This window comes from Mus caroli, unplaced genomic scaffold (genome assembly GCF_978045245.1).
Source record: "Mus caroli unplaced genomic scaffold, Mus_caroli_1 scaffold_8, whole genome shotgun sequence".
NCBI lineage: Eukaryota > Metazoa > Chordata > Mammalia > Rodentia > Muridae > Mus > Mus caroli.
In genome coordinates, this window is record NW_028227263.1 from 81,224,116 (window position 1) to 81,368,294 (window position 144,179).

General features: G+C 47.7%; 2 protein-coding genes across 4 annotated transcripts; both read right to left on the bottom strand.

The window, feature by feature from the left end:
- Positions 1 to 14,823: 14,823 nt before the first annotated feature.
- Tm2d3 (TM2 domain containing 3) lies at positions 14,824 to 24,248 on the bottom strand. Of its 3 annotated transcripts, XM_021167700.3 has the most exons (6): positions 23,746 to 24,248; positions 23,372 to 23,464; positions 22,030 to 22,214; positions 18,761 to 18,935; positions 17,604 to 17,679; positions 14,824 to 15,141 (listed from the first exon to the last, which is right to left on the bottom strand). In XM_021167700.3, the coding sequence occupies exons 1-6, from the start codon at positions 23,834 to 23,836 to the stop codon at positions 14,976 to 14,978; spliced, it is 786 nt and encodes a 261-aa protein (XP_021023359.1). In that variant the 5' UTR covers positions 23,837 to 24,248; the 3' UTR covers positions 14,824 to 14,975. The 3 variants fall into 3 exon arrangements, with proteins under 3 accessions (XP_021023359.1, XP_021023356.1, XP_021023357.1); XM_021167697.2 differs by lacking the exon at positions 23,372 to 23,464 and having other exon boundaries at positions 23,746 to 23,901; XM_021167698.3 differs by lacking the exon at positions 23,372 to 23,464 and having other exon boundaries at positions 22,030 to 22,187; positions 23,746 to 23,884.
- Positions 24,249 to 25,228: 980 nt separating this feature from the next.
- Positions 25,229 to 107,051, bottom strand: Tars3 (threonyl-tRNA synthetase 3). The gene is made up of 19 exons (XM_021166443.3): positions 106,728 to 107,051; positions 105,629 to 105,697; positions 104,343 to 104,533; positions 99,434 to 99,557; positions 96,030 to 96,151; positions 92,868 to 92,985; positions 56,757 to 56,821; positions 55,600 to 55,678; positions 53,886 to 54,032; positions 52,922 to 53,020; positions 42,152 to 42,318; positions 40,131 to 40,293; positions 35,483 to 35,620; positions 32,281 to 32,358; positions 31,962 to 32,062; positions 29,595 to 29,699; positions 28,371 to 28,443; positions 27,230 to 27,344; positions 25,229 to 26,135 (listed from the first exon to the last, which is right to left on the bottom strand). The coding sequence occupies exons 1-19, from the start codon at positions 106,995 to 106,997 to the stop codon at positions 25,987 to 25,989; spliced, it is 2,373 nt and encodes a 790-aa protein (XP_021022102.1). The 5' UTR covers positions 106,998 to 107,051; the 3' UTR covers positions 25,229 to 25,986.
- Positions 107,052 to 144,179: the final 37,128 nt, after the last annotated feature.

Sequence of the window (144,179 nt, forward strand, 5' to 3'; positions counted from 1 at the left end):
AACAATAAAGTTGAGCTGTCTCTCTAAAGCTAATCCTAGAAGTTAATCCATTGATACTCACATCCATGTCACTGAACCCGCCCCAGTTGGTTCCAATTGGAGCCATCTTCTCCCTTTGTCTTTGAGGGCCATGGCCAACAGTAGCTGAGGAGAAGGGAGACCGCACAGAGGGGCAGAGGAGGCCCTCCTTAAAGCCAGCTCCCTCGGCTGTCCTCTCCATGGATTGCTTCTTGAAGATAACACTGCAAACATGGAAAGCAGACAGAGAAGAGAACTCTTATGTCCAAACTTTAACAGGCATCCTGGGACAGTTTCTGAAGACACAGGCTTCCGGACATTGCTGTCTTGACAACCACTGATGCACTCAGGGATTTGTCTTGGTCCAAGCCAGGGCTTTGTTCAGAGAAAACACTAGCTTGCTCCATACTTCCACAAAACAATTCTAACTCATACGATTGATATTACAGTGGAGGGATTGACTCCAGGAATACCCCCCACACCCACACACACCCACAGAATGTCAAGTGTCTTACATAAGTGATGACATGTTTGCATGTAATCCATCACACATTTCGTGATTGTTTATGATCCTGACATGATGTGAGTGTCATGCCTCATCACTTACAGTTGGCATCTCAGTGACCCAGTTACTTTTGAGTCATCATGTTCCTGTGAGAAACTGTTTTCTCATTCACATAAACTCACTGGTTCGATGAAGTAGATGTGTGTGTGTGTGTGTGTGTGGGGGAATCATCACTTTGGTCTATTGCCAGTCCTTATTGGGCATAAACAGACATTTTTTATCATATCTCCCAGAAAAAAATGTCACAACAGAACTCAAAAGGGGGGGGGAGGAGAGAGAGACAGAGAGACGGGGAGACAGAGACAGAGAGACATACATACACAGAGAGAGAGAGAGAGAGAGAGAGAGAGAGAGAGAGAGAGAGAGAGAGAGAGAGATTGAGAGAGAGAGAGAGAGAGATTCTGAACAGGCTCCGAGACAAACATCATCTCTATCTCTTAAAGATTGATTATAACAAATTGTATTTTCTGAAAATGGCCACTATGATAGCTCTCGGTTTGTAGTGGGTTTTCTTAAAGCTTTTTATTTCCCTCATTAAGAGCTAGAGTTTCTCTCTTTACCCTAAACACAGCAGAGCTTTGTCATTGGATCAGTCAATGGCCAGTTGTGTGACTGCTCATGTGTGACTCCTGGGCTAGAGTTGAGACATGCAGCACAGCTGCCACCTAGCCGTCAGCATTAGCCCACTTCCTACTCTGACAAAAAGTATCTGAGGTGAGTACTAAGAAAGAGGGGAACCAAGCAAACATTTAGTTCATGTGTCTACAAGTTCAAGAGCATGGTACTGCGACTGGCTTGGCTCTGATGGGGACGTCATGGTTGATGGCACCCTGGGCACATATGCAAAGGGAGGGATCATGGTGGTAAAGTTTAGAGTGGCTCAGGAGTGTGGCTCATCCTGCCAAAGACAGCACCCCTGTAACCTAAACAAATCCCACTGCACCCCTGTAACCAAGTCCCACTCTTGAGAACCACCTCTTAACATCTGCACATGGGGATCAAGCTTCCCACACATGAACCTTTAAAGGGCCAAAGCACAACCGCACTAGGGCTGAGCCAAACCAGAGCCACGTGAGGAGACCAGTGCAGAGGCGCCTCCAGGCACAGATCTAACAAGTCTTCCAATGCCTGAGGTCCCAGCCTCTGAGTCTCCTTGCTCTGAGGGGCCATGCAGCAGAGATAAACCATTCTCCTGTGCTTAGCCAAATGCCCAGTCCACAGGAATCTTTGAAAATAAGGTATTGTTTTAAACCACTAAGATTGGAGGTAACTTGCTACATACGCATAGCAATTGGAGCATTAGGTAATCATAAAATTGTCTGATTTTACATTTACACTTCAGCACTAATCAGCTAAGATAAGGAGATCTAATACACATGTGTTTTTTTTTAAACAAATACAATACATTTCATGTTCTCTTAAGAACCTATAGGACCTACTGCCTTGGTTGGCTGCAGAGACCTCATATACATTTAAATGGGACAATTTGAGAATTTCCAAGCACACAGATCATATGCTATTCCTGAAATCTCTTTTAAGGGATTAATCTTTCCCGAGCTCCTATTGACGACCTTGTGGCAGGTTAGCCACAGCCTAAAAACAAGCAAACAAACACAAAACCTTAAATAAAATACAGTGGCTCAATCTAGAAAAGCGGTTCTCAACCTGTGAGCCACAGCCCTTCTGGGGGTAGTCCAGCTCTTTCACAGGGGTCGCCTAAGACCATCAGAAAATGCAGACACTTACATTGTGATTCATAACAGTAGCAAAAGTACAGTTATGAAGTAGCAACAAAAATCATTTTATGATTGGGGCACAACATGAGGAACTGTACTAAAGGGTCACGGCACTAGAAAGGTTGAGAACCACTGGCTTAGAACAATATAATTGAAGAAAAACTGGTCAGTACAGTGCTCCTGGTAAGATCTGCAGACAAGTTTCAGTGGCAGTAACTGTGATTTGCAACCTTTCATTCTTGCTCTCATCCATGCAGAACAGGGAACGCTGCAGAGATCAGTAAGAAAAATGAGCAGACTACACCGGGATTATCATTTTTGGTTTTGATCTAGCAGAGATCTGAGGATGTAAGCTGTCAAGGAAGCTAAATTCCGTGTGGATCTGGCTCGACAGCGAAACTGGATTTCAGCCCTCTGGCAGGGCACAGGAGACTCGTGTGGCTGCCGTGAGGTATGAGGGCATTATATAAATCTTAGCAGGTAATGGGAATTACGTCTGGGCTGGGATGCAAGTGTGGAGCAGGACAGAACAGGCCTGGAGAAGTCTGTATTCACTTTGGGGTCACTAGCAGGAAGTGTCTACAGCAGAAGACTAAGAAGTTCCCAACCACACAGGTCCTAAGCACGCATCTACAGCAATACCATCCCTCCCCGATTATATGCTGCAAACCCCCACCCATAGAACCCCCACCCTTTGCTTCTGAGGAAGAAGTAAACATATCTATTTCCAGGAGAGGGAGAAGGAGCCTCTAGCACCAAGCACACACGGAAAGATCCGAACAACAGAGGACTACAATCAAACGCCTCTCACTTCAGAGGGAAAGAAAGACAGGAGACCACACAGCAGGATCACACACCAACCAAGCAGAGGCTACTGCAGGTAGGGAGGGAATCCCTGTCCAGGAGCCTCTACAGACACAAGGCAGAAGCTAGCTGCAATGGGAGGGAGAAGAGGCATAGTCTAGGAAGCCCCACACTGGGATTTAGGATCTGAGATTCAGGCTGGACCCGAACAGCAGAGAAAACCAGCCCTGCTGTATGACACTCAGCCACAGGGAAACGTGATGCCCCGAAGAAGAGATAAGGATACAAAAACAGTCCTCTGTGACACAGGCATGTGGAAGCTCTGCGGAAAACCTTATCTTCCTGTCTCATCCCCAACTTAGAGCAGTAGCTTCCCCTGTTCGCATTCCTTCTACACTCTGCTCAAGAGTTACGCAGCAAAAGCCAGGTAGGCCTGGCTTGCTATACAAGGGACTGTTAGGCCTCTCCCTCTCTCTTACTCTCTCTGACTCTCTTCTTCCCCTGTACCATTTTCTCCCTCTCTCCCTTCCCCTTTCCCCCACCTCCATATATGTTCCTGGCTGATCTCTCTCTCTCTCTCTCTTTCCCTCTCTCCCTCTCTCTCTCTCTCCTTCTCTCTCTCTCCTTTCTCCCTCTCTCTTTCTCTGTTCCCTCTCTTTCTCTGCCTCTACTCCCTTCTCAATTCCCCTTCCCATACCCCCAAATAAACTCTATTCTATACTAGAATATTCTACACTTGGTTGATACCAAGGCATGGGCCTGCTGAGTTACCCCCTCCCACCTCACCATCCCTTGACCTGTGAAACACATCCTTAGCTTTTTATAAAACACATCATGCCCCAGTTAGAGAATTGCAGAGCTGTGCCTGTGTTGCATGTAGTAGTTAACTGATGCAAAATCCTCAGTTCCTAGCTAGGCTAACTCATCCTTGTATTATAAGCAGGTTAGAAACCACACAGACATTTGCTGAACTATCAGATATCTGGGTTCATATAAAAATGATGTTTTGGCCTTTGATAGAAGAATCCAATTTAATAAAAGAAAAAGGAAGAGGAGGCCATCTTGAGATGAAGTGAGTTACAGAAATAGACTCCATGGCCCAACGAGTTGGAAGAACCAGATAGGAATTCTAAAATAACTTTGACAAGTATGTCGATGGACGGATGTGCTGAAAGTGGCAGCGCGGTAGAGGGGTCAGCAAGCATGAGGAGAGGGAGAATCATGTCAAAAAGATGGAATTCTAAGAGTGACACAGAACACCAGGCATATATACATATTCATATATTATATATAACTATATAACATGTATTATATATGTGAAAATTTAGACATGTAAGTAAATAAATACAGCTTTAGTTTTGTTTTGTTATTTAAATACAAATGTAAATAACAAAACAAAACCCTTGAAACTACAAAAATAGAAAGCATCCGGACCAAGCCAGCTCAGTCAGTCAACCTGGTCTCAAGGGACGGAGTGAGGGTCGAGAAGAAAAAGACATCAGACAACACTGTAACAGGACTCCAGCCACTGCTGAGGCTGAAGCAGGCTTATTTTTCTCTAGCCTGCTTTTATAGCATTCTAAGCACATGCAAAGAATAAGGTCAGTTCTAAGGCATAAACAAAGTAGTCAAGGAACAAACAAAGCACAGACAAAGGTCCCGTGGTTACTGAATGTGATGGTTTGAATATCCTTGGACCAGGGAGTGGCACCATCTAAAGGTGTGGCCTTGTTGGAATAGGTGTGACCTGGTTGGAATGGGTGTGTCACTGTGGGTATGGGTATAAGATCCTCACCCTAGTTGCCTGGAAGTCAGTCTTCCACTGGCAGCCTTTGGATGAACACATAGAAATCTCAGCTCCTCCTGAGCCATGCCCGTCTGGATACTGCCATGCTCCTACCTTGATGATAATGGACTGAACCTCTAAACCTGTAAGCCAGCCCCAATTAAACTTTGCTTTTTATAAGACTTGCCTTGGTCATGGTGTCTGTTCACAGCAGTAAAACCCTAACTAAAACACTGTATTCAGGTCTTAACAAGACCATCAAGATACAGAGAATACACTCCTCAGTTCTATTCATCCTGTGCCTACTTCCAAGTCCTAGCCCAAAGTCAAATTCCTGCCAAATTCCTACAAGGCAGCCCCAAAAGCTCTCCATATCATCCAAACAGGAAAACATACAACAAAACCAATCTAGACTATTTGAGGGCTATAGGACATCATTAGATAGTCAAGCATACATGTGATTGGAGTCACAGAAGGATGAGAGAGAGAACTGAGCAGGATATATACATAAAGAGATAACAGCTTAGGCTGTTTCAAAAGCAACAAACAATAAACCAAAAAGTTGAGCATCTCAAAGGACCCAAAGCCAAAATACCAAAAAGAATGGGAGTAAGACACCGTAAGTACATCACCATCATACTACCCCGCAAAACATGTGTCTATACACATTGTAGTCAAACTACCTAAAAGTAAAGGAACACCCTGTTAGGTCCCAAATCCCCAGAATGATAGTCTGGCCTCAGCTCAGGTTGGGTATTCACAGGACAGAAAGAAAGAGTGCTGGCCAGACAGATAAAAGCTGTCTCTCAGCATCCTCTGGCAAATGTAATCTCCCTCTAACCACAGGCAAACGGGGCATCTAGTTAAATATCAAAGCCCCAGCTAACCTCAAAGCTGCTTTTAACATGCACCTGTAATGTGAATCAAAGCCACTGGGATCTGTTGGCCAGAAAGTCAGTTCCCAGGCTCTTCTGGCTTGCACAGCTACGTTTCTGAGGCTACCCTCCACCAGTTCTTGGCAGCATATCCCCTGACTCCCCCTGCCCATGGCTTCACTCCTCTCTGCCTCCTAAGAGGTAGCCAAGGCAGCTTTGGACTCCCCCCCCCCCAAGTGTCTATGGCTATTCTTTCTCCACCACCTGAGAGATAGCTACACGGCAGTGCCATACTTACAATAAACCTTTCCACCCATGGAGTTGTCCTATTCTATGGTTTCACTGTGCCATTGCTTACAAAGAATAAAGCTTGAAAGTTGTCAAAGAAAAGCACACCTCACTCAGAGCAGCAAAGGTAAAGGCCTAAATAAAAGAAGCTTGCCACCCAGAAGACCATGGTCAACAAGACCGGCTTCCAGGCATGAAGGTAAATAAAGGTGTTCTCAGGTGAAGGAAATTGAAGAAAATTCATTGCTAGCAGACCTGCTCCAAAAACAAAACAAAAATGTTAGGTAATTCTTTCAGACAGAAAGGATGTTGATAGCAGAAGGAGCCACAGTCCAATAGGAATGAAGCATGCAGAAAGCACATGTATTATTTAGGGTTCTCAAGGGAACCACTAAAAATATAGATGATAGATAGATAGAAGATGGATGGATAAATGGATGGACAGATGGACAGACAGATAGATTGATTAGACTGGCTTACATTAGCAGAGGCAAAATACTCCTCCTGTGTCCTTGTGTGGGCTGGAAAGAAAGGACAACCAGGGGACACTCAGTCCATGATGACAGAAGCCTCAGGAGAGAAGCCAATGATGACATCTACTCCAAGGCTGAAGGCCTGGAAGCCTTCTGGGGAGTCCCTGGTGCAAAGGCTCAGGATCATGGAGTCTGATATCTATAGGTTATGGTAGCAGAAATATACCCATGCAAGAAGAGTCAGGCACACGGTGAGATACACCCCTACATCACTTTCCGTTGTCTTTAGGCCTTCACCCTCTGGGATGCTACTATCTACATTCAGGGCTGGTCTTCCCCCTTAGCTAAGGCTCTCTGGGAACACTTTCATAGACACACCCAGGGGAGCATTTAGTTAACTTCCTAGGGACTTCTCCATCCGATCAGATCTTCAGTCAAGACCAACCATTGTTGGGACCAGCCTGCGGCTCTCATGTTGGGGTTCGAGTCTGGAAGGCATCTTGGAACTGAAAGAAAAGAGGGAGCCTAGGTGGGTTGAGAAATAATGGAACCAAGACGACTAGTCTGCTCAAGGTTCAAATGTTTAATGGCAGACACGCTTTATAAGGAGGGGGGAGGCCCATTCCTGCCAATTCATCCTTGGAGCCTGGGACCAGCTGCAGGTGATGATGTGCAGGATAGGGCGTAGTCTCTGGAATAGCTGGGGTGGGGGGGACCTCTCAGCAGGTAGCAGTATCTTGAAGAGGAACCACTACAACGACATTGGCTGAACAATAGAGTGATCTAGGGAGGAAGGCTCCACCCTAGATAATCTCCTTAGTGGCAGCAAGGTCAAGTTCTGGCTCAGCCTGCTTCAGGCTTGTGGGAGGCTACAAACCATCCTATAAGTATATAAACTGACAACATGATAACCTCATGATATGGCTAAGGTGTTTATTGCATATATGACAGAAAGAACAGTCAGAGGCATCTGGGAGAGTCCAAGGAGAGAGGGACAGAAGTAGACTGAACATTGTGAGCAGACTAGACTCAGCCATGAGAGAAGCAGGAGCAGGGCAGAGAGATAGAGAGAGGGAGGAGGTGAGACAAAGAAGGAGAAAGTAACCGAGAGAATGAAAGAGAACATAGGGAGAATAGCAGGGCTGTATGGAGAATGAGTAGCTCTGTGTGTGTGTGTGGCCAGTAGCCGCCCAGGGGCTGGAGGGAGCTTAGGGTAGGAGAGGAAGTGAGAAGGGCTAGGACACTAGAGAATGGATATTGAAATCTGTAACAGGGATTTATGGCACTGAGAGAGACTGGAGGCCAGCATGAGTTTTAATGTGCTAATAGGCACCACAGGTAGCCATTTATCCCTCTGCCAATGTAAAGGAAAATGACCCCTTTGGTAGAGGATAACACACCACACATACCTCAGGAATTCTGGCTTTTATCTAACTGCTAGAAATGTTCCTAGAGTTCAGGTTGAGTCCATTTCTGAGTTTTTGGACTGCCTTTTGGAGTTTGGGAAATTGAAGTCTCCTTTGGACCTAGCAATAAGTAAAGGTTATTTAAAATAACCCTTTTATTAATTTATTATGCTTTTTAATTTATTATGCTTATTTTTTTTTAAAGTTTAGGTATCAAAACCCAGGGCTCTGAGCATGCATCATCTTGAAAATGTTGTATATTATATACTATATATTATATACATTCTATATATTACATATTATATATTACATAGTACATATTTCATATATTATATCATTAATATATAAACATATATATTTTTAAGTGAATAAGATATTATATATAATATATGACATATATATCATAAACTTGTATATGTTAAATGTTATATATAAATATATTGTGTATTAATACATATATATATATATATAATATAAGTATGATCTCATACTTGGTGTTGCAAAATGTAAAATGGACAAAAAGGCTGTATATTCATCCCAGAGTGTGTTTTTTACAGTGAGTTCAAATCCTTGTTCCCTCCATGATGGAATGGCTTCATGAAAGCCCTATCTTTGTGCCTAGACTTTTGTCACAAGAATATATGTTCCTAACAGATGGGAATGGTAAAATCCCTATTCTATGCAAGACCCCAGGCACAACCCCTAGAACCGCAAAACCAAAATTTCAAAACTCATAATTTTATTCTTCAAAAATATTATACAATATATTTTCATCATATTCATCCCTCCTCCACCTGCCTCCCTTCCTCCCCTCTCTTTCTAAAAACACGCAAATTAACCACTGAGTCCAGTTTGTATTGTCTGACTACTCTAATATGGGCTCTGCCCTGCAGTGGTTGCGATATCAAGTATCACTTCATTGAAGAAAACCCAGTTTCCCTCTCCCAGCAACAACTGAGTGTCAGTAACTCAGCAGCTAGGGCTGAGACTTAAGTTTATGAATTATTTATCAGTTGGACATTTGGGTTGTTTCTACCTTGTTACCATTAGGAATAACATCATGACGACAGGGTCTCACCTCCCTTGGACTTACATCTGAAAGTATAATTCCCCAATCACCATGATCTTCCTATTTTACACTCCTTAGATCTGTCCTGCTGTTTTCCAAGATGGTTGGCTCATCTTCTATCCACAAAAACAGTATCTGAGGGATGTAATTTCTCCACATTTCACCAGTACTCATTCTTCTTCAAGACAGTCATTTTTGTTCTTGGATGATGTGTATATCTTCATAATACTGTATTAAAACACTCACTCTCTCACTCCCTCTCCCCATCTCCACACGAGCACTTTTGGTTCCATTCAGCATCCTGTGGGCTAACATCTTCAGGTGACGTGGAGACGCGGAAGCAGTAGCTTTACTCTAACATATGGACCCCACCTTACTTATGAGGATCTTCTAACTATCCTGAACCAGGATGCCCTCGAATGTGTTGGGGGTGGCTTTCATGATTGACAGCTTTTACCCCAGGCTTTGCTTCTGTTTCTGATTTAGCACGGAGACTCCACGGCATCAGCATCTTCGTCCTGGTGTTCACAAGCCCCTGCCCTGGCCTCTTCTCAGCCTGAAGAGAGAAAGATAAAGACATTGCCCCCCTTCTGCAAACTGCTCTATTCCTCTCTGACTTCCTCTCTCTCAAGTCCCTGGAGTTTGCTGACCAGCACCATTTGGAGTAGCTTTATACTCCGGCATAAATTTTCCCTCTTTCTTGGCCATTTTTGGCCATCCTGTCATCTTTTTTTTCTTGTTTGCTGGTCTTTGTCTGCTTGTTTGCATGTTTTGGGGAATGATGTAATGGTTTCCACTTTTTTCTGTTTGTCTTTTTATTTAATTTTATTTTATTTTTACAGAGAGATGTTATTATCCAGCTGTTCTCTACCATCATTTAAAAATCTTTTAAAAGCAGATTTACTTAGTATTAATTGTGTGTGCACTAACTGCTGAGCATCTCTCCAGCACTCATAACACCTTTTCAATGTTAGCAATACCTGCAGATATTCCATTCCCTCTCAGACATGCCCAATGGTTCGAGCATCGCTCACCCATTGTGTACCTCACTTATGTTAGGCACCGCTCTTCAATCTTACTGTTCTCACAGAACATAAACTATGTTACACGTCAGTATGTATTCACATCTCACTTTATTATTTTTACAAGAAAACAATGTATTTATAGAAGGTAATTTCAATACCTCGAATTCAAGAACGTGTAGTAAACTTTTCTAGATTATCAGGTCGATGTACCAGGTGTTATGGACTCTCCTTCAGAGGCTCAGGCTTTGAATACTCATTTCCTAACTTGCAGCACTGTTTTGAAGGCTGTGTAGATTTTAGGCTGTGTAACCTAGCTGGCAAAAAGTAGGTGACCAGGGGTCTGTCTTTGAAGGACATACCTGGCTCTGTTTCTAGGCTCTGCTGTCTGCCTCCAGTTTGTACCATGTTAAGAGTCACTGCCTCATGCTCCTGCCTCTAAGCAGGCAGCTACTCCTGATGCTACATCTTCCTCACCACGGTGGACTGAAACTTCTGTGGAACCAGGAGCCAAAGCAGGTCTGACCCTCCCGAAGTTGCTGCTGTTAGATGTTCAGTCGCAGTGAGAGTAAAAGTAATGTAGAACTGGTACAGAAGAAATGGGGCCACTGGTGGGATGACGGAACCTTGTGGTTAACCTTTGGAGTTGGTTTACAGTAGAAACTTGAAAGAGTCTAGAGCTGTGGGCTGCTCCTCCACCTCCACTGCTGTCAACATCTTGCCACTCAAGGAAGTGGGCCTATCTATAGGGAGTGACTAGTCATAGGGGCGGAACCCTCATGAATTACAGGAGCTCTAGGGGGACCCTGTTTATGAATAGAATGTGATGACCCAGAAAGACGATGCCAAGATGAAAGGGGTCCTCAGGGTCTCTAATTCCACCAGCACTTGGATATTAGACTTCCCAACCTCCAGCCCAGAGGACACAGAACCTGAAAGTCACACTCAAACCTGGCACCTGGTTGCCAGCAGGGTTTCGGGGCTGTGAGGCATGGAGCCTTTTCTAGGAGCCTCTGCAAGTACGTGTCTTTCTGTGGGTCCCTTCGGGGCTCATGCATGCGTTCACCACTGTGTTTCAAGACTCATTCTTTGTGAATCTGTTTAAACTGTACTTGAAAGGTTCTGTCTCAGAGCCCAGCATGTAAGCTTCTGGGTATACTACCAGCTAATGCCCCACTGCCCCCAAAAGCTACCCCTTCCTGCTAACTTTTTAGTATTTGGGGCATAAGTTCACTCAGGACCCCCTCTATGGAGTGTTGACATTCTCAGCTTTAAAACCTGGAGGCCACAGGGATGACCAACTGTACAGCATGTTGTTAATTCTTTCTTTCACTATCATGTTTAAGTCAGCAACACCCCCGAGGCACTTCCCTTGCTCCACCTCGGCCATTCAAAAGGGAAAGCCTACAGAGCCTTGTTCATAGTGCTAAGGAAGGGCAGGAAGACAGAGTTGGCAAAAGGGTTGCCTCTTGCAAAAGAATATAAAAAGTTACTTTCTACACAAGAACACCTGCTTAACCAAGTCTCCCAGATAAGAGAAGTCAGCAGACTCTTGGAAAAGCCCACACAGCTGGAAGCACTGCTAAACTCAAGCTTGGCAATTTCAGGAAACAGCATTGGAACGTAAGGGGGCGCGCCCTCTAGTGACCAGAACTGGAACTGCTCCCACCTACACCCAAATCTCTAATCAGAGATCCTGAAGATTAACCATCCTTAAAGAGGTGCAAAACCAATTCTCAGCAATAACAGAACTTCCGGGGGAATCATCACCCCTGACCGCAAGCTGTGCTATAGAGCAACAGTGATACTGGTACAGAGACAGACAGGTTGATCATGGAATAGTATCGAAGACCCAGACATAAAGACACACACACACACTTGATCTTTGGCAAAGAAGACAAAAAATATACAATGGAAAAAAGAAAGAATCCTCAATAAATGGTCTAACTGGCAGTATGTAGAAAAAATGAAAATAGAGCCAGGCGTGGTGGCGCACGCCTTTAATCCCAGCACTCGGGAGGCAGAGGCAGGCGGATTTCTGAGTTCGAGGCCAGCCTGGTCTACAAAGTGAGTTCCAGGATAGCCAGGGCTACACAGAGAAACCCTGTCTCGAAAAACCAAAAAAAAAAAAAAAAAAAAAAAAAAAAAAGATCCATATTTGTCACCTTGTACAAAGCTCAAGTCCAAGTGGATCAAGGAGTTCAACATAAAACCAGAGACACTGAATCTAATTGAAGAGAAAGTAGGAAAGAGCCTCCAACTCATTGGCATGGGGAAAGGGGGAGGATTTACAAAACAGAACTCCAATGACTCAGGCTCTAAGATCAAGAATTGATAGATGGGACCTCATGAAACTAGACAGCTCTTTAAGGCAAAGGACACTGTCAGTAGGACAAATCGGCAACCTATAGGTTAGGGAAAAATTCTTCACTAACCCTACATCCAATAGAGAGCTAATATCCAAAACATATAAAGAACTCAAGAAGTTTCCTCCAAACAGTTCTTGCTTATAGAGCTAAACAGAGAATTCACAACAGAGGAATCTCAAATGACTGAGAAGCACTTAAAGAAATGTTCAAAGTCCTTAGTCATCAGGGAAATAAATGCAAATCAAAACGACCCTGAGACTCCACTTTATACCAATCAGAATGGCTAAGATCAAAAACTCAGGTGATAGCACATGTTGGAGAGGATGTGGAGAAAGAGGGACACTCCTCCATTGCTGGTGGGATTGCAAACTGGTACAACCACTCTGGAAATCAATCTAGAGGTTCCTCAGAAAATCAGAAATAGATCTATCTGAAGACCCAGCTATACCACTCTTGGTCATATACTCAAAAGATGCCCCACCATACCATAGGGGCATGATGCTTCAATCCTACTTGGGAGGGAGAAGAAAACAATCACAGGAGGCAAAGGGAGGGAGGGAGGGAGGGAGGGACCTTGGTGGGAGAGGGGAGAGGAAGAGGGAGTGTAAAAGGGGAACATGATTAGGTGTGGTGGGGACAGGAGAGAAGCCCTGAGGGCCAGAAGAATGAATGGAAATATGCAACCTGGGGGTGGGGAGATTGGGGAACCCTCTAGAAAGTAACCGAGACTTGGGAGGTGAAAGACTCTGAGGACTCAAAGGGAGGGACCTTAGATGAAGTGCCCAACTCATAGAGTCCACCTCCAGTAGAAAGGCAGCATCAACTGGAGGGATGGGGTTGCCATCCCACAGTCAAAAACTCTGACCCAGAATTGTTCCTGTCTAAAAGAACTGCAGGAACAAAAATGAAGAGGAGACTGAGGGAAAGGAGGTCCAGTGACCGACCAGTCCAAGTTGGGATCATCTCAAGGGGAGGCTCAAAGGCCTGACACTCTTACTGATGCTATGTTGTGCTTACAGACAGGAGCCTAGCATGGCTATCCACTGAGAGGCCCAACAAGCAGCTGACCAAGACAGAAATGAATACTTACACCCAACCAATGGACTGAAGTCGGGGACTTCTGTGGTTGAATTAGGGAAAGACTGGAAGAAGTTGAGAAGGGTGACCCCATAGGAAGACCATTCAGTCTCAACTAACCTGAACCCCTGAGATCTCTCAGACACTGAGCCACCAACCAGGCAGCATACATGAGTACACATATACAGCAGAGGACTGCCTGGTCTGGCCTCAGTGGGAGAAGATGCATCTAACTCTTGGGAGTTGAGGATCCAGGGAGGGGGGAGCCCTGGTGGCAGGGGTGGGGGTGAGGAGGTCAGTGGGGGGTGGGAGGGGCATCTTCTTGGAGACAGGGGTAGGAGGAATGGGATGAGAAACTGTGGGCGGGCAGACTGGGAGGGGGGCAATGACTGGATCATACTTTAAGGCAGCCCACACTTAAATCATCTGAAGAAAGGCTTGCCCTCTGGGGTTTCTTTTTCCCTTGGAGACAGGCTTTGTCTCTGCACAGTCTAGCCTGGAGCATACCATGTGGTCCAGGTCATCTTCAAAATTCCTGCAACATACTCCCTGCCTCAGCTTCCTAAGTGCCAAGGAGACAGGCACGAGACGCCGCAGCTGGCTGTCCTGTGCGGTCAGTAGAAATATTCCCCAGAGGTACGTTATGGCTTCTGGATCTAGATGTTGGCTAACAGTCTTGTGCAGATATTAAATGTAGGACTCAGTTTCAAAACCAACCCTGAGCAAGGCTCCCCTGGACTACACTGTTACTGTCTTTTCTCTTCCATAAGGCCTACAACAGATCTGGGACCACTCAGAAAACACTTGCCACACAAGGAATTTTTTTTTTTAACACTTCCAGTGTGTCTATGATCCAGAGAGCTTTCACCACCTACCTGTTGAAATGGAGAGATGTGTTGAAAACTGACCTTTTCCTTGTGTAAGCAATGACGGCTTCACTCCTGATGGGCACTCCGACCCGGAAGGCACCGGGATGGCAGGCTGCAGATTAATCCTGTCCTGTAAGCTCACCAAGGTTCAGTACTCCTGCCACTGTTTACATCACTCACAGGACCCACTGGCAAACTCCATAAAACCGCATTTCCCTTGAGACAGGTCATACCACGAAGGCGTGACATCCCCGACTTACAGATGTGGAAGTCTACGGGAGGAAGCCTAACTGCCCAGGCCCCGTGGCTGAAGCTGAAGGGCTTGAAGGTGGAAGATTAAGTAGCACAGTGGGACTCAGGCAGGCCTTTCTGCCATTTTCTTTTTTTGCTTTTAAGTTTATGTTTTTAGTTCAGCTCCCCCTCCGTCCTGCCCCAAAGTGATTTCAGGCAAATAAAAAGTTCTAGGTTGTCGTGGTTCAGTGTTCGATTTCTTTATTTTACCTTCATCAAGGCAAGCCAAGTACAGATGCTGTACATTAAAAACATAAATACCCCTCTCACACCGCATCCATCTCCACACACAGGACTCTACACTCTCTCTGAAGCACATAACCACTGTTAAATGTACAAAGAGCCATCCGCTGGTCCCACATAGCCAACTCCAATCAGCAAAACATCGATTAGGGTCCATATTCCCAGGCCGCCAAAGCTGAAGAGCTTGCCGAGGCCTTCGCGCCACTGGCCCAGGTAGAAGCGATCGGCTCCAAATCCCCCAAGGGTGATGCTGCAAAAGAAGAGCAGAGGTCCAGTGATGTCGAGTGGTTCCCGCCCCGTAGGAAAGGGTATAGGAGGATGGAACCCCTTAACCACACATTTACACACAGGCAAGAAGACTGCCAAGATAAGCAAGGGCTCAGCATGTGGGAGGCCTGGAGTTGATTCTTGGATGCAGGGGAGAATAAGGAAACACACAATTTTCGGCTATGCTGAAACCCAACATTTTCTGTTACAGAAATGAACCTCCCTGAGGGACCCAGCCAGCCGAGTGCTGCTCTGGAGGCAGGAACTGAGTCTTGAGGCACCTGACATACCTGTCGGACCCAAATCAAGTCACCCAATCTCAGGGACTTCTCTCTAAAGGTTTAGTACTGTGCATGGTTCTTAAAGGTTTCTTTTAATTCTAAGATCTAAGACTGCTGGGACATAACGGAATGGCTCAAAGCAAACCTCACAGCGCACAGGGGAGGAGCCCGAGCACTGGGGCTAACAAGTACCCACAGCGGCCGACTCTGTTAGCGTCCTACCCCTCCCCAGAGCAGAGCAGTCAGCGCTCAGTATCCAAAGGAAGGTTCAGCATCCCAGCCAGCTGAACACAAATGCATCTGTACTGGACAAGTACAACCTCGCCCTTGTCACTGAACCTCAGCAAGTGACAAGTATTCACTCAGTGTTTACACTGATGGCTTAAGTCAGGTCAGACGACAGAGAGTGGAGGGGTGGGGAGTGTGTATGCGACATGCAAGCACTACACTATTTGATAAAAGGGGACCTGAGTGCCCGGGGGTTGGTATCTGAGGGGGGCATGGAACCAACAGCGTTTGGAGCAAACCACAGACATCTCCTTAGAGTGAGCACTCTGAATAACCCATGCTGAGTTACCACAAAAAAGCTTTCATAATTCCAGTCAGTTGTTCAGTACAGTGTATGATATAAAATGTTGACAAAGTTAGAGCCCATGAGAAGGACGCCATGGGAACTCTATCTCCTTTGCAGTTTTCTGTGAGATTAAAATTATCTTAAATTTAGATGCGATCTGGCTGGCTGGTTCAGTAGTACTGGGAGGTTGAGGTACAATTGTACCCCTGTGTACGTCTGTGACCAGGCTGGACTACATAGTAAGTTCCAAGCCAGGAAGAACTACACAGCAAGAAGCAATGTGAACCAACGGAGAGACTTGAATGAAGGTCAGTTGTTAGCTTCCACTGAATCACTGCAGACAAAGCCCTGTCCGGTTGCCGCATCTGAGTTCCCACCTTGGGTTCCTCTTTCATTTTTCAATTCTCCCCGTTCCCAGGCAGGATCCTTCCCTTTCCTCAAGCCCGGATCCTACTGCAGAAGCAATGCTGCCACCAAGGGGACCTCTGGCAAGGCCCGGAGAGATTCTATCTAAACTGGGTGTCCCCTAAGACAAAGAATTTGGCTCCAAAGGTCAACAGTAAGAGGAGGAGCAGCCCCACCCCAGCATCACCCACTGCAGGCCTCAGGTCTGGGCCAGAGCTGCCAAGACTTCAGCTGTCAACAGCCTAACTTTTCACCACTCATTTGATTCGAGTCCCTTCTGGTTTCTCCTTTCATGGGAAGAGGGGGTACAATTCTTTTAGACACTGCTGGAAATTTTAATAATACATGAGTGCATTTTCTTTCCTTCTGTGCATGTAGCACACAGTATGTGTGACAGTGGGGACCAGAGGCTAACCTGGGGTATCTGGCTCTGTTATTAATCACCTAACCACTTGACTGCACCTGAAGCTCCACTGAATCACTGGGAGCCAGCACTGCTGCAGTGGGTGCTGGGACTGCTCGTGCAGCAAGCACTCCACACACTCAACACTCATTTTTATGTAAGAGTTACAGGTATACAGTTAGACAGCACAATTACAGGCAGTTTAAATGTTTTTCTTGGGCCAGCAAGATGGCTCAGTAGGTGCAGGTGCTTGCATCAAAGCCTGGTGCCTGGGTCTCATCCCCAGAACCCAAGCAGAAGGGGAAGGAGAGAACTGACTCCACAAAATTGTCCTCTGGCCTCCACATGTGTGCTGGACAGACAGGCAGGCAGGCAGGCAGGCAGACAGACAGACAGACAGACACACACACACACACAGGGCAAAACAAAAATGTTTAAATTAAGTGCTTTTAATTTTATTTTTTCCTAATTTTCAGTGAGCACATTACTAATCTCTGCAATAAATTACTTAAAATATTCATTACTAGACTGTTTTAAACAGTATTTTAGTCATTCAGGTGGGCTTGGGTGTGAAACAACATGTTAACAGTAATTCCAGCATGCCAGTCACAGCTCGGAGGAGAAGCTAGCACAGCTCAGTCCCTGAGTTCCAGCTCATCTCACATCTGTCTCTTAGCACCTACCTAACGAAAGCAGGATACTCAGATGGAGACGAGCCTGGCTGAGCTCCCACTGACCCCACGAACCCCAGGAGCATCTAAACTAAGGAGGGCCGAGTGTACCTGAGAGCCAGGGCTGTTGACCACTTGTAGCCGCCTGTCCAGTTGCAGTACAGCAGCTTAGGGAAAGTCCGGTTGCCTTCCAAAAAAGGGAACATTTTACACTGAAACACAGGCTAATAAAATATTCTCAGAGACCACTTATGAACAATGGCTTTGGAATTTAAAAGTTATCTCTCTTTACAAAAACATTTACAACAGCAAACTCTTTGCCATTTATAAGATGGATGTAGAGCTTATGTTGGTAACTTAGGGCTAACCACATGGAGAGAAATAAAAAACTGAATCTACCTTATATCATCTAACAAAAATGAATTCCACAAGGATTATAAACCTAAATATGAAAAGCCAAATGTGGTTCTTAAAAGAGAATGCCTTTATCTTTATAACCCCACATTAAGAAAACAATAAAATCCCATGGTAACGGGGCTGGTTCTGAAAGTAACGTAGCTTCTTGGCACTACTGTGTTGACTGGAGAAAAGGCTTGACGGACGGATAAGCACTTCCCATGCACGCAGGAGAACCAGAGTCTAGATCTCCAGCTCTCATGGAGAAGCTGGGCAGACATGCAACCCAGGCACGGAGGAGGCAGGGACAGGAAAGCTCCCCGGCCAGCTGACCAGACAGAGATCTTCCACAGAAGGTAGAGTTAGCAGCTAGGGCGACTGAAGGTTGCTATAAGCAACATAAATAACTCCTGTCAATAAAAAGACAGTGGCTGCCAGAGGAGAGCTGGGCCATCAAGAGCAGTGTGCACTATCCACTGTTGGGGACATCCATGAAGACAGCCCTCCCAGAAGACAAAGCTAAGGGGCAGGTATCTTCCTGAAAGGAGGCAGAGAATAAAATCCAGACAGTAAGTCACCTCTGTGAAGCCAGAGCAAGGGGAGGAAGGCAAGCGATGCCCCAGGTGGGTCCAGGGCCATCAGTGTCGCTGGAAGCTAGTCTGAGAGAGGCCACCTTGTCTTGTAGACCTGCGGCAGTGCTCTTGTTTATCACAGATTAGGGTGAACGAAGGAGAACCAAGGGTCTCCTGCTTTCTCTTTCCTTTGTCAACCTCGTTCTGAGAACTGATATATTTGATTTACTGGCTAAGGGCTCCTGAGTAAGCTCAGAAAAGACAAGGTTTCTCACAGCTCCCTCACGCTCTGTTCCTTACCCAGGCAATGAATGTGGTCACGCACAGTGCAGTTGGCGAAATAGCGCTGCCGAGGGCAAGCCACGGTCATGCAGGTGGTGGAATTTGAACACTCATAGTCTGTTTCAGGAAGCTGCCAGCAAAACCTGCAAGTCATGTTGATGACGAAGTTCCTCTGGGGTTTGAGGTCTTGATCCTAAGGACCAAAGCACAAACTCAATCAGTTACAAGATGGCAGCTTGTTATGATATCAACAGACCCGTATTTCTGAAACACTGTATTTAGGGCCTAGCAGTACATAAAGGAAGAAGGCTTGTATGTAGCATCGAGGGGAAAAAATCTATACAGTTTACCTAAAGGAAAAAGGCTATGGACTGGGCATGCTGGTGCACACCTAACACCTGGGAGGCAGGGGTGGGTGGAGCTCTGAGTTTGAAGCCAGCCTGGTCTATCTATGTAGGGAGTTTCAGGACAGCCAAAGCTGCAAGGAGAAACCCTGTATCAAAAAAAAAAAAACAAAAAACAAAAACCAAAACCAAAACAAAACCCAAAGGGTTTTTCAGAGTGGTAGTTCATTGTGACTTTTGTTAGCTTTTTAATAATGAGTGTTCATATTTTTGCAAGATATAAAGGGGGGCTGGAGAAAGGGCTCAGTGGTTCAGAACTGACTGCAGCTAGGGTCCCAGTGCTGAGAGCGGGGAGAGGATAAGGGCTCCCACCCCAACCAAAAAACTATCTGCGACTGGTGCCCATCTGCCAAGGAGAACCTGCTTTTCTCTAATGGAGTCAGTCTCCTGGGGTTATAACTACACTCAGGGTAGCTTACACGCCCAGGAGCAGGTGACAGCTGGAACAAAGTGAACTCGAGAGTAGTTCTCTAGACTTCTGTCTCAAAGAGCTTTGTTTGGGGGTATTTTTTTTCTTGTCTTATTGGTCTTTTGTGTATAGTCTCGTTTCCAATTATGTGTGTGTGTTTCTTGGGTTTTGGTTTTTTAAAGAGAGAGACAAGGGTGTGAGCTGGGTGGGTAGAGAGGTGGGGAGGGTCTGAGAGAGGGGGAAGCATGACCAGGGTATACTGTAAGAAAAACATTTTTTTTCCCCAATAGAAAAAGGACCTCCCTAACTAAGAGCTAAAGAGCCCAAGTTTCATTGCCAGTACCCACACGGTGACTCTGGGGCTCACAGCTACCTCTAGCTCCAGGTGTAGGGAGATCTGGTTAGATGCCCTCTTCTGGTTACCAGAGGTACCACATGTATGCAGGCAAAACACACATACACTGTGTGTGTGTGTGTGTGTGTGTGTGTGTGTGTGTGGAGGATGGATGTGTGCTTTCTACCTCATTCTACCTCAGGGCTCAGAAGAACCACACAACATGTAGAGCTTTGAGTCCTGCCATCAGGTGGCTCTCAGTTAGACTGCATTCTGGTTGGCCTGTTAAGTGCTCATGAACTTTACTGAACCCATCTTTCCACCATGAAGAAAGAGACTGAATAGAAAGAAGAAAAACCTTCAGAGACATGGGAAGGGGACGAAGTCCCTATCCTGAAAGCTAGTCTATAGTGGCTGCTAGCTGACAATGAAAAATCTCAAGTCAACTCATAAAGCTAACTCTGCCCATAGAAGCAGTGCTTCCTTCCCTAAAGACAAGACAGAGTGCTCAGGGTCAAAGTGTTTGGAGCCTTGCCTGCTCCTGTATTAGGATTCCACAGCTCTAAATAGCATGTTCCATGAACCAACTGCACGCTTTCATTTGGAAGGCTATGCTTTAACTAAGTAAACCAGATCATACTTTTCATTAAAATTGAAATCAGAAGAATCTTTAAATCTTTTTTTTTTTTTTGGTTTTTCGAGACAGGGTTTCTCTGTGTAGCCCAGCTGTCCTGGAACTCCCTCTGTAGACCAGGCTGGCCTCGAACTCAGAGATCCGCCTGCCTCTGCCTCCCAAGTGCTGGGATTAAAGGCGTGCACCACCACGCCCGGCCGAATCTTTAAATCTTGTTGTAAATTACAGCCTCCATGGCCTGTTAACTTAGAAAGTTACAGTATCACAGACACAGCTACTGCAAAGGCACCGAAGTGCAACCCAAAAGAAACAAGCAGCCTTGTCTTGGGAGCGTGTACTGTCCTTCTCTTACGGCTGGCTGGCTTGCTTGCTTGCTTTCTTTCTTTCTTTCTTTTTTTTTTTTTTCCAGACAGGGTTTCTTTGTGCAACCCTGGCTGTCCTGGAACTCACTCTGTAGACCAGGCTGACTTCAAACTCAGAAATCCGCCTGCCTCTGCCTTCCAAGTGCTAGGATTAAAGGCATGGGCCACCACTGCCGGCTCAACACCCATTCTTAAATCTAAAGTGTGTATCACATATCTCTAATAAACTCTGCTTCACTCTGACTTCTCCTGATACTCTTCTCTCTGGCCTAGTCATGGATCCAGCTTCATCTAAGGGGGATCCCCAGGGAGACACTGGCCACAGTGCTATGCTACGCTGCCTCTTTGCACCGACAAAGCTGATCCCTTTGCAAGTTCATCTGAGGTAAAAAGACATTACCAAACCCTCTGGACCCCAATTCTCTCCGCAGAGAACCCAGAAGTTCACGAGGGACTTCAAACCCCAGAAAGCAACACTGCTGCCCAACAACAACCAGCCTCTCTATTGACATTATAACCAAAACAGGGCTAACCTGTTATGGAAGGAAATGGAAGATTTTACTTATAGTCATGTTTTACTTCAGTGTGTATGTGGTATGTGTTCGTGTTCATGTGTGTGTGTGTGTATTCATTTGTGTACCTACATGTGGAAGACAGAGGCTGACATCTGGCATCTTCTCTGATAGTTCTCTATTAAACCTGGAGCTTCAAATTCCATTCCTTCGTCAGTAAAGTGATCACTTTAGTGACTGAGCCATCACTAGCCAGCAAGGTCTTAAGGTCCTCCTGGACCCGCCTCTGGGATACAGGTGCATACAGCCACGCCTAAGGTTTTACCCTAGTGCTAGGGACCCAAGCACTGGCCTTCATCCTTGCATAGACTGTTCTCACCCCAAGATTTTCATTTTTGGAAAAAAAAATTAGCAGTGAGTCAGAGGTTGTTGAGGGCAGGGCCTCATATATACTAAGCATATGTTTTACCACTGAGATATACTCCTAGAACCAAATGCAAGATTTAAAAATACTTTCCAGTGCAGTTATGAAAGACCACAGTGAAATCATTACATCAGAGAGCTGACCAGTAGAGGCTACGCTTTTAATGTTATGATGCATGCAGTTGGGAAAAGTGAACTACAATACTTACGACACAGGTAACAGAGGGTTTCACTGTGCAGTCAAACGTGACAGGCTTCCCGTAAGTGCAGGAGACATTGGTTGCACATTCTATGCAGTCTGCAGGAAGTCTGCTACACAAACCATTGCTTGGACACTTCATCATGTAAGGAGGGATTTCAGTACTTTCTGTGAGGTGAGAGAACAGCTGATTCTCTACGGATGGTGATCAAAAGAACAGTGAAAGGCAATTTTCAATGGTGGAGAGATCAATCAGCAATGACACATGTGCTAGAATGCAAACAGCTTGGAGTTGGGCTCAGTGACACCTGCAATCTAAGAGGGTTTCTGTCACCAGCTGGCTGTGACCTGCTAACTGGTGTGACATTAGTAAAACGTCTCTCCTTCCTGCTTCCCACATGGCCATGAGCTCACTGAGAGACAATGCGGGCCCAGGTCAGACCCAAGAGCTATTAGCACAGAGGACAAACTAAAGCTTGGATAAGGCAGAGTCTATGCAAAATACCGGAGGACATATTGGACAATACATACTGGAACCAGAACACACAGCTCTCCAAACCCAATCCAATGTCCTTTCCAGCAAAAGCCACTGATGGAAAAATGAAGCTACTGACAACACCCTGGGCCTCCAATTCTAGAAAATACTGGTGTTAGTATGTACGTCGAAATAAAAATCTGTGAAATGCCTCTGCCAGTTTCAAGTTCAATCCCTGAAATAATAGGACTCCAAACAGATGAACCTAAAGAGCTAGCAGACAGTTAGCAAAACAGGAATACTTGGAAGTGACATGAAGTGGCTAACGCTATAAATACCATTTCCCACTATTGCTCCTATCTCCATGTGGTCCGAGGTTGGAAGGTTCAAATCACAAAGCTGAAAAGGCCTTAAATCAAGATAACTACAGTGGCTGCAAAAATGAGGAAACAAAGATCCCTCAAAGCCCGATCCCACCCGGATTATCCTCCAGGTATCTATCCAACCCTTCTTAACCCAGCACATCACATAGCATTAGGGAAGCATTGTAGAGTTGGGTGTTTGTTTGGTTTTTAACTCAAGGGAAAATAGTACTGGCTAAAGAACTGGGAGAGAGTGGAAAATAAAAAATAAACAGAAACGAAGAGTCCTGTAGGGTTGGATGAAGAGGTAAGTCATAGACTTCAAAAAGACCAAAACTGTCTACTGAAAGCGGCTGTCTGCCCTTAATTTACATATCTAAACAACACCATATCTAACAGCCAAAACCAAAAGGTGACTTCGTATACTAAAGAAACGTGTATCGAAAACAGAAAGGGGGGCGGGCAACCACTCCTTATAAATATGCACGTTTACTAGAATAGGAAACGTCCAGTACCTGCTGCCCTGGGAACTACAGAGAATGTACGTGTTGGGCCCGGATCCTTTATTGCCCGAGCCAGCGGCTGCGAATGCTCTAAGTTTAAGGATCCTACAATTAGAGAGGCATGTTATCCTGGGATAGGATACCCTTGGTTTGTGTGCTTAACAGGTAGGGGCTGCACTGGGCATCTACGGCTCAAGAAACGGAAACGACGGGGTCGACTGGGGTTCTGGGCTACCGAAGCAGGGAACACCGGTTTTCGGGGCAGTCTGGAGCGCGGTGCTGCGGCCTCGGGCTGCGGCGCCCAGCCGTCGGTCGCCGGCCTCCCGCGGCTCCGGGGACCCCCTTGCCACCAGCTCACCCGGTGCGGCCCTCAGCCTTGAACTCACCATCGCCCGACAGAATGTAGCACTGGGACAGGAAAAGCAGCACGCGGGACAGGTGGCGGACAGACCGCAGCGGCTCGGCCGCAGCCTCCATCTTGTCGCTGCGCGTGCGCACTTCCGGGCCAGGAGGCGGGGCTGTGGTGGGGGCGCGCCGAAGGGGGCGTGTCCGGGCGCGGCCCGCAGGCGCACTGCTGCGGGGCGCCCCAGGCGGGTGTCGTTGCTTCCCAGCTCGGAGGTTGGGTGGTCTCTTTATCGCCGCGCTCTGAGTGCTGTTGGCCAGGGGAAGTGAATGGAAATGGGGACCCGCAGCAGCGGGAAGTAGTTCGGACCAGAATAGCCGTCACTGCCTTTGAAGAGATGTCCTTCTCTTTCCATTGGGAGTCTGGGAAACGGTTGTGATGCGATGTGGTTAGCCCATTTTAGTTCCGCTGACCCATGAAGCCAGGGAAGTAGCTCCAAGAGTCCCATGCACCAGGACCCAGGGCTCCTGCCTTAGGTTTCACCACAGCCTGTTGGGGGACACGCGGAGTTTAGAGTTCTCTGAGACTGGGGAAAAACAGGTTAGGTCTCAGGGCCTGGGACAAGAGCCAAATGGGTGGAATTTTCACGTAGGAGCAGAGTCCAACCCCAAACTGGCCAGGAGACCAACCTCGAGGAGGGGGAGCTGCTCTCTGCAACCTACGTTGTTTCTATGGCATATACTTCAGGAAGCATGCTGTTGGTATGCCCCTCTCTATTTTGTTGACTTGCACTTTGGGGTCCCCAAATTCCCACTTGCACATCTGATAAGTGAAAAAGTACATAAAATGGTGTTCGGCGCACAACAATCCTGCAGTAAATGTTAGCTTTAAAAATGGTTACAATTCGCACCCTACACACTCACACTGGTTTCATCTATGATGCTTCACTCTTCATGTTCAGGAAAATCAATAATATATCAAAGACTGATGCTTCTCTGCATCTAATTTGAATTCTGCTGCACCTAGTGAAATAAATCTGTAACTAATTTCTCTTTGGCATAACGGTATTTTAATTAAGTGCCAAGACAGTAAGGTTGAAAATGGAACTACAGGGTCTGGAGAGCTGAGTCAGCAGTTAGGAGCACTGGCTGCTCTTCCAGAGAACCTAGATTTGATTCCCTGCACCCACCTGCGGCTCACAACCACCCAGAACTACAGTTCCAGGAATCTGGTACCCTCTTCTGACCTCTGTAAGCACGAGACACTCTTGCAGTGCACAGACAACAGACAAAATACCCATGCACACAAAATAAAAATAATTTAAATATATCAGAATTGCAGTCCAGAGGCACAGACAGGCAAATCTCAGTGAGTTCCAGGCTAGCCAGAACTACATCGTGAAACCCAGTCTTGATTTAAAAAAAAAAAAAATCAGAAATATACTCGATTCAACATACAAGTGAAACACCCCAGGAAAGCAGTGGTACAACTCCAGGCAAGCGTCCAAACATGGAACATACCGAGGCTCTAGAAACACCATGTGATGCATTTTATTTAGGACTTTAGTGTTTCTAAAGATAAATATAATGAATTGTGAATTAGAAGCATTAAAACTGTAACTCTTAACCCACAATGCAAATAACAGATTCCACAAAAATCTCTTTGAGGTTTCATAGTCCTTTGCCACTAACACGATATTAGTACTTCTCTTATGATTGCACACTAAATGAAGTAGCAATTCCAGCTTTGGGCATGAGTTTCAGTGTGAACTTTAGTAAAGCAGCCATAAAATTACCTGAGATGTGTGTATTAGAAAATAAGACATCTCCCCTCCATGTTACAAAAGGGCCATGGGCTTTTATTGAAAGCCTATTTCTGTCGTTGTTGGGTGAGAGGTGGTGGCTGCTTGGGGATGGAGCTCAGGCCTCATACATGCAACTCGGATACAGCCCCCAGGCTGGAAGCACATCTTTTGAGATAGAAACAAAGCATGACTTCTGAGAATTCTCGCTAGTGTTCCCCTCTTTGAATGGACACCATTTTATCACTGAGGTCTCTGGAGTCTTGATAGCTTGTAAATTTCTCCAGCTTCTCCTATTTAGTCTCAGAACACAACAAATTAAAATTTTGTTTATATCAAATAATCACTTTTCCTTCTTAGGTTGAACTCATTAGAGCCCTACAAGTGGCCTTAGGGTTCTTAGAAGTACTAAAATCTTAAGTGACAGGGAAAATACATTTCAGAAGTCAAAACAAGGTTATATAGAAGCACAAGGAGAAGCCTTCAGAAGTCTTCCTCAGCATTTAGCGTACGTGATTTTTTGAGGTTCTTCAATTTTTCAATGACAGAAGCTATTGATATTTCTCCATGAATTTTGTTGTCTCTTGTTCGAACATTTACTGCATTGTTTATCTTTTCCTTTTCGCCAACCACTGTAGAAATGAAAGAGAAATAAACATTTTTTTAAATGAGTGATTTACCTGCCATAAGTTAACATCATTTGACACACACCCGAGTTTCTCCTCAATACTGCTTACTGAATTCCAGTCTCATGAGCATGATTGAGGGGAAGGGTGGCGTCTGAGCCCCTCTTTTATCCACTTCAGAGCACACTACTAAGGAAGGTCTTGGAACACAAATTGGAAGGGAACTTTTTTAACAGACACCTGATTCTTCCTGTACTCTTTGATGATTAAGGAAATACCACGTGTCTGAATCCAAGCAAGCCAACCAGAATTTTGTAGGATGTGGGGGAAAGCCTGTTTTCTTTCATACTGTGAGAAGAGGTGGGAACCTGCATCCATGTTTCTTCCCATACAGAAAGAAGAAACAAGTGGAATTAAGATATTCCAAAGGATCAGAGCAATACAGGAAGCAAACAGAGACGAGGTCCTGGTGAGGCTGAGTCCCTGGTCACTCTCTCAATAGCTTGGCTATTAATCCAACCTTTCAGGTCACCAGTCACCCTAGTACCTTCCAATAAGCTAATGTGAGGTTTGTTTCTATCACAACGGAAAGCCTGACTAACACATGTCACTTCCTTCCACAGGCAGACCTTACCAGCGATCAGCTGCTGATGGTACGGCTCTGGCTTTGCTCCCTTTTTCTTCCCACTACAGACCCTTTCTACTTGTGGGGTGTGATCAGGCCAGACCTCCAGGCATGTTGATAGCAGTTTCTCCTGATTCTATTGTTAACTTTCAATGGTTTTTTTTGAGCCAAATTGTTGGACTTTGGACCTAATTATTCACAAAACCAAAGGGGAGCCTCTGGGTTTTGCATCAAGCTGGGGCCATAGCAGTGCAGTTCCACTGAAGAAGTCATCCTGGTGTTTGTCTCCACTTGGGCTTGAATGTTAAGTGTTGCCAGTGACGCTGCACCACAGACTCCATGTGAAGCTGTGGGATCTGCCTTGTGCACTACATCGCAACAGTCAGCTCGTGACACCTAGTTACACCACATTCCTCCTTTCTATGCCTTTGTGTAAACCCCCAAGCCAAGCACTGAAAAAATGAGCTTAAATTACCCAAAATGAAATTATACTGAGCCAGCTGTGCATTCCGTATTTTCTTATTTAGTGTACAACTGTCATCTAAGTCCACATCGGCCATGAAGCCTTCTTCAAAGCATTCCTTGGACACCTAGAAGAAAGTGGGGTGTTTCTGTCATTACACCATGTAACCAGACTCCACAGCAGCCCTGTTCCCATCTTCTGATACTGACAGCTCTGTATAGCTCTTGCCATTTTGTTCAGAGTTGGTCAGAAGGTATGGAAGGGAGGGCTTATTACTACTAAATCTAGGTTCACAAAGCCTGTCACTTGCTCTCTGTAGATCCCTTGCTCTGGAGGGCATTCCAACAGTGTGAGAAGCAACCCACACAGTGAAGACCTCAGGAATGGCACCTGTGCCCAAAGGTTCCCCATGAGATGCTATGTTGGAACCAAACAGTTAGGGGCTGGCGAGATGGCTCAGCAGTTAAGAGCACGTGTTGCTCTTGCAAAGGACCTGGGTTTGGTTCCTAGCACACACATGGTGGCTCAAAACTGACCCTGACTCTAGTTCCAGGAAATCAGGTAACCTCTTCTAAACTCCTGTAGACACCAAGCATACAGACAGGCATGCAAAACACTCATACATAGAAAATAAATAAGCCAGGTATGGTGGTGCACACCTTTAATCCCAGTACTCAGAGGAGGCAGAGGCAGGGGGATCTCTGTGAGTTCTAGGTTAGCCAGGGTTACATAGAGGGGCCCAGCCTTTAGAAAAAAAAGCCCGAATAAATACATAAGCAAATAAATATATTTTTAAAATGTTTAAAAATAGAACCAGCTAAGCTGCTCCCAGACTATTACCCTCTCCCCCCGAAAGTGAGGTAATAAGTATTTGTTATTAGAAGCTGCAGCTAATAAGGTGTCGCCAATAAAAACAAGTGGGAAAGAGTAAGTGTGAGATGCTTGAAAACACTCATTTCTCAAACACTTTAAGGACATGGTTCTAACACTGCCCCATAGACGCCACTCATTCATTGCTTCCAACAATGAAAGTAGGAGGTGGTCATCAACATGCTAGCAGGGCATTATCTTAAAGCACAAATGGCGTTTCAAGTCCGTGACCACACAGAATACATGGCAAGTCCTTCTGTCCTTCGGGTGTCTGTGACCTTACCTGTAGTGCATAATTTTCACAAGCTGGGCCTACTGGGATGACCATTACCTGGCGAGGGGACAGCCAGAGAGGCCTGAAAGTATATAAAATATGTCTAATTTACTCACTTCAAAATGACCACTTAGGTGGCTAAAAGTAATCAGAGCTTTCTCAGGGTGACAGTCATGAGACAGTGGTACTGGTAAAACGGCGCAGAAGCGAATGAAACTTTATCAAGTGGGAAGGCATCAGAACAGAGCGGAAAGGAAATTTGGAATTTTGATAAGAAAAGCGGGCAGACACATTCTGCCTTGTGTTCACACACTACACCTCCATACTGACATCCACGCTGGCTTTATTTAGAACAGTTGCATATTGGAAACACCCCCATGTGCTTCATCTGGTGAATAGTCAAACATGGACGACCACACTCTGGAATGCCAAGAGTAGTCACAGTGAACCAACTACTGACAGAATAAAGATGGCTCTCAAGAGAAGTCTAGTGAGGGAAAAAAAGCCAGTCTCAGAAAGCTGCTCACTGCGCGACCCCATTTATGGGACGCTCTTGAAATGACAGAATTGCCATTTCAAGAACAAATAGGCTCATGGTTGCCGGGTTAGTGGACAGCGGCGGAGTAGAGCATCTGTGTCGGTAAGAGGAAGCATGATTGGTTCTTACAGGGGACGGCACTCTAGGACTCCATGTGGTGATGACCTCATGCTTACATGTGGTACAGTCTTATGGAACTAAACACACCACGGACAGGAGCACATGTAAGACAGGAACACGCAAACAGGGTTAGCAGCATCAATGCTTATGTCCTGGTTGTGATGCTTTGTACAATTCTGCAAGATATTTCCACTGGCAGAAGGTGGGTGTAGTGACTAGTCTTAGGTCAACCTGACACAGGGATCCACAGGGTAATAATCAGAGCTGACAGGGACAGCAGTGGTATAAGACTAGGAACACTGGAGTCGGACTTGCTTTACAGACAACCCTGAAACTCTGGTGGGCTTGGGAAGGGTGAAAAGATAACTCATCACCACCTCGAGTCTATGCTCCTCAAAGGGCAACGGTACGGCTTTCTGTCACTCTGCCTGCGAGCTTCTCTGCTTTCCCAGCTGGCAAATAGAACAAGAGCCCTCCATTTGCAGTGTAGATACTTGCTAACTATAAGCTGGAACTTAATTTGTTCAGACTGGATTTTAGAGCAGTCCTCCAGCGCTCCCTCCCAGGTGACTTACCATTTCCCCCCGTAGTTCTCTGAGAGAATGGCTATCATCCTTTCCACAGACCCCAGGATGGCGCGGTGAATGATCACAGGCCTGTTCTTGTCATCCCCATCCTTACTGAAAAAATGAAAAAAAAAAAAACAACCCACATATGTTAGGTATGTTTCAAAGGCTGGCTATAAGTTTATCTCCTGACCGTGGTTAGTCTTGTCTGTCGTTAGTGTTTTGGGGCATCTTTATTAGAGAGTTGGCAGCTTTCCCCTAGACTTGGCTTTGCTTACGAATCCTTTTTTATTTATTTTTAAATCACATTGTCAGAGAACATTGCAAATATACAAAAACAGAACACGGTAGTGGACACCACACGCCACCTCTGAGATTGACAAAATGTCCATTCACAGCCAGTCTTAATGATCCAGTTCTCCTCTCATCCACTGCCCCACTGTGAGCCTTATTTTTCCAAAACATTTCTGATATTTACTTTAAATATCCATCAGTTAAATTTACCCACAGACTGCAAACCATCATGACACGGGCATCACAGTTCATCATTCCTGCCTCCTCTACAGAAAAAAAAAAAACTAATGAAGCCAGTTGTGACTGCCAACTTCAATGAAGCAAGACACACCAAAATCCGTGCACACACTCTCAGAAGGTACAGCTCAGTTTATTCAGCATGCAATCCATAACACAGATCTCAAACCTGCATCAGTTGACTATTTCTAAAACACACTTGAAACAAATACAGAGAGGTCCTCTCTTAACCCAATTCACATGGGTTAAAACTGGACAGCATGGCGGCTAAAAGTCCCTGCTGATGAACACTGCACTCAGGCGGCAATCTGTGCAGATCCCAGAGAGCTGGGCAGAGCGGGTAGGAAGGGGACGCTCGGAAGCATCGGAACTCATTCTTCTGTGAACTTCTGCAGGTGTCACTTACTCCACAGCGGTGTGTGTGTGTGGGTGTGGGGGCAGTATGGAATATCCCTAAATCCCTAAATACTGTTTCATGTGGGAAAGGAAAGAGAAACACAATACTGTCTTCGCAGGCCTCTATGTATCCAGAATTTTCTGTCTCGTCTTTTATTTTAATCAATTAGTGACATAACATTATGCTTACACGCTGACGCTATCCAATAAACCTTAGAATAACCACCAAAGTTCCCTTCAAATAACCCCAGCGGATTAGACTTCACAGGTAGGCTTGAAGATAGTAGTTTTGCCATATTCATTCCAAGACTGCGGCCTGAGCCTTCACTTAAGTAACTGCTTTGCCTTTGATAAAATCTTATGACGTAAACACCACAGTCTATTTCTTAAGTCCACACTCTTTGGATACTCTGCACTGCGCCATTGTTTCTGAAATGTTTTTGCCTTGTCTTTTCCAGCAGGTGACTGCTGACACGCAAGGAGGCACACTGGATATTCCGTGCTCCAGTCACTTCTAGCTCCCTTACTTTGTCCCTGGCTCGGAGTTCTTATCCATTTGATTTATAGGATTTTTCAGCATGAGAGCTTCCATACGGCCCCTAACTATTAGCAGATAATTCTGGGCAGCACTAAACAAGTGACATGCCCACCTCCTCCCTGCTTCTGTTGAGATGCAGCTGTCATTTGCTGGTAAATGCTCCCTGTCACATTAGGACATTTGTTTACATCACTTCACAGGAATGGATGTTGAGCTCTGTCTGATGTGCTTCCTCCAGGTTGTGGGCAATGGGTCCCCTGAGTAAGCCTCTCTTGCTCTCTAAAGAGGCACATTCATGGTGATGCTTCACTCTCTTGCTCCCTAGGCTTTAAAATCACACCAGCTCCTTCGCCAACATACACCCCAGCACCCCCATGTGGCTCCTCTCCCTGGTATCACCTGGTTCTAACCTTGAGCTGTCTATGGACCTCACTAAGCTCCGCCCCCAGCTGTGGCAGTGGGAAATTCTAGCTAGTAGGAGGTGATTAGGCCAAGAGGGCTACCCAGGAAGAGATGGCTGCCGTTCTCACACAGGCTAGTGCTCCAGAGAACAGGTTACTATGGAGCTGGGCTGCCTCCTGTACTCGCTGTTTTCTACACAAAGCTATTTCCTTTTCCACATCTCTGCCCTGTTCAGAAGCAGCAGGAGACCTGTGCCAGATGCCTGTGCCGTGATATTGGGACTTTAGAGCTGCTGTAATTATGGTCAAACAAATGTGTCATTTGCTTATTAACTTAAGGCTTAACTTAAGCCTTTTGATCTAGCAACATAAATGGATGAAGAGAATCCCCAGACTACAAATAAGTAAACAAATGCATGGTGTATAACACAGGCACCAGAACTCATGAGTGCTTATTTTTGTATTGCATGTGATCTTACGACAAATAATGAAGATACTAGAGTCACTCACCTAACGTATGTGAGGTTAAACCTGATAGGCAGTTGGAAGTCCAGCTGAATTGTAGCACACTGATGGTATCTGCCAATAGCATCTTTAATTTTTATATCGATCTGTAAGTTAAGTAATGATTGCTTACAGACAGTTTTCATTTTTAAATAACCTCTCTTTCCCTCCCTCCCCCCTCTGTCTCCCCGTACCTCTCTCTCACCTTCCCTCTCTCTCACCTTCCCCCTCTCTCACCTTCCCTCTCTCTCTTTTTCTCTTTCCCTTTCTCTGTTTCCCTCTCTCCTCCCGCCTCGCTCTCTCTCTTGGCATATCCTCTACTTACTTTAGGGCCATAGAATGCTCCATCTCCTGGGTTTATTTTCCATGGTTTTCCAAAGTCCACCAAGCTGTTCTGCAGTTGCTATTTTAAAGGAGAGATCATGAAAACCCTTCTACTTTATCACATAGTCATCCTATTGGACAGCTCCTGAGTACCTATACGTCTTAGGTATATTCTACTCTCCTTCAAGACACACTTATCAACAGCACAGTGAGAAATGTACCATTTTCTTAATCGTTCCAGGGGATTCTAGAAAGGCCTTCCTTCCAGTCAGGCCCTCTCAGTGGCCTACTGACTGACCCTTATAGCAGCTGTCTCTTAGTTTGTTTTTCTGTTGCTGTGGTCACACCATGATCAAGGCCAACTCAAGGAAGGAGACAATTTATTTCATCTTACAACCCCCAAGTCATAGTCTCTCACTGAGTGAAGTCAGGGCAGGAAACAAAGAGGCAGGAACTGAAGCAGGGGCCACTGAAGAGCTCTGCTCATTGGCTTGCTCCCAAGCTCATATTCAGCTACTTTTCTTCTACCTTCCAGGACCTCCAGCCCAGGGGTGGTACCACTCTCAGTGACATCAGTCAGCAATCAAAAAAAGTCCCATACACATGACATTGCCTACAGGCCAATCTGATGGAAGTAATTCCTCAATCGAGATGCTCTCTTCCAAAATATTTCTAGGTTTGTGATAACTTGGCAAAACCAAACCAGAACAATGTCTCCTGGTGATGTATCTGAGGCCTCTTTCCTCTTGTAGGTGGGGCTTCCACACATGAAGAGGCATGAGAGCCTTGGTCCTGCTTTGTCATTCTCACTGTGTGACACCACTTCCCTTTGTGTGTCTTTGACCTCTGCTGCAATTGGGGGCAGGGGCAACCCTTATGAGTTACTGGGGTATAGGGACAGGAACCTCACTTTAGTTTTTAGCCTAAGCCAGGTCAGGCTTTAGATGTACCCTATGGTGGCACTTACTTATAGTGAGTGTGTGCTCAGATAAATACTGATAGAAGAAGCCCTGGATTGGCGTCCCCTGAGAGCACTGAAACAAAATATGTCAAAAGTCAACCCAGGCTCCTGTCATAACACCAATATCCTGGAGTGTAGGAGGGGTTTGATACTTGGTGACAGAGGATGGCCTTTGGGAAGTCAAGGCAACAATGGTAACTCTGAGCTTTGGCTGGAATAACCAAGGACCTGACTCCTGGGGACATGGTAGGCTTTCCCAGGGTCGCAGTTAGGGTGTGCTGTTGATAGAACTTCATTCCTGAGATGCCAGCAACATCCCTAGTGGGCCTAACTCTGCAGGAGCAGCCTTCTTCTCTTTGGACCAAGAAAGGCCACCTTCATAGAAGTGTGTCACAGGCTTGGGAGGTCCCTTCTCACTGGATTGTTTCTGAAATAGAAAGGATACTAGACAGAGAAACTGAGGCCCCGTGACAGCAATTGGAGGGTCCTGGAGCACCCAAGGCATTAAAATGCCAAAGATAGGCCAAGGTTTCGAGAAGTATATGAAGCAGAGGTGACCAAATCTTTGTCAGGTCACTGGGGACACAGGATAAGGCAGTGTAATAGAAACAGAGGTGGCTATAGAGACAGAATTAAGGAAGCTTTGGGTTTTCAAGCCACCTCAGAGACTTGTAAAGAAAACGATGACAACAACAATAGCACCCTCAAACGTTCACTTCCCTGACTCCCAGCGGACCACAGGTGCTCACTGGGGGAGAGAGTCCCCAAAGTAGAGGAAGGCCCGTCCTGTAATGCCATATTCTGGGGAGACTTCAGGCTTGGCTGCTAAACTTTAGCCACATCAATCAAAAACAGCAAAAATGTCAAGATTTCCAGCTCACTATTCCCATGCCAAGTCCACCCCTCCTTTAGGCCCTGTTGGGGGTTGGTCTGGTGTTGCTCTGTATTCGGATTCTAAATACTGATCCCTAAGAGCTGGTGCAGTCAAGCACATTCTCATGTACATCAAATGATGTTGTACAAACTTTGCTTGTTGATCTTCTCTAACTGGTAAAATAAAACTGGCGACAGCCAATTACTGGGGAGAATAGAGGTAGGCACGGCTTCAGTTACTGGGTCCTGGGTAGGGACCATGAGAGAAAAGGAGAGGGAGAAGGAGAAAGAAGATAGGAGAACAGGAGTTCTCCACTAGGAGGAGAGGACCAGGAGTACATGGCCAAGAGAAGTGCACCCTAAGGACAGACTGATGGAGCAAAACAGCTCCTGAGAGACTTAAACAGCAAATAGGGAGTAGAGCTTGGAACTAGCCAGTTTAACAGATAGAAAAGTAGGGATAATTGGCCAGTAAGTGTGCTAAAGCTGATTAAATAAATCAATAGGACTCAGCCTCCATTATTGGGTGGCTGGCTGGATTGTATTAAGAACTAATAGAGTTAAATATATATACACTTATAAATATAATTTATAAATAGAAATAATATAAAACGTGTATTATATATTATGCATTATATAAGATATCATAAATATATTAAATAAACATATATAATAAATACACAAAGATATAATATATAATTATGTAGTATATATGTATATATATATGTGTGTATATATATGTGTGTGTGTATATATATATATATATATATATATATATATATATATATATATATAAATGACAAGACCCCATAGCCTACCCAGTTCTAAGTGACTGAGTGGGAATGATGGTGACATTGACACAAACATGAAGACAACTGTACATGTGCACGAGCCTGTCACTACACCACCGTTATCTCACATACATGAATTCACTTATGTTTCCCACAGCTTTATGGGTAGGTGTTATCACCTGAGCCCAGGCACCAGGATCACATCTCATGCCCAGTCCTGATCCTGAGAAAGCTGACATGCGTGAGCAGGGAGAACGGCTAAGCCAGGCTTAGTTAGCATCCTCTTCTTCACTTTCATGTGACTATTAGGTAAACTGAGTCAGCACCCTTCCTGGGAAGAAGAATGTAGTGAGTGCACTGGGCAGGATGTGTGTGAGGAGGAGACCCTACTAGAGCCCAAGCCTAGCCTGTGCCTGCACCTCTGCCTGGCATCCATCTCCTCACAGCATGCAGAGGTGCTCTTCATATGGTCACCATGGCGACGAGAACTGGCTAGCCACCTTCCATGGTCTTCATACTCATTCCTGGACTCCCCAGTTTAAACCCCAAGACATGCGGTTTCGTGTCCTACTGCTTACCCTTTCAGCTTCATCCCATATCTCAATCTCTCCTAGGAAGTGCTCAGGCCTTGTGGACAGGTTTAATTGAAAGGAGAAGCCAAACGTCGAGTAAACGGACTGTAAAAAGTGCAAGCACCCCTTTATTTCTTCTTCAATCTGAAATTGAAGGCAAAACACTCAAATGGAACAGCAATTTAAACTCATCTGTGGTACTTATAGCTAAATCATTTATGTCAAATAGTTATTGAAACTAATTTTAAAAGTATTCTTTTAATTTTTATGTGCATGGAGTGACTGCTGGTATATATCTGCACCACATGATACCCAGTGTTGCGGAGGCCAGAAGAGGGTATCAGATCCTTTAGAAATGGAATTATAGATAGTCACAAGTTATGATGTAAGTGCTGGGAACTGAACCTAGGCCCTTTGCAAGAACAGCAGTGCTCTTAACCAATGAGCCATCTCTCTGGCCCCATAAAGCCTGATTTTAACACCAGGCGGTTGGCACCTTTCACTGCTAACACTGACTATAATTTCTTTTAGACCTATACATAGACATGCCAGAGTATCCACACATATACGCTTTTAGTAGTTACTATACAGCATTGTAACCTACAGATGTCATGGCTAACAGGTTCAAATGAGTATAGAAACCCCACTTCCTTTTGCCCTTCTCCACAAACCGCATCATTTACTTAAGCATTTCTTCTCTATATATTTAGGGCTACATCACACAAGGGAATATTTTTGCTTCAACTATTAAATACAACTTAGAAAACTCAGAAGGAAAATGAAACATTTACCTACTTGTACTTTGCGAGTTTTAGAGTCCTTCTTGTTCCAGGACTGCCCACCACCCCCTTCCCATAGCCGCCATCCTCCTGAGGGATGACTGATGGCTTGCCCGCTGACAGCTCACCTTCTCTGTAACTCCCTAAGGACATTTTCTCTAGACTGGGAATTCTGGGTTGACAGGGTTTTCTTTTAGTCCTTGAAAAGGGCTGGTCTGCATTTTTCTCCTCTGAACGAACTCTATTTCCTCCTCTCTGCCTTCCATTTTCTATCCTTCCCCCCTCACATTAAACTCGAATCTTAGCATAGACTTCTCTGGGTGTGGCCTGTCTGGACCTCACTCGGCTCCCTGATGGGTGGTTTGGGTCTTTTAATGGATTTGACAAGTTCTTGGCCACCAAGTAACACCTCCCTCTATGTCCCTGCAGGGGTGACCGCATGGAGGTCAGGTGCAGGTCAATCGCAGCTAGCCCCTTCCCCAGGTTCAATTCTGCCTTTCAGATTCTATTTTTGTATCTATGGATTTTTTTCCCTGTCTCCTCTGTTCTACTCATAAATCCAATTACTGAGCTTTGATTTTGGTTTTTAGTTACACATTTCAGTAAGAATTTTCTACTTAGTTCCTCACTATAATCTTTATTTCCACTTTGAGATTTTCCCTTTTCTGAGTCCTGGCATGGTTTTCATTGGTATGAAACGATTTTGTAACTGTTCCTGAAAGCAGTCTTATGAAGGCTGCCTTAATATCTTTGTCGTGGAGCTGGAGAGATGACTCAAACTGGATTCCCAGGACCCACATCAGGAAGCTCACAACTGCCTATAACTCTATCAGATGCCTTCTACTGGTGCCCCCCCACCTCCTTCCTGCCCCCTCCCCATCTCTCTCTCTCTCACACACACTAGCAATACTAAGTCTGAAGACCGTTGTCAGATAATGCTAACACAGCGGTCAGTCTCAGTGTTGCTGTTCAAGGGCTATCCTTTTCTGCCTAGATTCTCCTGGTTGTTGGAACAAGGGATGGTTTTTAATTCCTGAGTCCCAGACATTTAGGATAAGATTTGGGATCAGAACATTGCTTTGGCTGCTTTCACTAACACTGCTCCAGCCTGGTCACTCCCAGGTGAGGGTGGAGTTCCTTCTTCAGGACCCCAGGGATGGAATGGCTCATCTTTGCTACTCACTGGCTTGGTAGCCCTGGCTCTTCTCAACAGCACTGGGCAAGGCCATACCATCTGCAAGTCAAACCTCCCCAGTTTCCTTTCTAGTCTGGATGTTTGCGCATTTCTCTCTGGCTTGCTTCATCAAGAGACTCTCCAGTATAATAATTACTGATTGAAGCAATGAGAAGTGGAATCCTTACCTTGCTCCTGTGTAGGTTTTTCAGAAGTGCCTGTCATTAGGGTGAGGAAATTCCCTTCTTTCTTTCTTAGAGTTCTCAGTGAGAAACGAATAGTGGGTTTTTCCTGATGCTTTTCCAGCCTCTGCCAATACGGTAACTATCGAGACATGCCTTCTTTCTTTTGTAAGAAGGGTGTTTTATTTTTATGTATGTGAGTGTTTTGCCTGCATGAATGTCTGTACATCGTGTGCATGCAGTATCTATGGAGGCCATTAGAGAGTGTCCCCCGGAACTGGAGTGGCAGATGGTTGTGAGGCACTGTGTGGATACTGAGGACCAAACCTGTGCTCTCAGCTTGAACAAGAACAGTAAATGCTCTTGACCACTGAGCCATCTCTTCAGCACCAAGATAGGTTGTCTTTTTCTACTGGATAATATGGTAAATGACAATGGTTCATTTTGTAAGATGAAACCTGTATCTAGTATTATATATCTTCCATTTGTGGGACACAGCTGACCTGGTTGGGATGCATCGTCCTGTGTCTGCTATAACTGGATCAATCTTTTCTAGACAGTCGTTGTCATGCTTTGTTTCAGAGTCCTGAAAGCCCCTAGGAGGAGTTGATAATGACTCCTTCCTCTTCAGTTTTCTCTAATATTCTGTCTAGAATTTTCTTTCGGTGTTTGCAGAATTCATCAGTTAAACCAACATTGGACCAGAACTTTCTTTGTATGGAGGCTTTAGTTGTCAGCTTAATTTCTGAGGTGGTCACAAGACTTCAACTTGAATAAAGACTAGTAGTTTGCAGTTTTCAAAGATTTGTCTACTTTATTTGAAAAATTTATTGGCATGTTATTCATAAATATGCCTGAAGAGTGTGACAATGGACTTCAGCAACTTTAAAAGGCCCGGTAGCTTTCTAACTAAATCTTTAGATTTAGCGTATTTATTTGTTGTTCTGATAAAGTCTATTGTAATGATGAAGACATCTGCCTTCCTCCCTGAGTGTCTTCAGAATCTGTACCAATGACACTTCTCATTCCTAATGCTGGAAACTGTTTTTCCCTCGGTTTGACTAAAAGCTTACCCACCTGGCTGATCCTCTCTGAGAACCAGCTTTGGGTTTTGTTGGCACTCTTTATTTTTCTGCTTCAGTGAGTTTTGTCTTAATGATTTTCAGGTTAACTCTGCCATTGTGGCAACTTAAAGGAAGGACAGGCTTCTTTGGTTCATTGCTTCCGGACTCTAATCAGTTGGCTCTGCTGCTTCTGGAACCATGCCAGTCAGAGCATCCTGACAAGGAGCCGGCAGAAGAACAAGGCTGCTTCACCTCTTGACTTTTAGAACAGGCTTAGGACTCGATAGCTCCTTCCAGGGTCCACCCCATGACCTCACCTCCTCCAGAAAGGCTCTACTTCCTAAGGTTCCCATTACCTTCCAGCAGCAGCACCAGCTGGGGCCAAGCCTTCAGTAGCAAACTCAGAAGGGGTTTAAGAACCAGTCAGTAAGTCTTACCCTTCCACATCACAGTCCATCCCTGAGGGAAGTCATGGCAGGGACCTGGAGGCAGGAACTAAATCAGAGGATGTAGAGGTGCTGTTTCCTGGCTTGCTCTTCACAGCAAGCCTGCTTTCTAACAGCAGCAGGACCATCATCCCACGGATGGCTCTGTCCACACTGAGGTGGGCCTTCCCACATCAATCATCAATTGAGAAAACGTACCACAGGCTTCCTTCCCTACAGGCCAGTCTGGTAAGGCCATTTTCTCAGTTAAGATCCCCTCATCCAAACTGACCCAGGTCAAGTGTCAAGGTGGCAGAAAAGCTAGTTGGCATGCTCATTGTCACTTCATTTTCTCTCTTCAGTGTACCCTAGATATAATTGGCTCTTTTCCTTTTTCTAGGTTCCTAAGTAGAAGTAGGGGTGCTGTAAATACCCACGTAGCCCTCACATGTGTTGTCATTCGTATTGTATATTTTCTAATTTTATTTTGGATTTCTCCTTTAACCTATGGGTCACTTAGAAACATGTTGTTTTGCTCCCAAATAGATTTCTGATATTGGTTTTTAACAATAACTTCAGCAGCCATGAAGCATTCTATTTTATCAAATCCTTAAAATTTCCTGAGACTTGTCGTGCAGTGCAGCATTTCTTGGCACACACCCCACGTGCTGTTGTTCCATAAGAGCAGTCAAGTCAAACAGTGTTTGACAGTCACCTCTGCATGAAAATTTTGATTTTAAATGAAAAGATAAAACTGTAAGTTCCAGGCAATATATTGAAAACAAACAGCACAAGCTCCCTTGAAATATCTCACAGGTGAAGCTTGAGTCTATAAAGTAAGGGAAGGAAAACAATAAGCCTCGTGCCAGGAAATGACTGACCACTGATCTCTAAACCAGAGAATCAGCAAAGGTTTCTCTCAGCGCATGCGCAGCGACGAGGGCGCCTCCCACACCACAGCAGCTGGGAGAGACTGAGCTCTGAGTGTGCAGCGCCCTTCCCCCCTCCCCCCCTGTCCTTCCTTGCCTACCTGCTCCACCATGCAGAAGATGTGCGCATCATCTTGCTGGAAGCGCCTCACTCGGGTTAAGCCGCTTAAAGTGCCTGACAGCTCATTTCTGTGAAGAACTCCAAAATCAGCAAATCTAACAGGCATTTCCCTCCAGGATCGCGGACGATGTGCGAACATTAAACTAGAAAAGACAGGGGGACAAACAGACTTTACTGATGGACAGAAAACGGATCATCTAAACATTAAGAAACGAAGTTTCAAGATGTGGGTCTTAGGGCAACAGGATTTTTTTATGATTTTTTTTCCATTTATCTTTTTGCCAGCAGGGATCAAACCTTTTGCTTCCCACAGTAAGGATGTGCCATATATAACTAACTGACAACCCTAGGCTTCTTCTGTTTCTGAGATGGTACCCTTGACAGGGCTGCTGAATTTCTCCTCAGGGTCCAGCAACATCTGCAGCCCAGTACATGGTTCCGTTGTTGTTATAAATGACCTCTACCTATATGTCCTCATGCTCCTCTGAGCTCCCCGAGGAAACAGACTTTGTCCTAATGACTTCCAGCACCAGGCGTGGAAAATGCTCAGCTAAGGATCTCAGCAGAATGAGAGATTAGTTTTCCATAGAAAACACTCTGGCTCGCTTCTCTCAGCCCGGCTGCCTATTCTGAAGCAGGAAGATACAAAACGGCGTTCTCTGCTTTCACGGGGCTTTCCTTGGTGTTGAAACCACAGGCTACAGCTTGAGATGATACTCACTGGGGAAGGATCCTGAGAGATTAATAATACATCTGAGAGTGTGGGCACAAGCTGGGCCCCGTTTTGTTTGAGGATGATGGAGACTATCCACAGCCTGCTTTTACAACACTAGAGTTGCAAACAATTCTAATTTCTTTGCATCTTTCCTTAAAAAGGAAGAAGGCTTCCCTGAATGTCCAGAGACTTGTGTTAGTAGCTGGCTTCTAGTGCCAACTTACTAGAAATTATGTATGTTGCTAAGAAAAAAACCTATACATTTGTGTGTGTGTATGTGTAAGATTGAGTCTGTTCATTTCTATCTGTAAAATGCATTTATCTTAGAAGGTTAAATGCGCATGCTAACTTTATAATAATTACAATTTCTCATAGACTTCAAAACAGCATTGACTGTAGGACAACCCTTTATTTTAGGTGCCACTACGAAAGAAAACTTTGTATGTTGTATGCGTGGTATGTGTGTTCACATGTGTGTGGGTGCATACGCCGACGAGTCACATGTAGAGCCAGAGGTTGGTAACGTTGGGTGTCTTCTTTTCTCCCAGCCCAGCTTAGTTTTTGTTTATTTAGTTTTTGAGAAGAGAGAGCTCAAGAAGACTGTAGCTCACTGACTGGCCAGACTGCACTGCCAACAGCTACCCCTTCCTTGCCTCAAAGTACTGAGATTATTACAGGTATGTGTCACTATGCATGCATTTTTATGTTGATACAAGGAAGATGAGGCCAGGTCCTCACGCTTGCACAGCAAGTGCGTAACCCACGGGGCCATCTCCCCAGCCCCAGACAATAACTTCTGATTCTGCTGTGGTATAACATGAACATGCCAGCAGCAATTCTAAGATGCATCACGATTAAGAGACATGGAAATGTGTAGGTAGGAAAAGGTACTTCCAGATCATCCATCAGTCAAGACTTTGTGAATCTTATAATCATCCAATAGTGTATAGGAATTAAATACCTTATGAACATGTATATTTGAAGTATAATTAGGAAGACAAATATAGTGATCTATAAGGTCGACACACACTATTGCCCCCTGAGAAGCATAGCTAACAGTTCACGCTTGCCCAAGACCAGGCATATTTTAAAAAGGGGCTCTATTCCTTAGAACTCAGTAACATGGTCACATTCCCTTGAATTAAAAGACACAGTAAGATGAGTAACAGCTCCCATTCTTCCCATTCCAGAAAATCACTTTTGAAACGCTAAGCAGCAACGTGAACAGCTGATTCTGATGCAGCACTATGTACACGTGCAGGGTCCCCTTCGTGTTCAATACTCACCAGTGCCCTGGACAGTTCATGGGTTTGAGGGCAAAAGTGTCCTTCTCAACGTCAAAGGTGAACATGTTGTTACTGTAATGCTGCCAGTGGCCTGAAGTTTCCCAGAGTTTACTGTTGTACATGTTGGGAGAGAGCACTTCTGTGAAGTTACGCTTGTGATATTCCTCCTGGAAGACAAACATGGTTGGTGTTTGTTAGAGCGACTATATTAAAACCTGAGATCATGTCTTCTATTAATTCATGGTTCCTCAGGTGACAGGTTTATGTGTGGCAATTCTGTGGATTATGAACAAAAAGGTAAGCCTTTCACTAGTAGATTTATTTCACAGCACACCACAGGACTACCCATTGGATATGAAGTGTCCCCTATAAGGCTCATGTGTTGTAGGGTGGGTCCACAGCTGGTAGATGCACACACTGAGAGATAAGGGGGCTGTGACTTCAGCGGTGGATTGATTCACTCTTGCAGTCCCAGTTTGATGGTAGCCTGGGAAGGTGAAGGAAACATTCAGGGGTGGAGCCTGTCTGGAAGAAGTAGGACCCAGGGATGTCTCCTCGGGGTCTGAACCCTCTGACTCTGGTGCCCTGCATCTCTCTCCTGTTCCTGACTGTTGGGAGGTGGTGAGTGGCTTTGTTCCTCCAGACCCTCCTTGTGTGATGCCCTGCCTCAGCACAGCAGAGCAAGCCACAGTGGATGACACCTCTGATGTTGTGAGCCTTAATGAATCCTTCCTCTTTTAAACTGTTTCAGTTATCTTACAGGAAAAAATCAAACTGATACAAGTAGTATAGGCACAAATGTTTCAATGCTTTCCACCGTAGTAACTGGAATTTGATACACATAGTATCCATTTTACTATAACTAAACATTTGAAAAAGTGTTCTATGTTTTGAACAAACAATAGCACATTTTCTCCTATGATTTAGAAGACCTAATAATTTTATAATTTGTAAGTCCTAATGCCATGTTTCATGTTATACTATTGATCCATTTTGTTTTAAGTAGAAACAATACTGAGAGTTCTAATTTGCAACACATTAAATGGTTGGTATGTACTAAGTCAGAGGAGTTGCGCCTACCCGCCTACCAGCAGCTTCCTTCATAAATCCATGGGGAGAAGAGAGGAGAACTCCCCAAGGATTTTTAAAGTTTTACTTCTATTTTTAAATCACAATGTATCAATTTGGTTAATTATTACCTAGATACTCTTAAATTACTTGTAAATAATTTTAATGAATATGTGGCACAAATCTAGACCACCATACTTCAAACAAGCTAAAAATATTTCTCACAAATTATAAAACCAAACCAAACCCACAACAATAACAAACTCTCCCCCCTTTTTGGCAGTAATTATTATATGGTTATAACAAATGGGTCTATACATTCAGATCAAGAATGATCTTGGAATTGAAGGGTCTGTGTGTACAGGCACACGTGAGTGTGTAGTGTGTTTATTAGAGGGCTCTTCTAAAGCTAACTAAGAAGATGTCTAAAAAAATATATCCATGCTGAACACACTCACATTAGATGGTAATATTTTATTAAGGCATTAGGAAAATATGTCGAAGTGTTCCTGAATAAACTTTGTGTTATCTCCTCAAATTCCCAAACTGAAACCTTAATACTAAAAGACAGCATTAGGAAGTGAGGCCTTAGGCAGCTGGTTGGGCCATGAAGGTGTTAAAGAATCAGCATCCCTCCCTATCTAAGGAGCCCCTGGCATCTTTCTGTCTCACGACCTGAAGAAGGCAGCAGTCTGCAGCCCAGAAGCAGACCCTCCATAGGCCTGACGATGTTGGCACCCTATCTGAGTCTTCTAACCCTTAGACTGTGAGACTTATTATTGATGAGCCACTAAATCTCTTGGACTTTATTATTACCATATGAGACAAACTAAGATATTTTCCTAAGAGGCGAAGCATCAATAGATACCATATTTATTTAGGGATGAACCTTTTATTGTTGTTATTTGGACAGGGTTTCACTAAGTAGCCCAGGAGAGCCCTCAAATTCATAATCTTCCTTGATTTTGCTCTACCTATATATGATTATATATTATGTGTGTTACATTATAGAGAGATACATGTTACAGATATGTATGTATTTTATATTTAAAATGTAGTATCTGTTGACTTTCAGACATAATGGGACAAGTCTGGGAGGCCAATCAACTTCTCAAAAGCAAAGGAAGGCAATCACTGGGAAGGAGCAAGCAGTGTCTATGACCCAGCTGTCTTAGTTAGGCTTTCATTTCATTTCTTTTCTTTTTTTTGGGGGGGGGGGTTCGAGACAGGGTTTCTCTGTGTAGCCCTGGCTGTCCTGGAACTCATTCTGTAGTCCAGGCTGGCCTTGAACTCAGAAATCCGCCTGCCTCTGCCTCCCAAGTGCTGGAATTAAAGGCATGTGCCACCACTGCCCATAGTTAGGCTTTCTATTGCTGGGATGAAACACCATCATCAAAAGCAAGCTGGGGAGGAAAGTGTTAATCTGGCTTACACTTCTATATCATAGTTGGTCATTGAAGGAAGTCAGGACAGAAATTCAAACATGGTAGGAACCTGGAGGCAGACGCAACAGAGGGAGCTGCTTCCTGGCTTGCTCCTCATGGCTTGCTCAGCCTGCTTTCTTATAGAACCCAGGACCACTAACCCAGGGATGGCCCCACTCACATTGGGCTGGGCCCTCCCCTATCAATCAGTAATGAAGAAAATGCCCTACAGTCTTTCCTACAGCCCCACTTTAAAGGAGGTATTTTCTTGAGAGGTTCCCTCCTCTCAGATGACTTAACCTGTGTCAAGTTGACATAAAACAATCCAGCATACCAGCACTGTCCATGATCCAGCAGTGTGCCCCTCCATCTGGTCTCCTGCAGAATCTTGATCACTGACTGAGTGTTGTGAACCACATTTGCCTCCTGAAGTATCTGTCAAATCTCTCTACCTGTGCCCAGTGACCTGGTCCCTTGGAAACATCTCAGTGACCCCTGGGTATCAGTACCATTGAAAAGGTCTTCACATATTCTCTCATTTGTTAAAGCAGTTCTACATCAACAACTCCTTCACAAAGTCCCACTAAAATAGCTATAAAGTTGTGTGCGTGTGTGTGTGTGTGTGTGTGTGTGAGTGTGTTATGTCCGCTCATGTGTGCATCCCCACACCAGCACTGGTTGAACCCACAATTTAGATGTGTAGTAAACCTTCACCAAGATGACCACACTGACACAATGGTTGATGAGACTGTGAGGAAGCAAACACCATCATCCAAGCCGAGGATGAAGAGGGTGCTGAGAGGCACGAGGGATATTGGCACTGGTCATGCATGCTGACACCTCTCTCCACCCAGACCCATCCACTGTGGTGGCTAATTCTTTGTCAGCTTGACTCCATTAAGGGGTGCTCAGATGAAATGCTACTTGGGGTACATCAGAGGAAGTGTTTGTGGGTGAGACAGCATTTGGAGTTGCAGACTGATTAAGCAGACCAGGGTGTGGATGGGTATCATTCAACCCACTGGGCGTGTGAAAAGGACAAAACAGTGAAGGAAGGAGGCATCTGCTTCTGTTGGCGTCCACTGCCTATGAAGCTGGTATAAGCCAGTCTTCGTCCCTCGGACTTGGGTCTACATCATTACATGTCTCAGCAGCAGTTCACACGGTGCTCTTCTTCCTGAGTATCCCATTGGTCAGTTTCTCCGCTGAATCCTGACTAATACTTCCCTTCTGACTTCTGGCTGAGTTTGAGCACCGAGAAACCACCCCCTGGGGTCATCCTTGTGTGCTCTGCCATCCCTCTCTAGTCCCTGCTGACTAGACAATCTCCTGTATCAGAATTTCCTTCACTAAACTCTTTTCAGCTGACCCAATGAGTGCATCGCCCAGAACCCTCTCCTCATGGAGAGGAAGTATCCTGAGACTTTAAATGTCTACAGAGAAATCCTCTGACTCTGTAAGGAAAGAAGAGGCCAGCGGGCTCTAGGCGAGTTAGTCTGATGACAAGAGCGTCTCTCCAAGATGCAAGGGAGGATTGTTCAGAAGGGACATTGCATCACTGTCTATGCACGATCCATTGTCTTTACAGTTAGTAGTCAGCATAAGCCAAAGTCCTCTTACCTCAGAGCGCTGGAGTTTCCCTTGTGTCTGGGAGCACCTGCCCACCCAGCCCACCTGGCTGCCTGCACAATCTTCCACAGAAGTGCAGCTCTAGCTCAGAGGCAACAGGCCCTGCCCACACAGTTTCCACAGAGGCTCTCTGTACTTCCCATCACATGTCCCTAGCTCCCTGCCCTCACCTGGGCAGACAAGGACTCTGTAGCAAGCCAGAGGCTAGTGCTACTGGACCGGCAGATAGTCCGAGAGGCAGCCTGTCATCTCCGGAACGGTGACTCACAAAAAAAGAGGCTCACAAGGAGAGCTCAGAAAAATGAAGGCAGAAGCAGGCAAATGCAGGGACATGAACTACACAATGCTCCTCTTACAAAAGATACAGTGTAAGGAAAGAAGCAGACAGGGAGGAAACAAAAAGATACTATGTAAATGACAGCATATGAGAGCTGCTTTGCCTATGTTAATAATAATACACACTTTCAGAAAGACTGTAAAAGGTCAAACATTCTTTGATTTCACTACTGAGCAATGCCAGAAAGTAGAGCGGTGGTGCCAGACACTGGGGAGGAAGAGGAATGTCAGGGTTTACTGAGTAGGGAATTTCAATTCGGGATCAGGGCAAAACCCTGAGCAGTTCCAGTTTTATAAAAGGAAAGGAAGTCTGCTGTTGATTGGTGATGGCTGTACACCAGTATAAACATGGTCAATGAGGAGCCATAAGCTTAAAATATCTTCATTGTCAATATTGACACTATGTATATTTTACCACAAAACAACCTATTGAGATACAACTTATATGCAAGAAAGTTCACCAGTTTTAAGTATATAATTCAATAATGTTTAGAGGTTACCTTCTCACCCAGGACAATATTCCTTTTAGACAGAGTTGTTTACTGGACAGACACAATGCCCAGCCTTTTACAAGCTGGTATTTTCTATCGCCATTAAGAAGGCTGAGAACACCCCATTGCAGGCTGCTGGGAAGAAATACCTTCCCATGTCTCTTTGATACACAGCTAGGGGGAAAATTAATTGGTTACATTATGTTGCACAGCCAGAAGAGGTGATTGGTTTTACTATGCTCGATACTTGCTTAGATTTTAGGGAAATTGCCAGCTGGGCTGGCAAGATGACTCGGAGAGTAAAAGCACTTGTCAGACAAGTCTGCTAACCTCGGTTTGACTGCTAAAGCCCATTAAAAAAAAAAAAAGCTGGAGGCAGTGGTGAACATCTGTAATCCCAGCATACCTACAATAAGGTGGGAGATGGAGGCTGGAGAACTGGCCCAGAGCTTGGGGACCAGATAGCCTGGAGTGCAGAGTGTAGCTGGAAAAAAATAGTAGCTGTGGAGACTAGGTATGGCTCCCGTAGTCTCATGGGTTTGAATGCTTGGCCCATAGGCAGTGGCACAAGTAAGTGGTGTGGCCTTGTTGGAATAGGTGTGGCCATGGGAGGAAGTGATTACTGCAGGGGCGGGCTTTGAGGTCTTCTATGCTCAAGCTATGCCCAGTGTGGCACACAATCTCCTTAAGCTGCCTTTGAATCAAGATGTAGAACTCTCAGCTCCTAGCACTATGTCTGCCTGTGTGCTGCCATGTTTCCCACCTTGAAGATAATGGACTAAATCTCTGAATCTTTAAGCTAGCCCCAATTAAATATTTTCCTTTTTAAGAGTTGCCAAGGTCATGGTGTCTCTTCACAGCAAGGACACCCTAACTAAGACAGTAGCCAGCAGAGGTTCTCTCTCGTTCTGTCAGAGGCCTGTGCTGTGGATAGCCGGGGCATATTTGGGAGATTTACCACAACAGGCCTATCATTTGCTGGGCTGTGCTCTTCACTATACAGAAGCCTTCCAGTTTCACGAGGCCCGGCTTGTCCATTGCTGGCCTGACTTTCTGAGTGACTGGACTCTTCCTTGGGAACTCCTTGCCTACCCCAACCTGCAGCCTGTAGCATATGCCCTAGCTTCCCATCTAGTAGTCCCAGTGTCAGGCTTGATGCTGTGACCCATTGGACCTGAGTTTTACGCAGTCAGCGAGGTGGCTCTAGCTTCACTTCTCTTCATGGACACATCTAGTTTTACCGCCAACATCTTTGTTGCAGATATTATCTTTTCTCCACTGTGTATTTGTGGCATCTTTGCATGAACTTAAATCTAGGCTTTTGTTCTTTTGCATTGGTTTATGTATCTATTTTTTTGTGCCAGTGCCATGGTTAAGGTTTTTGTTTTGCTTGTTTGAGACAGGGTCTCATTATACACACCAGACTGGCCTCAGATTTTACAGGGATCCATGCCTCTGCCTCCAAAGTGGCATGTACCATTATGCCTAGCCATCGTGTTTTTATTATTATCATTACTGTGGCTTTGCAGTATAAATTTAAAGTCAGGTATGGTGATGCCTTACATCATTATTCTTTTGGCTCAAGATCGCTCTGGCTCTCTGGTGTCTTTTGAGCTTCCATGTGAACTTTAAAATTGTTTTTTTTTTTCCTATTTCTGTGACAAGTTAGGATTTTAATTTGGATTAAATGTATAGATTTCTTTTGTTAGGACAGTCATTTTCACAGTATCAACTCTAGCAATACATGAACATGGGAGACATTTCCACTGCAAACCCAAGGATCTGGACTCAAAATAAAAATAAGTAATTCATTCAATTTCTATGACTCACCCCAGGCACACAAAAGAGAAAAAAATATGAAAAAAAAAACCAAGTTTCACCTGTGTATGATGGTATGCATCTTTAATATTCAGAAATGAGAAAGTGAGGCAGGAGGATTGTAAGTCTGTGGCTAGGCTGGATTTATCAAGACTGTGACCCAAGATCAATATAAACGAAATAGAAGTACCCATGGCCTAGCAATTCTATTGTTGGAAAATGTCAAAGGACAAAATCACAATGATTTAGTTATCTTAAATGCTCGTCCTTTCTACTCCAGCACTGAGCCTCACTTCGTTCTAAAGGGCAGTACCCTGACAGCTCCGGCAAAGGGCAGAGAAAGACTGAAGGCGGAAACAAAAGCCAAAGGGAAGCCCATCTCAGAGCTATCTTCCTCACCAGGCGGCAACAGGAGGCAGGAAGCAACAGGGCGGGTAAACTTGACTATTTGACATTACTTCACCTAAGAATGAATACAGAGGGAAATGCCACTGTTATGCCTACAGAAAATGGCCTCTTTAAGGAATTTGGCTATTCTCTCTCTGACCCGAGTCTCTCTGGAGGTGGGGTAAATAGCAAGCTGTTCACCTTGGTGGTGAACTTCAGCATGGTTGACTCCATTTGACTTAGAAGCGTAGTCCTTCTTGTATTGTCATGTGATTTGTATTTACCAAAAGTGAGCAGTTATGTGCACTAAAGAACAAGAACGTTCTTGGTGGACAGTGTATAGCATCTCTAAACTAGACATAATCTACACACCTACAAGAGAATGGACCCACAAAACAGAACACCTGAAATAATGCCCCTAACCCCCATCATACCACTACAGCTTGATTGAATCTCAGAGACACCGTTGGAAAAGAAAGCAAAACAAAACAAGTGCTGTGTGACTCCACTTGCATGAAGCTAATCTGTGTTGACAGATATCAGCATAGGGAAAACCAAGTTGGGGCAGCGACAATGGGGAGATGTCAGAATCTCTACAGCCTGGTGTCCATCAAGTACCTTGTACCCTCCCCCACCCTTTCTAAAAGGAACTGTCTACTGTACCCTTTTCCTTTGTCATCTTTTCATAATGTGGGGTAATAGGGAGGTGGCCAGGAGGTGTCTTGTATCTTCTGCTCACAGGCCTAAATAGAGGGGGAATATACTTGCTACCAAGGACCCTCATCTGCACTTGGACCAGATCTTATGGGACACTTACTGGTGTGTCAACCTGATAAGACTTGAAATAGTTTGCTCCCCAGTTGCAGAACAGAGAGGGACAGAGCTGAGTTTCTTTCAGTCCTTTGGAGCTCATGAGAGACACAGACCCATTAGCCTATATAATGGAGACTCAGAGAACCCTATCCTCCCAACAGGATGAAAGCAAACTACATTGATCGCATTAAACCATGACCAAAAGCAGCTTGGAGAGAAAAGGGTTAATCTGATCTTATAACTCTCAGGTCATATAGTCCATTACCAAGGGAAGCCAGGGCAGGAACTCAAGGCAGGAACCTGGAGATAGGAACTGAGGCAGAGGCCATGAAGGAGCACTGCTTACTGGCTTGCTCAGCCTGCTTTCTTATAGAACCTAAGACCTGCCCAGGAAGGGCACCACTCAGAGTGGGCTGGGCCCTGCCTCCCACATCAATCAATGCCCACAACAGGATAATCTGATGGAGGCATTTTCTCGGTTGAGGTTCCCTCTTCCCAGATGACTCGAGCTTGTGTCAAGTTGATAAATAAATAAATCAGGACACCGAATAATCATTGTCCATCTTGGCAGATGGCGAACATCAGAAGACAGCATCATTCTCTATAATTATTTTATACATTATATATGGCACGAATTGAAAAATTATCAGAGGAGAAAAGAGTGAAAATGACATAACTAAAAATTAAGATTAAAACTAGTTGGGGTTGCTGGGGTTTCTGGGCATCGTGGCGTTTGCTGTAACCTCAGCACTTGGGCACTGGAGCAGGAAAATCAGGAATCCAGACATTCATGGATACATAGAAAGTTCAAGGTTAGCCTGGGCTACATGAGTCTCTTAAAAAAAAAAAAAGAAAGAAAGAAAAAAGAAAAAACAAACATAAGGAAGTAGCTGAGGTCACTGGAAGTTCTTTTATGCATCATAAAACCAATTACGTCATACAAGGGTATCTGGGAATTTAAGGGGCTCAGCCCTTACCTTAGCATTAGAAACCACTGGGATTGTATATTTAAATTCTTTCCAATGGAGCAACCCATACAATCAGGCTTTGTTCTGATCCTCACCCATGACTGTGCTGTATCTATAAAAGATGAGAGAGCCCTTTAAGGCCACCATACCTAGCCTGGAGTTTCAGGAACCAAACTGTGCTGATGCCAGCAAATAGCTCAAGACATCAGCAGTGACCGGCCACTGTCATCCACCAGTCTCCAGAGCCTTCAGTGACTCTTCAGGCCTCCCTCCCCTGCCCCTGTTCTACTGCCTCGCAGTGGCTGTCCTTAATGGAAGGAATGCAGGCTGGGAGCTACTCCACAGAGGTCTACCTCCCCCACCAGAGGGTACAGGGCAAGGAGGGAAGGAAGAGAAGAGAGGGCTGTAGCCACAGCGATGACCCAGCACATCCCATGGGTGCCCCCTTTCTCAGAAAGCTCCTGAAGAAAGCCATCCCTTGAATGGGGGTTAGGGAGAAATGAGCACAAGGAAGATGAGCTCAGAGAAGAAGGATTTCAGCATCTGAGGCACAACGACAGCAACCAGGGTGAAGAAAGGCAGCAGGGGGAGGTGCTAAGGAAGGCCTCACAAGAATCCAGTCGTGAAGGTAAGTCTGGAGAGAGGGGCAGATGTGAAGAATCAATTTACTGCACCAACTGGAACCTCTGCAAATAAGCTGTAGGAAGCACAGCGGCCTTTGGAGCACGTCTGAGAACATCAGGACATAGAACTCAGGCAGCAAAACAAGCACGCTGCCCCTCACCTGCTAGTGGCTGCACTCTGAGGAATGCACTGAGGAGCATTAGAGTCCCCACACAAACTAAGGAAGCCACAGGAGTGGAACCCTATTCTTGTGAGCACCCGACTCTACGCTTGGGAGAGCTTGATTGCAGAGGCGAAAAGACCTCGAGCCCAGAACTGGTGCTGCTTATATAGGCCTAGGAGAGGCGTGTCTCACACCCGGATTGGTTATGCATTCTACCTCATTTGCATGTCTCACATCTGATTGGTTATACTCTCAGTATCATACCTCATTTACATGTCTCTCATCCGATTGGTTATACTCTCAGTACCTCACAGAACCTCATTATCATGCCTGGGCCAGGCAGTGACTTGGCAAAAAACTTTACTGCATATGTACACATTGGTTGTTTATCTAACTTTATGCATGGTGGCCAGCGGTAGCCAGCGCCACCTTGTAATGGCATATGTGGCTTCCCACACCCTATGGGACCATGAGGCTGCCCACTATAGCCTGGACAACATATTCTAAAGGGTTTACTATAGATCCATAGTCTGCCGTTGACTGAAACACCACACAATTACAGTTACCCACGACAAGGCTGTAATGGTCACAGGAAAGACTAAACAGTTCCAGCAGTTGAAGTGGCCCACCTCTGCACAGCATCTTCATGCTAACCCTGCAACACTACACATGTTTAAGCATGGGCGTCAGACACAGCTACATTCTACTCCTGGAGATGTTGAGTATCTGGTCGCTCTGTAGTGAGCACAAGGCAGCAGAGCCGTCAGCCATCTTTGAGAAGCAGTGCCCCTCAGAGCAGCATTCTCTGTCACAGAAGAGCTACACTCAGCAGATGGTTAAGGTTACATATCCTTAGAGACTTAAGACAACGCCTGCGTTTTATGAAATTCAAGAAAGCTAACCAGCTCCATGTCGTTAGGCTTTTGTTTTTAGTTCCAAAATTCTTATATTACTAAAACTTAAGGGAAACACTATTGTTTATGAGCAAAGATGGTAAGATGCAGAAAGTAGACAAATAAGAATAAAATGGTTTTTAGGAAGGAACTTACTCGTATGAAATCCATAAGCGTATTGTAAATGAACGCTCCTCTCGGGAGGAAAAAACAGCTTCCAGGGCTCAGATCATGGAAGAAGAAAAGTTCCTGTTCCTAGATGGAGACAATGATTGTATTTCAAACTTCATCTCTTGCTTAATGTGTACCATACCTGAAGTGACAGTCATACAATATCACTCTACCCCCTCTCATCTATCACTAGGCATCCCCAGTTCCTCAGTGTCTGTTTAGAACTACAGTGTATATAATATGACGGCACACGTAAAATTATTACTCATACTTATGATTACTTAGCCTTGAACTTGGCTTTTCTGTTATCTTCTGTTACTCACTACTAATTTTTTTTAGGGTAAATCTATAGCTAATTGAGTAAGTGTTCTTCATACAGCTAGAATTGCGGTCTCACATGGGGGCAATATGACAAGGTGAGAACGAAAAGTGCATTGCAGAAGGCAGGCTTCAAGGGATGGGACCCTTCCACGGTGTCACCCCTAAGAGCGCCCTGTGCACAGGGCATCTCCTAGCAACCCTGCCACCTACTCCTCAGGACAGATGTGGCCGGCTTTGCAAATGAATGCCTTGTCCATCCTGTGGCACAGCTCGATCCTGGCAGGATGGTGAACAGAACCTTAGGGCCGCCTACTTTCAAATCTTACTCTCTTTGTCCACATACTGCTGCCTTCCAAATAGATAGCACGTCATCACGTAGGGGCGAATTTATTAATAACTTATATCATGATAAAAATAAACTCTCACAAAAAGATTTTAAGACTCTGGCAAAAGATAGAGAAAGGAAGCTGGTTAGAAGACGTCAGCTCAGAGTGTGGGCGTGGAAGACGTCAACAGCCAGCAGTGAGCATTAACAGAGAGAAGAGGAAACATTACTGTGAGGTCTTGTTCCGTGAGGTGCAGCCACGGCTAACCAAGGCATGTCCCTGTGATGAAGGTGCCGGCGTACCTTCCCGATTTTCCTGTGGTCCCGGCTCTTGGCTTCCTCTTGGAATTTTTCCCAGTCTTTCATCATTTTGCTGTCAGGAAAGGATATCCCATAGATCCGCTGCAAAGTTTCCATCTCGGGGTTGCCTTCCCAATATGTTGAGGAGTTCTAAACATTGACAAGATACTGGTTTAAAAGAAAAATCTAACCTTTAGCAGCAAAGCTAATCTTCAACATGTACGCAGGCTTCCTATCGTAGTACCCACAATGTTTAGTTACAGATTTACAGAGTTACAGTCTAATGAAAACCTCCCATTCAAATTATAGCCCTGATCACGAAATTGGGTAGCGTCAACTGTGGATTCTAGGAGTGAAAATGGCAGGAAGCAGGGCATAGGGAAGATTGAGGAGCGGCTGTGATCACCAAGCTGGAACCAGAAAAGGCAAGAGGTTCATGTGCCTCTGACCTATGGCTTGTGGTGACAAGCATCATTGAGGGATGTGTAACTAAAACCGTGAGAAACAAAGGTCCAGAAAGGGCAGGGCCTCAAAGTCAGCCCTGTTCCTTGTGACTGCAGCACGGTGCTTACACTCAGAGTCAGCCCCGTTCCTTAGGATTGAAGCAGGGTGCTCACACTCAGTCAGCCCCGTTCCTTAGGATTGAAGCAGGGTGCTCACACTCAGTCAGCCCCATTCCTTAGGACTGCAGCACGGTGCTCACACTCAGTCAGCCCCGTTCCTTACGACTGCAGCATGGTGCTCACACTCAGTCAGCCCCGTTCCTTAAGACTGCAGCATGGTGCTTACACTCAGTCAGCCCCGTTCCTTACAACTGCAGCATGGTGCTCACACTCATGCCGCTTTTCTCTTTGCCTGCAGTTCATTATTTTTACATGTAGAAAGATTTCTTGTTCATGTTGTGCAGTTCAAGAAATCCGCAGTCCAGCTGTCCTTGGTGTCTGCTGAGGGTTAGTTATAGCTAGCTCTTCAGCAGACACCTAAATCCACAGACACTGCCGTCTCTTATATAAAATCATGAAATGGTGCATTTGCACATAATCTGTACAATTCTCTTAAGCCATCTCTAGAGTACCTAATGCAAAATAGATGCTACGTATGTGTTTGCTGCAATGTACTGTTTAGGAATTAAAGACACCACCACCACCCGCCACCATTCCCGACCCCCACATGTGCAAAGTCTACGGATGCTCAGCATAGGCACTGCTGGGGTTTTTTTTAGATATTTTATCGGGGAGTTGATTAAATTCATACATGTGACACTTGTGAGTATGGAGGGACATCTAAACAAGGAGCAGTATTTAAAACCCAAATGGAGGGTTAGGGAAAAGGCTCAGTAGTTAAGAGCACTTGCTTCTCTTGCATAGGCTCTGTGTTCAGATCCTAGCACCCACATCAGGCAGTAATTTCAAGGGATATGACACTTCTGGCCTCTGCAAAGACACACACACACACACACACACACAAATACAAAATAAAGATAAATTTTTGAGAAATGGCCATATAAAGAGATATGCATTATAGTATTTAGAATAAGATTAAATTATAATCAAAAGCTATATAGTATTTTAATTATCAAGATTCTAAAACATTACTTTTAGTGAAATAAATACAAAGTGTTTTAAAATACTACCATGGTCAGACTATAGAAGACATAGTAAAATCTCTCACCTAGTATACCTTGTTTATTGTATTTATAAATTTTAAAAATCCTTACCTTGAAAATTTTTATGGCTTTAATTTTTCCAGTGTGTCTTACATGGGGGCCTTTACAAAGGTCAATCAATGGACCACACCTATAATGAAAGATTTAAGACATGCCCAGACATAGTTACAGCTTTTTCATTAAACCCCATTATTGTATTGTCCCAATTAACAATAACTGTCACTTTGACACAGCCTAGGATGACCTGAAAGAGCATCTCAATTGAGTAATTGTCAGGTTGGTCAGTGGACCCATCTGTGAAGGATTGTCTTGGTTGTTGTAATTAACATAGGAGAGCCCAGCCCAGCATGGCAAGCACCTTTGTGGTCAGGTGGTTGTGGGCAGTGTGGGAAGCTAGGCGAGAACATGTCAGGACAAGGGTTGCTTGCCTGCCTGCCTGCCTCCCTCCCTATTTCTTTCTTTCTTTCCTTTCTTTTTCTTTCTTTCTCTCTTTCTTTCTTTCTCTCTTTCTTTCTCTTCCTCCCTCCTCCCCCTTTCTCTCTCTCTTTCTTTCTTTTTTTTCTTTCTCTTTCTTTTTCTTCTTTCTTTCTTTCTTTCTTTCTTTCTTTCTTTCTTTCTTTCTTTCTTTCTTTCTTTCTTTCTTTTTTTCCTTCCTTCCTTTTGTGTTTGTTAGTTTGTTTGTGACAAGGTCTCTTTATGTAGTCCTGGCTTCCTTGGACCTCGGTATGCAGACCAGGCTGGTCTTGAGATCACAGAGATCTGCCTGCGTCTGCCTCCCTTCTGCACAGTGTCTGCTTCAAGCTTGGGTTCCTGGCCTTACTTTCCTCAGTGATCGGCTGTGGCTCACAGACGTAAGCCAAGTAAATCACTTGTTGTTGCTCGGAATGTCTTATCACAGAAACAGAGAAATGACCAGGACACATTTTTAAGTGAGAGGTTGCACGTTTCCATACGTATGGGACAAGTTTTAATTTAGGGTCAAGGAGGAAAGCAACCCGTCTAGCCTCAGATCACAGAGAGCTCTCTATGCAAACTCAAACACCACAAAGGATCTGAAGACACTGTGTATGTAAAGACATTCATTTTTAAATGGTCCCATCACTGAGATAAATCAGAAAGCCAATCTCTGTCTCCACCAGGACTCAGTGCAGCTGCTGTTGAGCTCCAAGTCCCCACTGAGCCCTGCTTTAAAGCTGGCACACACTAACCTGTAAACAGTGGTCGTTGGAGTGTCCACTTTCTCCTTCAGAATCCGGCACTTAAATTTATTGTACTACAAAGAGAATGTTTACGCATTATTACAAATATATACTAATGGGAAAGCTGCTCTTTTAAAGAAGCTCTGACAAGTTGTCTACTCTGTTCAAGGTGTGGGGACACTGTGGATAGGCTGTGCTCACAGCCAAGAGCCACACTGTCTAATAGGAGACCCCAGAGTCACATGGTCGGTGAACTTTAACATATGACCATGCAGTGAGTGAAAAGACACAGGGCCACCAAGGTGGAATGCACAGATTTTTATATTGGTTATGTGTTCAAAATTAATTCCATCTTTGCCTTACTCTTAAAATGGTGCGGCCATGTGGTTTAAGGTTATACACTTGGCTCCCATTCCATTGGACAGCACTCTTCTAGAAGATCCCATCTTAACTCCATAAAATAAATACAGCTCTTGGGGAACATTACCGTTATTTTTATAAATACAAATCTTACATGACATCATTACATTTGCTAAAAAGTCACGGTATCACACTTAACCAATTAAAGTAATTCACCCTTTTCTCTGCTTTTATTGCATTAATCACAGGATGGAGGGCTCCATATTAAATAACAACTTGAGACAGCTGTTGGGAAGAAAGAGGCTTCATTTGTACAATGTAACTGTTTCATCCCAGTATGTTCAGGGCAGACCACAGAAGTTGGTGTGTTTAGCTCTTCAGAGTAGCGAGAAGCAAAAGCAGCCACAGAATGCAAGAAGACACCTGCAGCTGACTGTTACTTAGAGACTGACACCAGGAAGATATAAGAAGTTGTTACGATGCAAACCAAGCCAAAAACAAACAAACAAAAATCTACCCTCATTCAAAAATGAACGGACCAAGCAGACAATTCTACAAGGAAGCTGTACAAATAGTCACTAACTGTGCTGAAAGGCTCAGCATCACTGTGTCCTCAGAAAAATGCAAAGCAAGACACAATCATACCCCACTCTACGCCCAATGGATGGCTCTTATAAAAATAAGCAGAATCGGGCTGGTGAGATGGCTCAGCAGTTAAGAGCGCCGACTGCTCTTCCAAAGGTCCTGAGTTCAAATCCCAGCAACCACATGGTGGCTCACAACCATTCGTAACGAAATCTGATGCTCTCTTCTGGAGTGTCTGAAGACAGCTACAATGTACTTACATATAATAAATAAATAAATAAATATTAAAAAAATAAGCAGAGTCCAGAAAATGAGTGTGGGTAAGAATATGGGAAAACTGTACAGACTAAAAATGGAGATACTGCTATGGAAAATGCCATGAAAAGTCCTAAACGTTTAAAACTAGTGCTCCCCATAATCCAGAAATTCCATTCCTGGTGTGTATGTGTGTTTATATACATACATACATACACACACACACCATAGCATATGTATGTACCATAGACATATATATCTATATACCATAGCCAAAAGAAGTAAAATAAGCATTTAAAACAGAAATCTGTATGTTCACATTTATATTAGTATATACACAACAGTCAGAATATAAGCAATTCTGGTATTCACAGGCAAATGCACTGATAAACACAATCGCACACACACAGACCCACACGTACACACAGACACATGCATGCACACACATAGATATACAAACATAAACACATGCATACACACACACACACACAGCAGGAGTTGCCATGTAGCATTTTTCTAAGAAGGCAATTCTGACAGATTCGGCAGCACTGGTGTCCCTTGAGAGCATTACATGAGTGGGACAAGCCAGTTCCAAAGGTAATCAGTGTGTAAGACACTGAACAGGGGTCCTGTCACATTGTCACATTCACAGAACAGTAAACAGAGGGCTGATGGCCAGGGCAGGGTGGAGGGAATGGGCGGTGGTCCTTAGAGGTAGAGGTTTCACTCTGGAAGATGTGGGTGGATGGTGTTGATGCCTTCATTACCCTCACAATAGCTGTCCAGACTGTGCATGTGACGCTGACACCCTCACAGCAGCTCTCCAGACTGTGCATGTGACCCTGACACCTTCACAGCAGCTGTCCAGACTGTGCTTGTGACCCCCTGACACCCTCACAGCAGCTGTCCAGACTGTGCATGTGACCCTGACACCCTCACAACAGCTGTCCAGACTGTGCATGTGACCCTGACACCCTCACAGCAGCTGTCCAGACTGTGCATGTGACCCCCTGACACCCTCACAGCAGCTCTCCAGACTGTGCATGAGACCCTGACACCCTCACAGCAGCTGTCCAGACTGTGCTTGTGACCCTGACACCCTCACAGCAGCTGTCCAGACTGTGCTTGTGACCCTGACACCCTCACAGCAGCTGTCCAGACTGTGCTTGTGACCCTGACACCCTCACAGCAGCTCTCCAGACTGTGCATGTGACCCTGACACCCTCACAGCAGCTGTCCAGACTGTGCTTGTGACCCTGACACCCTCACAGCAGCTGTCCAGACTGTGCATGTGACCCTGACACCCTCACAGCAGCTGTCCAGACTGTGCATGTGACCCCCTGACACCCTCACAGCAGCTCTCCAGACTGTGCTTGTGACCCTGACACCCTCACAGCAGCTGTCCAGACTGTGCATGTGACCCTGACACCCTCACAGCAGCTCTCCAGACTGTGCATGTGACCCCCTGACACCCTCACAGCAGCTCTCCAGACTGTGCTTGTGACCCTGACACCCTCACAGCAGCTGTCCAGACTGTGCATGTGACCCTGACACCCTCACAGCAGCTCTCCAGACTGTGCTTGTGACCCTGACACCCTCACAGCAGCTGTCCAGACTGTTCATGTGACCCTGACACCCTCACAGCAGCTGTCCAGACTGTTCATGTGACCCTGACACCCACACAGCAGCTCTCCAGACTGTGCATGTGACCCTGACACCCTCACAGCAGCTGTCCAGACTGTGCTTGTGACCCTGACACCTTCACAGCAGCTGTCCAGACTGTGCATGTGACCCTGACATCCTCACAGCAGCTGTCCAGACTGTGCATGTGACACTGACACCCTCACAGCAGCTGTCCAGACTATGCTTGTGACCCTGACACCTTCACAGCAGCTGTCCAGACTGTGCATGTGACCCTGACACCCTCACAGCAGCTGTCCAGACTGTGCTTGTGACCCTGACACCTTCACAGCAGCTGTCCAGACTGTGCATGTGACCCTGACACCCTCACAGCAGCTGTCCAGACTGTGCATGTGACACTGACACCCTCACAGCAGCTGTCCAGACTATGCTTGTGACCCTGACACCTTCACAGCAGCTGTCCAGACTGTGCATGTGACCCTGACACCCTCACAGCAGCTGTCCAGACTGTTCATGTGACCCTGACACCCTCACAGCAGCTGTCCAGACTGTTCATGTGACCCTGACACCCTCACAACAGCTCTCCAGACTGTGCTTGTGACCCTGACACCCTCACAGCAGCTCTCCAGACTGTGCTTGTGACCCTGACACCCTCACAGCAGCTCTCCAGACTGTGCATGTGACCCTGACACCCTCACAGCAGCTGTCCAGACTGTGCTTGTGACCCTGACACCCTCACAGCAGCTGTCCAGACTGTGCTTGTGACCCTGACACCCTCACAGCAGCTGTCCAGACTGTGCATGTGACCCTGACACCCTCACAACAGCTCTCCAGACTGTGCATGTGACCTGACACCCTCACAGCAGCTCTCCAGACTGTGCTTGTGACCCTGACACCCTCACAACAGCTGTCCAGACTGTGCATGTGACCCTGACACCCTCACAGCAGCTGTCTAGACTGTTCATGTGACCCTGACACCCTCACAGCAGCTGTCCAGACTGTGCTTGTGAGCCTGACACCCTCACAGCAGCTGTCCAGACTGTGCTTGTGACCCTGACACCCTCACAGCAGCTGTCCAGACTGTGCTTGTGACCCTGACACCCTCACAGCAGCTCTCAAGACTGTGCATGGGACCCCCTGACACCCTCACAGCAGCTCTCCAGACTGTGCTTGTGACACTGACACCCTCACAACAGCTCTCCAGACTGTGCTTGTGACCCTGACACCTTCACAGCAGCTGTCCAGACTGTGAATGTGACCCTGACACCCTCACAGCAGCTCTCCAGACTGTTCATGTGACCCTGACACCCTCACAACAGCTCTCCAGACTGTGCTTGTGACCCTGACACCCTCACAGCAGCTCTCCAGACTGTGCATGTGACCCTGACACCCTCACAGCAGCTGTCCAGACTGTGCTTGTGACCCTGACACCCTCACAGCAGCTCTCCAGACTGTGCATGTGACCCTGACACCCTCACAGCAGCTGTCCAGACTGTGCTTGTGACCCTGACACCCTCACAGCAGCTGTCCAGACTGTGCTTGTGACCCTGACACCCTCACAGCAGCTGTCCAGACTGTGCTTGTGACCCTGACACCCTCACAGCAGCTGTCCAGACTGTGCATGTGACCCTGACACCCTCACAACAGCTCTCCAGACTTTGCATGTGACCCCCTGACACCCTCACAGCAGCTCTCCAGACTGTGCATGTGACCCTGACACCCTCACAGCAGCTGTCCAGACTGTGCATGTGACCCTGACACCCTCACAGCAGCTGTCCAGACTGTGCTTGTGACCCTAACACCCTCACAGCAGCTCTCCAGACTGTGCATGTGACCCTGACACCCTCACAGCAGCTGTCCAGACTGTGCTTGTGACCCTGACACCTTCACAGCAGCTGTCCAGACTGTGCATGTGACCCTGACATCCTCACAGCAGCTGTCCAGACTGTGCATGTGACGCTGACACCCTCACAACAGCTGTCCAGACTGTGCATGTGACCCTGACACCCTCACAGCAGCTGTCCAGACTGTGCATGTGACCCTGACACCCTCACAGCAGCTGTCCAGACTGTGCTTGTGACCCTGACACCCTCACAGCAGCTCTCCAGACTGTGCATGTGACCCCCTGACACCCTCACAGCAGCTCTCCAGACTGTGCTTGTGACCCTGACACCCTCACAGCAGCTGTCCAGACTGTGCATGTGACCCTGACACCTTCACAGCAGCTCTCCAGACTGTGCTTGTGACCCTGACACCCTCACAGCAGCTGTCCAGACTGTTCATGTGACCCTGACACCCTCACAGCAGCTGTCCAGACTGTTCATGTGACCCTGACACCCTCACAGCAGCACTCCAGACTGTGCATGTGACCCTGACACCCTCACAGCAGCTGTCCAGACTGTGCTTGTGACCCTGATACCCTCACAGCAGCTCTCCAGACTGTGCTTGTGACCCTGACACCTTCACAGCAGCTGTCCAGACTGTGCATGTGACCCTGACACCCTCACAGCAGCTGTCCAGACTGTGCATGTGACCCTGACACCCTCACAGCAGCTGTCCAGACTGTGCTTGTGACCCTGACACCCTCACAGCAGCTCTCCAGACTGTTCATGTGACCCTGACACCCTCACAACAGCTCTCCAGACTGTGCATGTGACCCTGACACCCTCACAGCAGCTCTCCAGACTCTGCTTGTGACCCTGACACCCTCACAGCAGCTCTCCAGACTGTGCATGTGACCCTGACACCCTCACAGCAGCTGTCCAGACTGTGCTTGTGACCCTGACACCCTCACAGCAGCTCTCCAGACTGTGCATGTGACCCTGACACCCTCACAGCAGCTGTCCAGACTGTACTTGTGACCCTGACACCCTCACAGCAGCTGTCCAGACTGTGCATGTGACCCTGACACCCTCACAACAGCTCTCCAGACTGTGCATGTGACCCTGACACCCTCACAGCAGCTCTCCAGACTGTGCTTGTGACCCTGACACCCTCACAACAGCTGTCCAGACTGTGCATGTGACCCTGACACCCTCACAGCAGCTGTCCAGACTGTGCTTGTGACCCTGACACCCTCACAGCAGCTGTCCAGACTGTGCTTGTGACCCTGACACCCTCACAGCAGCTCTCCAGACTGTGCATGTGACCCCCTGACACCCTCACAGCAGCTCTCCAGACTGTGCTTGTGACCCTGACACCCTCACAACAGCTCTCCAGACTGTGCTTGTGACCCTGACACCCTCACAGCAGCTCTCCAGACTGTTCATGTGACCCTGACACCCTCACAACAGCTCTCCAGACTGTGCTTGTGACCCTGACACCCTCACAGCAGCTGTCCAGACTGTGCATGTGACCCCCTGACACCCTCACAGCAGCTCTCCAGACTGTGCTTGTGACCCTGACACCCTCACAGCAGCTGTTCAGACTGTGCATGTGACCCTGACACCCTCACAGCAGATCTCCAGACTGTGCTTGTGACCCTGACACCCTCACAGCAGCTGTCCAGACTGTTCATGTGACCCTGACACCCTCACAGCAGCTGTCCAGACTGTTCATGTGACCCTGACACCCTCACAGCAGCTGTCCAGACTGTGCTTGTGACCCTGACACCCTCACAGCAGCTGTCCAGACTGTGCTTGTGACCCTGACACCTTCACAGCAGCTGTCCAGACTGTGCATGTGACCCTGACACCCTCACAGCAGCTGTCCAGACTGTGCATGTGACCCTGACACCCTCACAGCAGCTGTCCAGACTGTGCTTGTGACCCTGACACCCTCACAGCAGCTCTCCAGACTGTTCATGTGACCCTGACACCCTCACAACAGCTCTCCAGACTGTGCTTGTGACACTGACACCCTCACAGCAGCTCTCCAGACTGTGCTTGTGACCCTGACACCCTCACAGCAGCTCTCCAGACTGTGCATGTGACCCTGACACCCTCACAGCAGCTGTCCAGACTGTGCTTGTGACCCTGAAACCCTCACAGCAGGTGTCCAGACTGTGCATGTGACCCTGACACCCTCACAGCAGCTGTCCAGACTGTGCTTGTGACCCTGACACCCTCACAGCAGCTGTCCAGACTGTGCATGTGACCCTGACACCCTCACAACAGCTCTCCAGACTGTGCATGTGACCTGACACCCTCACAGCAGCTCTCCAGACTGTGCTTGTGACCCTGACACCCTCACAACAGCTGTCCAGACTGTGCATGTGACCCTGACACCCTCACAGCAGCTGTCCAGACTGTGCTTGTGACCCTGACACCCTCACAGCAGCTGTCCAGACTGTGCTTGTGACCCTGACACCCTCACAGCAGCTGTCCAGACTGTGCTTGTGACCCTGACACCCTCACAGCAGCTCTCCAGACTGTTCATGTGACCCTGACACCCTCACAACAGCTCTCCAGACTGTGCTTGTGACCCTGACACCCTCACAGCAGCTGTCCAGACTGTGCATGTGACCCCCTGACACCCTCACAGCAGCTCTCCAGACTGTGCTTGTGACCCTGACACCCTCACAGCAGCTGTCAAGACTGTGCATGTGACCCTGACACCCTCACAGCAGCTCTCCAGACTGTGCTTGTGACCCTGACACCCTCACAGCAGCTGTCCAGACTGTTCATGTGACCCTGACACCCTCACAGCAGCTGTCCAGACTGTTCATGTGACCCTGACACCCTCACAGCAGCTGTCCAGACTGTGCATGTGACCCTGACACCCTCACAGCAGCTGTCCAGACTGTGCTTGTGACCCTGACACCTTCACAGCAGCTGTCCAGACTGTGCATGTGACCCTGACACCCTCACAGCAGCTGTCCAGACTGTGCATGTGACCCTGACACCCTCACAGCAGCTGTCCAGACTGTGCTTGTGACCCTGACACCCTCACAGCAGCTCTCCAGACTGTTCATGTGACCCTGACACCCTCACAACAGCTCTCCAGACTGTGCTTGTGACACTGACACCCTCACAGCAGCTCTCCAGACTGTGCTTGTGACCCTGACACCCTCACAGCAGCTCTCCAGACTGTGCATGTGACCCTGACACCCTCACAGCAGCTGTCCAGACTGTGCTTGTGACCCTGACACCCTCACAGCAGCTGTCCAGACTGTGCATGTGACCCTGACACCCTCACAACAGCTGTCCAGACTGTGCATGTGACCCTGACACCCTCACAGCAGCTGTCCAGACTGTGCTTGTGACCCTGACACCCTCACAGCAGCTGTCCAGACTGTGCTTGTGACCCTGACACCCTCACAGCAGCTCTCCAGACTGTGCATGTGACCCCCTGACACCCTCACAGCAGCTCTCCAGACTGTGCTTGTGACCCTGACACCCTCACAACAGCTCTCCAGACTGTGCTTGTGACCCTGACACCTTCACAGCAGCTGTCCAGACTGTGCATGTGACCCTGACACCCTCACAGCAGCTCTCCAGACTGTTCATGTGACCCTGACACCCTCACAACAGCTCTCCAGACTGTGCATGTGACCCTGACACCCTCACAGCAGCTGTCCAGACTGTGCATGTGACCCCCTGACACCCTCACAGCAGCTCTCCAGACTGTGCTTGTGACCCTGACACCCTCACAGCAGCTGTCCAGACTGTGCATGTGACCCTGACACCCTCACAGCAGCTCTCCAGACTGTGCTTGTGACCCTGACACCCTCACAGCAGCTGTCCAGACTGTTCATGTGACCCTGACACCCTCACAGCAGCTGTCCAGACTGTTCATGTGACCCTGACACCCTCACAGCAGCTGTCCAGACTGTGCTTGTGACCCTGACACCCTCACAGCAGCTGTCCAGACTGTGCTTGTGACCCTGACACCTTCACAGCAGCTGTCCAGACTGTGCATGTGACCCTGACACCCTCACAGCAGCTGTCCAGACTGTGCATGTGACCCTGACACCCTCACAGCAGCTGTCCAGACTGTGCTTGTGACCCTGACACCCTCACAGCAGCTCTCCAGACTGTTCATGTGACCCTGACACCCTCACAACAGCTCTCCAGACTGTGCTTGTGACACTGACACCCTCACAGCAGCTATCCAGACTGTGCTTGTGACCCTGACACGCTCACAGCAGCTCTCCAGACTGTGCATGTGACCCTGACACCCTCACAGCAGCTGTCCAGACTGTGCTTGTGACCCTGACACCCTCACAGCAGGTGTCCAGACTGTGCATGTGACCCTGACACCCTCACAGCAGCTGTCCAGACTGTGCTTGTGACCCTGACACCCTCACAACAGCTCTCCAGACTGTGCTTGTGACCTGACACCCTCACAGCAGCTCTCCAGACTGTGCTTGTGACCCTGACACCCTCACAACAGCTGTCCAGACTGTGCATGTGACCCTGACACCCTCACAGCAGCTGTCCAGACTGTGCTTGTGACCCTGACACCCTCACAGCAGCTGTCCAGACTGTGCTTGTGACCCTGACACCCTCACAGCAGCTGTCCAGACTGTGCTTGTGACCCTGACACCCTCACAGCAGCTCTCCAGACTGTGCATGTGACCCCCTGACACCCTAACAGCAGCTCTCCAGACTGTGCTTGTGACCCTGACACCCTCACAACAGCTCTCCAGACTGTGCTTGTGACCCTGACACCTTCACAGCAGCTGTCCAGACTGTGCATGTGACCCTGACACCCTCACAGCAGCTCTCCAGACTGTTCATGTGACCCTGACACCCTCACAGCAGCTGTCCAGACTGTGCTTGTGACCCTGACACCCTCACAGCAGCTCTCCAGACTGTGCATGTGACCCGACACCCTCACAGCAGCTGTCCAGACTGTGCTTTTGACCCTGACACCCTCACAGCAGCTGTCCAGACTGTGCATGTGACCCTGACACCCTCACAGCAGCTGTCCAGACTGTGCTTGTGACCCTGACACCCTCACAGCAGCTGTCCAGACTGTGCTTGTGACCCTGACACCCTCACAGAAGCTCTCCAGACTGTTCATGTGACCCTGACACCCTCACAACAGCTCTCCAGACTGTGCTTGTGACCCTGACACCCTCACAGCAGCTGTCCAGACTGTGCATGTGACCCCCTGACACCCTCACAGCAGCTCTCCAGACTGTGCTTGTGACCCTGACACCCTCACAGCAGCTGTCAAGACTGTGCATGTGACCCTGACACCCTCACAGCAGCACTCCAGACTGTGCTTGTGACCCTGACACCCTCACAGCAGCTGTCCAGACTGTTCATGTGACCCTGACACCCTCACAGCAGCTGTCCAGACTGTTCATGTGACCCTGACACCCTCACAGCAGCTGTCCAGACTGTGCATGTGACCCTGACACCCTCACAGCAGCTGTCCAGACTGTGCTTGTGACCCTGACACCTTCACAGCAGCTGTCCAGACTGTGCATGTGACCCTGACACCCTCACAGCAGCTGTCCAGACTGTGCATGTGACCCTGACACCCTCACAGCAGCTGTCCAGACTGTGCTTGTGACCCTGACACCCTCACAGCAGCTCTCCAGACTGTTCATGTGACCCTGACACCCTCACAACAGCTCTCCAGACTGTGCTTGTGACACTGACACCCTCACAGCAGCTCTCCAGACTGTGCTTGTGACCCTGACACCCTCACAGCAGCTGTCCAGACTGTGCATGTGACCCTGACACCCTCACAGCAGCTGTCCAGACTGTGCTTGTGACCCTGACACCCTCACAGCAGCTGTCCAGACTGTGCATGTGACCCTGACACCCTCACAGCAGCTGTCCAGACTGTGCTTGTGACCCTGACACCCTCACAACAGCTCTCTAGACTGTGCATGTGACCTGACACCCTCACAACAGCTCTCCAGACTGTGCTTGTGACCCTGACACCCTCACAACAGCTGTCCAGACTGTGCATGTGACCCTGACACCCTCACAGCAGCTGTCCAGACTGTGCTTGTGACCCTGACACCCTCACAGCAGCTGTCCAGACTGTTCATGTGACCCTGACACCCTCACAGCAGCACTCCAGACTGTGCATGTGACCCTGACACCCTCACAGCAGCTGTCCAGACTGTGCTTGTGACCCTGACACCCTCACAGCAGCTGTCCAGACTGTGCATATGACCCTGACACCCTCACAACAGCTCTCCAGACTGTGCATGTGACCTGACACCCTCACAGCAGCTCTCCAGACTGTGCTTGTGACCCTGACACCCTCACAACAGCTGTCCAGACTGTGCATGTGACCCTGACACCCTCACAGCAGCTGTCCAGACTGTGCTTGTGACCCTGACACCCTCACAGCAGCTGTCCAGACTGTGCTTGTGACCCTGACACCTTCACAGCAGCTGTCCAGACTGTGCATGTGACCCTGACACCCTCACAGCAGCTGTCCAGACTGTGCATGTGACCCTGACACCCTCACAGCAGCTGTCCAGACTGTGCTTGTGACCCTGACACCCTCACAGCAGCTCTCCAGACTGTTCATGTGACCCTGACACCCTCACAACAGCTCTCCAGACTGTGCTTGTGACACTGACACCCTCACAGCAGCTCTCCAGACTGTGCTTGTAACCCTGACACCCTCACAGCAGCTCTCCAGACTGTGCATGTGACGCTGACACCCTCACAGCAGCTGTCCAGACTGTGCTTGTGACACTGACACCCTCACAGCAGGTGTCCAGACTGTGCATGTGACCCTGACACCCTCACAGCAGCTGTCCAGACTGTGCTTGTGACCCTGACACCCTCACAGCAGCTGTCCAGACTGTGCATGTGACCCTGACACCCTCACAACAGCTCTCCAGACTGTGCATGTGACCTGACACCCTCACAGCAGCTCTCCAGACTGTGCTTGTGACCCTGACACCCTCACAACAGCTGTCCAGACTGTGCATGTGACCCTGACACCCTCACAGCAGCTGTCCAGACTGTGCTTGTGACCCTGACACCCTCACAGCAGCTGTCCAGACTGTGTTTGTGACCCTGACACCCTCACAGCAGCTGTCCAGACTGTGCTTGTGACCCTGACACCCTCACAGCAGCTCTCCAGACTGTGCATGTGACCCCCTGACACCCTAACAGCAGCTCTCCAGACTGTGCTTGTGACACTGACACACTCACAACAGCTCTCCAGACTGTGCTTGTGACCCTGACACCTTCACAGCAGCTGTCCAGACTGTGCATGTGACCCTGACACCCTCACAGCAGCTCTCCAGACTGTTCATGTGACCCTGACACCCTCACAACAGCTCTCCAGACTGTGCTTGTGACCCTGACACCCTCACAGCAGCTCTCCAGACTGTGCATGTGACCCTGACACCCTCACAGCAGCTGTCCAGACTGTGCTTTTGACCCTGACACCTTCACAGCAGCTGTCCAGACTGTGCATGTGACCCTGACACCCTCACAGCAGCTGTCCAGACTGTGCATGTGACCCTGACACCCTCACAGCAGCTGTCCAGACTGTGCTTGTGACCCTGACACCCTCACAGCAGCTCTCCAGACTGTTCATGTGACCCTGACACCCTCACAACAGCTCTCCAGACTGTGCTTGTGACACTGACACCCTCACAGCAGCTCTCCAGACTGTGCTTGTGACCCTGACACCCTCACAGCAGCTGTCCAGACTGTGCATGTGACCCTGACACCCTCACAGCAGCTGTCCAGACTGTGCTTGTGACCCTGACACCCTCACAGCAGCTGTCCAGACTGTGCATGTGACCCTGACACCCTCACAGCAGCTGTCCAGACTGTGCTTGTGACCCTGACACCCTCACAACAGCTCTCTAGACTGTGCATGTGACCTGACACCCTCACAGCAGCTCTCCAGACTGTGCTTGTGACCCTGACACCCTCACAGCAGCTGTCCAGACTGTGCTTGTGACCCTGACACCCTCACAGCAGCTGTCCAGACTGTGCATGTGACCCTGACACCCTCACAGCAGCTGTCCAGACTGTGCTTGTGACCCTGACACCCTCACAACAGCTCTCTAGACTGTGCATGTGACCTGACACCCTCACAACAGCTCTCCAGACTGTGCTTGTGACCCTGACACCCTCACAACAGCTGTCCAGACTGTGCATGTGACCCTGACACCCTCACAGCAGCTGTCCAGACTGTGCTTGTGACCCTGACACCCTCACAGCAGCTGTCCAGACTGTGCTTGTGACCCTGACACCCTCACAGCAGCTGTCCAGACTGTTCATGTGACCCTGACACCCTCACAGCAGCACTCCAGACTGTGCATGTGACCCTGACACCCTCACAGCAGCTGTCCAGACTGTGCTTGTGACCCTGACACCCTCACAGCAGCTGTCCAGACTGTGCATATGACCCTGACACCCTCACAACAGCTCTCCAGACTGTGCATGTGACCTGACACCCTCACAGCAGCTCTCCAGACTGTGCTTGTGACCCTGACACCCTCACAACAGCTGTCCAGACTGTGCATGTGACCCTGACACCCTCACAGCAGCTGTCCAGACTGTGCTTGTGACCCTGACACCCTCACAGCAGCTGTCCAGACTGTGCTTGTGACCCTGACACCTTCACAGCAGCTGTCCAGACTGTGCATGTGACCCTGACACCCTCACAGCAGCTGTCCAGACTGTGCATGTGACCCTGACACCCTCACAGCAGCTGTCCAGACTGTGCTTGTGACCCTGACACCCTCACAGCAGCTCTCCAGACTGTTCATGTGACCCTGACACCCTCACAACAGCTCTCCAGACTGTGCTTGTGACACTGACACCCTCACAGCAGCTCTCCAGACTGTGCTTGTAACCCTGACACCCTCACAGCAGCTCTCCAGATTGTGCATGTGACGCTGACACCCTCACAGCAGCTGTCCAGACTGTGCTTGTGACACTGACACCCTCACAGCAGGTGTCCAGACTGTGCATGTGACCCTGACACCCTCACAGCAGCTGTCCAGACTGTGCTTGTGACCCTGACACCCTCACAGCAGCTGTCCAGACTGTGCATGTGACCCTGACACCCTCACAACAGCTCTCCAGACTGTGCATGTGACCTGACACCCTCACAGCAGCTCTCCAGACTGTGCTTGTGACCCTGACACCCTCACAACAGCTGTCCAGACTGTGCATGTGACCCTGACACCCTCACAGCAGCTGTCCAGACTGTGCTTGTGACCCTGACACCCTCACAGCAGCTGTCCAGACTGTGTTTGTGACCCTGACACCCTCACAGCAGCTGTCCAGACTGTGCTTGTGACCCTGACACCCTCACAGCAGCTCTCCAGACTGTGCATGTGACCCCCTGACACCCTAACAGCAGCTCTCCAGACTGTGCTTGTGACCCTGACACCCTCACAACAGCTCTCCAGACTGTGCTTGTGACCCTGACACCTTCACAGCAGCTGTCCAGACTGTGCATGTGACCCTGACACCCTCACAGCAGCTCTCCAGACTGTTCATGTGACCCTGACACCCTCACAACAGCTCTCCAGACTGTGCTTGTGACCCTGACACCCTCACAGCAGCTCTCCAGACTGTGCATGTGACCCTGACACCCTCACAGCAGCTGTCCAGACTGTGCTTTTGACCCTGACACCTTCACAGCAGCTGTCCAGACTGTGCATGTGACCCTGACACCCTCACAGCAGCTGTCCAGACTGTGCATGTGACCCTGACACCCTCACAGCAGCTGTCCAGACTGTGCTTGTGACCCTGACACCCTCACAGCAGCTCTCCAGACTGTTCATGTGACCCTGACACCCTCACAACAGCTCTCCAGACTGTGCTTGTGACACTGACACCCTCACAGCAGCTCTCCAGACTGTGCTTGTGACCCTGACACCCTCACAGCAGCTGTCCAGACTGTGCATGTGACCCTGACACCCTCACAGCAGCTGTCCAGACTGTGCTTGTGACCCTGACACCCTCACAGCAGCTGTCCAGACTGTGCATGTGACCCTGACACCCTCACAGCAGCTGTCCAGACTGTGCTTGTGACCCTGACACCCTCACAACAGCTCTCTAGACTGTGCATGTGACCTGACACCCTCACAGCAGCTCTCCAGACTGTGCTTGTGACCCTGACACCCTCACAACAGCTGTCCAGACTGTGCATGTGACCCTGACACCCTCACAGCAGCTGTCCAGACTGTGCTTGTGACCCTGACACCCTCACAGCAGCTGTCCAGACTGTGCTTGTGACACTGACACCCTCACAGCAGCTGTCCAGACTGTTCATGTGACCCTGACACCCTCACAGCAGCACTCCAGACTGTGCATGTGACCCTGACACCCTCACAGCAGCTGTCCAGACTGTGCTTGTGACCCTGACACCCTCACAGCAGCTGTCCAGACTGTGCATATGACCCTGACACCCTCACAACAGCTCTCCAGACTGTGCATGTGACCTGACACCCTCACAGCAGCTCTCCAGACTGTGCTTGTGACCCTGACACCCTCACAACAGCTGTCCAGACTGTGCATGTGACCCTGACACCCTCACAGCAGCTGTCCAGACTGTGCTTGTGACCCTGACACCCTCACAGCAGCTGTCCAGACTGTGCTTGTGACCCTGACACCTTCACAGCAGCTGTCCAGACTGTGCATGTGACCCTGACACCCTCACAGCAACTGTCCAGACTGTGCATGTGACCCTGACACCCTCACAGCAGCTGTCCAGACTGTGCTTGTGACCCTGACACCCTCACAGCAGCTCTCCAGACTGTTCATGTGACCCTGACACCCTCACAACAGCTCTCCAGACTGTGCTTGTGACACTGACACCCTCACAGCAGCTCTCCAGACTGTGCTTGTAACCCTGACACCCTCACAGCAGCTCTCCAGACTGTGCATGTGACGCTGACACCCTCACAGCAACTGTCCAGACTGTGCTTGTGACACTGACACCCTCACAGCAGGTGTCCAGACTGTGCATGTGACCCTGACACCCTCACAGCAGCTGTCCAGACTGTGCTTGTGACCCTGACACCCTCACAGCAGCTGTCCAGACTGTGCATGTGACCCTGACACCCTCACAACAGCTCTCCAGACTGTGCATGTGACCTGACACCCTCACAGCAGCTCTCCAGACTGTGCTTGTGACCCTGACACCCTCACAACAGCTGTCCAGACTGTGCATGTGACCCTGACACCCTCACAGCAGCTGTCCAGACTGTGCTTGTGACCCTGACACCCTCACAGCAGCTGTCCAGACTGTGTTTGTGACCCTGACACCCTCACAGCAGCTGTCCAGACTGTGCTTGTGACCCTGACACCCTCACAGCAGCTCTCCAGACTGTGCATGTGACCCCCTGAAACCCTAACAGCAGCTCTCCAGACTGTGCTTGTGACCCTGACACCCTCACAACAGCTCTCCAGACTGTGCTTGTGACCCTGACACCTTCACAGCAGCTGTCCAGACTGTGCATGTGACCCTGACACCCTCACAGCAGCTCTCCAGACTGTTCATGTGACCCTGACACCCTCACAACAGCTCTCCAGACTGTGCTTGTGACCCTGACACCCTCACAGCAGCTCTCCAGACTGTGCATGTGACCCTGACACCCTCACAGCAGCTGTCCAGACTGTGCTTTTGACCCTGACACCCTCACAGCAGCTGTCCAGACTGTGCATGTGACCCTGACACCCTCACAGCAGCTGTCCAGACTGTGCATGTGACCCTGACACCCTCACAGCAGCTCTCCAGACTGTGCATGTGACCCTGACACCCTCACAGCAGCTGTCCACACTGTGCTTGTGACCCTGACACCCTCACAGCAGCTGTCCAGACTGTGCTTGTGACCCTGACACCCTCACAGCAGCTCTCCAGACTGTTCATGTGACCCTGACACCCTCACAACAGCTCTCCAGACTGTGCTTGTGACCCTGACACCCTCACAGCAGCTGTCCAGACTGTGCATGTGACCCTCTGACACCCTCACAGCAGTTCTCCAGACTGTGCTTGTGACCCTGACACCCTCACAGCAGCTGTCAAGACTGTGCATGTGACCCTGACACCCTCACAGCAGCTCTCCAGACTGTGCTTGTGACCCTGACACCCTCACAGCAGCTGTCCAGACTGTTCATGTGACCCTGACACCCTCACAGCAGCTGTCCAGACTGTTCATGTGACCCTGACACCCTCACAGCAGCTGTCCAGACTGTGCATGTGACCCTGACACCCTCACAGCAGCTGTCCAGACTGTGCTTGTGACCCTGACACCTTCACAGCAGCTGTCCAGACTGTGCATGTGACCCTGACACCCTCACAGCAGCTGTCCAGACTGTGCATGTGACCCTGACACCCTCACAGCAGCTGTCCAGACTGTGCTTGTGACCCTGACACCCTCACAGCAGCTCTCCAGACTGTTCATGTGACCCTGACACCCTCACAGCAGCTCTCCAGACTGTGCTTGTGACCCCCTGACACCCTCACAGCAGCTCTCCAGACTGTGCTTGTGACCCTGACACCCTCACAGCAGCTCTCCAGACTGTGCATGTGACCCTGACACCCTCACAGCAGCTGTCCAGACTGTGCTTGTGACCCTGACACCCTCACAGCAGCTGTCCAGACTGTGCATGTGACCCTGACATCCTCACAGCAGCTGTCCAGACTGTGCTTGTGACCCTGACACCCTCACAGCAGCTGTCCAGACTGTGCATGTGACCCTGACACCCTCACAACAGCTCTCCAGACTGTGCATGTGACCTGACACCCTCACAGCAGCTCTCCAGACTGTGCTTGTGACCCTGACACCCTCACAACAGCTGTCCAGACTGTGCATATGACCCTGACACCCTCACAGCAGCTGTCCAGACTGTGCTTGTGACCCTGACACCCTCACAGCAGCTCTCCAGACTGTGCTTGTGACCCTGACACCCTCACAGCAGCTGTCCAGACTGTTCATGTGACCCTGACACCCTCACAGCAGCACTCCAGACTGTGCATGTGACCCTGACACCCTCACAGCAGCTGTCCAGACTGTGCTTGTGACCCTGACACCCTCACAGCAGCTCTCCAGACTGTGCTTGTGACCCTGACACCTTCACAGGAGCTGTCCAGACTGTGCATGTGACCCTGACACCCTCACAGCAGCTGTCCACACTGTGCATGTGACCCTGACACCCTCACAGCAGCTGTCCAGACTGTGCTTGTGACCCTGACACCCTCACAGCAGCTCTCCAGACTGTTCATGTGACCCTGACACCCTCACAACAGCTCTCCAGACTGTGCATGTGACCCTGACACCCTCACAGCAGCTCTCCAGACTGTGCTTGTGACCCTGACACCCTCACAGCAGCTCTCCAGACTGTGCATGTGACCCTGACACCCTCACAGCAGCTGTCCAGACTGTGCTTGTGACCCTGACACCCTCACAGCAGCTGTCCAGACTGTGCATGTGACCCTGACACCCTCACAGCAGCTGTCCAGACTGTACTTGTGACCCTGACACCCTCACAGCAGCTGTCCAGACTGTGCATGTGACCCTGACACCCTCACAGCAGCTCTCCAGACTGTGCTTGTGACCCTGACACCCTCACAACAGCTGTCCAGACTGTGCATGTGACCCTGACACCCTCACAGCAGCTGTCCAGACTGTGCTTGTGACCCTGACACCCTCACAGCAGCTCTCCAGACTGTGCATGTGACCCCCTGACACCCTCACAGCAGCTCTCCAGACTGTGCTTGTGACCCTGACACCCTCACAACAGCTCTCCAGACTGTGCTTGTGACCCTGACACCTTCACAGCAGCTGTCCAGACTGTGCATGTGACCCTGACACCCTCACAGCAGCTCTCCAGACTGTTCATGTGACCCTGACACCCTCACAACAGCTCTCCAGACTGTGCTTGTGACCCTGACACCCTCACAGCAGCTGTCCAGACTGTGCATGTGACCCCCTGACACCCTCACAGCAGCTCTCCAGACTGTGCTTGTGACCCTGAAACCCTCACAGCAGCTGTCCAGACTGTGCATGTGACCCTGACACCCTCACAGCAGCTCTCCAGACTGTGCTTGTGACCCTGTCACCCTCACAGCAGCTGTCCAGACTGTTCATGTGACCCTGACACCCTCACAGCAGCTGTCCAGACTGTTCATGTGACCCTGACACCCTCACAGCAGCTGTCCAGACTGTGCTTGTGACCCTGACACCCTCACAGCAGCTGTCCAGACTGTGCTTGTGACCCTGACACCCTCACAGCAGCTGTCCAGACTGTGCTTGTGACCCTGACACCCTCACAGCAGCTCTCCAGACTGTTCATGTGACCCTGACACCCTCACAACAGCTCTCCAGACTGTGCTTGTGACCCTGACACCCTCACAGCAGCTGTCCAGACTGTGCATGTGACCCCCTGACACCCTCACAGCAGCTCTCCAGACTGTGCTTGTGACCCTGACACCCTCACAGCAGCTGTCAAGACTGTGCATGTGACCCTGACACCCTCACAGCAGCTCTCCAGACTGTGCTTGTGACCCTGACACCCTCACAGCAGCTGTCCAGACTGTTCATGTGACCCTGACACCCTCACAGCAGCTGTCCAGACTGTTCATGGTACCCTGACACCCTCACAGCAGCTGTCCAGACTGTGCATGTGACCCTGACACCCTCACAGCAGCTGTCCAGACTGTGCTTGTGACCCTGACACCTTCACAGCAGCTGTCCAGACTGTGCATGTGACCCTGACACCCTCACAGCAGCTGTCCAGACTGTGCATGTGACCCTGACACCCTCACAGCAGCTGTCCAGACTGTGCATGTGACCCTGACACCCTCACAGCAGCTCTCCAGACTGTTCATGTGACCCTGACACCCTCACAACAGCTCTCCAGACTGTGCTTGTGACACTGACACCCTCACAACAGCTCTCCAGACTGTGCTTGTGACACTGACACCCTCACAGCAGCTCTCCAGACTGTGCTTGTGACCCTGACACCCTCACAGCAGCTCTCCAGACTGTGCATGTGACCCTGACACCCTCACAGCAGCTGTCCAGACTGTGCTTGTGACCCTGACACCCTCACAGCAGCTGTCCAGACTGTGCATGTGACCCTGACACCCTCACAGCAGCTGTCCAGACTGTGCTTGTGACCCTGACACCCTCACAGCAGCTGTCCAGACTGTGCATGTGACCCTGACACCCTCACAACAGCTCTCCAGACTGTGCATGTGACCAGACACCCTCACAGCAGCTCTCCAGACTGTGCTTGTGACCCTGACACCCTCACAACAGCTGTCCAGACTGTGCATGTGACCCTGACACCCTCACAGCAGCTGTCCAGACTGTGCTTGTGACCCTGACACCCTCACAGCAGCTGTCCAGACTGTGCTTGTGACCCTGACACCCTCACAGCAGCTGTCCAGACTGTTCATGTGACCCTGACACCCTCACAGCAGCACTCCAGACTGTGCATGTGACCCTGACACCCTCACAGCAGCTGTCCAGACTGTGCTTGTGACCCTGACACCCTCACAGCAGCTCTCCAGACTGTGCTTGTGACCCTGACACCTTCACAGCAGCTGTCCAGACTGTGCATGTGACCCTGACACCCTCACAGCAGCTGTCCAGACTGTGCATGTGACCCTGACACCCTCACAGCAGCTGTCCAGACTGTGCATGTGACCCCCTGACACCCTCACAGCAGCTCTCCAGACTGTGCTTGTGACCCTGACACCCTCACAGCAGCTGTCCAGACTGTTCATGTGACCCTGACACCCTCACAACAGCTCTCCAGACTGTGCTTGTGACCCTGACACCCTCACAGCAGCTGTCCAGACTGTTCATGTGACCCTGACACCCTCACAGCAGCACTCCAGACTGTGCATGTGACCCTGACACCCTCACAGCAGCTGTCCAGACTGTGCTTGTGACCCTGACACCCTCACAGCAGCTCTCCAGACTGTGCTTGTGACCCTGACACCTTCACAGCAGCTGTCCAGACTGTGCATGTGACCCTGACACCTTCACAGCAGCTGTCCAGACTGTGCATGTGACCCTGACACCCTCACAGCAGCTGTCCAGACTGTGCATGTGACCCTGACACCCTCACAGCAGCTGTCCAGACTGTGCTTGTGACCCTGACACCCTCACAGCAGCTCTCCAGACTGTTCATGTGACCCTGACACCCTCACAACAGCTCTCCAGACTGTGCTTGTGACCCTGACACCCTCACAGCAGCTGTCCAGACTGTGCATGTGACCCCCTGACACCCTCACAGCAGCTCTCCAGACTGTGCTTGTGACCCTGACACCCTCACAGCAGCTGTCAAGACTGTGCATGTGACCCTGACACCCTCACAGCAGCTCTCCAGACTGTGCTTGTGACCCTGACACCCTCACAGCAGCTGTCCAGACTGTTCATGTGACCCTGACACCCTCACAGCAGCTGTCCAGACTGTTCATGTGACCCTGACACCCTCACAGCAGCTGTCCAGACTGTGCATGTGACCCTGACACCCTCACAGCAGCTCTCCAGACTGTTCATGTGACCCTGACACCCTCACAACCGCTCTCCAGACTGTGCTTGTGACCCTGACACCCTCACAGCAGCTGTCCAGACTGTGCTTGTGACCCTGACACCCTCACAGCAGCTCTCCAGACTGTTCATGTGACCCTGACACCCTCACAGCAGCTGTCCAGACTGTGCATGTGACCCTGACACCCTCACAGCAGCTGTCCAGACTGTGCTTGTGACCCTGACACCTTCACAGCAGCTGTCCAGACTGTGCATGTGACCCTGACACCCTCACAGCAGCTGTCCAGACTGTGCATGTGACCCTGACACCCTCACAGCAGCTGTCCAGACTGTTCATGTGACCCTGACACCCTCACAACAGCTCTCCAGACTGTGCTTGTGACACTGACACCCTCACAACAGCTCTCCAGACTGTGCTTGTGACACTGACACCCTCACAGCAGCTCTCCAGACTGTGCTTGTGACCCTGACACCCTCACAGCAGCTCTCCAGACTGTGCATGTGACCCTGACACCCTCACAGCAGCTGTCCAGACTGTGCTTGTGACCCTGACACCCTCACAGCAGCTGTCCAGACTGTGCATGTGACCCTGACACCCTCACAGCAGCTGTCCAGACTGTGCTTGTGACCCTGACACCCTCACAGCAGCTGTCCAGACTGTGCATGTGACCCTGACACCCTCACAACAGCTCTCCAGACTGTGCATGTGACCTGACACCCTCACAGCAGCTCTCCAGACTGTGCTTGTGACCCTGACACCCTCACAATAGCTGTCCAGACTGTGCATGTGACCCTGACACCCTCACAGCAGCTGTCCAGACTGTGCTTGTGACCCTGACACCCTCACAGCAGCTCTCCAGACTGTGCTTGTGACCCTGACACCCTCACAGCAGCTCTCCAGACTGTGCATGTGACCCCCTGACACCCTCACAGCAGCTCTCCAGACTGTGCTTGTGACCCTGACACCCTCACAACAGCTCTCCAGACTGTGCTTGTGACCCTGACAATTTCACAGCAGCTGTCCAGACTGTGCATGTGACCCTGACACCCTCACAGCAGCTCTCCAGACTGTTCATGTGACCCTGACACCCTCACAACAGCTCTCCAGACTGTGCTTGTGAACCTGACACCCTCACAGCAGCTCTCCAGACTGTGCATGTGACCCTGACACCCTCACAGCAGCTGTCCAGACTGTGCTTGTGACCCTGACACCCTCACAGCAGCTGTCCAGATTGTGCATGTGACCCTGACACCCTCACAGCAGCTGTCCAGACTGTGCTTGTGACCCTGACACCCTCACAGCAGCTGTCCAGACTGTGCTTGTGACCCTGACACCCTCACAGCAGCTGTCCAGACTGTGCTTGTGACCCTGACACCCTCACAGCAGCTCTCCAGACTGTGCATGTGACCCCCTGACACCCTCACAACAGCTCTCCAGACTGTGCATGTGACCCTGATACCCTCACAGCAGCTGTCCAGACTGTGCATGTGACCCCCTGACACCCTCACAGCAGCTCTCCAGACTGTGCATGTGACCCTGACACCCTCACAGCAGCTGTCCAGACTGTGCATGTGACCCTGACACCCTCACAGCAGCTGTCCAGACTGTGCTTGTGACCCTGACACCCTCACAGCAGCTGTCCAGACTGTGCTTGTGACCTTGACACCCTCACAGCAGCTCTCCAGACTGTGCTTGTGACCCTGACACCCTCACAGCAGCTGTCCAGACTGTGCTTGTGACCCTGACACCTTCACAGCAGCTGTCCAGACTGTGCATGTGACCCTGACACCCTCACAGCAGCTGTCCAGACTGTGCATGTGACCCTGACACCCTCACAGCAGCTGTCCAGACTGTGCTTGTGACCCTGACACCCTCACAGCAGCTCTCCAGACTGTTCATGTGACCCTGACACCCTCACAACAGCTCTCCAGACTGTGCTTGTGACCCTGACACCCTCACAGCAGCTCTCCAGACTGTGCTTGTGACCCTGACACCCTCACAGCAGCTCTCCAGACTGTGCTTGTGACCCTGACACCCTCACAGCAGCTCTCCAGACTGTGCTTGTGACCCTGACACCCTCACAGCAGCTCTCCAGACTGTGCTTGTGACCCTGACACCCTCACAGCAGCTCTCCAGACTGTGCATGTGACCCTGACACCCTCACAGCAGCTGTCCAGACTGTGCTTGTGACCCTGACACCCTCACAGCAGCTGTCCAGACTGTGCATGTGACCCTGACACCCTCACAGCAGCTGTCCAGACTGTGCTTGTGACCCTGACACCCTCACAGCAGCCGTCCAGACTGTGCATGTGACCCTGACACCCTCACAACAGCTCTCCAGACTGTGCATGTGACCTGACACCCTCACAGCAGCTCTCCAGACTGTGCTTGTGACCCTGACACCCTCACAACAGCTGTCCAGACTGTGCATGTGACCCTGACACCCTCAGAGCAGCTGTCCAGACTGTGCTTGTGACCCTGACACCCTCACAGCAGCTGTCCAGACTGTGCTTGTGACCCTGACACCCTCACAGCAGCTGTCCAGACTGTGCTTGTGACCCTGACACCCTCACAGCAGCTCTCCAGACTGTGCTTGTGACCCTGACACCTTCACAGCAGCTGTCCAGACTGTGCATGTGACCCTGACACCCTCACAGCAGCTCTCCAGACTGTTCATGTGACCCTGACACCCTCACAACAGCTCTCCAGAATGTGCTTGTGACCCTGACACCCTCACAGCAGCTCTCCAGACTGTGCATGTGACCCTGACACCCTCACAGCAGCTGTCCAGACTGTGCTTGTGACCCTGACACCCTCACAGCAGCTGTCCAGACTGTTCATGTGACCCTGACACCCTCACAGCAGCTGTCCAGACTGTTCATGTGACCCTGACACCCTCACAGCAGCTCTCCAGACTGTGCATGTGACCCTGACACCCTCACAGCAGCTGTCCAGACTGTTCATGTGACCCTGACACCCTCACAGCAGCTCTCCAGACTGTGCATGTGACCCTGACACCCTCACAGCAGCTCTCCAGACTGTGCTTGTGACCCTGACACCCTCACAACAGCTGTCCAGACTGTGCATGTGACCCTGACACCCTCAGAGCAGCTGTCCAGACTGTGCTTGTGACCCTGACACCCTCACAGCAGCTGTCCAGACTGTGCTTGTGACCCTGACACCCTCACAGCAGCTGTCCAGACTGTGCTTGTGACCCTGACACCCTCACAGCAGCTGTCCAGACTGTGCTTGTGACCCTGACACCCTCACAACAGCTCTCCAGACTGTGCTTGTGACCCTGACACCTTCACAGCAGCTGTCCAGACTGTGCATGTGACCCTGACACCCTCACAGCAGCTCTCCAGACTGTTCATGTGACCCTGACACCCTCACAACAGCTCTCCAGAATGTGCTTGTGACCCTGACACCCTCACAGCAGCTCTCCAGACTGTGCATGTGACCCTGACACCCTCACAGCAGCTGTCCAGACTGTGCTTGTGACCCTGACACCCTCACAGCAGCTGTCCAGACTGTTCATGTGACCCTGACACCCTCACAGCAGCTGTCCAGACTGTTCATGTGACCCTGACACCCTCACAGCAGCTCTCCAGACTGTGCATGTGACCCTGACACCCTCACAGCAGCTGTCCAGACTGTTCATGTGACCCTGACACCCTCACAGCAGCTCTCCAGACTGTGCATGTGACCCTGACACCCTCACAGCAGCTCTCCAGACTGTGCTTGTGACCCTGACACATTCACAGCAGCTGTCCAGACTGTGCATGTGACCCTGACACCCTCACAGCAGCTGTCCAGACTGTGCATGTGACCCTGACACCCTCACAGCAGCTGTCCAGACTGTGCTTGTGACCCTGACACCCTCACAGCAGCTCTCCAGACTGTTCATGTGACCCTGACACCCTCACAACAGCTCTCCAGACTGTGCATGTGACCCTGCCACACTCACAGCAGCTCTCCAGACTGTGCTTGTGACCCTGACACCCTCACAGCAGCTCTCCAGACTGTGCATGTGACCCCCTGACACCCTCACAGCAGCTCTCCAGACTGTGCTTGTGACCCCCTGACACCCTCACAGCAGCTCTCCAGACTGTGCATGTGACCCCCTGAAACCCTCACAGCAGCTCTCCAGACTGTGCATGTGAACCTGACACCCTCACAGCAGCTGTCCAGACTGTGCTTGTGACCCTGACACCCTCACAGCAGCTCTCCAGACTGTTCATGTGACCCTGACTCCCTCACAACAGCTCTCCAGACTGTGCTTGTGACCCTGACACCCTCACAGCAGCTCTCCAGACTGTGCTTGTGACCCTGACACCCTCACAGCAGCTCTCCAGACTGTGCATGTGACCCTGACACCCTCACAGCAGCTCTCCAGACTGTGCTTGTGACCCTGACACACTCACAGCAGCTGTCCAGACTGTGCATGTGACCCTGACACCCTCACAGCAGCTGTCCAGACTGTGCTTGTGACCCTGACACCCTCACAACAGCTGTCCAGACTGTGCATGTGACCCTGACACCCTCACAGCAGCTGTCCAGACTGTGCATGTGACCTGACACCCTCACAGCAGCTCTCCAGACTGTGCTTGTGACACTGACACCCTCACAACAGCTGTCCAGACTGTGCATGTGACCCTGACACCCTCACAGCAGCTGTCCAGACTGTGCATGTGACCCTGACACCCTCACAGCAGCTGTCCAGACTGTGCTTGTGACCCTGACACCCTCACAGCAGCTGTCCAGACTGTGCTTGTGACCCTGACACCCTCACAGCAGCTCTCCAGACTGTGCATGTGACCCCCTGACACCCTCACAGCAGCTCTCCAGACTGTGCTTGTGACCCTGACACCCTCACAGCAGCTCTCCAGACTGTTCATGTGACCCTGACACCCTCACAACAGCTCTCCAGACTGTGCTTGTGACCCTGACACCCTCACAGCAGCTGTCCAGACTGTGCATGTGACCCTGACACCCTCACAGCAGCTGTCCAGACTGTGCTTGTGACCCTGACACCTTCACAGCAGCTGTCCAGACTGTGCATGTGACCCCCTGACACCCTCACAGCAGCTGTCCAGACTGTGCATGTGACCCTGACACCCTCACAGCAGCTGTCCAGACTGTGCATGTGACCCCCTGACACCCTCACAGCAGCTCTCCAGACTGTGCATGTGACCCTGACACCCTCACAGCAGGTGTCCAGACTGTGCTTGTGACCCTGACACCCTCACAGCAGCTCTCCAGACTGTGCTTGTGACCCTGACACCCTCACAGCAGCTCTCCAGACTGTGCTTGTGACCCTGACACCCTCACAGCAGCTGTCCAGACTGTGCATGTGACCCTGACACCCTCACAGCAGCTGTCCAGACTGTGCTTGTGACCCTGACACCCTCACAGCAGCTGTCCAGACTGTGCATGTGACCCTGACACCCTCACAGCAGCTGTCCAGACTGTGCATGTGATCCTGACACCCTCACAGCAGCTCTCCAGACTGTTCATGTGACCCTGACACCCTCACAACAGCTGTCCAGACTGTGCTTGTGACCCTGACTCCTTCACAGCAGCTGTCCAGACTGTGCATGTGACCCCCTGACACCCTCACAACAGCTCTCCAGACTGTGCATGTGACCCCCTGACACCCTCACAGCAGCTCTCCAGACTGTGCATGTGACCCTGACACCCTCACAGCAGCTCTCCAGACTGTGCATGTGACCCTGACACCCTCACAGCAGCTGTCCAGACTGTGCTTGTGACCCTGACTCCTTCACAGCAGCTGTCCAGACTGTGCATGTGACCCCCTGACACCCTCACAACAGCTCTCCAGACTGTGCATGTGACCCCCTGACACCCTCACAGCAGCTCTCCAGACTGTGCATGTGACCCTGACACCCTCACAGCAGCTGTCCAGACTGTGCATGTGACCCTGACACCCTCACAGCAGCTGTCCAGACTGTGCTTGTGACCCTGACACCCTCACAGCAGCTGTCCAGACTGTGCTTGTGACCTTAACACCCTCACAGCAGCTCTCCAGACTGTGCTTGTGACCCTGACACCCTCACAGCAGCTGTCCAGACTGTGCTTGTGACCCTGACACCTTCACAGCAGCTGTCCAGACTGTGCATGTGACCCTGACACCCTCACAGCAGCTGTCCAGACTGTGCATGTGACCCTGACACCCTCACTGCAGCTGTCCAGACTGTGCTTGTGACCCTGACACCCTCACAGCAGCTCTCCAGACTGTTCATGTGACCCTGACACCCTCACAACAGCTCTCCAGACTGTTCATGTGACCCTGACACCCTCACAGCAGCTGTCCAGACTGTGCTTGTGACCCTGACACCCTCACAGCAGCTGTCCAGACTGTGCATGTGACCCTGACACCCTCACAGCAGCTGTCCAGACTGTGCTTGTGACCCTGACACCCTCACAGCAGGTCTCCAGACTGTGCATGTGACCCTGACACCCTCACAACAGCTGTCCAGACTGTGCATGTGACCCTGACACCCTCACAACAGCTCTCCAGACTGTGCATGTGACCTGACACCCTCACAGCAGCTCTCCAGACTGTGCTTGTGACCCTGACACCCTCACAACAGCTGTCCAGACTGTGCATGTGACCCTGACACCCTCAGAGCAGCTGTCCAGACTGTGCTTGTGACCCTGACACCCTCACAGCAGCTGTCCAGACTGTGCTTGTGACCCTGACACCCTCACAGCAGCTGTCCAGACTGTGCTTGTGACCCTGACACCCTCACAACAGCTCTCCAGACTGTGCTTGTGACCCTGACACCTTCACAGCAGCTGTCCAGACTGTGCATGTGACCCTGACACCCTCACAGCAGCTCTCCAGACTGTTCATGTGACCCTGACACCCTCACAACAGCTCTCCAGAATGTGCTTGTGACCCTGACACCCTCACAGCAGCTCTCCAGACTGTGCATGTGACCCTGACACCCTCACAGCAGCTGTCCAGACTGTGCTTGTGACCCTGACACCCTCACAGCAGCTGTCCAGACTGTGCATGTGACCCTGACACCCTCACAGCAGCTGTCCAGACTGTGCTTGTGACCCTGACACCCTCACAGCAGCTGTCCAGACTGTGCTTGTGACCCTGACACCCTCACAGCAGCTGTCCAGACTGTGCTTGTGACCCTGACACCCTCACAGCAGCTGTCCAGACTGTGCATGTGACCCTGACACCCTCACAGCAGCTCTCCAGACTGTGCATGTGACCCACTGACACCCTCACAGCAGCTCTCCAGACTGTGCATGTGACCCTGACACCCTCACAGCAGTTGTCCAGACTGTGCATGTGACCCTGACACCCTCACAGCAGCTGACCAGACTGTGCTTGTGACCCTAACACCCTCACAGCAGCTCTCCAGACTGTGCATGTGACCCTGACACGCTCACAGCAGCTGTCCAGACTGTGCTTGTGACCCTGACACCCTCACAGCAGCTGTCCAGACTGTGCATGTGACCCTGACACCCTCACAACAGCTGTCCAGACTGTGCATGTGACCCTGACACCCTCACAGCAGCTGTCCAGACTGTGCATGTGACCCCCTGACACCCTCAAAGCAGCTCTCCAGACTGTGCATGTGACCCTGACACCCTCACAGCAGCTGTCCAGACTGTGCTTGTGACCCTGACACCCTCACAGCAGCTGTGCAGACTTTGCTTGTGACCCTGACACCCTCACAGCAGCTCTCCAGACTGTTCATGTGACCCTGACACCCTCACAGCAGCTCTCCAGACTGTGCATGTGACCCTCTGAAACCCTCACAGCAGCTCTCCAGACTGTGCTTGTGACCCTGACACCCTCACAGCAGCTGTCCAGACTGTGCATGTGACCCTGACACCCTCACAGCAGCTGTCCAGACTGTGCTTGTGACCCTGACACCCTCACAGCAGCTCTCCAGACTGTGCTTGTGACCCTGACACCCTCACAGCAGCTGTCCAGACTGTGCTTGTGACCCTGACACCCTCACAGCAGCTGTCCAGACTGTGCATGTGATCCTGACACCCTCACAGCAGCTGTCCAGACTGTGCTTGTGACCCTGACACCCTCACAGCAGCTGTCCAGACTGTGCTTGTGACCCTGACACCCTCACAACAGCTCTCCAGACTGTGCTTGTGACCCTGACACCTTCACAGCAGCTGTCCAGACTGTGCATGTGACCCTGACACCCTCACAGCAGCTCTCCAGACTGTTCATGTGACCCTGACACCCTCACAACAGCTCTCCAGAATGTGCTTGTGACCCTGACACCCTCACAGCAGCTCTCCAGACTGTGCATGTGACCCTGACACCCTCACAGCAGCTGTCCAGACTGTGCTTGTGACCCTGACATCCTCACAGCAGCTGTCCAGACTGTGCTTGTGACCCCCTGACACCCTCACAGCAGCTGTCCAGACTGTGCTTGTGACCCTGACACCCTCACAGCAGCTGTCCAGACTGTGCATGTGACCCTGACACCCTCACAGCAGCTGTCCAGACTGTGCTTGTGACCCTGACATCCTCACAGCAGCTGTCCAGACTGTGCATGTGACCCTGACACCCTCACAGCAGCTGTCCAGACTGTGCATGTGACCCTGACACCCTCACAGCAGCTGACCAGACTGTGCTTGTGACCCTAACACCCTCACAGCAGCTCTCCAGACTGTGCATGTGACCCTGACACCCTCACAGCAGCTGTCCAGACTGTGCTTGTGACCCTGACACCCTCACAGCAGCTTTCCAGACTGTGCATGTGACCCTGACACCCTCACAGCAGCTGTCCAGACTGTGCATGTGACCCTGACACCCTCACAACAGCTGTCCAGACTGTGCATGTGACCCTGACACCCTCACAGCAGCTGTCCAGACTGTGCATGTGACCCCCTGACACCCTCACAGCAGCTCTCCAGACTGTGCATGTGACCCTGACACCCTCACAGCAGCTGTCCAGACTGTGCTTGTGACCCTGACACCCTCACAGCAGCTGTGCAGACTTTGCTTGTGACCCTGACACCCTCACAGCAGCTGTCTAGACTGTTCATGTGACCCTGACACCCTCACAGCAGCTCTCCAGACTGTGCATGTGACCCTGACACCCTCACAGCAGCTCTCCAGACTGTGCTTGTGACCCTGACACATTCACAGCAGCTGTCCAGACTGTGCATGTGACCCTGACACCCTCACAGCAGCTGTCCAGACTGTGCATGTGACCCTGACACCCTCACAGCAGCTGTCCAGACTGTGCATGTGACCCTGACACCCTCACAGCAGCTGTCCAGACTGTGCATGTGACCCTGACACCCTCACAGCAGCTGTCCAGACTGTGCATGTGACCTGACACCCTCACAGCAGCTCTCCAGACTGTGCTTGTGACCCTGACACCCTCACAACAGCTGTCCAGACTGTGCATGTGACCCTGACACCCTCACAGCAGCTGTCCAGACTGTGCATGTGACCCTGACACCCTCACAGCAGCTGTCCAGACTGTGCTTGTGACCCTGACACCCTCACAGCAGCTGTCCAGACTGTGCTTGTGACCCTGACACCCTCACAGCAGCTCTCCAGACTGTGCATGTGACCCTGACACCCTCACAGCAGCTGTCCAGACTGTGCTTGTGACCCTGACACCCTCACAGCAGCTGTCCAGACTGTGCATGTGACCCTGACACCCTCACAGCAGCTCTCCAGACTGTGCATGTGACCCTGACACCCTCACAGCAGCTGTCCAGACTGTGCATGTGACCCTGACACCCTCACAGCAGCTGTCCAGACTGTGCTTGTGACCTTGACACCCTCACAGCAGCTCTCCAGACTGTGCTTGTGACCCCCTGACACCCTCACAGCAGCTCTCCAGACTGTGCATGTGACCCTGACACCCTCACAACAGCTGTCCAGACTGTGCTTGTGACCCTGACACCCTCACAGCAGCTGTCCAGACTGTGCATGTGACCTTGACACCCTCACAGCAGCTGTCCAGACTGTTCATGTGACCCTGACACCCTCACAGCAGCTCTCCAGACTGTGCTTGTGACCCTGACACCCTCACAACAGCTCTCCAGACTGTGCATGTGACCTTGACACCCTCACAGCAGCTGTCCAGACTGTTCATGTGACCCTGACACCCTCACAGCAGCTGTCCAGACTGTGCATGTGACCCTGACACCCTCACAGCAGCTGTCCAGACCGTGCATGTGACCCTGACACCCTCACAGCAGCTCTCCAGACTGTGCATGTGACCCCCTGACACCCTCACAGCAGCTCTCCAGACTGTGCTTGTGACCCTGACACCCTCACAGCAGCTGTCCAGACTGTGCTTGTGACCCTGACACCCTCACAGCAGCTGTCCAGACTGTGCATGTGACCCTGACACCCTCACAGCAGCTCTCCAGACTGTGCATGTGACCCTGACACCCTCACAGCAGCTCTCCAGACTGTGCTTGTGACACTGACACCCTCACAGCAGCTATCCAGACTGTGCTTGTGACCCTGACACCCTCACAGCAGCTGTCCAGACTGTGCATGTGACCCTGACACCCTCACAGCAGCTGTCCAGACTGTGCATGTGACCCTGACACCCTCACAGCAGCTCTCCAGACTGTGCATGTGACCCTGACACCCTCACAGCAGCTGTCCAGACTGTGCATGTGACCCTGACACCCTCACAGCAGCTCTCCAGACTGTGCATGTGACCCTGACACCCTCACAGCAGCTGTCCAGACTGTGCATGTGACCCTGACACCCTCACAGCAGCTCTCCAGACTGTGCATGTGACCCTGACACCCTCACAGCAGCTCTCCAGACTGTGCTTGTGACCCTGACACCCTCACAGCAGCTGTCCAGACTGTGCATGTGACCCTGACACCCTCACAGCAGCTCTCCAGACTGTGCATGTGACCCTGACACCCTCACAGCAGCTGTCCAGACTGTGCATGTGACCCCCTGACACCCTCACAGCAGCTGTCCAGACTGTGCATGTGACCCTGACACCCTCACAGCAGCTGTCCAGACTGTGCATGTGACCCTGACATCCTCACAGCAGCTGTCCAGACTGTGCATGTGACCCTGACACCCTCACAGCAGCTGTCCAGACTGTGCTTGTGACCCTGACACCCTCACAGCAGCTGTCCAGACTGTGCTTGTGACCCCCTGACACCCTCACAGCAGCTCTCCAGACTGTGCATGTGACCCTGACACCCTCACAGCAGCTGTCCAGACTGTGCATGTGACCCTGACACCCTCACAGCAGCTGTCCAGACTGTGCATGTGACCCTGACACCCTCACAGCAGCTGTCCAGACTGTGCATGTGACCTTGACACCCTCACAACAGCTCTCCAGACTGTGCTTGTGACCCTGACACCTTCACAGCAGCTGTCCAGACTGTGCATGTGACCCTGACACCCTCACAGCAGCTGTCCAGACTGTGCTTGTGACCCTGACACCCTCACAGCAGCTCTCCAGACTGTGCATGTGACCCTGACACCCTCACAGCAGCTCTCCAGACTGTGCTTGTGACCCTGACACCCTCACAGCAGCTGTCCAGACTGTGCATGTGACCCCCTGACACCCTCACAGCAGCTCTCCAGACTGTTCATGTGACCCTGACACCCTCACAGCAGCTCTCCAGACTGTGCTTGTGACCCACTGACACCCTCACAGCAGCTGTCCAGACTGTGCATGTGACCCTGATACCCTTGCAACAGCTCTCCAGACTGTGCTTGTGACCCTGACACCCTCACAGCAGCTGTCCAGACTGTGCATGTGACCCTGACACCCTCACAGCAGCTCTCCAGACTGTGCTTGTGACCCTGACACCCTCACAGCAGCTGTCCAGACTGTGCATGTGACCCCCTGACACCCTCACAGCAGCTCTCCAGACTGTTCATGTGACCCTGACACCCTCACAGCAGCTCTCCAGACTGTGCTTGTGACCCACTGACACCCTCACAGCAGCTGTCCAGACTGTGCATGTGACCCTGATACCCTTGCAACAGCTCTCCAGACTGTGCTTGTGACCCTGACACCCTCACAGCAGCTGTCCAGACTGTGCATGTGACCCTGACACCCTCACAGCAGCTGTCCAGACTGTGCTTGTGACCCTGACACCCTCACAACAGCTGTCCAGACTGTGCATGTGACCCTGACAACCTCACAGCAGCTCTCCAGACTGTGCATGTGACCCTGATACCCTTGCAACAGCTCTCCAGACTGTGCTTGTGACCCTGACACCCTCACAGCAGCTGTCCAGACTGTGCATGTGACCTTGACACCCTCACAGCAGCTGTCCAGACTGTGCTTGTGACCCTGACACCCTCACAGCAGCTGTCCAGACTGTGCATGTGACCCCCTGACACCCTCACAGCAGCTCTCCAGACTGTGCATGTGACCCTGACACCCTCACAGCAGCTGTCCAGACTGTGCATGTGACCCTGACACCCTCACAGCAGCTGTCCAGACTGTTCATGTGACCCTGACACCCTCACAGCAGCTCTCCAGACTGTGCTTGTGACCCCCTGACACCCTCACAGCAGCTCTCCAGACTGTGCATGTGACCCTGACACCCTCACAGCAGCTGTCCAGACTGTGCTTGTGACCCTGACACCCTCACAGCAGCTGTCCAGACTGTGCTTGTGACCCTGACACCCTCACAGCAGCTGTCCAGACTGTGCATGTGACCCTGACACCCTCACAGCAGCTCTCCAGACTGTGCATGTGACCCCCTGACACCCTCACAGCAGCTCTCCAGACTGTGCTTGTGACCCTGACACCCTCACAGCAGCTGTCCAGACTGTGCTTGTGACCCTGACACCCTCACAGCAGCTGTCCAGACTGTGCTTGTGACCCTGACACCCTCACAGCAGCTGTCCAGACTGTGCATGTGACCCCCTGACACCCTCACAGCAGCTCTCCAGACTGTGCTTGTGACCCTGACACCCTCACAGCAGCTATCCAGACTGTGCTTGTGACCCTGACACCCTCACAGCAGCTCTCCAGACTGTGCATGTGACCCTGACACCCTCACAGCAGCTCTCCAGACTGTGCATGTGACCCTGACACCCTCACAGCAGCTGTCCAGACTGTGCATGTGACCCCCTGACACCCTCACAGCAGCTGTCCAGACTGTGCATGTGACCCTGACACCCTCACAGCAGCTGTCCAGACTGTGCATGTGACCCCCTGACACCCTCACAGCAGCTGTCCAGACTGTGCATGTGACCCTGACACCCTCACAGCAGCTGTCCAGACTGTGCATGTGACCCTGACATCCTCACAGCAGCTGTCCAGACTGTGCATGTGACCCTGACACCCTCACAGCAGCTGTCCAGACTGTGCATGTGACCCTGACACCCTCACAGCAGCTGTCCAGACTGTGCATGTGACCTTGACACCCTCACAACAGCTCTCCAGACTGTGCTTGTGACCCTGACACCTTCACAGCAGCTGTCCAGACTGTGCATGTGACCCTGACACCCTCACAGCAGCTGTCCAGACTGTGCTTGTGACCCTGACACCCTCACAGCAGCTCTCCAGACTGTGCATGTGACCCTGACACCCTCACAGCAGCTCTCCAGACTGTGCTTGTGACCCTGACACCCTCACAGCAGCTGTCCAGACTGTGCATGTGACCCCCTGACACCCTCACAGCAGCTCTCCAGACTGTTCATGTGACCCTGACACCCTCACAGCAGCTCTCCAGACTGTGCTTGTGACCCACTGACACCCTCACAGCAGCTGTCCAGACTGTGCATGTGACCCTGATACCCTTGCAACAGCTCTCCAGACTGTGCTTGTGACCCTGACACCCTCACAGCAGCTGTCCAGACTGTGCATGTGACCCTGACACCCTCACAGCAGCTGTCCAGACTGTGCTTGTGACCCTGACACCCTCACAACAGCTGTCCAGACTGTGCATGTGACCCTGACAACCTCACAGCAGCTCTCCAGACTGTGCATGTGACCCTGATACCCTTGCAACAGCTCTCCAGACTGTGCTTGTGACCCTGACACCCTCACAGCAGCTGTCCAGACTGTGCATGTGACCTTGACACCCTCACAGCAGCTGTCCAGACTGTGCTTGTGACCCTGACACCCTCACAGCAGCTGTCCAGACTGTGCATGTGACCCCCTGACACCCTCACAGCAGCTCTCCAGACTGTGCATGTGACCCCCTGACACCCTCACAGCAGCTCTCCAGACTGTGCATGTGACCCTGACACCCTCACAGCAGCTGTTCAGACTGTGCTTGTGACCCTGACACCCTCACAACAGCTCTCCAGACTGTTCATGTGACCCCCTGACACCCTCACAGCAGCTGTCCAGACTGTGCATGTGACCCCCTGACACCCTCACAGCAGCTCTCCAGACTGTGCATGTGACCCTGACACCCTCACAGCAGCTCTCCAGACTGTGCATGTGACCCTGACACCCTCACAGCAGCTCTCCAGACTGTGCTCGTGACCCTGACACCCTCACAGCAGCTGTCCAGACTGTGCATGTGACCCTGACACCCTCACAGCAGCTCTCCAGACTGTGCATGTTACCTTGACACCCTTGCAACAGCTCTCCAGACTGTGCATGTGACCTTGACACCCTTGCAATAGCTCTCCAGACTGTGCTTGTGACCCCCTGACACCCTCACAACAGCTCTCCAGACTGTGCATGTTACTCCCTGACACCCTCACAACAGCTCTCCAGACTGTGCTTGTGACCCCTGACACCTTCACAACAACAATCCAAACTGTGCAACTGGCTGCAGAGCAATAGTCAGTAACTTTCAGGGACGGAAGAAAACTCGTCTATGTTAGTAACTTTCACATTCCTAGTGAAAGGATCTTATGCTACATTTTCCCAGTTACCTTAAACATTTCCAGCAGAGTGTCCTTGCTGACTTCCAGTCTTTCAAACGGTTGCTTTTCTTTCATGATAGTTTTACATATGTTCTCCAGGGCAGACAACTCAGTGCTGGACACCACTCTAAAGAAACAAAGAGACTCTGAGCCCCAGGACACTCTTCCAGATGCCACCCAGCCCTTCTTCCTTGGCCCTGTGGCCTTCATCACTAGCTGACACGCTTTCTAGACTGAGCCGGTGCTTCAGGCACATATGTGCTGTTGTTCAGAGAGGTATATGATGGATTCGCTATACCCCTGCCCTCAGTGGCTTGTAGAAGCTAGCCTCGTGGGAAGGTTTGTGCACACTGCAGTCACACACACACACACACACACACTCGCTCTGCACAAAGGCTGAACTTTCATTTGCTCCTGGTTGGAGCTCTCTCCCTTCCTAACACATTGGTTTCTTTGCTATGCCTGAAATAGCCACACACAATTCTGGAAAGAACTGGAATTTTCTCTCCTTACTCACCCCTCCATTCTGGCCTCTCCTTTAAAGATACTCCACTTTTTCAGCCACCTGCCTCTTGCAGCACCTGTGTCCCCGTGTGTGTGTGTGTATGTGTGTGTGTGTGTGTGTGTGTGTGTGTGTAGGTCCCTACAGATAGCACAGCCAGAAGCACAATGATCCTTGAAGAAGTGAGAATGAAAACTTGGTTCATCCCAACTTGGACTGGATCTGACTTTGCTAGTCTGATCCCAGGCAGTTAATTGACCAGCATATTTAAACACAGTTCAATTTGGGGTCAAGTTTCCTGGTGTAATACAATCCCCAGTGCACAGAGAGGCATAATTACATTGAAACTCAACTCAAAGTACATGCCATTTCTTCCAAGAAGATGGGTTTAGAGATAGGCTACCTGTATTAGCTTAGGGGGCCTAGGGAAGGCTCTGGTGTGGTCCCGGTTATACAGATAGCATAGAAGTCATTTGGACTATTAGCCATCTCTGGTCTTGGTTGTGGGTGCTTGATAGAGCCTGGCCCTACGGATAATGTAGACCACTAGGCTGTTAATCACTTCCAATTCTTAGCCTTCTGGATGAAAATACAGGTTATATATCCTTTCCTTTGAGAGGCCAATTCTGCATGCTAACATTTCTGGTTTCCCTGATGATCTGTAGGCACAAGAACCTTCTGCCCACCACACTCCTGGATTCTTTTCCTCCATCCACTAATCACCATGTGATGGCAGCTGGCTATCTGTGTGTGGTCTGTCTTACCCCAGCTAACGATCAGCTCCAGGAGGACAGACTGGCTATTCACAGCCCAGCCGAGCCAGCCCCACACATAAGGGAAACACATAAGGCAAACAAACAATCAAAAAGCTCCTGTTGCCTGCATGAAGCTGGGAGGCTGGTAACCAGAGAGGCCACTGGATACACACTGTGATGGGAGAGAGTCTGGGCCTTCCCTGCAGTGCTCACATGAAGGGGCCCTCCAGAGACTAAGGCATTACTAGAAGCCTGGAACTGTAGCCCCAAACCCCACTCCAGAAAGGGAGAGGAGACAGAGAGTGAGTCCATTGTCAATGGCACTAGTTTGAACCAGAATTACGTGCTCCATCCTGGAGAGCAGTTGTCTGCTTCTGCTCACGATGATCAAGCCACTGCCAACTCCACTGAATGCCTCACATACTGAGTGCCAGGTGGTGGTTCACGGCGGTGTCACACTCAGTAGGTCTGTGCTTGGAGACATGGCTCTCTCTCTCATCCTGCCTCACCCACCCCAACTCTGTGTCCCTCACAGCTCCTAGGGACACTGCCAGTGACCAAACTGAAACGTTGTGTCCTTCTAACTCTTCTATACTCCTCACCACCCCAGTAGCAGCCCTGCCTAGTTTCCCAGTTTTGTCTCCTAAACATTCCTGTCTCCTTTCCCTGTGGCTTAACTCAGACTCACAGAGTCTCTTGTGTGGGTGAATAAAAATAAAAACAAACAAAACCCCCAGCTCCATAATGCCAGATACCCTGTTAGGGAGGTTATTACAGTATGGGGTGATGGGCAAGGGCTAAAATGTCCTATATTCACCCAATGGTCAATGATTTCACCAAACATGTGCGTGTTACAAAACACCCACTGAGGACTGGAGAGATGGCTCAGTGGTTAAGAGCACTGGTTGTTCTTCCAAAGGATCCAGGTTCAATTCCCAGCACCACATGGCAGTTCACATCTGTCTGTAATTCCAGTTCCAGGGCATCTGATGCCCTCATGGAGACAGCATGCAGGCAGAACACCCATATACATAAAATAAAAATAAAGTATAAAAAAACCAAATAGATGGTTTATCTATTGAAAACCACTGAACAAGGCTCCAAAAGCTACTAAGCAAGTGGGACAGCCCAGGGGGCATGGAAAGCACCATAGCCCTCCTGGCTGCGCATCTGTACCCTTTGTAACAGCTTTCATCATCATCATCATCACCATAATAATAATAATAATAATAATAATAATAATAATAATAAATAGTCCGCTATGAGCCCGTACCAACCACTGAACCCAGAGTGTGGGTTGTGGTTCAGATGTGGAAAGCTTCAACTGTGACTGGCATCTGCAAGCTGGCAGCCTTATAGGGCTGAGACTTGAACTATAGGTCTGGGTTAATGCTTAGTTGGTATCTAGAAGGCTGGAGACTCCGTTGAGGCTTGGGGAAAAAAAAAGACAAACAAAATACCCACACACTTATAGTCATTGGTATTATAAATAAATATACTCTAAACTTATAAGTAAAAACAGTTCAAACTGGGCAAGTCTGTAAAAAATATCAACATACGACAGATGTGTTGGCACATGTTTTTAATTTCCAGCATGTGAAAGACAGAGGTAGGAGACTCTCTGGTGAGTTCAAGAACAGTCTGAGCTACATAGTGAATTCCAGGCCAGGCAGAGGTACATGGTGAGACCTTGTCTCAAAAACAAACAAACAAGCAAAAAATAAACAGCACACAATATCCTCCCAGGCAGAAGAAAGACCAGGTCGAAAGTTACTCTCTAAGCTAAGCTCATTTGAAAACCAGTTTTCACAAATGGCTAACCACTTGACAATCACACAATACACAGTGACTGAGCTAACATGTAACCATTATAAAACAATGGCATACACACAAGCAATCATTCGGCAGCCTTACCTGTCTTCAATGAACATATCATAATAAAATCCATTTTCAATGGGTGGGCCATAACACAGGTGGCCTCCATAGTAAAGTTCCATGGCCTCCCCCAGGATGTGAGCGCTGGAATGCCAGTACACCTGCAAGATGTGGACAGGAAAGCTGTTAGCTACCAAACCATCACAGGCCATCAGCAGTAAAATAGCACAGGTAATCAAGTGAATGGACATGGGGGGGATAAACACCAAAAGTAGAGAGTCCCCAACGCCTATGTGGAAGGGAGTGTCCCTGCCTGCATCCTCCCCTGCACTCCCTGCAAACTTAGGTCTAGCTCAGAGTAGCTCTGCCAGCCACTGCAGCTACAGTGTAGCTGCTTCCTAACTTTCCTTCTATGCCATTGACTGTACAGAACCAGCCCATCTGCTCAGAACACTGAGCTGAGTGGCCACATGGAAACAGGGATGGGGGAGTACCAGTTAACCAAGCCTCTGGACTCAATACAGACAGGGAAGTGACTACTTGGGGGATATTAACAAAGTCAATGGGACTTCACATCTGTATAGCTGACTTGTGCTGGCTGGTCTTATGTCAATTTGACACACAAGACTAGAATTATCTAGAGGGAGAAAACCTAGATCCAACTGTAATGCACTTTCTTACTTAGTGATTGATGGGGGGAGGCCCAGCCTATTGTGGGTGGTGCAATTCCTGGGCTGATGGTCCTGGGTTCTATAAGAAAGCAGGCCAAGGGGCTGGAGAGACGGCTCAGGGCTCAGTGGTTAAGAGCACTGGCTGTTCTTCAGGAGGTCCTTAGTTCAATTCCCAGCAACCACGTGGTGGCTCACAATCATCTGTAATGGGATCTGATGCCCTCTTCTGGTGTGTCTGAAGACAGCAACAGTGTACTCACATACATTTAAAAAAGGAAAGAAAGAAAAAAAAAAAAAAGAAGAAGCTAAGCAGGTTGAGCAAGCCATGAGGAACAAGCCCGCAAGCAGCACCCCTTCATGGCCTCTGCATCAGCTCCTGCCTCCAGGTTCCTGCCCAGCTTGTGTTCTTGTCCTGATGATGAACAGTATTATAGAAGAATAAGGCATGTAAACCCTTTCCTCCCCTCTTGCTTTTTGGCCATGGTGTTTCATGACAGCAAGAGTAACCCTAAGTAAGACAAGTCTCCATATGCTGACTAGCATATGGCTGTGGAAGTTTGAAAAAGTTTGTAAGAAGGCTCAGGAGGGAAAGGTGACGCCAGGGAGTGCTGCTGGCGGCTGGAGACCCCTGAAGTATGTGTATGGGCTTATTTCCATACTCCAAGGGCAGGTTATCAGTCCCACAGACTCAGAAACCCAAGGAGTCAGTATAATTTCAGGGGCAATGAAAACAAACAAAATCAGCTTAGTTTATAAGGAATTAATTTTAGTTTACCTATGAGTTAAGATTAACCAAGTCACCAAAATAGAGATGCCAAAAGTGAATGATAATTGAGTCCTAGGTCAAAATGTTCTTCTCTTTGTTTAAACAAAGAGGAGATGGTACAAGTAACAGTAACATTTGATAAATCAGAGCAGAAAGAGGTAGATGTAGATGTAGAGAGGCCATGTATAACCCTGGTCTACTGCAGCAGGCTGGATATGCTCAGGAAACAGGCCACTCAGGCCATCTTCCCCATCACCTGAACTCAGCGTGCTGCTGAAACAGCTGGCTCACTGCCTGCATCTTCTTTGGGGCATTGTCCTTATCCACTAAATATTGACAAACCAAGCAATGTGTTAGATACAGGGATAGAATAAATAGTAAGAGAAACAGAGACTATGTCCTTGTGGCAGCTGTGCCTACTGAAGGGAGTGACACACAATCGTATGTCTACCTAGATGTACCTCTGTTCTTGGTGTGTTACACCTGTGCATGGCAGCCATGAGGTGGACATGGCTCAGTAATGAATAGCCAAGTGGAGGAAGGTCTGCGTGACTACGTGGAAAGAGAGGAACTTACCAAGGTCTGAGGGGTAGGAAAGAACCAGCATCAGGCAGACCACAGCAAGAGCTTGAGTTTTATGAGTTTAAAGCAGACATCAGTCAAGTCATGGTAAAACAGCTGGGCAAGGATGGATTTCAGAGAAAAACATTACGTAGCCAGTTTTGGTGGTGATGGTGTAATAGGCCAAGTGTAGATTCATAGCCAGTGATCACAGAGATGGAGAGAAATGTGCAAGTTGTACAGACCACTGGGCCTGCCTATAGCATTGAGATGAGGCTCCATGTGGGGAACTAAGCATGCATGCCTGCCCAGGTCTGGAGCTAGAGCTGGGTATATGATGAGGTACTCAGAGATGGGCAAACAGCAAAGGAGCAAGCTTGGTGGTTAGAGTCAAGAATTTCTAGCATAACCCCTAAGGGGAGATGGTGCTGGGGTGTAACACACATGGCACTGATGTGTGTCTGCCTGGAGATGGCAGGGAGTGGACAGGTCACAGACTTGCATTTTCAGAATTGTGTTTGAACATGGTTTTATTACTACCGAATTGCTTAACAATCTGATGGTTATACTTGGTGTAGTGGTTTGAATGACAACTGTCCCTCCTGCGGTCAAGTATTTGACACTGGGTCCCCAGCTGATAGTGCTGTTTGAGGGGGTTGGAGCCTTTAGGAGATGCAGCCTTGCTGGAAGGAGTATATATATCACCGAGGCAGGCTTTGAGAGTCTATAGCCTCTCCCAATTTCTAGTTTGCTCACTCTGCTTCCTGCATGTGAGTGGAAACAGGACCAGCCAGCTTCTCCATCCAGCCACCTGCTGCCAGGCCTCCCGGTCGTAATGGACTGCCCCTCTGGACCCTAAACCAAAATAAACTCTTTCTTCCATAAACTGCTTTTGGTCATGGTATTTTAACTGAGTAACAAAAAATAGCTAACAGCCTTGGCATCCTTGAATCGGGAATTATACAGTTCTTAGCATCCAGGAAATGTAACAGTGTAGCCTCTGCTGACCATGGCTCGGTTTTAGAGGCACTAAAGCCAGTTGAAAGGGAGCTCCAAGCTACGCTGATGAGCGTATAGAAGACATACACAAAAGTGTGGCACGTCTAAAAACACTGCATTACCAGTACCTAAAGGGTTTTTCCAAATTCTCCTACAGATATTAAAAGACAGGAGGTGAGTAGGAACTGATTCTTGAATAGACACTAATTTAATAGCTAAAACATTTAACTTAAGGGAATAATTTTAGCTTAAGAAGTAATAAGCATGGTCTATTTATTTGAGCACATATTTTACAAATGCCTGTTAGTTATCATTAAATGCCATGTTGGAATTTTAAATGCTGAAAGGCCAAGAGTTTCATCACCCTTGATTCCAATGCATGGAACTTCCCATAATTCTCGTATTATTAAGACCCAACTCTGGCTGGTTGGTTTTTAAATACTTACAGCCTGGGCTTCCTCGTTGTCAAACATCAGCAGCTCCACAGTGGAGTCCCCTTCCAACGGGCGGTCCAGGTCCCACAATACACCGTTCACTTTGGCAATCACTGTATGTTCAGCCAGTTCTTTACTAGTAGGAGGAAAAAAAAACACTTGAGGTTAACATTTATAATATTATACTTCACTGTAAGAAAATCTTAAAATAATTTCAGGATTTAAAAGAAGTTAGATAGAAAGTACAGATGTAAACTAATAGGATAAAGATATTTTACTATGTAACAATTATTTTATGAATAAAAGTCATATACACTTGCCATTTTTTTAAAACTTAAAAAATAAAGCACAAAAAATAAAATTAAAATCTCATATAAATCTTACCCCTTCATTCTAGAAGTAATTGTTTATAACATTTTGGCACATCACTCTCTGGTTGTTTCCTACACTGGCATCATACCCATGTTATAAAAACATCTAGTTATGAGCATAATTTCATAGCCTACTTTTTATTGCTATGTTATCAGCCAGAGCCCCCAGGCAGGCTGGAAGGGTTCTGTTTACTGAGGGAGCCCTGGCTTTTGCACACTTGGGTCTCCTTCGGTTTTGCTCTCTCACATGATATATGTGGCCATGAAAACCTGTTCTTCCTTGTGCCCCTGTAAGCCCACAGAAATAAAAATAAAGTCAAATAAATAAAAGTCCACAGGATGAGGCCAGGTGCCTTCACAAGATTCTGATATAGTCTCAGACACTTACACTCACCCTAAATGACGTTTCAAATCTTTGCCAGTGTGATCTCGAACACTGGTACTTTGATTTTGTTGATGATTAATTTTACCTTTAATGCCTTATCTGCTTCCTTTACCTATTATTCATAGAGACTTCCCTCCCTCCCTCCCTTTGCTCCTTTCTCCATATTCCAAAAATGACATTTATGGTTTGAGAACTATTGAGAAATGAAGTTGTAAGAAGAAACCTAGGAAAGCATGGGATGGGGTGGGTACACATGGAGCTTTCAAAAATGACTGTTAACATTATATATTCTCCAAATCTTTTATATATACACCAATATAAAAAAATTAAGACTGTCCTTCTGTATATCTTACTTTGTAACCCACTTCTTAAAGCTAAAAATAAATGATAGCACCGTGTCTATCTGCAGACAGACTTCCAACATATATTATTTAATCATTACGCGAGAGCCAAATGCTAGGCATTCTGGTTATACTTTTGTGGGGTTTGGTTTGTTGTTGTTATAACAAACATTCCTAAACACATACTTTCATAGCCAATTCTTTCCTATGGAAAAAAAAATGAAAGTGAAATCATGATGTCATAGACAATGCGTTGTTCATGGTTTATGTTGGAATCCAATGCCAAGCTTTCTTAACAGCAGACACACCAGAGTCCCTTCCCACGGCTCTCAAGCTAGGTGCTAGGAATTGCATTGGCTCTCAACAGCGTTATAAGAAAGGGGGCAATACCCCTCTAAAAAGAGGAAGGTCATATTAGGGGAAGATTGTGTTACAGCCTCTAAAGCAGTGGTTCTCAACTTGTGGGTCTCAACCCCTTGAGGGGTCAAATGACACATAGGGGTAGCCCAAGGTCATTAGAAAACACAGATATTTATATTATGATTCATAACAGTAGCAAAATTACAGTTATGAAGTAACAATGAAAATAACTTTACGGCTGGGGGTCACCACAACATGAGGAGCTGTATTAGAGGGTTGCAGCATTAGGAAGGTTGAGAACCACTGGTCTAAAGGGAGGATGGGCCTTCAGCTCCAGTGAGGGTGGTCCTGGAAGACTGATATTTTTCTAAGGTTCCCTGGTAAACAGCCCCCAAACAACTGCAGACAACCATTGTGACACCTTACTGAGTGAACTTGCCCAGTGTGCAGTTGTAGATGTCAATGTCCAAAAGGCAAAGGACTTTTTTCTGTCACTGGGGTCTTGGGAATCAGTCTATATGTGACCTGATAACACAGCATGGAAGGAACATGGGCAATCTTCACTAAAAGTCAGGGGATACTCCTGAAGCCATGGCTAACCTCTCCAGCTACTCTGTAACATACGGTCATCTAGAATGCTTACAGCCTATCAAACCCAAAGCCATAAAGGTAGATGAGCCTTCTTGAAGATTTAAATATTTGACATGTGTTGGCATCTTCTTTGAGTGAACAAAAGCCTACCCCATGCAGACAAAGCAAACTTATTCTCTAAGCTGGGTGGGGTAGTGCATACTTTTGATCTCAGGATTTGGGAGGCAGAGGCAGAGGCAGGCAGATCTCTTGGGTAGAACAGCCTTATCTAAACCCTGAGTTCCAGGACATCCAGGATACACAGAGATATCCTGTCTTGAAAATCAAATGAATAATAATAATAATAATAATAATTGCCTAGAATAAAACTTCTGAGTTTCCACAACCTCAAGAATACAAGACTCCTTTTCTGATTGTTAGTTTGGTTTTTTGGTTTTTCAAGACATGGTTTCTCTGTGCAGCCAGGCTTGCCTCAGACTCAGAGAGTCACCTGCCTCTTTCTCCCAAGGGCTGGGATTAAGGTGTGAGCCACCACTCCCCAGCGTATCTTAACTTCTTAAATGCAAAGATAAGTCCCATTTACAAGTCTATCAGTGCCAAATCCATGTAAGGAACAGTATGACAGGATTTCATGCCTCTGGAACAGAGTCAGCAGAGCGTGGGCCTCTGGGAGTGTTGTTGTGGGTATAAAACTTCTTTGTATAATAGTGTACATATTTTCACATTCCTCCTTCGAGGAATATTTTTTCTGCCAAGGTTAATAATTCCATGTTAATCAGAGAAAGCACACATCCAGAAGGCTAGGGTATGTCTATGTCTCAGCAAAATGGTAGAAGGCTGTGACCTTCAGGACAGCCCTTAAGGCTGTGGGAAAGAACGCTGAAAATATGAGCGCACCAATATATAATTCGTCAACTACGCAAAACATAAGGATGCAATATGAATTGTATGAGGGGCTTCTCAGATCTAAAGGAACAGAGGCAGGTGCACTATGAGCCAGCTTGTCAGAAAAATACAAAGACAGGCAGATACAAAGGTCGGCAGATTCCTTAGTTCGAGGTCAGCCTGGGACAGAGGGAGTTTAGATCCAGGCCCAGGAATGGTAGGAATGGTCATTTCAGGGCGGGGTTCCACCCAGCTATCCTATTGTCTGTGTTTGCACTTGCAGTCTCTTTCTAAGATGGCTCAGTGGTTAAGAGCACTGAGTGCTCTTCTAAAGGTCCTGAGTTGAAATCCCAGCATCCACATGGTGGCTCACAACCATATGTAATAAGCTCTGTTACCCTCTTCTGGGGTATCTGAAGACAGCTACAGTGTACTTACATATAATAAATAAATCAGAAAGAAAGAAAGAAAGAAAGAAAGAAAGAAAGAAAGAAAGAAAGAAAGAAAGAAAGAAAAAGAGAAAGAATCAGTGGGCTGGGGTCATGGGATGCTGATTCATGGGATAATCGAAAAGGAACCTGGGGTAAAGACAGAATTTATATTTAAATAAAACCTGGGCTTTTGATCTGCAAGAGATGAGCGATCCAGAGAATTTTTAGAATAGCAAGAGAAAGCAGTCTCAAGCAGAGCAAAACACAGAGAGCTGTCTAGAGATCCCCAGAGATAGCAGAACACAGAGAGCTGTCTAGAGATCCCCAGAGATAGCAGAACACAGAGGTCAGCCTGAAAAGCTGTCTCTAGCAGAGCGCAGAGACACACCAATCCATAAAGTTGTCTCGAGCAGAACATAGGCCGTCAGCTTGGATCCACGATTTGATTTTGAGTTGTTTGTTTTGCTGTTCCCAGATACCCTATCTCTTAGAACCCCTCTCAAGTCAAGGCTAGTCCTTGGCTTATCAGTAGCTGTAACCTGAGTTTATGTGTGGGTTTTCATCCTTTTTCTTTTGGCACTGTTTAGTATAATATATACTCAATGCTTAGAACCTCACACCTTTTTCCTTTTTCTCTATTCTACCACTGGATTCCTTCCTAAAATTGTTCTTTTGTGCTTCACCACATTGTTGTTATGTAGCCAAGGGATCTCACCCCTGGGAAAAAACTATAGAAAGATTGCTCTCTGGGGCCAATTGTAACCATGGCTTTCCTGATTCTTGCCCTTTGGGGAACACTGGCTGGCATAATCATGCTATTCTTGTTTGGACCAGTGTTTGTAGCCCTCTTGTGAAATGTGAGTCTTCTGGGTTCCAGACTGGGCTTGTGATGCAGGGCTTCCAGTCAATCTTTGGCTTCCTTTCTGTCTCCAGTTTCATGCCTTGAGTTCCTGCCTTGGCTTCCCTTCACAATGGACCCTAACCTGTAAGCCAAATAAACCCTTCCCTCCCCAGGTTGCTTTTGATAATCATGCTTATTACAGCAACAGAAAGCATATAAGACAAGAAGAAATTGCCTCTAAGCAAGACTTCATTAACGCCTCTATTTCCTAGGAAAGACAAGTACCATGACAGATAACAGTGTCATCTCACATTTTCAATTTGAAAAACTATAAAAATGCATGGAAATTACTTAGTGTATGAATAAAGTACTGTAAAGGGTACAGATTTCTTTTCTCTAGTACGTATTTTTATTAGAACTTTAAAATTCGGACTTTTTAACTAGGAAGAGATCATGATCCCGTATACAATTAATGTTGTCTTCTTAGGAGTCAGGGGAAAACAGTCATTATATTTAACTCAGCTGAATAAGGGAAAAGTATTTTAGTGTCAATAAAACCTTTCAACGGGCTCTGGCACAGTTACTTAATACTGGAGTATATGTGCTTCAAACAGGTAGGGAGGAAAATAGATAAACAAGGAGTCTGTGGGCAGGTACGTATGCTTGTGCGCATGCGTCTGGCGGGGGCAGGGCGTCGGCGAGGGGGCGGGCCTTACCTAATTCCAGCGGCCACTTGATAAGGTGTTGTTTTCCACCTTTCTCCTTGCACTGTCTTCCCTCCAGCCACCCTCACTGAAATCACGCTGTCTGTGTTCTTCTTTTCCTGAGTAGCAGGTAACAGCTGATGATCTGTCTTCAATGTTTCAAAAAGCTGCAATCTCTCTTTTATAAAATTCGGTTGCTTCACCTGAAAGTCATTAGCGTACCGTAAGGTTAAGGATTCAGCCCACGGAGCTTCCAGCTCCAGCAGACCTTCCCCTCTTACCTAATGTCTCTGAATACTACACTCATGGACGTATCCCTCTCCCACCACTGACTGTATATTTATGCAATATTATACAGTGTAGCACTTCTTAATAGACAACCCTTGGTATCCCGAGAACTGGATTCCTAGAGCCCCATGGATGCTCAGGTCCTTAATAAAGTTACACAGTTTTAGCACATCTTCTCACATCCTCCCATATGCTTTAAGTCATCTCTAGATTAATAAAAAGCAAAATGCAATGCTCAGAAAATAGCTGTCATACTGTACTGTTTGGGGGGAATGATGATCAAAAAAGTCAGTCAGTACAGGGCATTTTTCCCTAAGTGTTTTCAGATTTTAAAATCCACAAATGAAGAACATGTATGTGCACATCGGAGGCTGCCTGTGCCATATCTCAGTCTACCTCTACTTGTTTGTCCTAAGTCTGTCTGACCTCCATAGCCAGACTTAGTACCTTTGAGGCTAGGTACTCCTCCTTTGGACCTAACAAGTGCTGAGTCTCTATAAACCCTTGCTGGTAGAAGCAGGAAATATGAAGTCAGAACTCTATTATTTCACCTTTAAAAAACGTGAAGAAAGTGGGTGGTGGTGGCCCACCCTTTAATCCCAGCCCTTGGGAGGCAAAGGCAGGTAGATCTCTGTGACTCTGAGGCCAGCCTGGTTGACAGAGAGAGTGTCAGGACAGCCAAAGCCTTGCTAGACCATGTAACATTGCATAGATACACTGTAAATAGTGGGAGAGAGAAATGTCCATGGGTATAGTATTCAAAGACCTTAGGTAAAAGGGACAGAGAAGGCCTGTTTCAAGAAACAAAACAAAACAAAACTAAAGCAAAAGAAAGAGAAAAGAAAGAAGGAAAAAGGAAAAGAGTAGAGAGCCCTTGAGCCAGTGGCTAACTTGACTCTAAGAGGTTACTGGTGTGGTCCAGACAATTTCACCAGTAACTATGTCCTTATCCTAAGTCCCTCGGGCCCAGGATCACTAGTGAACATTCCATTTCTACAGCAGCGACTTACCTCCCGGCCGGGCTCGCTCTGCTTCAGCCTCTTCTTCTTTGTGTCTTTCTCTTGGTTTTGGGTAGGAGGCTGAAAGATAACGGGAGGCAAGAGCAGTACATGAGAAACCTGGGGAAGGAGGAAACCCAGAGAGCTCGCGGCAGGGCCCATGGTTGGAGAGTCCCGGCTGGGCTGTGGGAACCAGGATCTACTTATAACCCCCAGGGATCTGGTTTCAGAGTTCAGCCCTATCTGTCCAAGCACATTAAAACTGGGGTGTAGCTCAGTAATAGAGCCTTGCCCAGTATTCACAAGGCCATGGGTCCCATAGCCTGCAACACACACAGTCTCTGTGTCTCTCTGTCACTCTTCCCTAAACTTTAAACAAATAATGTCACTGGAAATTGTGGTTGCCACCAAACTCTTATTCATTGCACTATTTCATTAGATGTTGCCACAGCAAAAACAAAACAAACAAAACCAAAAACAAAAAACCCTTAATTTTAGAAAGCCTTCAGAACTTAGAAAAATTATCTTCTAATTTGTTACTTAATGATCTTCTAAAACATGAAAATACTGTAATCAAATACTTCTGTTAAATATACAGATCACATATAGGCCTCAAAGCAAACCACCAAAATAAGACAGTAAAAATAACCCGTCTTCAGATAGCACAGAACCAGCCAGCGGAGAGAATAGAAACTGTTAGGTCCTCTTCTCCAAGGATACTGTGACTCTTAAACACTGAAGCGGCCTTTTAAAAAGTTTTTATTTAAGACAGCGTCTTCTCATATTGCCCTGGCCGACCTGATTCTCAATATTTACTCCAGGCGGGCCTTAAATTCTCAGCCATCCTCCTGCCTCAGCCTCCAGAGTTCTGGATTAGAGGCATGCACCTCAGTTTTATCTGCTACTGGAGGGAAAAGTGTTGCTTGCAGTCTGTCCAATGAAGAGCTGAGAAATTATACCAGCTGGTCATTAGGAGGTTGGTGGAAACCTAGCGGTTCCCCAGGCCGTGGGCAGTGGGCAGGGCGCGGGCGGGGACACACCCTGCAGCCCTGCCCGCACCCGGGTGCAGAATTGGAACCCGCTGAGTGCGTGCGCCTGGGCCGCCGGTTACCTCGTGCGCCGCCGTTCGCCCGGCCCCGGTGCTGCGCTGCTCCGCCAGGCGCAGCCGCAGGCCACACAGGCGCTGGTGCAGGTCGCGGTTCTCCGCCTGGAGCTGTGCCACCTCGCGTGTCAGGCGCGGGCCCTCGGCTTGGCCCCGCTCGGGCCCGCGCAGCTGCTCGTCCCTCAGGCGCTGCACCTCCGCGCACAGCCAGCGGATGTCCTCCTCCTGCCGCTGCAGGCGCGAGGCCACCGCCTGAGCCGCCAGGGCCTGGGCCGCCATGGTAGCTTCCCTGTGCCACCTGAGCCCGCCGGCCCAGCCAGAGTGACAAGGAGACGGGGCGGGGCGGAGCTGAAGGGCTTCGGGAGGCGGGGTGAAGTGGGGGGTGCATCACTATATGGGGCGGGGCGATGGAGGAAGAGGGGCGGGGCTGGAGCTGGGTATCCCTGCATGGGGCGGAGCGATGCACGGGCAAGAGGCGGGGCCATATCGGGGCAACTGTGCAGGGGCCAGGCGATGGGCAAAGAAGAGGGGCGGGCTATAGGATAATGAAGGGCGGGGCAGGAGCGATGGGGGGGTGGGGGGGCAAGGGTAGGCAACATTTCAGAGGATAAGCGATGAGACAGGGCTGTAGCGCGGCATCATCACTGGGGAAGATGGGACGGCTGAGCAATGCTTCATAAAACAAGGAAAATGGGCAGGGGGAGCACGGGCAGGAACACGGCCAATGTTGGGTGCACTGCAGGATTGAGAACTACGCTCTGGACCTAGGCAGCAGGAGTGGGACCACCAGATGGGCATCTTTAGCGTTTGGAGGCATGTCCAGGTGCTACTGCAAGTGTGCTCAGTCTAATGAAACTGGAGTTTGAGATATTGAAGCCCAGAGGAGGTGCGTCTCTTGACCAGATTATCCAAACCGTTAGCAGAGCCTGCTGAATTTCTTTCATTCCCCTCTTGAATTCTTGCAGTCACCACACTGTGCAAACAGGTTCTGAAAAGCGGCCATTGAAAATAGACCTTCATGCCAAGGCTGTGCAAATACAGTGGCACTTGGCAAGGACACACAGAAGAGCACTACAAAAACTTCAGCCTGGCCAGCACAACATTGTTCACTATTTGGGTCTAGAGCAAATGCTGTTTATAACTGTCCTGACAGGAAAGAAGATTATTTTAAGTAGAAACATTTGTGCTATCTGACTTTGGAAACAGTGGTCCGCAAAGAATTAAGCTCTCATCCTGGAGCAGGAAAAGGCTAAAGCCCTGCTGCCCCCTGGGGGAGGAATTGCCCTAGGGCGAGAGTCAGGACTCACCAGACCATCTTGCCATTTTAATTGGCATGTTGCAGAGGGTTAGCTGAGCCTATGTCGTTGAAACTTCCAGAAGCCAGGCTTTGATTCTAAAGACTCCAGTAATAAGTTCACATATGACTTTGTTTCTCTTATAACCATGAGCAAGAAGCTTCCTGTGGCAAGAACAAAAGTTGGCTTTTACTGTTCTTAAGTTCCTAGAATGTGCAAAGACATGAGCGAAGTGATTTGGAAATAGTCACTTCTTAAATCTTCATTAAAAGAGATGATACCATTATACCCATGAATAATGCAGAAATTAAGGCACAGAGGGTAGCATTTAGTCAAACATGTCTCATGATGTAATCTAGGTAATGGAGGCTATAAGAGTTCCAAAATAGGGTTTATCTTGGGGTGGGGTAGTTCGAGGGTGAGAAATTACTCTGAGAAATGGAGTCTGGGTAATATGAGCAAGGTGGACAGACAGGTGGATAGATGTAACTCTGGGGAATTGGGTGGAAGGAGCTGAGCAGTTAATCAGAATCACAGATCACTTCCAGCAAGAGATGCCATTGTCTTCCATGTGGAAATCGAAGACCCTTTCTGTGGGAAGAAGAGGCACAGCTGGGTGCGGTCATGCACATCCGTACAGCACTCCTGGAGGTGGAAGCAGTGGTAGCCATCAGCCTAAAGCTAGTCTGGGCTACATAGCAAGATCCCATCAACATAAAAAAAAACTAGAAAGAAAGCAGAAGGGAAGAAGAAAGGGGAAGGGAGAAACAGAGACACTAGGATAGCTCTGTTGGTGAAGTGCTTACCTTACAAGCATGAGGACCAGAAAGTGATGTCCAGCACCCTGTGGTGCTGTGTGCCTGTAATTCTAACATTACACTGGTGGATAGACACAGGTGTACTCCTGGGGCTTGCTGGCCAGCCAGCTTATCCTAAATGAAGAGTCCAGGTTTTAGTGAAAGGTTTTATTACAAGGTAGTGGGTTCCTGGGGAATAATACTCCAGGCTGTCCTTTGACCTCCCCATGCAAATGCACACATAGGCAGATGCATCTGCACACTCACAGGCAGGCACAACACACATCTGCACACATGCACACACACATACACACACTTGCACACATACATACACACATGCACACACATACACATATATACATGAACACACACATGCACACACACATGCACACACAACACATATCTGCACACATGCACACACACATACACACATGCACACACACATACACATATGTACATGAACACACACATGCACATACACATGCACACACAACACATATCTGCACACATGCACACACACATACACACATGCATACAACATACACATATGTACATGAACACACACATGCACATACACATGCACACACAACACATATCTGCACACATGCACACACACATACACATATGTACATGAACACACACATGCACATACACATGCACATACAACACACATCTGCACACATGCACACACACCATAGTGCCACAAGAGGGAGCAGAGGTACAGAATTTTAAATGAGAAGAATAAAATACTACAAATGTTAGGAGCGCATGAATCTGAGAACATATAATAACTAACATTCACATTGATAAAAACAAAAGAATGAAAGCTATTAATTAAAAACTCTAGAAAAGGGCCGGCAAGATAAACCAATGACAATATCAAAGAAAACTGCATGTAATTTTCCCCCAATATCCATGGATAATTGGTTAATGGGAAAGAGTTCTTCCCCAAAGATATCCCATAAATGCTTCAGTCTTTTACATAACATGTCCAAATTCTTGCATTTAACTTGGCTGCACCATCCTGTCTTCCTTACATCATCTCTAATGATGTATAGCACCCAATACAGTGTAGATGCTGTGTCCACTGTAATGATGGGTAGGAAGGAGTGGGAAGAGAAGACTACATGCTGTATAGCTGTGATTCTTCCTAAATACTTTCAGTCTGTGGTCCATTGAACCTACAGAAACAGAATGAATAGAAATGGAAGGTCTATTGTATACATGGCTCTTGCTGGGAATTTATTCTGTAGATACATTTCTTTATTTCTTTTTTCTTTTTTTTTTTTTTTTGGTTTTAGAGCTTTGCTGTAGAAAGGCAGAGAGAAAGAGAGAAGGTAGAAGGAGAGAGGCTGGCCATGGCCACGTGCAGAGAGAGGAAAGGGAGGAAGAGGAGAGCTAGAGATGAGAATGAGAGGAAAGAGCTTAAGAGCTGTAGATATATTTCTAAGAACACTAAACTGCATTTGTACAAAAATTTAACTCAATGATGTGTGTGTGTGTGTGTGTGTGTGTGGTTGTAAAATTACATAGATACTGGTTTCATCAATTTAAAACACTGACCCAATGGAATATCATGTAGCAGTTTAAAGGCCATCAGGGAGAACTTTGTAAATTTATATGGAGGCAACCAGGCGGTGGTGGCGCATGCCTTTAATCCCAGCACTCAGGGGGCAGAGGCAGGCGGATTTCTGAGTTCGAGGCCAGCCTGGTCTACAAAGTGAGTTCTAGGACACCCAGGGCTACACAGAGAAACCCTGTCTCGAAAAAACAAAAACAAAACAAAAAAAATGTATATGGAGGCATTTCCTGGAGGTACTGTTAATGTGAAAAAGAGCTAAGTTCAAAGGAGCATAAGTGACATGTTACATGTTGTGCAAGAAAGAAGAGAAAATAAAACCTGTCTACATCTACTTATCAGCCCAGAGAGGAACTGAGGCATAGACCAGTAAACAATGAAATGAACTATCTACAAAGGACCAGGAAAAAAGAAACCAGTGGAAGACACCCAGAGAATCACCCTGCTCTGGCTACATCCTTTTGCTGCATTGACTTTTGAAGGCTTATAAATAAATAATTTATGTATTTACAACTGATAAAGCACTAGGCACATTTGAGAGAAAATTTAAGCAAACATAAATTCCAATGATCATCCAAACAGAAGACAGTAGAGAGGGAGAAAGGACGAGTGACTTCACACAGTCTTGGCCGAGGGAAAGTAGAAAAACTATGAAGAAATACTGATGTCATTTCAGGAACTCAAATGGAAAGAGACTGGGTCTACTGACTCAGGATCCTGCATTCTCGCTGTAGAAGAGAGATATGGAGGGAGACCAGTGAAGAAGTGGATACAAAGTGGCAGTTAGGACTTCTGACAGGGAGGACTTGCCCCTCCCATCTCTCCACAGAAGAGGAGGGGTAGCTTCTAGGAGGAAGAACTATGTCAAGGTCCGGGCATGTGGGCCCAAGATAAGACAGGAGGAGCCTGTCTTCCTGTGGAGACCAGGGTAGGGCTCCTCATTAACATGACAAAGATATGTCATGGGGAGGCAAGAACCAGCTCAAAGGACTTTGACTAACTAAGCTGGGGCCATTTGTAAGTAAAAGTAATTAAGTACCATAATGAATTATAAGCCACTGAAAATATAATTATTCACACATTCATACAAATAATTCTTTGAAACTGAAAAAGAAGCAGAGCTTAGCTCACAAACCAATGTCAAGGGCTAAATGGGGAATCAGCAAGCGGAACACTTAACCTCATATAATAAAAAGACAAACAAGCATTTGTAATTAAAAATATTAATATCATAAAAGACTAAGCCCATAGAAGTGTTCCAAACTAAAGAGAACTGTTGCCATGATAACCAAACTGAGTCCTGGATGGGGTAAAAAATGTGCATGGTGCCATCCCTTGCCAGGTGGTCCTTAGCTGTTGTGATGGTTTGTATATCCTTGGACCAGGGAATGGCACCATCTGAAGGTGTGGCCTTGTTGGAATAGGTGTGGCCTGGTTGGAATAGGTGTGTCACTATGGGTGTGGGTATAAGACCCTACCCTAGTTGCCTGGAAGTCAGTCTTCCACTAGCAGCCTTTGAATGAAGACGTAGAACTCTCAGCTCTGCCTGGATACTGCCATTCTTCCACCTTGAAGATAATGGACTGAACCTCTGAACCTGTAAGCCAGCCCCAATTAAATGTTGTTTTTTTATAAGACTTGCCTTGGTCATAGTGTCTGTTCACAGAAGTAAAACCCTAACTAAGACAGAAGTATATAAAAAAAAGTAAGTTGAGCATGCCAGGAGAAGCAAGCCAATGAGCAATGGCTTCTGCGTCAGTCTCTGCTGCCAGGTTCCCGGCTTGAGTTCCAGCCCTGACTTCAGAGCTAAAACTCTTTCCTCCTAAGTTGCTTTTGGTCAGAACATTGTATCACAGTAACAGGAAGCAAAGGAAGACAGCTAGATAAGACACTGTCTGTAGTCCTTGTAAAAACAGGCTGGGGAGTTTATCTCGTCATTATGTAACATGTCCAAATGCTTCAGGAAAGAGAGTTTTAAGGAGAGTGAACAGATGGTACAGGGAAGATAAACCTATGGTAGCAGCAAATGAAGGCGTCTCGTAGTTAGGGTAACTACGTCTGTGGTGAAACACCATGATCAAAAGCAAGTTGGTGAGGAGAGGGTTTGTTTGGATTATACTGCCATGTGTCTCTGTTCATCACTGAAGAAAGGCATGAAAGGAGCTCAAACAGGGCCAAAAACCTGGAGGCAGGAGCTGATGCAGAGGCCTTGGAAGGCTTGCTCAGCCTGCTTCCTTATAGAACCCAGGACTACAAACCCAGGGTTGGCACCACCCACAATGGGATGGACCTGCCCACATCAATCACTAATTATGAAAATGCCCTACAGGCCTGCCTGCAGCCTTGTCTCATGGAGGCATCTTCTCAGTTGAGACTCCTCCTCTCAAATAACTTTAGTTTTCATCGAGTTGACGTAAAACTATCCAGGACACTTCTTAAACCGTCTATCTTACCTTATCACTCCAGCGGATAAAGGATTCAGGAGTTTCCCTTAGCAAATGAAGCTCTGTAATTCCTTTGGTGGTGGTGTGATTAAATTAATAGGCTGCAGAGAGCACCTTAAGGCAGAAGGGCTCATTTTGGCTCACAGTTCAAAGGTACGGCCCATCGTGGTGGAGATGTTGCGGTAGCTGGATCTGAAGGCAGCTGGTCAGAGCGTGGGGGATGTCTGTGCTCAGCTCACTGTCTCGGTTTTTATACAGTCTAGGGTCTCAGGACAGAAAATGATGCCACCCACAGGGGACAGGTTTTTTCCAACATCGATGAACCTAATCAAAATCATATCCCGTAGGCATGCCAGCAAGACCAAGTGCCCAATGCTCTCTTAACATTGCCCTATGGCCTGCACCCTAAAGCCTGTGTGCTAATTCATCAAGCTCTCAGATCCTTACACGCTAGTCTTCCCAGTAGCTCATGAATATTATCTGACTTCTTTTCAACTTCATTAAAATTGTGTGTGTGTGTTTTATTTATGTGTGCATTGCATATGGAAATCAGAGGCCATCAGGAAACAGTTCCCTCCTTCTACCTTCTATGTCCCATATTAAACTCAGATCTTCAGGGTTGGTAGCTAATGCCCTTACCCACTGAGCCATCTCTCCAGCCCAGTATCTAACTTATTGTCATCCCAGAGGCTTTGGCTTAGATGTGCCTCTTCCCACTCTCTTTGAGGTAGCCCTGCCCAGTCTTTACCAGTATCTTTCCAGCTATGAGACATCACGATTCCTTGCATTTGCATTCTTGATTTTTTTTTTTTACCTGACCCTACCTTCGCCTCCTCCTTGCAGTTGGGAGGGTGACTGTCTTATTCATCACTGTTCTCTATTATGTACCTAACACAAATAAAGTGGGTCACTGAGCAAAGCCTTTGAGTAAAAATTGGCCTGCAACAAAAGATGTGTGCCAGGGTCTGGGGGTGGGGTGTGAACGGAGAGCAGAGGTGTCCGGGACAGTGAAGCAGTTCTTTATGACGGTACAATGGTGGACAGTTGTTCTTGCCCATTCTTTCAAACACACAGATGGCACAATACAGGGTGAAGCAGACTGTGCCAGGGCCCTGGAGGGTGATCTCACTGAAACAATGCACACTCTACTGGGAGATGCTGCCAACACGTGAGCCGCCTATGGGCAGGGGCGTGGACACTGAGTGAGGCCACATGCAGAGCGGGATGTGGAGAGTCTGTACCTTTTTTGCTTTACTTTGCTGGGAATACAAGAGAGCTACAAATCGTTTCCAAAAATCAATAAGTATAACTAACAGCAAACCTGGGAGAGCAGTGGCCACAAAGTACCACAAGGTGGCGACATTTCTCCCAGAAGTTTTAACGAGGAGTCCAGTTAAAGAAATGGCTGGTGCTAAGAACACAACTGGGATTCTGGCTTCCTCGCCTTGGCTCTGAAGCGCACAGGCCTTTACCATATCATCCCAGCCCAGCCCCTCTTTATATTTTCAATATGTATTTATTAAGTGTAGTTTTCATTATTACTCAGATAAGGTAAAGCCAACAGATTGGCAGACAACAGTACTGGGAAGCCCTCCAGAGAAAGTACATCCCAGCTGGAGGGAAGGGAAGGAGGCAAGGGGCAAGAGGATGAAGATACAGCCAGAACCTTTATTGTGGTTTCTATGGCAACATTGGAGACAAGGTATCCCATTTAGGATTGACAGATCTGAATAATTTTAGGGTTTCTGGGATAAGTGTAGGGCCTGTTCCTCATGTCTGGTACCTGATCTAAGGTGATAAGGGCAGGTGAACAATGACAACCCCTGCCCCCCAAGTCTAAGAGCCTGGTAAAGAGGTGACTGGGGGTGGGCTCTGGGTTGCTGGATTTGCTCATAAAAAAGCAAACTCTCTTGAAAGTCCTTTTGCTCTCTCCAGGGGTTGACTAATCTAGAAGGGTCAAGTCTCTCCAGGGTCAGCATGGCGAAAATACCTTAGCATGAGAATCCATGGTCACCCGTGAGGTTGAAGCCTCGCCAAGCAAAGTCTTTTCCTGTGAACCTTCAGATCACTTAAGTGAGTTCAGATCTTCCACATGCATGCTACAGAAGATCTCATTCCTTCTAGGACCCAAACCAGTAAAAATATTATGCTGGCAGTAGACTTTGTCCCCCAATTCCCTGACTCAGAAAAAGCCTACAACACCAAAGCTTCAGATCACTCGTCATGACAGGTTCATGGTCACCCGGGGGCCGAGGAAGGAAGAAGAACCCTGCTGCTGTGACTCCCTTGTCTACACGCCTGCAGAGAATCTGGACAAGAGCCCCCGCAAGAAGCAGCCATCCAGGGTGCTGACCTGAGATGACCCCCAGGGACAGAGAGTTTCCAAGTGGATGCGAACATGAAGGCAAGCTGGACCCAACTGTATTATAGCCGCGCAATCTTGAGTGACACATTGTTTGTGGCAGCAGCCTCCCTCGAGCCAGCAATAATCCCTTGTAATCTGGTTTCATTAAATGGACACTAGGCGTGGATCAGGGGAGAGGGGTCCTGTATGAGACTGTGCTACTTAGTCTAAGGATCATGTTGAAGCTTTTAGAGTTCTTTGAAAACACAAAAGGACTATGCTCTTTCAAAAAACATCATGCAGGATTCGGTTTCCTGGAAAAGAGAGAGGCTGTCAAACAACAAGTGACCTTGACTCCGCACCTGTAGCTTTACTGCAAAGAGGCTGCAGGTACCAGAATGGGTGGTAGGAAGTGCGCCTACCACATGTAGACAGCAGTGTAGTTCTTGATACAGCTACCAGTACTGGGATTCAAACTCAGCCATGAGCATGGCAGATTCCTTACATCTAAAAGAATCATTTGGAGAGTGAAGCGTTAGGAAAATGATTATTTGGGGGGTGAAAGGACGAATGTAAATAGACTTCAACTAGGCTGCCTCCTGTCTTTTAAAGTTGCCTGTTGGGAGGGGTTGGGGTTAGAGAATGTAGCACAATCCTCTTGGGCCAAGACTATCCTGGGGTTAATCCTATGCCTCCCTTTCCACTGCAGACCTATAATAACTCCAGACAGCAGGCAGCCTTTGCACCCAGGTGTCTAAGTGTGTAGATCCTTCCAGCAAGGCCTTAGAGCAGCAGCCACCAGGAGAGAGCCCTGTCCGTAGTTCTACAGGGCCCAGCATGTTGGATCGAGGAGCTAATTCTTGGTTTTATTCCTGTGAAACCCGGACACAGAGGGAGAAGGAGAAGAGGAGTCAGCGGCTCGCAGAGATACTGAGGAGGTACAAAGAGCAGCTGCTGAAGGACTTCCCCCTGGCCCGGGTGCTTCCCTACTTGGTGTACGATGGTGTGTTCTCTCTCAAAGAGTACAGAGAGATCCTCTCGCAGGCCTGCTACCCGGAGAGGGTGGAGTGCTTTCTCCTGAAGCTCTTCTCCAAAGGTCCAAGTGCTTTCTGTGCCTTCTGCGCTCATCTAGAGGAACTCAACCCTTACCTGCTCACCTCCCTTTTCCTTTATTACCAAGGTAAGAACATGATTTGCTCTAGAGGTAGTAGCTGTAGCAATGATGACCCAGAGATCTGCAATAGCCCAGGTCACACTACGGAATAGCAAGTTTCAACACAACATTGATCTATAGCTTCCTGAAAATGTCCAGGCTTCTAAAAAAAAAATAATCCCACAATGTAGAAATAAATGCTCTGATACAAAAGAAAACTGTGCGTAGCTCCTCACACTGCCTGAGGGGTTTGTAAATATGTAAGTATTTCTTTTCAAGTGCCCGTCACAAAGTGCTTGTGGGCTAAGAAGACTGGGCTGAAATTTTGTTCACAAAAGACACAAATATTACCATGTCTTTTCAAAAACATCAGTTAGCACGTGACTTGGAAGTTCTACTCCTGGGCATCTGATACCCAGAAGAAATGAATGTGTGGCCACACAGAGACCCGCAAAACAATATCCACAAGAGCACTGTCCGTGGCATCCCTAAAGCAGAAAGACCCCAAATGTTCATCAAGTGTCAAGGGAACAAATTATGCCATGCAATTGGTTATTCTGCCATTAAAGGACTGGAGATTTAGTGCATGCTGTAACACAGATGGACTCTACTCACAAAAATGCAATGAATCACATTCATATAATGTCCACAGCAGGGCTGGAGTTGTAGCTCCTGTGGTGGAGCACTTGGCCCTGGTTCAATCCCTAGCACTGAAAAAAAAAATCTCAAATAGGTAAATCCATAGAGACAAAAAGGAAATTACTGCTCACGTTGAGCTGGAAGTAGGAGCCGTTGAAGAAGGGAATGAGCGTCTGTGTCAGTGGAGTGATGATATGCTCTGGAGTGAGTCCTGATGGCTGCACACCCCTGTAGGTACACTGCAAAACACATGGAAACGCCATGTGTGCAAAGTATGTGTATACGAAAATGCCTTTTAAGTCATCATGAAAATATATGCTGTTTCTCTTCTCTCGGTCTTCCAAAGAAAGCGCTGTGGTAGACTCGCTCTCAATGTCTTCCTTCTGCAGAGAAAGGATCATATCCTGCTGAGATAGTGTTTGGACCAAATCAAGAATAAAGGTGGGGAGGGAGACAGCCTGAAAGTGGGAAGCTAGAGAAAGCCTGGTTCAGGAAAGTGACGTTGACATGCATCCTGGGACAGCTGTGGGGTCAGTGAGGACAGAGCAGGGACAGGACACAGTGGCTTGTGAGGCTGGGGCTTGCATGGGTGTACAAAGAGAGCTTTAAATATTGTGAAGTGGTATCAGGTTGCTGGGTTCCATTCATTTATGACACTTCTCTGAGACTGAACCTAAGGGCCCAGCTTTCTAGTGGTGACTTAAGGTTTGTCTCTGAATTTCTATCCTTAGCTTGCAGGCTGTCTTTGTGGATTACAGGTTATGGTAGGTTGTGCATCCTACAGCCTTTTAATAAAATAGTTAATATATAGTCAGTAGACAAACCAATAAGAATATCTACGAGTGACTTACTTCATTGGGATATAATGCAATATACATTTCTGTGTCATAGACATATGTGGAACTGGTCACTTATGGGTTGTTCAGGCTAACCTTATCATCTCTACTATGTATCAGTGTACTATGGTCACTGGAATATAGTGCCAAAATACTTTACTGCTACTGAGTCTTTGGTGTACTTTTGAAGAGTGATAAGTATTTTTACAGTGTAATTTAAGATACCGGTAAGTAAAAACATAAGCCACATATCTATTACTGTCACTATTTAGCATTTTAGATAAGGGACAAACACAGAGTTTGGTTAGTTCACTTGAGATGTTTACTGTCTATTTGATATTTTATCCTGTAAAACAATTGTAAAGCCTGTATCGAAGTGTTGGTATTTTTTAAGTCTAGAGTTAGAAATTGGATCCCCTCAGGCTGTCACATTATCTTCTGTATTTTTCTGAATCTTTTAAAATGTTACTAAGCAAAAAAACCATAAATAAATAAGGTTTTGTTCTTTGTTTTTAAGTTTGAGGGGTGGCAAGATGGCTCAGTGAGTAAAAGCGCTTGCTGGGCAAGCCTGGAGACCAGAGTTCAATTCTCATTGGCCATGTAAGGGGAGAAGGAGAAAGTCAATTCTACAAAGTTGTCCTCAGGCCTCCACATACTATGACATCATCTGCCCTTATCATTCACACACGGACAATAGCAAACAAACAAAAAAATTACATTTATTTAAAAAGGAAGTGATGTGATTATAATTATACAAATTGCCCAGCTGATAGACTCTTGTATAAATGAAGATGTGTTATGACTAACACCGTAAAACAACCAGGGAAATATGAATACCATCTGTAGTTCAGCATTGCACCAACATCAATTTCCTCATTTTAATTAATGTAAGATCATAAAAAATGTTATTAAGAGAAGCTGAGAAATGCCAACGTGGAAATTCTCTGTGTTGTTTTTGAAGTTTCTACGGGACTCTAAAGTGACTTAAAGATTGAAAAGCTACAAAGGAAAGATAGTATCAATGACGTCATCAAACTCATGAGCCTCCTGCCTCAACCTCCCCAGTACTGAGAGCACAGGTTTGTATCCGCATGCTCAGCATTGGAGAACTGGTTTCTAATATTAGTTTTGAAAACTAAAAAAGAAAAAGAAAACGAAAAAGAAAAAAGAAAAAAGTTCATGTTCTCTTACCATTTGAATGTCAGAGTTTGTTTGAGTTGATTGACTGAGTAAGGGACATTACCTAGTGATAATTCTGGGCTCTTAAGCAACTTCTCTGCAAAAGCTCAAATCCCCCAGTGTTGGGTGATCCATCTCGCGCTATGGGATGCCGCACCCTTGGTGGCCCAGAAGGGAGCTGCTTTAGGATGAGCTACAGTGACTGACATCCACCTTCTTCCTCTCATTGTGTGAGGGTAGCATCAGTTTATGTTAACGCTAAAGAGACCTTGATGTTCTTGCAGTGCCAAAGGGGCTAGCTGCTACTGGTCACGTGCATACTGTTAAATGCATCCTGGAAAACCTGAGTGAGCAGCTCTCTCTCGGGCAGAGCTCTCTGAGGGAGGCAAAAGAATCTATCTAGTCTGAAAGAGGAGTGTGTGTGGAAGGACAATTCAGGTGTGAGCGTGCGAGGACACACCCAAGAGAGCAGTCCCCAGTCCATTTCTCCTCTAGCTCATCTCCAGCATAAGCATCTCCTCCATGGGTTTTAGTACAGCTCACAGGTCCTGAGTCTGTAATGGGCAAGCCTGGAGCCAGGCTAAACAGAGTAGTTCTGTCTCTGTTGCTGTGATAAAGCACTTGACCTGGGCAGCCTAGAATAGAGACTGTTTATTTGACTAATGGCTCCAGAATTGCAGAGTACCATTAGCAGCACACTGCAGGCGTACAGCTGGATGCTGAGAGCTGTAAGCATGAGGCAGAGAAAGCAGATGGGGAGTAGGTCGTGGAGCTACACTCTCAAAACCCAGCCTGAGTGACATGTCTCTAAGCACTTGGGAGGCAAAGGCAGCAAATCTCTGTAAGTTCAAGACCAGAGAGTTCTATGCTGCGCTGTGAAACTTTACCTTAAAAGAAATGAAAAAAAAAAGAAGGAAGGGAGGGAGGTAAGGAGGAAGGAAGGAAGGAAGGAGGAGGGGAGGGGAGGGGAGGGGAGGGGAGGGGAGGGGAGGGGAGGGGAGGGGAGGGGAGGGAAGGGAAGGGAAGGGAAGGGAAGGGAAGGGAAGGGAAGGGAAGGGAAGGGAAGGGAAGGGAAGGGAAGGGAAGGGAAGGGAAGGGAAGGGAAGGGAAGGGAAGGGAAGGGAAGGGAAGGGAAGGGAAGGGAAGGGAAGATGAATACCATTGGTTAGTTTTCTGAGTCAGGAGTCTCCCTGTGACACAGGCACTGGCTCCCAGGCCAGCCAAGATGGGGAAGGTATGAATATCATTGGTCAGGAACAGAACAAGCCATGCTTGAAAGAGATTCTGATGTTTTCGTCTTCTTCTCTTGCTCCCATTTTTAAATATTGTTTTTTTAAAAAAGGTATTTTTTAAATATACAGTTTATGTACTGTGTGTACAGGGGTCAGAGGACAATTTACAGCTACAGAGTCAGAGCTCTTCTACTCCTTTCTGCCTTCCCCTCCCCTCCCAGGGTACGGGGATCAAACTGAGGCTTGAGGGTGCGAGCCTTTTCCCACGGATCATCTCACTAGCCCCCAAATGGGTATTCACCCCAAAAACCTCTTTATCCAGGGAGAAAAATGCCAGTATGTTTTTTGTTTGTTTGTTTGTTTAAGAGAGACATACAGAATTCCTAGTCAAGACAGACAGTCTTTATTTCCAACAGTTAATGGCTATTCTAGCCAGGGCCTTGTGCATCCCAGGCTGGCCTCCAATTTGCTCTGTGATTGAAGATGGTCTTGAACTCCTGATCATTCTGTCTCTACCCCTCAAGTGCTACCATTAGAGCATGTGCTCTGACACCTGGATCATTTTTAAATGAACTAACATTATGTGTCTTTGGAAAAATGCGAGCCGAGTCCTATTCGTCCATTTATGTACCATCTGAGATGCCCAAATCTACAGTAATCTGTCATGCCGACTTTAGAGAAGGAAAGAGGGTTCTGACGGTGGGCGGGCTCTCACTAGTGTCAGAATGTGACAATCCTCTGTGTTATAATGCAGAGCAAACCCAACGGGTCCTACAAGATGTGCTTGTGGCGGAAGAGGCAGCGAGGAGCAGGAATGGAGCTCAGTGGGACTCCAGCACTGTCTCTGACCCGGAGGACCAAGAACAAAGGGCTCAATTATTTAACAAGTATGTTATTCTCGATGTGTTTGCGACCTTGACATAGTCCTGCCTTCCCACTTCTCATCTCCCACCCCTTCCTTCCTCTCAGGATCCTCACTTCACTGTGCCCTTCAGTTGGATACAAAGAGTTTTGCGGAGTCCCCTGTTCTGTAGGATGTGCCAAGGCCAGCGGGGCCTTCTTGGTTGTATCACAGAAGAAGCTGCTTGAAGGCCTGTATCTGACTGTAGGCAGGTGACGCTGGCCTGGCTCATTCACCAAATAACTATATGTGTCAAAGCCTAATTCTAAAATTAAAATGGGACTTATACGTTGAACTGCGGTCCTTTAAAAAGCACGCCGATGCCTCTTTCAAAGAAAACTTCAGATGCTCTTCATTTAGACAATCTGGAATTAGTCAACATATATAGACTTCATCTGTCTTTTCGGCTCATAAGTTGCCTGTTTTATGGATGAGATTAAAACCTGACCCGTGGTTAGACTTCGTGTTCATATCTTGCAGGCGCAAGCTCCCTGGAGGGGAAGGGGTTTTGTAAAGGGAGAATTCAAAACAGCCATTAAAATGGCTGTCTGTGTTCCTTGATCTTCCAAAAGCATGGAATGAGATGCCGGTGGTGTCTGAGCCGTCAGTTTTCTTTAACTTGCTCAGGTCTTCTAAGTATCTAAGATGCGATCAGTAAATAGTCTAGAACACGCTCAAGTCATTGTTGGCTGTGTTAATTTGTCAGGCTTATTGTAAGTACGCTCCTCTGCCACAGTCGGTTCCTGTTTTCTGTGCTGGGAGGAGACCCTGCAGCTTGCAGCCAAGCTGACAGTGGTCCCCAACCTGACCTTGGGCTCCCTGCAGTGCCTGAAGACTTGCTCAAGCCTGAACTGGCTTGCTGGCCCAGGATTGGCCCTCCATGCAGAGCTAGAGATCCTGCAGGCCCTGTCCAAGAGATGAGGTCTGGCCCCACGCTCCCATCCCTTCCTGTTCAAGGCCCTGGACTTGGTACTTCTGGTATTTGTGACAGTGGGAAAGAGTCAATTGCGTTTCTACGTAGATATAACACAGAGACACCAATTGTCTGATTTTTGAGGAAGTGGCTCACATGATTTGGGGGGCTGTCAAGTCCCTAAACTGCTGCTCCATGGGAATTTAGGCAGGACTTGGTGTCGCCAGCTGGTGTCGGATTCCCAGGAATCTGGAAACAGCAGTTTCCTCAGGGCAGCTTTGAAGAACCTCTCTCTACACTTAGGTTCTCTGATTAGATGAGGCCGACCTACTGGACAGAGAGCAATATGCATCACCCCAGGTCTCTTGATGGAAATGTTAACCATATCTAAAAATTCATTCATAGTAACTTTTGAATTGCTGTTTGAGTAATCAGTAGAGCACTCTAACAGCCAATATGACGTAAAATTAATCACCACATGCATTGTGTAGCCTTGGGCAACCTGCTTTAACTGTGTGTGTGTGTGTGTGTGTGTGTGTGTGTGTGTGTGATAAGCAGCAGAACTTTGTAGATTCTGACTTCCTGTCTTAGATGAAAGGATTACGCTCCTTCCTTCTTAACATAGGTTACACATCCCTGGGATCTTTCTTCTTTGCACTTCTACCTCAGGATAAAGTTAAGCACAGAGTGATATTGTGTCAACTTGGCAGGGTCACAGTGTCCACAGAGTTCATCAAACATGATTTTGGGTGTTTCTGTCAACTGTACTCTGGCTGAGATGATCATTTACACTGTTGGGTTTTGAATAAATGTAAGATATAAAAATGTGGATGGAACTTCCAAGATAAGCTGAAGACCAGAAGAACAGAAGAAAGACCGACTTTCCTTTAAACACAAAAATTCTGCATGGTGGCGCACGCCTTTAATCCCAGCACTCGGGAGGCAGAGGCAGGCAGATTTCTGTTCGAGGCCAGCATGGTCTACAAAGTGAGTTCCAGGACAGCCAGGGCTACACAGAGAAACCCTGTCTCAAAAAACAAACAACAACAACAGAAAAAAAACCAAAAAATTCTGCTGTCAAACTGATTTGATCTTTTCCCTTCCTCCTCCTCCTACTCCTCACTCCTAATTCTGTTTCTAAATATAGGTGGAAATTTAAAAAATAAGGTGTTCAGTCATGTCTATTTTGGACCTCAAGAACATAGAAGCCTGGGTCCCAAAGCAACCCCTTGAAGTCGGCTTCCTTTCTGATTCCTGGGAATGTCTATACCTTGTTTTAAATTCCTAAGTTTCACATTTGCCACCACTTTGCCCTCAGCATCTGTATTAACATAGGAATCTGTGGGCTATGAAGTACACTAGAAGAATCTGGAAGTATTCACCTGGGCTCCCTCTGTCTGAAGCCCCAGAGCTAGTTCTCCTTCTGAGTTCAGTGGTCCTAACCTTCCACTTCCACATCTTTAGATCACCACACTAATAATGACAGTCAGTTATGAAGCTTCTAGATCACCATCATCATCCTTTAAAAGTACTTCATGAGAAAAATACTTCATGAGTATTTCCATGAGTACTCCATGAGAAAAGAAAACAGTTTGTGAGAAAAAAGATTCAGATAAGTCACACACACACACACACACACACACACACACACACACACACACACGCACACACGCACACAGGCACACGCACACGCACACGCACACACACATCATCCTGTTTAGATTTATGAGCTAATAGGCCAATTGTACATACATAATTTTATGAGGGAGTTCTGAATCACTTTCGAGAATGGGTTTATACCATATAAACATGGAACTAAAATGTGATGCCCTTGACCTGTTAGAGGACATTTCAACCGCTCACACATTGCTGTCTTTGTACAAGCAAATCTCCAGGTCGTCCATGCTGTGGGAAACACACGCTCTTCCTGCTTTCCTGAGCTCACCATTGGAAGGCAGAGCTGCCGAAGCTGACCACCACTGTCACGCGCATTGTGAAAGGCAGGACAGGAGGAGTCCTTCAAAGCTGACCTCATCCCTGCTCAGCTAACTGAGATTTGATTTCAGAAGAATTACTATGGCTTTGTGATTGTTCTCCTCTCACTGAAAGGCTAAAAGAATGCAGTTAACTGGGACACGGCAGGAGCTTGCTCTCCTCTTTTCCCTCCTCATTCGGTCACCAAAACAACAGCAGCCTTACTTGCTTGCTTGCAGAGGCATACATGAGAGGAAAAATGAAGCAGAGATCAGGGCATGTCACAACCCATTTGAAGTGTCTGTGGGGATAACCTCAATTTTTAGAAGCAGAGAATAAATGGAAATGACTGTCCACAAATATCTGTATGAAGTCACCAAGGCAACTGTATCCTGTATCCGGGACCTAGAATCTACCAACGAGAAGCCAGTGAGAGGCCGCATCTAGTCAAAGCTGCAACATTCAAGACCAAACCAAACCCTGCAAACGCATAATGCATGGGAAAGAAAGGCATTGAGACAAGTGCTGGTCAAACTTTATACATAAAACTGTCACTCAAAAATTATGTCCCTTCAGTGACTTGATAATTCAAGGAGAGTCTAGATCAGCATTTCTCAACCTGTGGGTCATGACCCTTTTGGGGATATGTAGCGACTGTTACCTAAGGACATTGGAAAACACGGATATTTCATTACAATTGATAAAAGTAACAAAATTACAGTTATGAAGTAGCAACAAAAATAATTTTATGGTTGGGAGTCACCACATGAGTTGCAGAATTAGGAACATCGGGAACCACTGGTCAAGACACTTCCATGAGATCCTGAGACATTTCTTATCGCCAATACAAGCCTACACAATCCACAAGGACTTACCAACACATTATTTTCATATCCCTTGTGTAAGGTTATCCAGATGCCCAAGGTTTAGGATCAGGCATAAACAAGGACAGAGTGATTTCCTATAGGATTCTTTTGTTCTTTCCAAAGCCCCGTGGTTTCCAAAAACCTTGTGCAAGTCAACATGGGATACTGTATCTAAGACCTACACAGGTGAATGTGGCCAGGCCAGGTCTTAGCCTAAGGATGAATAGCTAGACTTATTTCCCACTCCTGTCTACCAGAAACTCCACTGTGGGTAGAAAACAGCCAAACCACAGTCAACCTGGTCCAGCACACTGAAGCATAGTCACCATAGCAACAGCATCAACATATGCCTGGGATCCAGGCTTCTTTGCCCACTAGTTTTCTGGGAGTCGTATTTCAAAATTCACCCTGTTTCCGCCTGTCCAGGAGCTTGTTGACTCTGTGTGTTCTGGAGCATCTGTTGGCTGGAAAAAGCAGGACAGGGCTGGGTTGGGCTGCCATTCCAAAATCGGTGCTTAACTTAATATGACCAAGAAGGTGTGTGGGTATAGGAGATGGCAATTCTTAAATTAGATGGCAATTATAAATCCTTGGGTCAGATCCCAAGACCTAAGGAAAAGTTGTAGGGGAATGCTTGGTGAATGTGGTGGGGGATGGGTGAATGTTTGGGGGAGGAGCCTTGGAAAGAATGCCCTCATCTATGAGGGAAAATAATTGAAGTTCACTTAGAGTGGAAACATATTAGACCAATCTGCTTTGGGTTTGAGGCTCTTTAGGGTTAGATAAATTCTTCCTCTTGGGGAACCTGAGAGACAAGTAGTCTTGGATTGGCTTGGAAGAGGGGCCAGTTCAAAATCCAGTGTATGGAGATCAGAAGGCAGACTTAGGAGGAGACGTTTTCTCCTCTTAAATGTCTTTTCTTCTAGACACTCACCTGACATCCATTCTAGGTTGAGAGAATATTTTGCACTGTCTACTATCTTTTCTGCATCCCATACACCACATCCTCTCCCCCACTTTTTTTGATAATGAGCCCAACTAGATCAAGAACTTTGTGATTCTCTTTAAAATACTTTAATTGCTTTTTGTTGGTTTTGGTTTTGTTTTTAAGTTGGGCCAATAAACACTGATTGGTGGTGGCACATGGCTTTAATCCCAGCACTCAGGAGGCAGAGGCAGACAGATTCTGAGTTCAAGACCAGCCTCATCTACACAGTGAGTTTTAAGGCATCTAGGGCAATGCAGAGAAACCCTGCCTCAAACAAAAACAAAAAACAAAACAAGTAATCAGTCAATCAAACAAACAAAAGAAGCAAAAAAGTTTAGGTTGATAAGATGCCTGCATTCAATTTCTGGAAACCCACAGTAGGAGAGAAATCACTTTCCAATTTGTTCTCATATGTACAGTGGTGGCACGTTGTACATCAACATGCACACACATGCCATACACAAACGATAGTAAATAGACAACATTTTATATAGCATGAGGCCCTCCTCTCTTTCCTCACTATCTGAGGCTTTCTCAGAATACACACAACTCCTTTCTGTCTTGCTTCTCTCTCTCTTCCCCCAGCCGTTTTCCTTAACCCTACTTCCCTGCATGAAAGGATCTGTCCTGGAATTCTAGAGCCCAAGGGGCCTGGGATGGTGTTCCCTCTTTGGTAGGCAGAGGGCAGACATGGAAAACAGTGCCTCTCTAAGCCTAAGTTTGATCTTTTCATAATGTCCCAAATTTTCTGGATGTTTTGAGTTAAGAACTCTTTTTACATTTGGCATTTTCTTTGACAGATGTATCAACTTATTCTATGGTATCTTCTATGCCTGTGATTCTCTCTTCCATCTCTTGTATTCTGTTGGTGATGCTTGCATCTGCATTTCCTGTTCTCTTTTCTAGGTTTTCCATCTCCATTTGTGTTTTCTTTGGTGCTTCTATTTCCGGTTTTAGGTCTCAGATTGTTTGTTCATTTTCTTCACATGTTTGATTGCATTTTCCTATACTAGTTTAAGAGATCTATTTGTTTCCTCTTTAAGGGCTTCTACCAATTCAGTTGCGTTTTCCTATATTTCTTTAAGGGAATTATTTATATCCTCTTTAAAGGCCTCTGTCATCTTCATGAGATGGGGGTTAAAGGCCACAGTCTTGCTCTTCAGGTGTAGTAGGATACCCAGGGCTTGCTGTAGAAGGAGAGCTGGGTTCTGATGGTATCATATTGCACTGGCTTCTGTCGCTTATGTTCTTGTGTTTGTCTTTTGCCATCTGGTTGCTTCTGCTGTTGACTGACCTGGGTGTCCCTGGCTGGAGCAGGCCTCCTGGGAGGCAGGCGGAGCTATGAAGTGGGAGCCCATGCACTGATCTGAGACTGCAGGTGGAGGTGTGGAATGGAGGGAAGATGGAGTTCCGGGAGGGCAGAGCAGAGCCCATGACTACTGGGCTTGCTAGGGTCCCAGCAGGAGGGGGGATTGGGTCAGAGGGGGCTCTCACCTGTGCATCTCAGGTTAGGGCAGACCTCCTGGTCAGCAGGTGGGATTGTGGGGTGGGGTGGGGTGCAACACTCCAAGCAGGTGTGAACCGGAAGGAGTGGTGCACCCCTTTTTATTATTTCTCTTTTTTATTTTAAAAACTGTGCTTACATTTCCAGAGCTGACTGGTTTTCTGCATTTCAGGTGACTTTAACTGTCTTTTTAGATAAACATTGTATTACTTGACTTAAAATTTGTGAGATTCAAAACATAAAAGGTGGTTATTCCTCCTTCCATCCCAACCTTTATTTAGGTCTCTTCCTATGAACAGCTATAGTTACTTCTTTTTTTTTTTTAACTCATTGCAAACATATTTGCTGTATATGTACTTTTTTCTTAAAGAAAAATAGCATTAGAAATAGGGAAGACATACATAAAATATTTCCTAAAGTCAAATGGCAAAAACCAAGAGTACAACTTGCTAGAACTTCTGGGATACAGGCAAGGTTGCACTCTCGTTCATAGGAAGAGACCATAACAAAATATGAAAACGCCATAGAGACACCTGATACTTTGTGAGCTAATCAGAAATACTAATTATAAAGAGAATTGTGCTCATGTTCAGCAATATACAGTAAAGATGGATGGAGTATCTATTCTGTTTTTAGTTTTGCAATTACATAAAATTATACTGACTTAGCAACATTATTTAAACCATCACCTATTGACTGAAGTCTGGCTTCTCTCTTTTTTTTGCTGTTGTAATGAGACTCACAAATATATATATATGTGTGTGTATATATATATATATATATATACATATATATATATATATATATATAATATGGATAAATTCCTAAAGGGGGAATTGACTTAAGAGGATTCGTGTATGCATAACTGTTATGGATATTAGCTAACTGTGCCCTGTAAAGCATTGTACTTTATATTCCTCAAGCAATACGACTCCACTTTATTTCCCTGTATCCTAGTAACACAGAGCACTGTTACACTTGAGCATCTTTGCTTGTCTGCTGGGTAGAAACGACAGTCTTTTGTACTTCCAGTGTGAAAGTTCTCATTTAGAGTGAGACAGAACATGATTTCATCTCCGAAGATTGATACAGCTTCCGTTTCTCTCTGTTCCTATGCTTTGCACATTTTCTGTTAGATGTTGGTCTTATTTTTCAGCTTATGTTTTAGAAAGTGTGTGTGTGTGTGTGTGTGTGTGTGTGTGTGTGTGTACCACAGGAAGCTAAAAGGTACTGAGTTTCCTGGAGTTGAAGGCAGCTGTGAGCAGCCTGGTGTGGGTGCTGGGAACTGACCTCTGGTCTTCTGCAAGAGCACTGTGTGTTCTTAATTGCTGACTCACTCACCTGTGCTGGTTAGCCTTTCTCAACTTGACCCAAACTAACAACTAACAGAAGAGGTGACTCAGCCAAGGAATTTTCTCTATCAGACCAGCCTATGACCATGCCTATGGGTCATTGTCTTTTAATGATGCGTATTGGAGGGCTCAGCTCACAGTGGGCAAAGCCTCCCCCGGGCAGGTGGTCCTGCACTGTACAAAAAAGTAGGCCGAGGAAGCCATGAGAAGCAAGCTAATAAACAGTACTCCTCCATGGTGTCTCCTCAGTTCCTGCCTCCAGGTTCCCACCCTTGCTTGAGTTCCTGTCCCAACTCTGTCTGTGATGGATTTATTACCTGGAAGAAGAAACAAATAAACCCTTTCCTCTCTGAGTTGCTTTTGGTCATGATATTTCTCACAGCAGCAGAAATCTATGTAGGACAATGTCCTGTCTTTTAAAAAATAGACACATCTTCAATACCATGTTGGGTAGTGGTATGACTTGAATGTTTATCTCCCTCAAGACCCATGTTAAAATTTGATTGCTGTTGTGATGGAGGACTGGAGTCGGATGGCTCACAATCACCTGTAACTCCCCTCCAGAGGACTGACACTGTCTTCTGATGTCCAAGGTTACCTGGACAGGCACAGGAGTGCGTGTACACACACACACACACACACACACACACACACACACAGAGAGAGAGAGAGAGAGAGAGAGAGAGAGAGAGAGAGAGAGAGAGAGAGATGCTACCATTATGATGTGATTAGACCCTGAACACTTTATCCTCACAAGTGAGAACAGCTTGGGGTTGTTCTAAAAGTGGGTGTTTGGTCCCTTATTCCTCCAACACTCCGTGGTGCAAGGATGAAGTATTTTTACCAGATGAGAAGGCTCCAATCCATGTAAGTTTTCTTTGGGTCTTTTGGGAGTTCTCTGAGTTTTTCTTCATACAGATTTCTACCTTAGAAGTATTTATTCTATTGAGACATGTGTTACAGTTCAGACATGTAATGTTCCCCTAAAAATCTCAGCTGCTGAAGGCTTAGCTTGGTCTCCAGTACAGGCACTGTTCCTGCTTGGGGTTTTAGGAAATGAACGAGTCAACAGGGCTCTGCCTTTATCACTAAATTAATACATTCGTAGATTCAAAACCTGAACAGCCTTTGGGAGGTAGGTGAGCTGTGGATGGTTGGGCCTGATTAGGGGAAGTGGGTCACTTGCAGTGTGTCTTTGAAGGATGCATCTTACCTGCACTTTCCCTCTTTCCCTTTGCTTCCTGGCTATCATGTATAAAGCCTCTTTGTCTATCTACCCCCCTCCCTCCACTCCCAGTATGCTCTTGCCTCATTTAAGGCACAAAGTAACGGAGGGAGCAGAACTTGGAGTTCTGAAACCAGGAGCCAAAGTCAACCTTCCTGCTTTAAGGTTTTTCTCTTGAACTATGTCACAGTGATTAAAATTTTACTAACACAGTATATTGGGACAAGAAAAAAAAATCCAGACACCTTTGCTGATTAGCACAACGCTCAGTTCTTGTGGATACAAAGGTGGTGAGCGCCTGGCCCTCTTCTGTCCTGTGGCTCCTCCCATTTCAATAGGTTCCTTTTAAACACAGAGGCCAGAGATCCTGAGACAAGGGAAGAAATGCTGGAGAGACTGAGGTGTTGACACCCCTTATCTGAAAACAATATACTTTCCCCATCATTGTATTAACTAAACTAAGGCCATCTCATTGCAAGGCTCTGGAGGGACATCTCCCTTTTGTGCCCAGGAAAAAATAGGGGACAGCCCTCAAGGAACACGAGGAGTCATTTGGAAGTCATTGTAAACTACTAGCAAGGCAGGAGGGCTAGAGGAATATCTGCTCATTTGACGTTCCAAAACATTTTATGCAAGGCATCTTCTATCAGGAAGTGAATGATGGGAGTGCCCTGCCCAACGAGAGACAAACCAAGGTAGAGGAAATGAAGACTTCAACCCAAGCCTGTGTCAAGAGCAGTTCTGATGCTGGTGAAGGGATTCTCAGGGTGGCAGCTGAGGCTAAACAGAAAACACACAGTGCAGACCTGATGCAGCTGTGTGGGCATTTGCAGGAAAAAAAAAATCGATTTACTAAGAAAGAAGTAGCAGAAAGGCCCCTAGCCAGCCCCAAAAGGTAAATACAGGGCGTGTGTCAAGGAAGGGACTGCCTGTCTTCGGGTCTCGGTCTACTCAGAGAGTGTTCCATGAGCTAACAGCTCTCCTTCTGCATTAGCAGTTGGCTAATATCCTGTCACTGGCCACAAACACATCCCGGAGGGACACCGAATAACAACCAGCACAGAGAAAATAAAGCTTGCCCGGAAGGAATTCTCAGTTCTGTTAGGGAAATTGTATCTGTCATTAGCAGCCACGGTACTTCTGTTCTGAGACCTTGGTCTCCTCAAAGACCGTGTAATTTCAGCTAATTTCCTTACAAGTAGTGGGACTTAGCAGTCAGGCTATTTCAGAAATGAAAACCATTATCTTGATGTTGCTCACTGCTCTTTTATAGAAATATTTGACCAATGGTATTTTCTTTCTCCCTAAGGAAATCAGAATGTGAAAATGGATCCTAAATCAATAAGGGTGGTGGGCTGGGGAGGCGGCTGAGCAGGTAAAGTGCAGGCAGACAGGCTTGAGGAGAGGTGCTCAGGTTCCCCAGAACCCACAGAAAAACTGGGAAACCTGGAGTCCCCCCTGTGACCTCGGTTCTTGGGAGATGGAGATTCTCAGGGAAAGCTGGCAGCCTGAACTACAGAATCTGACAGCTTCAGCAAGTGACCTTCTCAGGAAATAAAGTGGAGAGCGAGGGAGATCCCCACATCAGCCTTTGGTCTCCACTTAGAAGTGTGTGCATGTGCACATGCATGAGCATGTGTGCCCTCACACACTCATGCACACACACAGGGCACACACCTGAATATTTACATTTTCTTTTCAGACCCTTTATTCTTTTTTTTTAAAGATTTATTTATTTATTATTATATGTAAGTACACTGTAGCTGTCTTCAGATGCACCAGAAGAGGGTGTCATATCTCATTACGGATGGTTGTGAGCCACCATGTGGTTGCTGGGATTTGAACTCTGGACCTTCAGAAGAGCAGTCGGGTGCTCTTACCCACTGAGTCATCTTGCCAGCCCCCAGACCCTTTATTCTTGTAGTGACATCCAACCAACTAAATTGTAGATTCATACATACCTAAGAGTCAGTTTTACATACATATATATGTACATATACATATATATACATATACATATATATGTACACACACACACTTGAAGAAAGATAAAATTATACATTCACATTGAACCTTATTTTGTGTGAATATGGCCCCCCTTTCTGTATGTGTGTGTTGTGTATATGTGTGTTGTGTATATGTGTATGTGTTATGTGTAATGTGTGTGTGTAGTGTGTGTGTACGGTGTGTGCATGTGATACATGTAGTGTATGGGGTGTGTGTGTAGTATTTGTATGTGTGTGTGTGGTGTATGTGTGTATGTGTGTGTGGTGTGTGTGTATGTGTGTTGTGTATGTGGTGTGTGGAGTGTGTGTATGTGTGTTGTGTGTGTGGTGTGTGGAGTGTGTGTGTGTGGTAAGTGTGGTAAGTGTGGTGTGTGTGGTGTGTGTGTATGTGTGTGGAGTGTGTATGGGGTGTGTGGGGTATGTGTGTAGGGTATATGTATGGTGTGTGTGTGGTATGTGTGGTGTATGGGGTGTGTGTGTATGTATGTAGGGTGCGGGGGTGTGTGATGTGGTGTGTGTATGTATGGTGTGTGTGGTATATGTATGGTGGGGTGTGTGTGTGTGTGTGTGTGTGGTGTGTGTGTGTGTGTGTGTGTATGTGTGTGTGTGATGGTGTCTTCCTCCATCACTCCCCTTTATTTCTGGAGAAAAGTTCCCTCACTGAACCCTTGGCAATCTTAGGCACGTTGGCCAGCAAGCCCCAGGAGTCCTCCTGTCTCTTCTCCTCTCCAGCACTGGTTCCGGGGTGAGCAATAGCCCTGGCTCTTTTGCTTTGGATCCTGAGAGATCAGTTCTCTTGCTCCACGTGTGTATGTATCACTGCAAAGGCTTCACCGAGCAAGCCATCCCCAGCCCTGGGAATCTTATTCATATCTAAGCAAGTTAGACCTGCAATCCTAAAAATCATGTCCTTATCATTACAGATATCAGCAAACCAAGTGTCAAGTCCCCTTTTCTATCTGAATTTGTCACAAAGGTTCCCAAATTACCTCTAACTCCACCACCTTTGCCCTCACATTGTCTCGTGAGCAATTAATTATTCCCTTAAAAACATTCTTGGGCCAGGAAAGAAGCAGAGCACTTGCCTAGCCAACACTGTGAAGTCCTGGGTTTTACTCCAGCTCAGGCCTCTGCATAAAGCCCCTGTCCACCCTCCATAAAGATCATTGCTTCCCAACAATACACACCATGCCAAAAGTTTATTTTGGGGGGCTTAGATTTATTGAAAGAAATACACAATAAACAATTCTTCATAGTAAGAAAAAAACACAGTAATCAGAATTTCACGGCTGGATGCAGAACTAATTGCTATAGTATTTACTCAATATTTAAAAATACAGTTTATTGAGGTCCCATTATGGGCTATGCCTGAGCCCTGGAAGCATTTAAACTTTAATATTATATCTTATGAGTTATAGATGTCTCTTGTATGTTCCTTATTACTCACTTTGTCTCCTTAAGCAAAATTCAAATAAAAGATGAACTTCTCACTTCAGAGTTTACAATCAGTGTGTGGGATAAGCTATTGACTGACTGGATTCGTGAGTTTGAGGTGAAAATGAACCATGGTCCTCATTTAAAACAAATATGGAGGTACATGGCCACTAGATGGTACTATTAAATCCCACATTGTTCAAGCTTGATACTAGCAGTGAAAAAAAATTTTTTTAATAAAGAATAAATTCCTCTTAGTACATTCTTGGCCTTCCTATCAGTATGTACCTCCTGACTTGGATCTGATAAGTCACCTATTTTGAAAGGATGACAGCCTTTGATTCATAACAAGAACTCATGAGTTATATTCTCTGGGTTAAATGGAACGTGAGCTTTGGAGAAGAGCCATGGATTCCCTGTTTTCTTTCATAATTGCCTTTGCGCTAAAAATATCGCAAAGATTTGAAATAATAATTTTCATAGCCAACTAGGAAATTTCAAAGACAACAGAGATGGCATTGAAGAAAGCCAGAGTTAACCATTCTTCCTGATATACGCAGTTGATGCCATAGGCTTGTTTGTTTTCATTGCTGAGTCTAGCATGGGAAGAATATTGTTCTTATCAGTGGGATTCAAGCAACTGATGTCCTGTTTAATCCAAGCACTGAAGCCCCAGCGGCTCCTCTGACAGTCTTAGTGCTGGGCTCAGTCACCCAGGAAAACAACCCATTCAGTCCAGAGAGCACTGAAAGCTAACTTCACAGTGCACTGCTAAGTTGGGTCATTTTTCATTGGCAAAAAAACAAACAAACAAACAAAAAAACCCATACTATTTACATGAGATCATTTTTATTCTGCTCTGTAATGCATAGCTGAAGTCCCTAGCTCATTTTTAATGAATGCATCACAGAGATGGTTCTCCAAGTCCCGACGCAGTTCAGCTTTCAATAATTCCTTCAGACCAGAAGCTTCTCCTCCAGGCAGCCGGCATTTGAATTATGTGCATCAGGTCAAAGGTGCAAAGATGGTTCCAGGAGCTTCTACCGATAGCAAAATCCATCAGTGTTCACGTCTCAGATAAAATGGCATAGCGCTTGCAGGTGACTATTGAGCCTCTTTCTAGACATGTTAAACCATCCCTAGACCACTTACAATGCTGTATGCAATGCAAATGATTTTATACTATGTTGTTTGTGGAGTAATTGACAATTCAAAGTCTATCCACATTCAGGATAAATACAATCTTTTCCTTTAATGTGTTCAGTCCACAGTAGTTTACACTAATGGGTACAGAACTCAGGAACACAGAGGTCTGGTTATGTAGATAAGGATCTCTTCAACAAGGAACACATTGAATGATTCAATTGCAAAAATAAATAGCTGAAAAATACAGTTACATTTATATCTAATCCTACCTCCTTCACAAAAGAGCATATCCTCTAAACATCTAGCTCAGTGCCTTAAAAGAAATCCCTTATATGTATTTATACATAAATACAAATATATATATTCCAGTTAAAAGTGCAACCATATGTATATGTATATATGTATGTATATATACATATACACATACACACACACACACACATATGAAAGAAAATGGCTTCCATAGGCTTGTAGGGAGGGGCACTATTAGGAGGTGAGACCTTGTTGAAGAGTTTCTTCTTACTATGGAAAACAAATGAGCTTTAGGTTCCAGTCACCCAGCTTTAGTGATGGTCACTATTCTGCTGTCCTTGCTTTCTCTATGTTTGCATCCGCACCCACGTCCCTCTTCCAATCAAGTGGTGTTTTTGTTTGTTTGTTTGTTTGTTTTGCAGTTTTATTGGAGGTAAAGTTTACATATATCAAAGGCCATAAACGTAACAAAGTTTGGCATGTTCCACTGGCAAATGCACTATGTAACTCACCCCCACTTGGTGGCATAGCACATTCCCCTCACACTGGAAACTTCATGTCTATCACACTGGAAACTTCATGTCTATTTCCCAGTGAAGTAAAGAGTGTATCGGGCTGGTGAGATGGCTCAGTGGGTAAGAGCACCCGACTGCTCTTCCGAAGGTCCAGAGTTCAAATCCCAGCAACCACATGGTGGCTAACAACCATCCGTAACGAGATCTGGTGCCCTCTTCTGGAGTGTCTGAAGACAGCTACAGTGTACTTACATATAATAAATAAATAAATCTTTAAAAAAAAAAAAAAAAAAAAAAAGAGTGTATCACACTGTGGCATAGCTACAGTGGTCCAGACAGTCATATAGTGTCTGTTTAGAGGTATTCAGAGATCTGCTTTTCTGGGAGCAGGATCTACACAGGCTGTTAGTCACTGTCTCTATTTCACAGTGCCCTGGAATAACTGAAGCTAGAGGTTCTTACAGTTACCGCTTTCTAACAAGAATGGTTCTTCTCAGAGGCAACAGCATCTTTGCTCTGAGCCCATCGTGTCCTGGGGCAGTATTGGCCTTGATGTAAGATTGCAATATCTCTGGTAGTCACCCATTGCAGAATCCATGTTCCCTTTAGACAAAACAACAATGTAAAGTAAGATATTTGGATGGAAGTCTCTCTTTTGAGCTGGCACGTGTTGGCCCCCTACTATGGTTGATTTGAAAGAAGTTTGGGTTGGGTTGGGTTGGTTTGGTTTGGTTTTTGTCAGGGAAGAGAAAGGACATGAGGATAGAAATGTCAGGTGACACGTCCCAGGGGTCTAAGGAACAGAAGTTCACAGGAAGGAACTGGAGCCCTTGTCAGAGTATCTTCAAGTTAACCTGCTAGGTCTAGAGGAAACAATTCAACAGAAAAGTCAAAATGCAAAGGCTAGAAAGGAGCACGTCCATGAAACTGTACTTAGCAGTAATAGGAACCAGGAAAGCCAGCCCCGTGTACACATCCACAGAAGCCATCCTGTCCCCTTGGGCCACACAGAAACCATGTTGAGAGCATGGTGAATTCCTATCACCCCAAGAGAATCACTAAGTTCCTAAGAGCTTTGAGAAGCACTGAGGTGTGCTCTAGTCCCATAGCTAATCCAGCCGACAAGCCGAATAAGTACAAGGGGCCAATTCAAGTTCACCTACTCCAGTGCCTCCAGTGTAATAACCAGTCCTACTAGGAAGGACATCAGCTGAACAGATCTCTGAGGTGAAGAGATACCCAAAAAGGGTAGAGATGGGATGTATTAGGGAGAATTTGGATGTCAGGATTGATGAAGGCAATGATGTAGGTAGTGGTCCAATTAGCCAGAAGACAGCAATGGGCGTTAACTACATGCTAATGCCTGAAGCATTGAGGCACCTGGCAATATATAGGCAGGAAACTAAATAGTAATTCTAGGAAAAGAGGAAGTTGAGAAATTAAAGAAATAAGGAAACTAAAACCAGTCTAAGAAGGGGTTGAAACTGAGGAATTTAGTGTTGGAGTGCTATTGATTATTGGAAAGGGAGAGAATTTCAAAGCTTTCTTAGAGGAGGTGTAACCTGGTTAAGGAGATGGGTAAAGGCAAGGGGGAGATATGCTTGACTGAATTGAGACTTTTATCTAGAGTCTCACTAGATGTATTGATCTTAAATGTTTGTGAGACCTGTATGTTGTCTTAGAGAGTTGGAAGTGTGTGTGTGTGTGTGTGTGTGTGTGTGTGTGTGAGAGAGAGAGAGAGAGAGAGACAGAGACAGAGAGACAGAGAGAGACAGAGAGAGACAGAGAGAGAAAGAGACAGAGAGACAGAGAGACGGAGACGGAGACAGAGAGGGGATTTTTTTTAAAAAAACTTAATAAGGTGGTATATTTGTGTGCTGACAGGTTTTATGTCAAGTTGACCAAGCTGGAGTCATCAGAGAGGAGGGAACCTCAATTAAAAATTTGAGAGGGAGATCTCAATTGAGATCTGGCTATAGGTAAGCCTATAGGGCATTTTCTTAATTACTGATTGATGTGCTGAGCCCACTGTGAGGGATGCCATCCCTGAGTTGATGGTCACAGGTTCTATAAGAAAGCAGGCTGAGCAAGCCACGAGGAGCAAGCCAGTAAGCAGCACCCCTCCATAGCCTTTGCATCAGCTCTAGCCTCCAGGTTCCTACCCTGCCTGAGTTCCTGTCTCAACTCCCTTCCTTGATGAACTTTGATGTGGAAGTGTAAACAAAACAAATCGTTTCCTCCCCAAGTTGCTTCTGGTCTTGGTGTTTCATCAAAGCAACAGTAACCAACCCTAACTAATAGGAGTTGATTAGTGAAAGGAATGGATCCTTCCTCGTGGTCAGTGGCCTGAACACCAAGGGGAGCCCTGCTTGAGAGGCTAATGCCTGGCAAGACTACACTACACCATCAAGTGGCAAGCAAAGAGATGTGTGCAAGGAGGAATATGCTCGTATATTTGGCCATGAAAATGTTGGAAGGGGTGGCGGGGCTCCATCGGAACTGTGAGGTTCCGATGGAGAAATTGTAAATTGGGTCCATCTCAATGGAGTGACTAGGTAAACACTGCCAATCCAATCAAGATCTAAAGGCAGGCAAAGCCAGTAGTCTTTTGGAAAGGTTAAATTGTGTTATCTGAGGAGATAGTGGGACTTTTGGAGAAGGTGGGAAGTGGAGACTGCTGTAGGCCACGAGGGAAAGGAACAAGTAGAGAAAGTTCTAATAGCTTCAAGGATTCGGGCCCTGTGGAGTTGGGGTGAGATCATGGCTTTAGACATGTAACCATTTCTGTCCAGGTAAAGTCAGAAGAAGTCTGAAGGGGCCAATCTAGCATAAAGTATTTAGAGTGATCAGGACATGTAAGCGAGGACCAAGTAGAGCCTGTGATCTTCTAAGACGCCATCAGAGTTGAGAGATACGAGGTTTCATTTCAGGGGAGAAGAGAGATTGGGAGCCATTGGGTGAACTGAAACCGCCTTCTCATTTATGGCTCGTAGTGCCTGGATCATCCTGTAAGGCCCATCTGATGTCTTGACTGCCAAGATGGTGGTGGTGGTGGGGGGGTTTGCATGGTGAATTGTGGAAGTGTAACAGCTGAGTGGCCGGGAGCTTGTTAATTAAGGACGGCAGATTCACAAGGGCATCAAGTTTCAATGAGAAATAGGATCTTCAGGGGAAGTCAGCAAGGTTTGGAAGAGCGGTTTATGACAGGTGCAGTGGTTAGGGAGGGGCTGAAGCCTGATGCATGTGTTACGTGATGAAATGGCCTCTACCTAGGCGGTGTGAAAGGGCAGGAGGAGTAGGAGAAGCATCAAAGTACTAGAGGGTTATGCAAAAGTAAATCAACCTGTAATTTTGACATGGCATCTCTTCCTAATAGAGAAATTGTGCAGTTTGGCCAGACCAGGAAAGAAGAAGGGAAAAAGTGTTGGTTGTCTCCTCCCACACATCCTCAGGAAAGACCAGCCAGCCAGATTGTGGCCAGACAGCAATGTCGGTGAGAAGAATCGGGGACTGAGAGTTGGAAACTGGGAGATTTGTCAAGGAAGAATATGTGGCCCTTGTGTTGATTAGGAAAAGGGCTTTGAGGCATTCCCTATCTAAAGTCACCCAAGGCTCATTTATAAATATAGGAAGCATGGCATCAGCAAAGACCTGGAGTCCATCACCCTTCAAGGGATGGATCTTTTCTGATGGACTCTTAATCATCTATGACCTCAGCAAGGTCCCAGTGATTTCCATTGTGTGGGATCCCTGAGGACAGAATGTCCTGTCTCTTACAAGGGAGACAGTTTCACTTTCAGGAGTTCTCCCATTTGCAATTGGGGCAGGTGCTAGAGGTGGGTTATGGCAAGTCATGTGTCCCTGATTGCCACTGAAGAAACAGGTGGAGGGTGGCTTTTCTGAAGAAGGAGGCTGTCTTGAGCTGTGGGGATGAGGGTCTGGGTGGTCCTAAGATGGGTGGGATGTAATGATGTTTTGATACTTTGATGTTGAAAGAGGCCTGGTTAGTAGAATGGATAGCTAGAACAGCCTAGCCTCATTGCCCCTTGGGGACCAGGTCGTTGTATTTATGCATGGCTTTTATTACCCCAAACTGAAACAGGGCAGGGTTTTTTAGGGAATTCCTCAGTGAGCAATTTATTGCAACAGATAGGCTTGATAGTAGCCATTCTCCTTCCCTCTTTAAGACAAGAAGTCATGAAGTTCCTAGTAGCCTCTATCAACAGCCTAGAGTCTGATATGACTAGTTAGGTTCCCATCCAGGGCCTGCATCAGCACCATGGTTGGCCTTTCTGGGTCATGGGCATAGGCTTCACTGGCCCATTTTTGTATCAGTGTTCCTATGTAAGATTATCCCTCCAATGTATAGCACATAGTTCAAATAACAGAAAACCTCCTGCAGGTAAGGTCAAGGGCTACTGTAAATTCTTTAATCTCTTATTGAAGTGGGAGGGACCAAGAACCCAATTCTATCTCAGTCTGTGACAGGTCTGACATAGGAAATGGCTCATGTACTCTGATGGTTCAAGTTTCCCCACTGGCCACTTTATGAAGGGGAAAGAGAAATTTGAGGTTTAGTTTTGGCTGTCCCTGATAAGGGTTTTCTTTCCCTTTCTCTTCTCACCTCCTCTGTATGGGGTGTGTGTGTAGATAAGGTAGAGAGATTTAAAGAATTGGGGCTGTCCCTGGGGAGCAGCAGGAACCCTGGCTATAGGGTCAGAGTGAAAGCAGCTCTAGCAGGGGTTATCAAGAACATCTGAGCTGGGCGTGGTGGCGCATGCCTTTAATCCCAGCACTTAGGAGGCAGAGGCAGGCGGATTTCTGAGTTCGAGGCCAGCCTAGTCTACAAAGTGAGTTCCAGGACAGCCAGGGCTACACAGAGAAACCCTGTCTCGAAAAAAACAAAAAAACCAAAAAAAAAAAAAAATCTGGATTGGATATTGGTATTCCAAATTTGGCAAGACACATGCAGCTTCTCTCATGCAAGGCAGAATCTTGGGACAGTGCCATCAAGGCATGAACACAAGGGACTTTAGAGGACTTTATAAGGTTGTAACAGAAAAAAATAAGGTATAGACTTGGTGTATTGTGGAGGGTCCAGACCTGACAATGCTTCTCAGATTGTAGCCTGGTGACATCACACAGAAAAATTACCTGTGTGTGGCTCAAATTTGTTCCAGTGTTTAAGAATATAGCTTACTGGGAAGTCAGAAGGGAAAGAGGTCTGTCCCACATCCAGACCGCTGAGGAGCTGCCCCACAAGAGGTTCTCTTAGTAAGTAGTGAACCCCTCTTACTATCTATAATGGACTGGAGGCACCCCTTTATAAGGGGGATTCACCTACTAAAAAGGGTTCCTCCAAGTTCAGGGATATCAACACAAAGACATGTCTACCTCTCAGTGCAAGGCTAGATTATTCAAGGGATTTGTGTTAGCGAAGGAGACGCTCACTCACAGACTCAATGGAAGGTGGGGGCTTACTCCACAACAGTGCTTGAGGAATGAGACAGAAAGGCAAGGGTTGCGAAAGCACGTGGGTCAGCTGCCACTGTGCCAGTTCAGATAAATAATACTACAGACATCGAGATGGGAGAAGGAATAGAAGACACAAGCCCTCCAAGGTGCAGTGGCAGCAAATCTGTCAGGGAGAAGGGAGTGGGAGTCCTCCAAAGATATGTGGGCTCATCCTGAATGAGTAGCTGCCAGTCATACCCCTCATCGAGAGCGAAAGGGGCTCTGAGGAGAGGAACGTACCCCCTTACCATCATGGGCTGTAAAATGTAAAAACCGTCCAGCTTCTCCATTGCTTTCATGTCCATCCAAAGTGTAGCCTTGGCCAGGGTCTGTCAGTTAAGAATGGGCAGTAAGCTTTTCCACAAGGCACCAAAAGGAATCCCAATGCATGATGGTAACCCAGGGTCACAACTTGGAGGCCTTTGGGTGTCTCTGGAAAGCAGCCCTAGCTAGGACTTTCAGTTGCCCACAGGACAACTGACCAAATACCACTAGCATTACTCGGAGGGGAGGCAAGAAGAGAAGTCCCCATGTGGGTCGCAAAGTTGTGTCAGGAAGTGTCGGTAATGGGCCAGTGATGTGGGAGATGAAAGGACTTACCAGGACGTGATGGCGGAAGTAGAGTTTATCCACACACTGTGGTACAGCTACAGAGGCAGGAGCGTAGAAGCTGTCTGCACAGAGGCATTCCTGGGGGTGCCCTTATGCAGAGACTTCCAGGCAGGCGGCGTTTCAGCTTTTGAAATAACTGCAGACGGGCTTGTTATAGTTCAATCTGTTTGAGAAGATAACGATCCTGCTCACAGGCTACAACGGTTTTGTTTGTCTAAGCCCAACCTGTCCTTGGGTAGTAAGCCTTGTTCTGAAGCTAAAACAGCTGAGTCTAGCCATCACTCCAAAATAGTGTCCACAGAAAGCAATCATGGGAGCAGAGGGCAAGCAGGTTGGCATGAGTGTGTGGAAGCCCCAGGGCTCCAGGAAACAGGACTTTGACTCTTTTCTCTTGGCCCCAAGTCAATGGCCTGCTTCCTAATTGCTGGGAGCCTGGGAACTGATTCTCAGCCCCACATCCCACTCCTTGCAGCTTCCGTGAGTCACCGCTGTGCCACTGAGTGGTGGTGCCAGCTGGCAATCTTGCTCAGAGCTGATACCCTCACATCTCCCTATGAGGACCAGGCAAGTCTGCCAAGTTCCATCCCATGCCCCCTGGAAAGATGGGAAGACACATGCATCTGAAATGCTTTCTGCCTCCTTGAGGCCGGCAGAACTGGAGATGAAAGGTCAAGGGGAGTAATCCGGGAGCCATGGGCCAGAGCTGGTGCCAGGAGCTGGCCTTGCTTTACTAACCCAGAACCCAGCCTTATATTTCTGATGGATAGAATCTGACCATCCTGCAGGGATGGGTTGCCAAAGCTATTTTTGATTTGTGTGGGCACAGTGCAAAGTCAAAAGAATACATAGAATACAGCTGCAATTATTAAACAAAAAACCAAAACACAAAGCAAAAAACTCTACCGACCAGATCGGATCAGAAATGCAGCAATCAGGCTCTAGGTCAGGAATCCAGGTCAGGCACACAGAAGAAGACCACGTGGCTCTAAGCCTAGCTTGGGAGCACCAGATGAGCAAGGCAGAAGAATGAGAGGAGCACTCACTCCCAGAAGAACTCGGGATCAAGTTCAGACTGGAGCAGCAGTCGTCCAGCAGAGGAAAGGGTATCCGGAGGCATATGTAGACAGTGCAGTAGGCTCCTCCCTAAGTAACTGACTACCTTCCCTGGAATTCCAGAAGGGTGTAAAATCAGCTGCTATGGGAAGCACAGGGAACAACCTCTAGTAGTCGGTTTCGATGAAAGTATGAAAAGGTGAGTATCGCTATCATCTACTGATGCATAATAAACTATTAACACAAAGAGCGCCTGCGGGCAGGATACCTGGACGCAGCTCACTTGTGAATCCAGCTCCAGGTTTCTCAGAAGGCTATAGTCAGGGTGTCAGACATGATGTCATCTGAAGGTGCCACTGGAGCAGGATCATGTCTAAGCTTCCCCCATGTCCTTTTTGGAGGCATTCAGTTCTGCTAGGCACTGGGATAAGGGTCGTGCTCCATTGGCGGTGGCTGGAGGCTGCCCCCAGCTTCTTGCCGCGTGAATGTCCCCAACTCACTTATAATCACAGCAAGCATGTGAGAAGAGTCAGAGAAAGAATGAATAAAGAAGATGGAAAACATAGTCTGTTATAGTCCGCTCTCAGAATTGATACCCATCACCCTTGCTGAATTACATACATTGAAATGGGGTCATTGGGTTCATCTCCCACATACAAGGAGGGGATTCTATCCATTGCATGGCTATCGGGAGTGGGAATCTCACCAGAAGCTGGTTGCATTGCTAGAGATTGGGAAGGTAGAAATGTCTTGGGCCTCAAATACAATGACAGGATGGGATTCCATAGGCCTCCGATGGCGAATCCACGTGTAGGTGAGTGTGAGGTGAGAATGTGGCTTCCAGAACCACAACCTATGTCTATCTGAGACACAGGACAGGTCCAGGAGGAGAGCAAGCTGGAGAGACAGGTTAGCAAGCATCCTGTTCTGGCCACCAGCAAGGCGTGGTGATTTAACTTCATTGCACATGTCTCCACCATAAGAGAACTCTCCACTGGGACCAGCAGGCCTCCTTGAGAACTTTTAACAGGGCATAACACACGTGGTCCTCGTGTTTGTCTCCACACAGCTTTTAGGCTTCCTTCTGGAACATTCACCACATGTCAGTCCCTGTGTGCCATACAGAGTGCTAGCACCATTGGCACCACTCTCACACCACCACCACCATCACCTCCCCCCCGCCCCCCGCAACCAATCCTTACATTTCCACTCCATGGTGCCTCGTTCTAGACTCACTACCCCAGATGAACCCTGCCCCTTTGTCCTTCTCTGTCCACCTCAGAGACTGCACATGCACCAACCCCAACTACTGTCTTTCCTTAGCATTTTGGACTTGATATATTCCATGCCATTCTTTCCATCTTAAGTATTGACTTGAGGTCATTAAGTCCTCTTGCACCACTGAGGCCACTCCATGAAGATAAATTTAGTCTTCACAACTGTGTGCAAAGTTGATACAATAATCTCCAGTTTATGGTTGGGAATATTACAGCTCAAGGCTTCAAAGCTGATAAAGGTTAAAGCCAATACCCAAATTTAGGCACTGAGGTCCCCTCTGGTCAGGGCTCCACTGACATCCTCCCCCAACCCTCTTTGATCAGGAGGCTCTGTGTTCTCCAAATCTTTTGAGTCTTCACAAGAACTGGGCATTTGGTCCTGGCTAGAAAGCAAAGAAATGTGTGCACACTTTTGAAAGAAGATTTGTGCT

Excerpts from the sequence above, each read along its gene's own strand:
- Tm2d3 (XM_021167700.3), bottom strand. The coding sequence starts at position 23,836 with ATGGAGGCTGCGGCCGAGCCGCTGCGGTCTGTCCGCCACCTGTCCCGC. Across the intron at positions 23,465-23,745 it reads CTACATTCTGTCGGGCGATG|GATCCTTAAACTTAGAGCAT; the intron begins GTGAGTTCAAGG and ends CTCTAATTGTAG. Across the intron at positions 22,215-23,371 it reads TGTAGTTCCCAGGGCAGCAG|AGAATCAGCTGTTCTCTCAC; the intron begins GTACTGGACGTT and ends CACCATCCGTAG.
- Tars3 (XM_021166443.3), bottom strand. The coding sequence starts at position 106,997 with ATGGCGGCCCAGGCCCTGGCGGCTCAGGCGGTGGCCTCGCGCCTGCAG. Across the intron at positions 35,621-40,130 it reads TCTTCTGCATGGTGGAGCAG|ATTGAAGAAGAAATAAAGGG; the intron begins GTAGGCAAGGAA and ends CTTCAATTTCAG. Across the intron at positions 32,359-35,482 it reads TATGGGATGAAGCTGAAAGG|CAACTGCAGAACAGCTTGGT; the intron begins GTAAGCAGTAGG and ends CCTTTAAAATAG.